The sequence below is a fragment of the Erigeron canadensis genome, chromosome 1 (assembly GCF_010389155.1).
Source record: "Erigeron canadensis isolate Cc75 chromosome 1, C_canadensis_v1, whole genome shotgun sequence".
In the NCBI taxonomy this organism is placed as follows: Eukaryota; Viridiplantae; Streptophyta; class Magnoliopsida; order Asterales; family Asteraceae; genus Erigeron; species Erigeron canadensis.
In genome coordinates this window covers 24,726,235-24,870,413 of record NC_057761.1, presented here as the reverse complement: position 1 = coordinate 24,870,413, position 144,179 = coordinate 24,726,235, and the positions used below count along the sequence as shown (strand labels likewise).

The following is a 144,179-nucleotide window of genomic DNA, read 5'->3' as shown; positions in this document are numbered from 1 at the left end:
AAGATTATGCCTATATATAGTTAGTCACTTGGTAGGTATCCATGTAATTTCATTTTCTATAAGCTACAAACTGCTTTTAGAAGCTACTTCAAATAACTTGTGGTTTTAGAGTTTATAGAAATCATAAGCTACTTTCAATTGATAGTCAAACAAAGATTAAGCTCCTCCCCATGGTGATGAAATCAATTACTTGTCGATTATTTGACACATCAGTGGCACATCAAATTATATTACAACTTATACATCTTTACGAACAATAACTCATCACTTCCTCATCCTTTATTTTTTTTATTATTAAATTTAAAACAAAAGAAAATTAAAAAGGCTAAAGATGGGTTGAAGGATGTAACCCACATACGCTCCTCTTAACTTGTCGGTTAACTGATGATGGCATCCAACTCACGAAACCGACACGATGGTGCCAATGACATAGCTTAAGCAAAAAAACCAACAGTGTAAGGCTGAACGGGGCAAGGCGTTTCTTCTTCTTCAATTTCTTTTCTCCCTCGAAACGCCCCAGAACGCCCCGGGAACGTTCAGAACAGTGCCCCGAGGGCCTTTTTTGAAAAAAATTTTGTGAAGAAAGCGTGCTATGTGTGGGACCACTTCTAGGCGTGCTTGGTAACGCCTTGTACCACACAGCCCAAGTGATGAGAGTACGAGACGGAGTCTTATGTACTTGAGCTAAAGAAATAAATGAAATAGGGTTGAAGTGAAAAATAGGTAACAGTAAACATTTGTGTCTTTTCCGTAGCTTTTTTCAGTGTTTTTGTTATTCTCTTGAATTGATTGGAATTATGTTTGTTATCAAGTGGTTTCGGGCCCTAAGGTCGTTCCTTATAGGGCTTCTAGCCTGTGTCTTGGTCGCGTCCGATGCACCAGAAGCAGCAGACACTATAAGCACCGTCCGCTTCTTGGCTGCGTCTTGGTGCTTACTTCTGTTTTTAGACGCATGAAAGTGATAGGCATGTGGGCCTGAATGAATGTAAAAGTTGTTTAAATAGTGTGAGAAACGGGTTAGGAGTGGAGATTATAAGGAGGGGTGTTCTTGGTGTGTCTAGAAGTGATGAATAGTGTTAGAACTTAAAAGTGGGTTAGAAGTAGTTCCTTACAAGGAGAGGCCTAAACACTTAGATGTAGTGATATTTCATCTTTTTGAATTTACAAGTGTCTCAACTCTCAAGCATTTTCCCTTTCTGGTACTTCGTTTGATTTCAATATTATATTATATTACTCGTATTGTTTATTAGACAAAACATATAGTAATTTAAGAAAATTACATCTATTACAGTTTTGATTTATGCAAAATTTACAAAACAATAATCCTACTCTTTGACAATTATTTAATATACTTTCAGATATATAATATAATAAAAACGCCACATCACATGCTAATTTTGCTTGTGGATTAAAAGACATTCCGATAGACAGAGTGAGTGGTATTTTTGCAATATATAGACTTTGGGCATATTTTTAATGAAGAAAAATACAGTTTAGTTCTCAATCAAAAAGTTTGTTGTTTCTTTTATGCAATTTGCTCATATTGTATTAATGAATTTGTTTTTATTTACGTTTGTATTTGTTCTCGCTTTTGTATTTTTATTGACGCAATCAACCAATCGACAAAAAGGGTTTTGGTAGGGACTGGCATAGAAGCCCAAAACCAAACCAAGTGGGTCAACCATTTGCCACCATTACCTACTTTTGACACTTTGTAGTTTTGTACTACAAGGTGTGGATATTGTACTACTGATGTGATACTAAGACTATAAGACTGAACGGAGCAAGACGTTGCAAAGCCTTCAATTTCACTTCTTCCCCTTCGGAACGCCCCGAGAACGCCCCGAACCCCTGGAACAGTGCCCCTCGGGGCGTTCTTTGACAAAAAAAATTGATGGGGCGTGAGAAAAAGAAACGTGGCAAAGTGGGTGTGCAAAGGAACGCTTTGTTCCTCATAGCCTTAGGAGTGGGGGACTTTGGGGCTCCCCACATGGGGGCGACTTCTGCCATGTGGCGGAGGCTTCCCCAAAGAGTTGTCTCTCCTTTTTTATTGGAGTGAGACAACTCTTTGGGGGAGCCCTTTAAAAAATTTTTTTTACCGAAACACAAAATAAAACTTAAATAATATATAAAATTTTTAATATTAACAACTAGATGGCTATCAATGTGAATTTAATACCATTGTGTCAAGATTTTAAAGTTAACAACTTTTTTTTTCTTAAAAGTCACACACACAAGGGCGGAAGACGTTTGCAGGGTGGGAAGTCTTTTGGTCATTGTCGTCCTCCGACGCGGTGTACTGGGCGGATGTGGGGCAGAAAAGGGCGACGTAGGGACAAAAGCCCCCCCACTCCGCATAAATTAAGATCTCTTACAGCCCTAAGTCTCATCTTTAGATTCTTTTCATTGCCATATCAATTTTTTTTTCCCTCCTAATCACCTCTTTCCTATTCAATATCAATTATACATTTTCCTCACTTCTTCCTCAACTTTTTTATTTATATTTTATTTAACCCAAAAATTAATAAAACTATTATTTAATAAAATTAGAACCTAATTATATGTTGAAATTCTAAATTAACCTAATTAAATATATTTACAAATAAGAAATTTCAAAACTTCAATTTTGCTTTATAAATATGTCCATATTGCAAAGGTTAATTTGAAACTATTTAAATACATATATATGTAAAACTTTGATTGTGCAAGGACCAAAACATGAAAATGGAAAACACTTTTTTCTCCTACGTTATTATCTTCTACATTGAGTTCTGCAACATATAGACACTATATATATATATATATATATATATATATATATATATATATATATATATATATATATATATATGCTAGTGTTCAGATCTGTCTAATGGATGGATAGTCTCACAATATATTAAACAAAGATAAAAAAATTAGAATTCAAGTATATTAAATAGATAGCGAGTAAAAATGAATTCTCTAAAAATAAAACATAAAACGAATCAAATAAGGCAAAAAATTAAATAATTATATTTATGATTAGAACGGAGATAAACTAATTATAAACATGTATTCAAAAGTAGAGAATTCGTAGTATGAACTATACAAAGTAAATGACTTATGTGAAGTTCAAATCGTCAAAAGTTTTGAAGGACTTCTTTGTAAATTACGTACAATTGGTTGGGCGTTAATCTTCATCACAAATTTTGTTATATCTAAATTTAAGACAAACACAAACAACATTTTTAGACCATAATTACGAAAACTAAAGAAGAAAATATTTGAAAATTAACTCCATATAAATATTGAATCTCGTTAACCCCTTTTTTTAACATCAAATTAAGATACATTTCACGGGCTACAGGTCCGCTAGATTTGAAAAAACTCATCATAGATTAAGAGTCTCATCTAGATTTGAAAAAAAAACTCATAAAAGTCTTTATCAATTTTTTCAAATCTGACGGGCCGTAGCCCTTCATATAAAAACCTTTTGACACAACATGTAACTTAATGTTTTGTCCCATGTGGGATACATTTCAAATTCATATATAGATCAAGAAAACATAGGAAATCATAATACCATACTTACAAATAACACAACATAACCAAGTTTTACTAAAGTTCGTAAGGAAACCAATGTTTCAAATACCGGTATATACGGTTCGGTATTACCGATATCAGAGAATATTCCAGTATTTTAAGCTCGATAATTCAAGTATTTTCATTATTTAATACCGACATTTCTGGTATTTCCAGTATTTTCTGATTTTAGCGTTGCGATATTTCCGGTATTTTTATTTTTTTTGTTTTTTTTAATAACTATTTTTATGATACTTTAATGTTATTTTTTTTTGTTATTTGTGAACTTTTAAGCTTATATTTTGTTATGAAATATCTGTTTGGTATTATTTTTTAATGGATTATATTTGTATCTTGACTATTTTAGTTAAAACGTAACAAAATTTGTAAAAACTTTTATAAAAAAATAAAACAAATTATAATAGTCGTATCGGGCGATATTGCAAATAATAGTGGAAAAATTTTCCACACCAATATGAATAAAATAACGGTTTTTAAAAAATTGAGTAAAATGAGATATACGACCTTGAACATTCTTCTCTTTTTGTACATATTTTTTCCGTAACATTCATGGGTTATTTTCCAATAATATCGGGAATTTTTTTCACACTAATATAAATAAAATAACGGTTTTAACATTAAATAAAATGAGATATACGGCCTTGAACATTCTTCTCTTTTTATACATAATTTTTTGGAAGACAGCACAACTTGAATATTACTCATGGTGACTACTAGATCACTGGTTGCATTCAACCCATGAATTATCGTGGGACCACATAGAAGTGTTACATTCATGTTCACATTTATGGCCCTCGCACTTTTGGCTTATTGAGTTATTGCTCCAATATAGCTTTGTGTGGGTCCTATGTTAAAAAGACATGTAGAGAAGCTTGTTTGGGTCTTCATAGAATCATACCTCTCACACGATGTAACTTTGAATAAAAAGTGATACATATAACTAAAATTAATAAATTTAAATATAAAAAAAATAATCAAAACGCATGAGAAGATTGTACCTAAAAATAAGTAAAAAATGTAGAATCTACGTGTGATTGGTTGAGGTGATTAAAACATTGCCTATGAATTTTAGAAATGTACAACTTTACTTTCTCGAATAATTGAAAGAATTATCGCCTATATGTATTTTTAAAGTATAACATCCGTATTATTTATAACATGCTAAAAACTAACAAATATGATTGCATCAGTCGAAAAACCTTTTAACTTCTAAAATATTTTATAAAAATGGTCAAAGTTTGATTCTCATTTCATCTATTATAATAAAGAGAGATTATCTGAAAGCAGTCTTTTTAGGTGAATGTAAATCTTCCTATATTTCACCTTCTCCATATCTCGTGAAAGACAAGATTGATTAACTGATTTGATATGTAATCTCCGAACTCCCGCTAGCCTAGTCCCTTGGCCAATGCTGAGTAGCTAATCACACTTGCAATTTGATATATCTCCGGCTGCCAAGCTGTCATAATATTGGAACTCAATAATAGACACTTCATATGTGTACAAGTTAGATGAAAGAGGAAGATGCAGCCCATTAGGATCAAACTGATTGACATAATTACAGGAAATGAATCATAGGTGGTCGCGACTTTGAGTTCTCTTGTGGGGCTTTTTGTGAGAGAGATGCCATCATCATAATTGTACTTGTCCTAATCAGATTTTTTTTCTTTTTTGTCATCTTTTGCCTTGTTTTTTCCTAGCTTATGTTATACTCTTCTCATATTTTTTAGCTTAAAATGAGCCTTATTATCTATATGTTCGATACAAGATTCAAAGTTGCTCTTTTACAACATGTTTTTACCTTGGATGCATCGTACTATAGTGAATCTTCTTAAAATATATAACTTTCGTTTCTTCTCCTCAATCTTTATTTTTGAACGATCAGTCGAAATAACAATATAATGAAACGCCTCACTTTACAAGGATGACGTCTTGCTATCCAATTCTTCCCATAGGATTGGAGAGATCACAAACATGTCAGGGGAAAGAACCCCACAAATTTGTTATTCTAAATAACCGAACCTAAAATTTATGGGCAAAATCAGAGATGTATCTACCGGTTTAACTTTTTATTTTATTTTTTTCTTTTAATTGATAACAAATACTGTACAAACTTTGATTTTAGCATGAGTTGGATGATAGTAGTATACTCGTATAGTCGTATGTGTCTCGCTCAGCTTTAACGCAGTGGAAAACATACCGCGTTAAATAGATTATATTCCTCTTGCACTTTGGGTCATCAATAAAGTACACCTCAATACATTACACAAATTTTAACACTTTTTATATACAGAAAGACAAGTATTCCATGCTAAAGAAATACTTGGAAGCTACTTTCTTGATTATTTAGTGACACGTTTGGGATTTTCAACTAAGGCGGTCTTTTTCTCTAATAGTTCTTTCAAAGATGGTATTTTTTCATAAAATTGTTTCTCAAGCTTTTGTTTGGTGTAATTCTAGAACTAAGAAAACATTAGTTGTATAGGTTGGCTTCAAAGCCCTTTCTTAGGTGCTATGTTTTTTTGTAAAGGGGAATTTTGCTAAAAAATTTGTGTCACGATTCGACAGTCGAATGTCTAACATACGTTGAAAAAATTTATGCATAACTAAATGCTATTAGAATCTTTAACCGCTAAAACTGCAAAATGTTTGGAAAAAATTATGCCAGTGACACAAGAAACCTCCCCCTCCCAATAACAAAACCGAACCACCGACTTTCATTTCTTGTTGTTTATGGTGTAGTATCGTACAAGTTTGGAGGAATAAGAGCAATACAAACAAAACCATCGAAAGAAAGTAAAAACAAGAGTTAAATGCAAAAATGGTCCCCGTGGTTTGTCACTTTTTGCAATGACAGTCCCTCTCTTGATTTTTTTGCAATCGTGGTCCCTGAAGATATGTTTTAATTGCAATGGTGGTCCCTCACTAACGAAATCGTTAGTTAGTGTGGTTAAGTTTCCCATGTGAGTAGCACATGAGGGGTATTAATGTCCTTCCACCTACACAAACATAGGGGTGTTTCAAAAATATTTGTATCCAAACACGTTATCTAAAAATCTAATCCGGTATTATTTCAAATGTCGGATATTCAAGTTGCGGTTCGGATTTGGATTTAAATTTAGGTAAAGATTTTTGAAAACTTCGGATATTCGACTTTTGGATATCCTAAATTTCTAGATCAAATTTCGGATATCCAAAAGGGATATTATGCCTATCTTATCTTGAAAATTTTAGATATTTCGGATATTCAAATCCATTATCCGAAATTTTTAATATCTGAAACTTTTAATATCTAAAATTCGGATAGCCGAATTTTAGAAAGAAAAAAAAAGTATCATTGAAAAAAAATATCTCAAGTATCTGAATTTTAGGGGGAAAAAATAACATAGATATTTTCATATTATTAGATATTGAGACTAACTTTTTGGATACTTTCGGATATTGAAACTAGCATTTTTCGATATCTTTTGATATTTTCGAATTTTTAAAAAATGATATTGAAATTTAACAAAAAAAAAAAAAAATCTAGATCTTTTCAAAAATCACTATCCGAATTTGAATCCAAAATTTATTGTATCCAACTTTTCAAAGAAAATTGGATCGAATTTTGGGATGATGGTTTAGATACGGATACTTTTGAACACCTCTCTATTTATGTAGGAAGAAACACATTAATACCTCTTATGTGCTACCCACATGAGAAACTTAACGACACTAACTAACGGTTTCGTTAGTGAGTGACCACCATTGCAACTGAAACATATCTTCAGGGACCATGGTTGCAAAAAAATCAAGAGAGAGACTGTCGTTGCAAAAAGTGACAAACCACGGGGACCATTCTTCCATTTAACTCTAAAAACAAAGAACATCAGCTTTAGTAATTCACTTCCATATACCGTTAAGCACACTACAATAAATTAGTCAATTATACACACTTTATTCTACACAATTTCGTAAAGTGCCTAAATTTTATTAAATTGTTCGGACTTAAAAATGTGTATAAATAGTCTACATTAATAAGTGCGAAGAAAGGTACAAGCTCGACATTTAATAAGTACAAACGTTGACGAACGACATGGTCAATGGTAAATCTAAAAAGTTTGATGATTTTTCAGTGTGTAGAAATCACTCGCAAAGAAAAAGATTTATACATTTAAAAGCGCGTACAAATCTAATATTGCACACACTTATTAGTGTATAAACATTTTTCTTCACACTTAACTTGTAACTTTTTCGTACTTTTAATGTAGACTATTTGTACACATTTTTAAGTGCGAACAACTTAACAAAATTTTATGCATTTTTAATGAATGCGTAGAAAAAGTGCATACAACTAACAAATTTGTTGTAGTGGCATAAGGCTCTTGGTAATATTTAAAGGGTGATACTATAGATACACACCGCACTGTTCATATAAACACCGATAAAACAAGCCATTTTATGTAAAACTTCCCGTTTTGTACCCCGTTTTTCATAAAACTCGGCGTTTTCTCGGTGTGTAAATAACAAAACACTGTTTGAGAATTGCACGTGGTCTGCCACTCATGTCAGGGGAATGACAGGTGTCATTCTCCCGTTTTGGGTCCCATTTTACATAAAACGCTAAGTATTAGTTGAACACCCGTTTTATGCAAAACTCCCCGTTTTATACCCCGTTTTACATAAAACGCAGTGTTTGGGCGGTGTATAGATAGCAAAACACTGTTTGAGAATTACACGTGGTCTGACATACATGTAAGGGGAATGAATTCTCCCGTTTTTGATGCCATTTTACATGAAACGCTGCATATAAGGTGAACTGCCAAAACCGAGCATTTTACCTCAAACGTGTATATGCCAGTGCCGTATTCTATGCCTAAACGTAGTGTTTATTCAAATCGGAAAAAATTTTCTCTTGTACCAAAACAATCCCTTTTGTATAAAAGTAGATGATCCAGAACCGTTTTGGATACACAAAAATGTAGCATCAGGGTATAAAACGGAAGTTTTACTTAAAACGGTGCGTTTCGGTAATGTTTTCTAGGAACAGTTGATGTGTGTAGATAGCCTCCCCTATATATAATAGTCCCGCTGTCCTTGTAAATTGTCCAAATGAAAGAGTTCGCTTAATAATGTCACGTTTTATTGTTTATATCATGTCAAGTCTTCGTATGGAACATTTATTATAAAATATGTTATGTCCGAAAAGTCGTATAATCTATATAGTTTTTACAAAGTCCTTTTATATAAATGTATATATATATATAGTCATAAGTCCGTATTACACCGATGTTACGACATATTTGGATTAAGTTATTAATACGACTCGAAATGACTAACCATAATTAACTTTGACCAATAAACCCTAATTTTGAATTTTGACTACAAAACCCTAATTTTGAGTTTAACAAATCTTCAATCAATTTTGACTTTACAAACCCATCTAAATTTAACCCTAATTATATCAAAAAGACCAAAATAGACACAATAAAAACCTGACCGACATGACCGACTTTGACCGTATAGAAAACGACTTCCAAAAGTAGATTTAAACACCAAAATTTAAGATAAATAGATTTTTGAAGTCAAAAATGTTTTCGGCCAGTTTGACCAACATTGACCGAGCCAAATGTCAAGAACAAGACCAGATCCAAACATAATACACAATTCAAATCACCTTTTACAACCTGGATCTAAGCTAGATCTAACCAAAAACAACCAAGAACAAGTCAAAAATCACAAGTACCCACAGTTATAATTGATTTCAAATTTATATATATATTTTCGGACCTCATATGACAATAACAAGAATCAAAATTGCGTTACAACCTCAAATCTTACCAAGAATAAAGATTTCGGATCATGGGTCACGGATTTGAAGGATTTCGGATTAAAACATCTCGGATCTAAGAGTTTTTGGTTCAAACATTCATGGATTCAAAAGATATCGGGCGATACAACCCGAATTTGGAAAGTTTTCGGGCTTTTTTTTTGGATCTAACATATATAGCGGAAATATAAATACTTTTGTTAAAGAAATTGGGTCTATATATAATAAATCAAAAACTTCGGATTTAATTCATGGAAATCGGATTTATATATTTGTATACCTTATATATATATATATTAATGAAAAGATTTCGGATTTTTATACCCATATACAAAATATATCCGAATTTATATACATATATATATATATATATATATATATATATATTCATGTATGAATTTCGTGAGTTTTGATGAATAAAAATCGGTTAATATATAGATCCATGTAATACTTACCCAAATCTACAAGAAAAATGAAGATTCTAGAAGCTAAGGTGGTAGATGGTGGTTTGTGGCGACCGTACGGTGGTCCGGTGGTGGTTGAGTGGTGGCCGCCGAATTTTAGTGAAAGAAAGGGGGTGGGGGCTGCTAGAGAGGAAAAAGGGAGGAGTGGGAGAAGTGAAAATGAGAAATGAGGTTAGGTTTAGAAAAAACTAGGGTTTTGTTATTTTTTTTCCCTTGCTTTGACCGAATTTTGATTCTTCTTTGACCCCACTAAAACTCGTTTGACACGACCATCCAAGAATACTCGTGACCCGTTAATTCATATCATCGACATATTTAGATGTAACTTTTAAATAGCTTTCTAAGGGATATAATCATGACCATTTTTTATTAATAAATATTTACTTGCATCAATTTTTAAGTATTTGCTTTTATTTGGCATTTTCACAAGACAACTAGTATTCCTCTTGTCCTCGAGGCCATGTGCAACTTTTCTAAAGTCTAAATGCTCGTAAAGCCCGAATAAAAACATAAGTCCACTTATTTCGATAGTAAAGTCTTAAAGACTAATTAGGTCCACTCCCTTAAAGCACATATTCTAGTTATAAGTCGCGCACATGAACGGAATGTATTAAAGACAATCAGAAAAGTACATCGGGAAAATATGCTCAGATGACGGTTGTCACAATGGATTGCTATCTATACGATTTGAGCTACATTCATATACAATTTCATTCATATCAAATATCATATTTGTAATATTATTATAACTAAACATCATGAATACTATACAAATCAATTTTTGATCAACCAACCAATGGAAAAAGTAAAACAACTATACTATGCAAATCGTACATAGTATAAATCGATCAACGTATAAAAATAAATTAATATAGGAAGTCGAAATCCACAATTTGGGCTTTCCTTTTCCAATTTTTTAACCTTGTCTTGATGTTGAGTCACCATATCCAATATTTTGAAAATTCTAACCCCATTCGAGTGTAAAACCATAACTATTGTGTGATGCATGTGTTTAGTGAAATTCTTCTTCATTTTAAGTGTAAAAGTATTTTACATGTTAAAGTTATCAAAAAAATGATCATCTATTTATAGACACTTTGTCCAGGTGAATGTGCTGGTAATTCTCCATTTTAGATAAAACGGTAAGATTTTCCATGTAAAATAAAACAGAACATGTATTTCAACAAGTATTCTAGTTTACTTTTACACAAATTTATATAAATTAATGCGTTTTAACAACAAAACACATTACATAATTTTAAAAGGACATTACATAGTTAAAAATATATCAAAATGATTATAAAGAATTAGTTTCATCTACATCCAAAAAGACCTTTCATACCAAAAATCCAAAATACACCATGAACTACACGCACAAACACATTTAACTATATATTTGATTACGATCAAAATTTCAGGGTATAAAAAAGATGTTGAGTTATGCTGTCCGAATAGAACGCTACTTTTTGAATTGGATGGGGAAATATGAAGAAAAAGTGTTTTTTTTTTCCATTTTGTGTTGATTCAACTTTTGGCACTTGAAATTTTATAATTATAAGGTGTGTACTTATAGTCATGATATAAACCTCATTTAGTCATGATATAAAGAAGTCAAATAGTCAATATTTTTTCTCCATTTTGTTACTTAAATTTCTAAATAATAAAGAAGTCAAATAGTCAATACATGAATACAGTTGACAAATATAGGGCCAACACTTGTGAATAATATTTGACAAAAAAAATCCCATTTTCTTAGAGTGCACCAAAATGCAGCGTTTTAGATAAAATGTAGGCGGTAGACGACAAAACTGATGAGAATCATACAGATCTTATCCGACACATTATCCATGCATGCAACTGTGTGGGTCAGACTGTGACCCACTAACTTGTGTACATAAAACTCTCTGTTTTACGACATACGTTGCTAGTTAGCATAAGTATTTAAAAATCAAAAATGTATTTTTAATAGTATACCGTATCACCTAAAACGGAGAGTATTATGGACACAAGTGAGTGAGTGGGTGAAAAGTACACAACTAAAACAACATGTTAATTCCTAAAATGCCATTTTAATTGTTAAAAAAATACATTACAACATAATTAAAACTACTTAAACCATTATAAACTAATTAAAAGTACTTAACATTACAAGTTAATTTAAAAACATGTTAGTGTGGGTCCCTCGATAGCTACAGATCGCTCTCAAGATCGTCTATTATTATGTCGTGAGTGCGGAATCCTCACGAGATAACTAGTTTGATTAGTTAACGTGTATATCTCTAATTATCAAATAGATAATCAGCCGTATGATGCTATATTCGTTTCTATAAGCTATAGAACGAACTTAGTGGTCTGGAGTACGTGTATGTCGAATGTGATACCTCATTTTAGGGTATTCATTTGTATATATATGTTTCAGATCGAACTGGGCTTGCTGGGCTTTGTTCTTACGAACTTAGCTGCCCAGCCCATGTAACGAATTTAATCTTCGTTTGTACCAAACGAAGTTTATCTTCGTTTGCCTCTAACGAAGATATACCTTATCTTCGTTAGATGTAAGACTTAGTTATATTCCTAAGTGTTTCATCTCAAGGAATCTTAACACATATTATGTTTGTACTTGTATAACACACAACAAACATCATACAAAACATATATATAACACCAAAACATGTAATCGATCATTACCAAAACATAAAGTCCATAATCCATCAATTACATATATAGATACGACATAAAATAACATAATGTCTTAATCTAAACGACATATCAAATCTAAGTTGTTGTTGTCACATCAACGTGCATCAACAAACTCCCCCTTGACAGCAGCACCTTCGATTTCTTTAGTCTTCAAAATCTGATCATGCATCAAACAACAATCTTTTGCTATTTGCATGAATATCTTCATGTAAGCAGAGTTGAAGTATCTTACGATATCTACTTTCTTCATGCTTCCAAAATGGCAAGAACGAACACTCTGTATCGTATAACTTCCTCAGATCATCTCTTGAGAAGTTCACCAGCTGCATCGGATCATATACTCTTCTCAACAAAATCTTCTTCTTTGAGTCTGCATACATTTTTGCTTCACCAGAATTTCGATCAATTTCCCAATTATCCATCTTGTCCAAGACATCTTGTGCCCATTTCTTGGCAGGGACTTTGATCATACACTTAATATCATGTTGAACATACTCAACTGTTTTATCTGGCTTGACCACTCTTTTCTTCGATCTTGGCTCAATCTTAAACTGTGGTTTATCTGAATCTTTCATGTTCTTTCTCAACCAGAAATCATTTCGGAGATTCTTACCAACAACATCAGCTAAGCCATCATCGCTTGGATTGATAATCCAGTTATTTCCAAGCTCATGTAAATCTTCTTCACACAAACTTCTGAAATGTCTCTCACACCACGCTAAATACTGACAACCTTCTGGTCTTTTAAGAACAAATAACTTCAGTTCATCATCATAAAACCAACTCCAGATGATTGTCTTGTACTTTGCAGCATCTTTGTTTGAGACATGAGTCCAATACAGATTTGGTTTCCATGTTTCCCTATGTACTATCCATTCATTAACTCTTTTCTCGGGAACATGTCGATCAACCATATGTAATGAATCATCATCTCTGAGAGGAACTGGAAAATCATTTGGATTGAATGGTCTTGTCACATTAATCTCATAATCAGATGGAATCAATACATCACCATTCTTAGCATACACAACAAAATGTAGAACTTGAGTTTGGCTACTGAATGGAACTTGAAGCATTCTTTCCCGAACATCTGATCTCTTCTGATCCAACACTCTACTCTCTTCAATCGATGGATCTTCAGGAATTGAGTCCCATACTTCATCAAACCCATAAGGCTTCTTGAATATGTTAAGATTTGGTTCAGGAACAAATTCACCTTCCTCGAGCTCATCACCATCAAAGAATAAATCTGTATAATCTGGATCATCTATTTCAATTTACACAAAATGAACACTAGAATAGAAAGAATAATCATGATAATTATAATAAAGATGAAATCTACTTGTATTGAAATAAGATAGATTACATTTTCATTACACAAAATGTCATAACTTATTACACACAATCAATTATACATTCTATCTAAAAATCTTTATCATAATCAAAATTAGAAACCTGAATCACGAGGAGCACCAGAAGAACCAGCACCAGTACTAGAAGCACCAACAGCAGAAGTATCACCTCCTGTCTCCCCCTCGAACTCTGCACCCTTTCCTTTATCTTCAACTGGACGAGAAACATTCCTATCACCAGCATTATCAGCATCATCATCGTCATTCTGACGTCTTGGTTGAACCGCTGACAATCTGCAGACCTCTTCAGGAACTTCTCCCCCTTGATTCTTGACCCAGTTGATCAAAAAAGTTAAGGCGGCTCGAGTATCGGTGAGAGCAGACTCCAAAGTGCGAACTCTAGTCTCCAGAAAATCAACACGACGACCAAGCGAAGAATCTGAAGGAAGTCGGTAAGATAAAGAAGGAGCCACCAGAGGACGTAAGACTGGTACTTGTGAAACAACAGGAACAACAGCAGCAGTTGGTCTTGGAGGATCAGGCAGTGCTACAGAAGAAGCTGCAACAACACGTCGACGCTTAATTCTGGTATATTGAAGTTCAACACCCCCTTGCCGTTTCACTGGACTAACCGAACTGGCTCTGTTCACCGGATCTTCCATATCTTCAAAAATCTCACGCAATTCAGAATCATGCTGAGCTACAACATCAGGATCAATCTGAGCAGCATCAGGAATGGAGTTAGCTGAATCTGAAACAGCGGGAACAGCATGACAAGCCTTGCTTCTACGCTCTCTATGAAACGCAACACCCTCTTGATCAAACGACTGATGCGAATGATCACTTTCAGAAGCAACCGAGATATCATGAATCATCTTAGTTCGACGTTCAGCAGCAGCAGAATCATCTGTGTCTGTCTCATTTGTAGCAGCAGAACCGTCGGAACTATCAACATCACCTCCATCATTTCCATCATCCGAACCATCAGACTCATCCCTTGAATCATCACCAAAACTTTCAAAATCATCAGAAGCAGAATCTTCATCATCATCATCCACAAACATATCATTCTCAAGACGAGATTGATAGTTTGGATTAATCAGGTGACCAAAAAGTGGTGGATCATGAAGACCAGCCACATTACTTGTATTGGCTTCAAGATCAGCAAAAAGACGCGAAGGCCAAGCATGAAGAACGTAGCGAGGACCTTGATCATACACTAAGTCAGGACAAAAGTGTCTAACTATAGCCATAACAAAGCGAGGATACAAAAGAAATCTCTTCCTCCCCCTAGCATTAAGCTGATCAATAAACTCTTGGTAAAAGTATCGTGAGAAAGGATAAGGTCGATTATATACCAATGCAACCATCTGTAACGCAATCTGAGCAGACAGTTGATCAAATCCAGCCTTGCGATTGCTCAAACAGACGAGCAATGCATACGCCAGATATCGCCATCTTCCCTGAAAACCACTTTTGTCAAAAGGAAGTTTGACCTGGCCAACAGATCCCATTCTCTGAAAACAGCGAAGAAGAAGTTCAAACTCATAAGTCATCTCTACATCTTCCTCTTCTTCTACTTCCGGTTCTGCTCCTAGATGCAAAATAGTACGAAGCGATTCAGCATTGAAATCAAAGGTGATGCCTTCAACAGTAGCTCGTACAAAACTCTGTCCTTCAACCATGACTTCATGAGCAGTGGACCAAAAAGAATCGATATACTGCCTAACAAGTCTCGGCGAATCACAAAAAGCAAAAAATAATCGCGAGCGAGCAATGTAGTTAAACATTTCATGAAAATGTTCGCAATTATGCTGATCTGGATCAAGATTCAGTGCAAGATTATGTTTCTTCACAAACTGACGAGGAGCAAGAGCCATTTCTGCAAAACCAATCACAATATCGAAACAAAATAAATAATCACGATAAATGAATTGCAGAATTGAAAAACCTAATCAATAAGTTTGCAAAGTAAAACTGCACAAAATTATTCAAACTGAACGAAAATAGGCACTAAATTTGTTAAGTATACAGAAACGAAGATAGAATCTAAATTCGTAAGCAATAATGAAACGAAGATAAATCTTAAATTCGTAAGAACTAAACTTAAATTTTCACCTAACGAAGTTTAAATTCGTAAGGTCTAAACTGAACATACAAGTTCGTAAGTTATAACTTATCTTCTAAGTTCGTAACTTATAAACGAAGTCTAAGTTCGTTTGGACAGAACTAAGGGTGTTAAGCGTTGATAAGTTCGTTCCTTATCAACTAAAGTCTAAGTTCGTAAGGCATCATCGAAAGTTAACTTCGTTTCTACCCAATTTAAATTCGTTCAATCCAAAATCTAAGTCCATGTTCACAAATCTAAATTCGTTTTGAACTAAAGTCTAAGTTCGTTTGTACAAGTCTAACTTCGTTTGAATAAACCAGTTAATGATTTCAAAAATATAGATATATAGAATCAAAATGAATCAAATCGAAGACACATAGAAAACCTAGATCATTTTCGCGAATGAAAATAACATCAAACACTTACTTAGATCACAGTTTGCAAAACGAATCAAGAAAACGAATTAGATTGAGAGAAAAGAAAAGAGTTTGGGTTTTAGGGTTTTGCTCAAAAATAAGAGTAATTTTCGTTTTATGAAGAAGAAACGAAGAAAAACCCCTTTATATAGTGAAATAACAATGGGCCAACTATGGGTCGGACTAAACTCCACGAACGAAGTTATCCAAACGAAGTTATCCAAACGAAGATAACCTTCGTTTGAACAAAATAGTTTCGAACGAAGATAACAGTTATCTTCGTAAGAACAAATCAAAATCAGAAAATATTCCAGATTTCAGCAAGTTTCTGAAAATTTTTCAGAGTTTCATCCAAGCAATCTTCCAAAACACGACCCTTCATCACAATCTGTACATGGCAAAAACTCGTTAGAAAGCAAGCTGTTCATGCCTTGTACTAAAAACGTGCTGATCACCCAAATTCATAATCATAATGTAAGTATATAACCAAACATTATAATCTTGAATGAAAACCCATGGTTTAAACACTAACCATAAACAAACCTAAAAATAATCAATTTATATATGAACCTCATTACCAATGACGATTATGACACCGAGAACTTCCTTTGATCATAGATATGCGTGACGGCAAACCATGTTGAAACACTTAAGTCTCATACTAGATGCCGTCTACAAAACTTAACAAACAATGAACTATCCAACAAAAATTCACTGAATAACTTAGTAAAGTTTCCAAAAGTATGTCATAAATCACAACATGAAATTCAAAAGAAATTAATATCAAATTTGATTATTTTCATTAAATACATGAATCATAAATAAATAACTATTCCAAAAACAAGTTCATGTACTCATCCTTCACATGCTCAAATCTGCATCACAAATATTATCACTACACACCAAGGATCTTATCGTCATGATATCATCCGTGTAAATAACAATGTAGTAACAGAAATCAACACTCCAACTTTATCTTCTTAACCTGAACACTGCACACTTACCACAGAACTGATCAACGCATTGAGAACAAAACAGTATAATGCAGAAAATTCAAGTTACAATCACACTCAATCAGGGTTAACAAATATGAAATAACTAAAAATCTAACAAAAGATCAAGGGAGGTCATTTCTTGTCAAACCCTAAAATGTCACCAAGTTATTAATCAAATACTTAACTTGTTACAAAATAACTTTGACATTTCACATAACACTTGAAAGATCATTTTCTAAACTTAAACAAATTAATGTCCATATTAGAAAATCTTCTTTGTAAACAAACCACACAACCTCATTAAAAATTCACATGAAGGAATTCAGCAAAGCATATACTCAGAATTTGAATAGGGTCTCTCGTGCAATAAGAACTTATAAAAATACTATTTTGACTCAATAAAAAGAAAAATAACACAGAATAAAAATTGCAGAATAATAAACTAATCTAAATTCTAATTAACTTGACTTTATACATTATTCACATTATGCATGATTACTGCTGATTAGATCAGTTTAGCATGTTACATAAGCCTGCGGGTGAGAAATAATTCTCTTATTATACGTTATGAATCGTGACCCAACAGCGATTACCGGTATGTTTGTCCTCTTAAACACTCGGTACGTCCAGTTTCCTTTGAGTTATGACACTTTCGACATACCCTGGCCAGAGGAGCCTAACACTCCAGATTATAAAACTCCAGAGCAACATGTGCAGACGAATTTGGGAGATGATCTTTCAGTCGATAAGGTTCCTCAAACTAGGGTCAACAAGGATCATCCAGTCGAGCAAATCATTGGTGATGCTTCTGCCTCTGTTCGCACGAGGAATCAATCTAAGAAACCGTCGTGTATGTTTGCTGAAGTTAAGGATACTGGGAAATTACTTGGTACTTGTATTATTGCCTTATCTCTCAGGTTGAGCCTAAAAATGTTGGTATGGCTCTTAAGGTACCGTCATGGGTTGAGGCAATGCAAGAAGAATTGGCTCAGTTTCGAAAGCTTGAGGTATGGAAGTTAGTTGACTTACCTCCGGGTGAATCTCCTTTAACAACGCGTTGGGTCTTTCGTTGTAAACGAGATGACAGAGGTGTAGTCACTCGCAATAAGGCTCGATTGGTGGTTAGAGGATTTGAGCAACAAGAAGGCTTTGATTACAATGAGACATTTGCACCTGTAGTTAGACTTGAAGCTATTCGATTATTTCTGGCATATGCTAGTTATAAAGGTATTAAGGTGTATCAGCTTGATGTAAAGAGTGCCTTCTTGTATGGAGACATTAAAGAAGAAGTGTATGTAGAACAACCTGCCGGGTTTGAGGATCCAGACTTTCCTAATAGAGTATATCGTCTCGATAAGGCTTTATATGGTTTACATCAGGCTCCTCGATCGTGGTATGAAAAATTGTCAACACATTTGAAGGAAAGTGGTTTTACCAGAGGTTCTATAGACAGCACGTTGTTTATTAAATGGAAAGGGAAGGACTACTTGCTTGTACAGGTTTACGTCGATGACATCATTTTTGGTTCATCTGATGATAAGATGTGCAAGGAATTTGAACAGAGAATGAAGGCTAAGTTTGAGATGAGTGCTATGAGGGAATTAACCTTCTTCTTTGGACTACAGGTGGATCAACTGAAGGATGGCTTCTTTATACATCAGACCAAGTATGTCAAAGATCTTCTTACTAGGTTTCGAATGTCTGATGCTAAGGATGCTGTTACTCCCATTAAGACTAATCATGGGTTGTGTCCTGATAAGCCTAATGATCCATCCGTCGATGCCACTCAATATCGAGCTATCATTGGATCCTTGATGTATCTAACAGCCTCACGTCCAGATATTACCTTTGCTGTGAAAAGTAGACATCTGTTGCTTTGAAAGCCTCACGTCTAGATATCAGGCTAATCCGAAAGAGTCACACTTGAAAGCTGCGAAAAGGATTCTTCGTTATGTGAAAGCCAAGCCTCGTCTAGGTCTTTGGTATCCCATGTATGGTTCCTTTGACTTCGTAGCTTATACTGATTCGGATTATGGTGGTGACAACTCGGATAGGAAATCAACGTCAGGTGGATGTCAGCTTTTAGGGGGGAGAATTATATCGTGGCAGTGCAAAAAGCAGACATCTGTTGCACAGTCTTCCTGTGAAGCAGAGTACATTGCTGCTGGATATTGCTGGTCTCAGGTGCTTTGGATACAACAACAATTGCGTGATTATGGTATGAATATCTCCAATACTCCTATTTATATTGATAATAAGTCTGCCATAGATATTACCAAGAATCCGAAAAACTTTAAAGTCACCAAGCACATAGATATAAAGTATCATTTCATACGTGACTGTTTTGAGAAAAAGCTTATTCATTTAGAAAAGGTTATTACTAATGATAATCTTGCTGATCTATACACTAAAGCTTTTGATGGACCTCGTCTTGAGTTGTTATTTCAACTCAATGGTATGAAGAATGCCGAGTAGTTTCTCTCAAAGAACTTAAACTTATTTTCCGTGTCTTTGTAGTATAAGTCGTACATAGATAGAGTCATAAAAATACAAAAAGAGTTGTCTTAGTATAAGTTTGTATGTATCTAGTGTCAGAAAAAAAAATACAAAAACATTGAAAAATCGAAAATCCAAAAAATATATATATATATATATATATATATATGAATAAAGTAAGGTTACTGCGATAAATGATGAGAAGTGACGATACTTTAGCTTTTAAGCCTGCTTAATCATAATATAACTGATTAGTTCAGTGATTACAATTTGGGATATATCGGTAGACACAAAGTACCAAGGTTTCCTTCAATCTGAACTTAAATTATACAATGTTCTTGTGGGAAACATATTCAGATATATGGCTGAGATTGCTTGCTTTTCAGTAATGAATTGATCTAGTCCTTAAATTTTGTGAAAGATCTAGCATTACTATAAGATTTGTTCAATGAATAGGCAAGAACCTCTACCAATGATGAGCAAGAAAGTAAATGTGATATTGTTATGCAAATCAAATGAATGCTTTTCACCTTCCGTGTCATTAGTATCATAGAAAGGAGAATCAGGTAGAGGTACATGCAAAGGATCAGTAGGAACCATAGGAGCAGGCTCTAAGGTAGAATCTGCTACTTTTGTCCCACTAGATTCTCCAGATTCAGAAGTAGGCTCAACTATTGGTGAGGAATCAGAAGAAGAACCAGAAACCGGTCCACCATCCAGAGGATCATGGAGAGTAACGACATCCTCCACATTCGGAACACCTGCAAAAGAAACAGGACCACAAAAAGAAGTGAAGACACCATCATAATCAAAATTATTAGCAGGACCAATGTGTACAGCAGGTTTATGACTGACAATTACGACATTTGTACCAAGATCTACTTTGCCAGTCTTCTGATTGTACACACGCCTAATCGGTGTACTTGGGACATAACCCAAAAAGAAACCCTCCTCAGATTTAGGTTCAAATTTCCCTTGAGGAAGAGTTTTAAGAAAAGTGCAAGGAATACCGAAAGGCTCAACATTCTGTAAATTGGGCTTTTTGTTGTGCAACAGTTCATAACTAGTTTTCTTAAACCGTTTAACTGTCAAAACCTGATTCAGAATGTGACAAGCTGTATTCACTGCCTCTCCCCAGAAAGTAATAGGAAGCCCTGAATCAGCAAGCATCGTCCTGGCTGTCTCAATCAATGTCCTGTTCTTCCGTTCAGCCACGCCATTCTGTTGTGGCTCATATGGTGCACTGTATTGATGTTGAATTCCTTTGGTCAAGCAAAATACAGTAATAGTATTATTCTTGAACTCAGTACCATTGTCACTCCTGATTCTCTTAACTTTGACTCCATGGACATTTTCAACTTGTTTGATAAAATCCATAAATCGTTCGGCGGTCTCATCCTTGATCTTCAGAAAGAATACCCATGAGTACCTCGAGTAATCATCAGTGATCACCAAACAGTAAGACATCCCTCCAATGCTTCTTTTATTCACAGGACCAAAGAGATCCATATGAAGTAATTCGAATGGTTTGGAAATAGTGTTGAGTACTTTTGATTTATGCGGAGTCTTATGTTGCTTTCCTTTCAAACACGGTACACACTTATCTTCCATCCCAAACATCTTAATAGGCACACCGTCAACTAACCCAAGACTAATAAGTTCATTCATCTTCCGAAAGTTGATATGTCCCATTCTACGATGCCATAGGAGAGATTCAGACTCATTTGCCTTGCTCAATAAACAAAGGGGCTCCTTTGGATTATCAACACCTAAAAGTAAGCCATAGATGTCTCTCTTCCTAGGAGCTTTGAGCATTATCCATTCTTCTGGAATAACAAAACCCGGCTTCAAGATGTATGCCTCCTTTTCTGTGAAATGAACATTGTTGCCCTTATCACAGATCTGTGAGACACTCATTAGATTGTGAGTAAGTTGTTCCACATAGTTAACTCTTTCTAGAGTTAGTTGTCCATTGACGACATCTCCTTGACCGGTGATGTTGCCGCCCTTGGATCCAGCAAAACTAACATACGACCCATTTATACCAATATAATTGGACAAGAGCTTCTTGTCCCCTGTCATGTGCCTGGAGCATCCACTGTCAAGGTACCACAAATGAATTGGTTTCCTAGGAACTCCCTGCACATAAAATGAGAAAAGTTAGTTTTCGTTGGGGACCCAAACCTTCATAGGTTTGGGTCGTCCCTTCTCATCCTTGAGAATCAGTTCAGTCCAATATCCATTACTAGAAGCCGTGGGTGTGACTTGATTCTCAACTTGTCTTCTCACTGGAGAAGACTTCTGACCTCTCGACGGAGAAGGTCTTTGGGAATGAGGGCCAAAAGAATGTCTAACACTTGAGTGTATTTGGTCATAAAAAGAATTACGACTTGGAGGTGTTTGTGACCGACTCGAACTCCTACTGGGGGTAGTGAATCTTTGTTCCTTAGGGGATGAACCTTTTGGTGGAAATTCACGTCGATGAGGTATAGTAAACGGTTTTGTAGAAGATTGAACTTTAGTCTCATGAACCTGTTTATCATTACCCAACCCCCTTTTTCCTTCCCAGGTGGAAACCTTTGAAGGAGAACTCGATCTCCGAGGTCGATTAGGACATACACTGTAAACATGACCTTTTTCATGACAAGCAAAGCAAGAGAGGACCTTAGTCTTTTTCTTTGTATCTACCTTATTATTGGTACGTACAGATTCACTAGTGTCCACTGACTTACTTGTTTTTCTAGAATCCTCATGGTCTTGTTTGGTCGGTGATATCCTAGACTTACTTGGGGACTTCTTTCGTGCAGGCATTAAAATATGCTTCAAAACCTTAGTTGCTTCGACATTAACAACTAATTCATCTTCAGATTGGCTATCCCTAGACAGCTTAGGTAAAGGAGTTTGACGCAACTGACTTAATCGCTTCATATCCTTAATGTCAACATCCCAGACTTTATCAATCCTCTTAGGGTCAATAGATGCTAATGGAAATTCTAACTCAGTGTAGACCCTACTACTCTTTCGAAGTGTGAAGTGAGTAATACTGTCTTTTTGACCATAAGAAGTGGACGTATCTAGGACGACACCTTTCAATTTCTCTTCCTTGGTAGGTTAAGAAGAAACTCCTTTAGACTCTGCTGTCTTCTTAGTCAAATTTGGCTTAGGAGTTGAGTCTTTTGATTTACCATCATCAACACTAGGTTGAAGTAGGACTTCAGGAATATTGGGTTCTACAGGAGTATAGTTATTGTTGAAAGGAGGAGGCATGCTATTGTAAGAAACCTTAGCAATGTCAGAACTCTTAGATGGAGAATCCTCAAACTTTTTCATATGCATTAAAAGCTCATCATGTCTAGCAGAATCAACCTTAGCTTGTAATTCCACTATTTCTATTCTAGCATCAGCAAGTTCTTTCTCAATTGTAGCACACTTTTTAGCTAACAATGCATAAGCTTCACCACCTACTCTTTCTACGGCCACAACATGTTTAACTTTGTCTTTCATAGCACTAATGTCAGACTCTAAAGGTTAATCCTATCCTTTAAAATTTTTCTCTATCAGTGACAGTTAAATCTTTTTAATCAACTTATCTCTTTCTTCATGAGCAGCATTAACAACAGATTCTAAATGCTTAATTTGTTCATTCTTTTGTTCAATTTCATCAAACATTCGATTAACAATTTTGCAAACATGAACAATAGTATGTAGAGAGTAAGATACCTGTTGATCTGCTTCTTTGCAGTCTGCCATGTAAGCGACAAAGTCATCCACACTCATGCCTGCTGGAATTTCATACTCCTTCATCTGCTCTTCAATTGTCTTTTCAACCTTTTCAGTAGCAGAATCGTCTTTGTTCTCAGCAGCGTTCACCTCTCCAGAATCTTTCGTATCATCAACCTCAACCTCTTCATCAGACTCAGAATCAGTGTCATATACCTGAGCAGAAGATTCCAAGTTCGAGCTTTGAACATTTTCATACAAATGCTCATCATTGTGGTAAACTGTGGTGTCCAAGAAATCCTCAACAGAATCTACTATCTAAGCCATATCATCAACTATTTCGGCCAAATAAGCATTATTGGTCTCATCCTGTGGAAGATTCCAGACATAAGAACCATCAGGTTGAGCAGCTACGATAGCCTTGTCATTGCCATTTCCAGTAGTATCATCAGTCAACAAGAGAGCTCTACTTGCATTCGGATTAAAAGGACGATTACCACCTCTATCTTGACGGGTACGGGTAATATTGACATCTCTCTTTGGTCGTTGACATTCTTTGGCAAAATGTCCAAAGCCATCGCAATTATAGCACTTAACCTTTGACTTGTCAAAGCCCTGAGTACCCCCAATAAGCTGTCTACCTGTTCGTTGCATAAACCGTTGCACTCTCCTGGTGATCATCGCCAAATTCCATTTCAGATCCATTTCTTCAACATCATCTGGATCTATTTGGTCATAATCTTCATGCAACAAAAGCTTCATGTGCAGCACACATTGCGGCAAATACATTCATCCTTCCCTCAGCAGATTTCATATCCATGGGCATAGACTTGTAACCAGCAGAAGTAGATGAAATGTTACCAAACGTCATATTTCCTGGCTTTGCACTCTCATTAGTCTTTCGAGCCTTGTAACCAGCATCAGAAGCTATGAAACCAGCAAAATCATCTCCATCCATAACACAATTAAAATTCTCTTTCGTGCCAGAAGTACCAACCCCAGAAAAGAATGCATTAACATCAGCTGTAGGATTTTTCATAGTGGCATGATAAAGAGATGGATCTTGTGTGAAGTTGTCTTGGAGATCCTTTGCCTTATCCTTCATTTCTCTGTTTCTTAATGTGGATATAACACCATCGATACGAAGAGATGCATAATCAGCTCTTTCTTGCAATCCATGACAAAACTCTTTATAAGCTTTTGGCAAACCATCCAAGAATTTATCCACTATCTCAGTAGGAGTATACTTAAGATCAAACTAGGCTAACTCAGCAAGAAGATGTTGAAATCTTAAGATAAGATCCTCAACTAGTTCGTTCTTGGTAGCATTAAAGCAATCAAATTGTTTCTTAAGCATCTTAATTCTATTTTGCTTCAATAATGGATCACCTTCACAGTGAGCTTCAATAGCATCGAAAAATTGCTTTGAAGTCTTGTACTCCTGTTTAGGAAACAGGTGCACTAATTCTTGAGGAATGCACATCCGAAGAGTAGAAAGAGCCTTAACTTCAACAGCATACAAAGATTTTTCTTCGCCTTTTAACTCTCCTACCTTGTAATTAGTTGTAACACCGTTTACAGTAAGAGTTGGCCATTCATATCCTTCGGTGATCATTATCCACATGTTCAAATCTTCTCGTTGAATATAATCTTCAAATCGGCCTCTCCACGCCCAGAAGTCAGCCAATGAAACTAACTTCGGTGGAGAATTAGTACGTCCAACGAGATTATCATGATAGACAAGAGAATTTAGGTATTGTGCACCAGCAGTGTTGGTTGACGAGGAAGCCATTGTGTAAATTCGTTTTCTGCAACTCAACGAAAATAGGATTAAGTTCGTTTGAAGGAAAGAAACAAAGATAGGTCTAACTTCGTTTGAAAAATTGAACGAAGATAAGACTAAATTCGTAAGGTGAGAATAAACGAAGATAACTTTAAATTCGTTTGAAGGAACTTAACGAAAATAAAGCTAAATACGTTTGAAGAGATTGAAACGAAGATGAGATTAAGTTCGTTTGCTAAATTCGTTTGAGAAAACGAACTTAGCGACAGTTAGGGTATCAGGAGGTTATTTTGAGAGAAAATAATCAAACAAACGATCTCGAACCTTCGATAAGATATCGATTGGCTCTGATACCACTTGTGAGTCCCTCGATAGCTACAGATCGCTCTCGAGATCGTCTATTATTATGTCGTGAGTGCGGAATCCTCACGAGATAACTAGTTTGATTAGTTAACGTGTATATCTCTAATTATCAAATAGATAATCAGCCGTATGATGCTATATTCGTTTCTATAAGCTATAGAACGAACTTAGCGGTTTGGAGTACGTGTATGTCGAATGTGATACCTCATTTTAGGGTATTCATTCGTATATATATGTTTCAGATCGAACTGGGCTTTGTTCTTACGAACTTAGCTGCCCAGCCCATGTAACGAATTTAATCTTCGTTTGTACCAAACGAAGTTTATCTTCGTTTGCCTCTAACGAAGATATACCTTATCTTCGTTAGATGTAAGACTTAGTTATATTCCTAAGTGTTTCATCTCAAGGAATCTTAACACATATTATGTTTGTACTTGTATAACACACAACAAACATCATACAAAACATATATATAACACCAAAACATGTAATCGATCATTACCAAAACATAAAGTCCATAATCCATCAATTACATATATAGATACGACATAAAATAACATAATGTCTTAATCTAAACGACATATCAAATCTAAGTTGCTGTTGTCACATAAACGTGCATCAACAGTTAGTACATAATTTAGAGGAATGGAACATATTAATCACTCATTTCTTCATCTCATAAACTGCTTCGGTAGTTATGATCAAATGGTTCAAGGTGATGACCGCACAAGCAAGTTCTTCCATAACAATTTCAATCTTGTTGATCTTCCCCTACGAACATAAAACTCCTGGTAAATCAATTTTCACCATTTTAGCCTCAAACGCATACCGGAGTTAAAGATGTAAGAATCAAGTATGGTTTATGACCACATGGTATTTCATATACGAGCCGTGGCGTTCACTCGGTAGAAATTAACCCATATTGGACTCGAGGACAAGAGGAATACTAGTTGTAGGGGTGAGCAAAAAACGAACCGAAAACCGAAAAAACCATAGAAACCGAAAAAGATTGATTTGCATTTTTAGGTGTATATAATAATATCATTTATATGGTTAAGTGAAAATACACAACAAGATTGATTTGCTTTAATAATTGTATAATTAAACAACGCGTAAAAGATATAAATAGTTTGCGATAGACGTAAAAGATATAAATATTTTTATGGATTTGTTGTCATTGTTGTAGTGTTATTGTTGCTAATATTGTTTTGAAAACTTGTTGAAATTAAGTATGGTGTAATTATAGAGTATAAACTTATAAACTTTTCAAGCTCAATTTGAACCAAACCACAAGTGGTTAAAAACCGACTAAAACCGAACCGAAATAAACTCAAACCGAAAAAACCGAAACCGAAAAAACCGAAAACCAATGGTTTTATTATATAAAATCTGAATTATAACGGTTCGGTTTCAGTGTTAGTCAAAAACTGAACCAAACCGAACCGTACTCACCCCTAACTAGTTGTCTTGTGGAAATGCCAAATAAAAGCAAATACTTAAAAATTGATGCACTTAAAGATTTATTAACAAAAAATGGTCATGTTTATATCCGTTAGAAAGCTATTTAAAAGTTACATGTAAATATGTTGATGATATGAATTAACAGGTCACGAGTATTCTTGGATGGTTGTATCAACCGAGTTTAAGTGGGAGTCAAAGAAGAGTCAAAATTCGGTCAAAGCAAGGGAACAAAAATAACAAAACCCTAATTTTTCCTAAACCTAACCTCATTTCTCATTTTCACTTATCCCTCTCCTCCCTTTTTCCACTCTAGCCCCCCCACCCCCTCTCTTTCACTAAAATCCGACGGCCACCACTTAACCACCACCGGACCACCGTACGGTCACCACAAACCGCCACCATCTACCACCTTAGCTTCTAGATTCTTCATTTTTCTTGTAGATTTGGGTAAGAATTACATGGATGTATGTATTAAATGATTTTTTTCATCAAAACTCACAAAATTCATACATGAATATATATATATATATTCGGATATATTTTGTATATGAATATAAAATCCGAAATCTTTTCATTTATATATATATATATATATCCGATTTCCATGAATTAAATTCGAAGTTTTTGATCTATTATATATAGACACGATTTCTTGAACAAAAGTATTTATATTTCTGATATATATGTTAGATCCGAAAAGAAGAGCTCGAAAACCTTCCAAATCCGGGTTGTATGGCCCGATATCTTTTGAATCCATGAATGTTTGAACCAAAAACTCTTAGATCTGAGATGTTTTAATCCGAAATCCTTCAAATCCGTGAACCATGATCCGAATTCTTTATTCTTGGTAAGATTTGAGGTTGTAACGTGATTTTGATTCTTGTTCTTGTCCTATGAGATCCGAAAATATATATATAAATTCTAAGTTAATTATAACCGTGGGTATTTGTGATTTTTGACTTGTTCTTGGTTGTTTTTGGTTAGATCTAGCTTTGATCCAGGTTGAAAAAGGTGATTTGAATTGTGTATTGTGTTTGGATCCAGTCTTGTTCTTGACATTTGGCTCGGTCAACGCTGGTCAAACCGACCGAAAACATTTTTGACTTCAAAAATCTATTTCTTTTGAATTTTGGTGTTTAAATCTACTTTTGGAAGTCGTTTTCTAATCGGTCAAAGTCGGTCAACGAGCAGGTTTTTATTGTGTCTATTTTGGTCTTTTTGATAAAATTAGGGTTAAGTTTAAATGGGTTTGTAAAGTCAAAATTGATTTAAGATTTGTTAAACTCAAAATTATGGTTTTGTAGTCAAACGTCAAAATTAGGGTTTATTGGTCAAAACTAATTATGGTTAGTCATTTCGAGTCGTATTAATAACTTAATCCAAATATGTCGTAACATCGGTGTAATACGGACTTATGACTATATATATATACATTTATATAAAAGGACTTTGTAAAGACTATATAGATTATACGACTTTTCGGACATAACATAGTTTACAATAAATGTTCCATACGAAGACTTGAAATGATATAAACAATAAAACGTGACATTATTAAGCAAACTCTTTCATTTGGACAATTTACATGGACAGCGGGACTATTATATATAGGGGAGGCTATCTACACACATCAACTGTTCCTAGAAAACATTACCGAAACGCACCTTTTTAAGTAAAACTTCCCGTTTTATACCCTGATGCTACATTTTTGTGTATCGAAAACGGTGTTGGATCATTTACTTTTATACAAAAGGGATTGTTTTGGTACAAGAGAAAATTCTTTCCGATTTGAATAAACACTACGTTTAGGCATAGAATATGGCACTGGCATATACACATTTGAGGTAAAATGGTCGGTTTTGGCAGTTCACCTAATATGCAACGTTTCATGTAAAATGGCATCAAAAAACAGGAGAATTCATTCCCCTTACATGTGTGTCAAACCACGTGTAATTCTCAAACAGTGTTTTGCTATCTCCACACCGCCCAAATGCGGCGTTTTATGTAAAACGGGGTATAAAACGGGGAGTTTTGTATAAAACGGGGTGTTCAACTAATACTTAGCGTTTTATGTAAAATGAGACCCAAAACGGGAGAATGACACCTGTTATTCCCCTGACATGAGTGGCAGACCACATGTAATTCTCAAACAGTGTTTTCTTATTTACACACCAGGCAAACGCCGAGTTTTTATGTAAAACGGGGAGTTTTACATAAAACGGCCTGTTTTATCAGTGTGTCTTTCAAACAGTTGATGTGTGTAAATAGTCATTCCCTATTTAAATATGTTACAACCATTTACATCGATAAGATACTCAATGTCGAAGGATTTAATTAGCTTGAACTCTCTTGGATAATTGTACATACACATGCACCAAGCATAAAAATACCAAAATGAACTACAAGTTTTATATTCTTTTTACTACAAAAACATAAACATTCTTGGCAAGGCTCCATTTTAATATTAGTTAGAGTTACTATCTTATTGCACAAACAACTCACACGCATATTAGATTCTGTATCTTTTTATTTATTTTTTTCTTTCCAAATGTGTCTATACCTCTTAAACATAAAACAACTGAATATATTCGATACACACCTTGAAACCCTTATATTTTTTTTTAACAGCAATGGTGATTGGACTCAGTGGCATGTCTCTTCATCGTCCGGTAGAGATCGACCACGTCACCAGCACAGTCAATCCGAGGGCATGACTGGCGGTGGAAGTCCCACTACCGTTCTGGAAGAAACTATCTACTGCTAGGGAAAACCCCCATGCCCTACCTCTTTGACAAGAACTTCCCAATATGCCTTTCAAAAGTTTTGAACTCATGACCAACATTTGGCTGAAAGACATTAAATGTCCAGTTGACACCCTTATATTGAAAGTACCTTTTCAAATTTACCAGTTATAAGGTAATAAACAAATGAACTAAAATTTGAGTAAAAGTTAAACTTGCTAGTATTATTAGACCCATAAATGAGCCGAGAATTTAAAGGCCAGTAAAATAATTAAGCATTTTTAATAACTATTGATCATGGACCAAGTGAAGTTATATAAGTTCATGTTAGTTCGTTACGTGAACAACCATGCACATAACTCTTAGGCTTTTTTGTTTATGTTCATGAATGTTGTTTGATAATTTGTTTGTGAACAATCAGCCGTTAATAAGACTATCTCCAATGGAAGATAGTAAGGATATCCAATGGAAGATAATTTGTTCATGAATGTTCTGTTTTAGTAATATTAATATATTATTGGCTGTTCAAAAAAAAAAGAGTAAGGATATCTTTAGAAATCCTTACCATTGAAGTAAATCTTTAGCCAAGGATATGTTTTTGAGATATCCAAAGTACTTTTTGTTGTTTCTTTGTGTATAAAATATATAGGGTTTAATCACTGGATACACCATGTACTTTCCTTCTTGTACACGGTTGCATAATATCAAATTTTATTGAAGTGGAACATCCTTATACTTTCATTTTTTGTACAAGGTTGCATAACGTGACCGACTTTAGCCGTTTTTGCTTACGTGTTGATTTGCTGGCACTTACGTGGACACCAGTTGGACTTTTTAATTATCTCATTATATAATGGCTTTCCACCCTTAATTTTTTCCCCAAATTAAAAAAACCCTAATTTTTATATATTCCAATGTCGTCTTCATCAAATAACTTCCATCGTCCCCCTTCTCATTGTCATTGTAATCAGCCATTGAAATTGCGTACTTCGTGGACCTCCAATAACCCTCCTCAAAGGTTTCTAGTCTGCCCTTACTCAACGGTAAGTTTATCCCTTGTTTTTCATTTACTCAATGGTAGGTTTCTAGTGCAAATTTTTAACCTTTCTAGTGTGGTTTCTCTATAGAATCCAGAATTGAGATGTCGGAATTTCTTTTGGCTCGACCCTGAGTTAGAAAACAGGTATAAACAAGTGTTGTATGAGTTGTATATGAGGTTGAACCATGAACAAAAGGCTCGATTTCTTGAAGACATGAAGTATAAGGATATACTGCTACAACTGGAGATTGAGTTTTCTGCTTACAAATCGAAAGTGGAGATGGAAACTATGGAAACAGAATGAAAATTTACTTGTGCAATTGGATTTGAAGAAGATGGAGTCAAAATATGGCTTTTATAAAAAATTGGCAGTGGTCTTGATAGTTGTTATTGGCTTGATGTTTTTTTTTGGTTATTAAGTTCTGTTTATTGTACATTGGGTTGTATGAAAAGCTGTTGATAATAAAATGGAATAGCATTTTGGGTTGAAATCTGCTTATTTAGTTAGCATTGTTGTTTCTGCAATTGCTTATTACTGCAGTAAATATATACTCAAATTGTAGTAAACTAGTCAAAATAGAAGAGTCAAAATTAAATAGTCAAAATAGACAATAATAATTGACAAAAAAATCAACATGCATGAAACATAAAGATAAGATTCCATGTTCAAAAGATGTGCAATTGTTGGACACGTTAGAAACATACATATTTAAGTGACCAGTACTTGCCAACTACTTGACACCAAACATGTGGAGAACATTAACGTATGTTAACAAAAAGTTGTGCCATTGATAACCAAAAGATGCCCTAGAAGACTAATAAAACAAGTGGAATTTCTCAAAGAGAAATTAGCTTCTCTGATGTACCACTTCCATCCTTAGCAATGATAGGCTTGAAAGCCATTCTCCTAAGAATCCTATATGATGGTCTTCTTGTTCTTGTAGAAACATTATGAGATTCTTGAGTAGCTGGGGCTTCATGTGGTACCCCCTCTTCTTCCATAGCATTATCTTCAGTAGCAGGCTCTTCAAATGGTTGTTCATCTTGTGCCATGGGTTCAACATTATCTTGATTAGCAGGATCTTGGTTAGCATTTTCTTGAGTAGCAAGATCTTGGTTAACAGCTTCCTGAGTAGCAGTTTCTTGATGAGTACCCTATATTATACCAATTGTTAAGGGTTAAAAGGTAAGAAAGAAACAAATTAATATTTTAACATTTATTATTTTACCTCTTCAGCAAATGTATTGGATCCAGTTCTTGCCTTTTTCTTACAAGGTTTGTCAGTTGGAGGATTTTTGCAAGTTTTCTTGTTGTGGCCTTTCTGATTACAGTTCTTGCAGGTCATTTCTCTCCCAACTCTTGACACTCTGTTTGGATCTTCAGTTGGATGTCTTACCCTCTTTTTCTTGGGCCTTCCAGGCATTTTCTTTTGGACAGGTGGTAAAGATTTTTCATTTTGAAGCCTTTTCCAACGTGATGAACCCCTAGCTGTCCTAATAGAATAAGCATAAGCATCTTGCCATTTTGCTTTTTCAAACCATGGGCTTACTCCCTCAGATGGGTCCTTGTTGATGAACATGTAGGCTGCAATAGCATGAACACATGGCATACCACTAAGCTCCCACAGCCTACAGTCACACTTTTTTGCATCCAAATTAACCCCTATTGAATCATCCAATTTGTACACCTCAAATTGCTGGTATCCACTATGTAAAACCCTCCAATTCCTAGCAGCTATTTTTTTCAATATTTCTAAGTTCTTCCTAACCGATGGGCAAATAGAGTCCTCTAATTTGTCATCTAGCAACCTCATAGTATTTAACCTTTGCATTACATAAACCTTAACTTCTTCAAACATAGTAATTATTGGTTTATGTCTAGGATCAACTAACTTAGAATTGAAACTCTCAGAAATACCATTTTCAAATGTTGCACATGACCTGTCCATCTCAAAGAATGCTCTACACCATGTGTTGGGGTTCTTTTCAATCAAGAAGTCATAAGCTAACTGGTCAAAGTTCTTGATTTCTTCCATTTTGTTGATGAAGTCTTCCTGAATTGTGGAATATGCAGCCCCCCAAAATAGGTTTTTGTACTGAAGTCCATTCCATTTCTTCTTGAAGTTGGCATAAATGTGTCTCACACATTTCTTGTGCTCTGTATCAGGAAGCCATGTACCAACTACTTCCAATAGTCCTTGTTTAGACACATTGTAGTTAGAATAAGTATAGGACAGATACTATTATTAGAGTTGTGTTCATACCTTGTGTCCATCTGAAATTATTGTCAACCCCATGCCATGGTTCAAGTCTAGATCATTATGCAACAAGGATAGGAACCAGTTCTATGTATCTTTGTTTTCTGCTCCAGATACTGCCCATGCAATGGGAAACATCTGGTTGTTTGCATCCCTTCCCATTACAGCTCCAGATACTGCCCATGCAATGGGAAACATCTGGTTGTTTGCATCCCTTCCCACTACAATCAGTAACACTCCTTTAACTTTGGACTTCAAAAAGCACCCATCTATTCCTATTACTTTCCTACATCTATTCAACCATCCATCCTTCACAGCTACATTTCATTGATTTGAGAATAATTAGTGTGTATATATATATATATATGACAAAAAACAAAAAACAAGAGACAATATTATGCTTAGTATCATACCTTTGAAGCAGATGTACATCCTGTTGACGTAGGGGCTTCCATCAGAATCAACATCCAATGCAAGTGTTGAACCAGGGTTTGATCTTATAATTTCTTCCCTGTAGTCCCACAATCTACCATAATGCTCTTGCAACCCACCCCCATAATCATGAAGTGCCCATAGCTTTGCTTTTTTACACTGTCCATGGGATACATCTATCAAAAACTTCTCTTTGATGTCCTGCTTCATCCTTCTATAACTTAACTTTTTGTCCTCCATAATCTTCTTAGCATAATGCACTGCAATCCACTTACATGTTACCAAAGAGCCTAAGTTAAACTTCCTCACACAACTATGCTCATCTACTAAAGTTTTGATCTAGAAGGATTTTTCAGTTTGCATCCATGAAGCCCAAAGTCTAAAGGGGCATACTCTTTTAGTCCTTTTAGCTATATTTTTGGTTCTCCCTGGTGCAACTATAGGCTTTTTGCTAGACTCAACCTTCTTTACTTCACCAACTGCAGGTTTGCTAGACTCCCTCTTCTTTGCTTCACCAACTGCAGGTTTGCTAGACTCCCTCTTCTTCACTTCGCCAACTGTAGGTTTGCTACATTCACCCTTCTCACCTGCTTGTTTTGCTAACTTCAATCTCCTTGCCTGTCTTCTAACTATCTTATCTTTGATACCTCTCTTGCTAGAACACCTACCTTCCTCCACATTTTTTGTCAAATTTCACTAGCAACTGGTCTTTGGTATTTAAGTAGTACCATAACTGATAAACATAAGCCACTGCATAGTTCACCAAAGCAAATTTTAAGTGTTCTGGTGATTCATATCTCATTCCCAGTGTTGGTCTCTGTTGCTTCCAAGGTATGGTTGGATCATGGGAAGGGTACCTCACACCCTGTCTAATCTTATACTGATGTGGTATGTGACTATCATCTACTTCACCTGTCATTGAGTTCCCATTGTTTTCTCTAACCCTCTTTTCCATACGAATATAACCACCATCACACAAAGAGTTCAACCACTTATATTCTACTTGTCTCTTAGGAATTATTACTCCTTCATCTTCCATATCAAGTTCAACAAACTCTGGTACATCATCTCTTAAGTCTAAGTCATCATCAAAGTGTTCAGATACATTACCAACAAAAAAAGGTATACCTTTAATCATATCAAGTATATCACACCCATGATGCTCAACATATAGGTCTATTTGATGAGAATTTGCAATACCAGTTTCAATGAAAGTCTTCATGTCATCATCATTCTTAAGCTCTAACAGTTGTGTAATTGGGTGAGAAGAAATTTTGGAATATAACTTATTGGGAGGGATGATACACATTTTAACCACAAATCCAAACAACTCCCCATAACTAAACCCACTAAAATCGATGTTACTAACAACATCAACCAAAGCACTTTCATATCTAAAAGGCTCATAAACGAAAAGGCCTTCTCTATACAAATTAACACTTAACAATGGCATGTTGATTCAATATCTGTTAATACAAGAAGAACAATATTGGTACTTTTACAAAGATAGGGCAAAAAAAAGGAGAATTAGGGATACTAACCTGACTGTCGATATCCGATTAGGGATCAATCGTTTTTCCTTTAAGAGAATCTGGTCGCGATCATCTTGAGAAAGGGTATTTTGGTGCCCTAATTGTGTTTTACCCGGGTTATATACCCGATTGGGGTAATTTAGCCATTTTACCCGTAAGATATTATTTTATCATTATATTACTGTAAATAAAAGTCCACGTTAGAATTATATTTACACGTAAGTTTTTTTTTAAATGAAAAAAGAATTTACCAGCTAAAGCCGGTCACGTTATGCAACCTTGTACAAAAAATGAAAGTATAAGAATGTTCCACTTCAAAAAAATTTGATATTATGCAACCGTGTACAAGAAGGAAACTACATGGTGTATCCAGTGATTAAACCCAAATATATAAGAATGTGTGATGATGTGAAACATGTATTATATGTAAGGATATTTGTATGACTGAAGATAAAATTAAAAGATTAGAAGGATTTATAAGGATTTGTAAGGATATCATGTGGCAGCCGAAAAACACTTAAGGACGTTCTTAACATTGGAGATAGCCACATGATAATAGACTTTTCTTATGTTAGCTACTTTAATACTCCGTATCTTATAAAAGTATAAAACTTATTAAACACCACATGTAAGAATGTTGCTCAAGTATATCAGATTTTGAATGTATTGTACTGTCAATGTTGCATCTTTATGCTAATAGTTATATATGTTACTCTAGATTTATTTGTATGAGCTGCTTTTGTTCGTCTGTGAATTGTTTTTGTTACTGACGATAATCGAACGAACATTAAAAAATGTTTGACTAATGTTCATAAACTGTTTATAAATTAAGTTAAATAATTGAACATGAAAGATATTTTGTTTGTATTTATCAAGATTGTTTAGACTATTAGAGTAAGGGGTTCTAAAAACCCCATTCCCTCCATCTTTTTTTGACATGTGCCATGACACAAAAAATGAGGGGTTCTTTTGGAGCAAAGGGTTCTTTTTTGAGGGGTTTTTGGCTTTTTCTTTTTATTATTTTTTATTTTTTCCAAGTTTGATTTTCATTTTTTTTTTTAAAAATTTTAATTAAAAATACATTTTTTTAAAATCAAAACTAGTGAAATAAAATGGTACCTACTTATAAAAAAAACAAAAAGTAAAAGATCTCCTTTTTATATATTTAAAGATTGTAAGCTATATTTTGAATATACATGAAATTATAAGATTTAAAATGTAAAAACTAAAACATTTTCCCATTTTTTTCCCAGGTCATTGAAACACATTTATACATACACACAAATACAAATAGATATAAAACATATACCCCCCCCCCCCCCCCCCACACACACACACACCGACGTTGCCAACGTTCAAATCCCCTTGAGACTCACGTTTTCCATCCCGTCCCTTTCCTGCCGCTCTCCCCCTTCTTTCTTTTGAGAACGCCACCTGGGGCGGTGTTCATGGCGTTCCCCGGCATTCTCGAGCACTTTTTGGCCGAGTAACGCCTTACTCTTAACAGTCTTATCGCCCTGACTATTGGATGTAACAATATTCTATGACGTTATAAGAAGGCACAGGGTAATACCACCAGAAAAAAGTCAACCTGATCAGGGCACTAGCTGTGACGTCGTCGCTAATGGTTGTGATGTGGCGAACCTGACATGCCAGCAATGATTACTAACAACGCCGTCACAGTATTAGCGACGACGTCGCCGTTAATACTCTGCCAGATTTACATTACTGACAGGGGCCCGCTAATTCTCTGTCAGATTTGCCATCACAGACATGAGGGCCCGCAGCCGCTAATACTATGACGGATTTACATTACTGACAGGGGGCCCGCTAATTCTCTATCAAATTTGCCATTACAAACATGAGGCCATGCAGCATTAGCGGCGATGTCGCTGCAAATGCTGTCTGGTTGGGTTTACCCTTTTTGCCCTGGTGGTATTACGCGCCTCGTATAATAACTAATAAAACAGTATGTTAATAATGATAAAATATTAGTCTTTTAAGCATTATGAAAAGTAGCTAGCATCTGCCAAGCATTATTCTATTATCACATCATTACCAACCTTTCCAAATTTAACTAGTGCACATGCTTCGACAAAATACATTATTTATGTGTTCCGCTTACGCACTGTGGTTTTTGTGATATTTTTTTCTCCATATTTGACGTCACAAATTCTGATTAATTAAGAGTTAATTTATCGTTCATGTAAGAGCTTATAGAGTGCCTAGTTCTTGGCTAGTCCTTGGTGCATCCTCCATTGCACCACTGCTAAGCCGGATGCATCCTTGGTCCGTCCGTGCCCCCAGGATGGCCGTCTTTGGTTTTTTTTTTTTTAGTATTTAATATAAAATGGTAAGGTGTGTCCTTGTTTGATCTTTGTTTTGGGGTTGTTTTAGGAGGACATGTCCTTGGACGAAAAAAAAAATTGATGTAACGTTGAAGTAAACATGTCTTTGGATTATTCGTCTCCGACGCTGTGTAAGCTCTAATAACCATTGTAAAAATTATAATAAAGCAAATGGTTTAAAAGTAAGTTATACGAGTATAATTTAAGCACCAAAAGGGAAAATGTTACAGAGCCGGAGCGGAAAAAAGATAGGGTACTTCTAACTTCCAAGTTCCAACAAGAGAATAAAAAAAGTTTATGCCATCTAAATACAAAAATAAAAAACAAAAAATAAAAAGTGGAGAAGTATTTTTAAAGTTTGGAAATTACTAGCTGACCTGGAAGCTGCCAATATACTAACCCAACAAATCACGTTCACTTTCTCCAATAGTTTTCTTTGTCCTTCTATTTTCATCATCAATAGTCTTATTGTCTAATATCTAATACTATTTTATAAAATATTTTGTCTTTTTTTCAAATCCAGTTAAGTAATTAAACTCATAGTTGTCAAACTCGTACGAGTCATGAGTCGACTTGTACGAGTCGAGTTAAAATCAAGTGAAAACAAAGCGACTCGGTGGATAACTCGTTTTGATCCAGACTCGTAACATGACTCGTGTTTTGTTTTACGAGTCGTACCCCGAGTCACGAGTCGAGTCACGAGTCACGAAAATAATTTTTTATTTTTAGTTTATTTTTATTTTTTTTTAAAACATAACTCTTTTATATGTTTTCATTTTAGCATAATATATCAATACAATATATATTTTTACAATAAAAATTTATATATAATTATAAAATTATATAATATCAAATATCTTGACTCTTACGATTCGAGTCACGTTTCGATTCACGAGTCAAAAAATCAGATTTCGAGTCGAGTCAAAATTACCGAGTCGATAACTATGATTAAACTACTTAAATTACTCTTCTTATTTATTCACTAATTTAAACATCTCTACCTAATATACATATAATACCTTAAATCTCAACCATTCATTTTTCTCTCTCCTCAAATCTTAACCACTCATTTTTTTCTCTCTTTGTCATAAGTTATTTTATTTTTCTACTTTATTCAAAATTCTTTATCTCAAAAACCGTATATCAATAAATTATAAAAATTGTATAGTATCAATATACGGTTTTTGAGATAAAAGATTTTGAACGAATTAAAGAAATAAAATGATTTATGAAAGAGTAAAAAAAATGAGTGGTTGAGATTTGAGCAGAGAGAAAAATGAGTGGTTGAGATTTAAGAGAATTATAGGTATATCCGGTAGAGATATTTAAATCAGTGAATAAGGACAATGGATATTTTTGTCGGTTCATATCATTTTTTCTTTAAAAAAAAAATGCTCCTCTTTTGTAAGATAAAACTAAAAAGACCAGTTTTGCAATATATATATGCAACACATTAAACTAAATTAAGTTAAAATGTGTATTACACACGAATATATACAATAAATTAAATCAATCCGTACATCGTACGGGTATTAAGATTAGTAAATATATAGATATAGGTATACAATATTTCGATTACACGATAGGAATCCATGATATCCCATGGAGACATGCATGATTGTAAGAAAAGCAACTTAATTCTCGTATGGAAATGAGAACGAGATTGAGATCCCCAATAATCTCCGTCTCGTTATTTTTGATAGGAGTCGAATAATTATGACAAAGGGTTACACTAAAACACATGTGATAGACTACATAGCTACATTTGCACTTTGCAGTGGCTGACTGGCTTCTGAAATCAATCAAGTGTATGTAATATCGTTTTTACGGCAAATAGACATTGAAACGAAACAGTAGGATAAAGACATCCTAACTGTTAACTAAGACATTTGCAATGTTTATTTGGCTGGTCATTACATGAACGATAAATTAACTCACAAATAAGATATTTCGAGTATTATATTAATTAAAAATTAGAGCAAAAATGACACTAGTGATACAAGTTAGCTAAACAATATATTATATTCTATTCCGAACGAATATTCTAAATGTACAGTTTATGGGCGATTGACACGTAGCAATAAAATCGATATTTTCTAGATGTATACTAGATTTTAGACTCGTGTTCAACATTGTACACGTGGTCATTTTCGTTATTATCAATAATAGATCTTCATATATTTAAGTCATAAAAGCTTATAGTTAGATATACGGTTATAAGTGTTATATTTTGCAATTTGCAGTACAATAACCATAGGTTCGTCACTGTTATTATTAGCCGAGACATATTAATAGAGTTGTTTGCCGTAGCCATTTCACAAGACACATACTATAATAATCTCTCTATTATAGAATATTTTGAAACCAGTTATACTCATAATGTGATATTATTATGAAATATAATTAAGAATTAAAACTTATTATCATGTACTTGACATTCAGATATATGTATTTGATCATAATGCGGGTCGCATAGGTTTATTTTTCAATCACATGTCCTATGATAATTAAATAACAATTAGGATTAATTTTTATATTTTTTGATTAGGACTCTTGATTTGAGTAACAACTGTAACTTTAAACATTAATAAGTGAGTATATAAAAAGGGAGAAAGTTATGTACTTTTTTTATTGAGAGATAAAATGAATCTTGAATGAAGTTCATATTGATTTGGATTTACTATTCAAATAACCATCTGTTGTAAATCATGTTTTGTTCTGTGATCGTCCCATGTTTTGTGATTCCTATTTGTTTAGGGTAATGATGTTATCGTCATCTGTTATTATCTTTGGGATATGTATCTACATTTCAAATTGTGTTTATATTAAATATTAAACTAAATATTTATATTTATATTTATAAAAATCTAATCTAATATTTGTTAATAAGTCATTAGGTTTTGACATAAATTTTTATAAATAATATTTCATATTAGATAAATCTATATCTATACTACTATATAAATATTTTACCCTTGTTGAAATGTAAATTAAAAAAAAAAAAAGAAGTGAAATGCGAAATGAGCATCATACTCTTAATAAATTAATTTACACTATCAGTTTTTTATCCTCTAAAATATTTCACTACCTATTTAGATTAATAATCTTTACATCAATTCACTACAACAAAAATGTCATTTATTCACATTTAATTATAAGAAGTGTGAAAAAATTTCTTAATTTGTTCCCACTTGAAAATGTTGAAAAAAATATTCATATTTAAAAGTGTGAAGAAAATTTGAAAAATCATAACTTTTTCACACTTATATATGTGAGAGAAAACATTCACGCTTCTAAGTGTGTAAATATCAATTGTTCACACTTAGCAGTTGTAGCATCAAATTTCTTCACACAAGAAAGGTTTGAAGAAATTTGACTTTCACACTTTAAAATGTGAATATATATGACATTTGTTCATACTTTTAGGTGTGAATTTTTTCTTCCACACATATAACTGTTAAAAAATTATACGAGTAATATTTCAAATTTTTTTACACCTTTACATGTGTATACTTTTTAAACATTTTTAAATTTGAATATATTAAGAAACTTCTTCACATTTATTTAAAGTAAGTGAAAAAATGATATATTTGTTACTACCACCATTCGTGACACACCATCATATCACCGTCGCATTCACCAGTACCACCACTAGTCGCTGCCATCATCACCTGACTCCGACACCACCAGACCGCCGTCACAATCACCACCGTCGCATTGCACTGGTATTGTGCTAGTACAAATATAAGAGAAACGGTAAATCATAGTTTTTTGTGTACATGTTAATCATCACATATGTATCAAGCCTCGATCTGTTCTTTTAAGGAAGAATAATGTTCTAATTTTCTCAAATCTTGATTCAATACCAATATTGTGTCGATATATATCGATATCCACTTTTGAAAGTTTTCAAGATCGATACTGAGAAGATAGAAAAAATACCGAAAGAACCAGTACCTTTTCAATCTCACACCGATACCGTCACCACATGTTGTTAATTTTCGTGATCAATAACATCATTACTGAGATTAGTGCATAACAACACCAATTCCACGTCCATATCTTGAATCTATAACTTCTGACACATTTTTCAAAATAGAAAACATGAGTGAAGCTTATAAGTTTATGAATATCAATTCAACTATAGCTGTAGATTCATTTTACCCTTTCAGCAGCACGCTAAACCCTACTCACATTGGGCCTAGTGCTCAGGTGGGCCAATAGTGGGCCAAGAAATATTGTCATATGAAGGAACAAGTAACACGCAACAACACAGAGGCTGTCTGTAACGAAGAATCCAGCAGAAGATAAAAGAGATATGAATCATTCCCCTATAAACTCGGGATTTGATCTCATCATTTCCTCCATTAAAGAAGGAAAAGATCCTTCTGTACTCTCTCGGCCAAAACCCTAGAGGAATGTTTAACTTTTTATCCAAGATAAATTCTCATATAAATGGAGGACCATAAGACCTTCTAAAGGCATTCAAAAACACGATCAATATACTTCACTTCATATCACGATCATTCAGATCTAAACTCATTAGCCTGATCATATTCGGCTACATCACGCCCACATATTAGATTGGCTTAAAGAGACTAGATCTCTACCTTCAAGAAATCGTCAACAAATAACCAAAAACACTCATCATTCCATCTTTAACCTAATCTCGGTTTGATGCGCAGTCACTTGGATTTTAAATTTTTAACATCTAGTAATGGATTGTTCGATTCCCAAATGACACTGCGCACATGTCGATGTACAAACGACAATTGTGTGGGGTTGCATTGGCTTTTTGAGGAAAAGTAGGTATGAAATCGACATATCTGATTGTTTTTACTACACGTGTCTTCCTATTATCGTACCCTTTCAATTATTGTTATCAAGATACAGGTCCATCTATACGTACATCGGTACATGTTGGACTATAAATATGCACAATTAAAATTAACATATGCTGCACTTGTAACTAATTGCGTTCAATGAGAGCTCAGACCAACAAATCACAAAACATTGTAATGCCAGAAATTTTTTTATCACCAACCTTCTTTATGTCAAATATTTTTTCATTTTCTCTACCAAAACATGAGTATACTAAATACAAATTTTTTGAAGACATTATTATAAAAGAAAGATACTCAACTACTCAAGTAGGTTGGTTCTATTATACTCAATGTCACGAACCTAGCTTTGAATACATAATATTTAATTTTTATCTTTCGACAATACTTTATTATGGATTGTTCTCATTTTTTCTCTATGTCGGTCCCCATTCACTTCATTTTTTATTCCCCTATGATCCTCTATTTGAATTCTTTTAATTTTTTGTAAAGAAAATACTTTATGGATTAATGTTCTCATTTCTTCTTCAAATAATATAAACTTCCCTTTAAATTCACAAAATTACACAGGCTTGAAAAATGAGCACGCATATCCTAGCTATATATACACGATATATATGTGGATTTATATACAACACATGGGCATAATTAATTACTTTAAATGTACACAGACACAGAAGATCCTGCAACAATGCATGTCTAGTATATGACAAGTGTATTAGTCCAACTTTAGGTTACAAATAAGTCTAGAGATGGTCAAAACTATGATATGATCGATGTCCTCAACTTCATCATAGAAATATAGAATAGCAATCCAACTATTTCTTTTAATCTTAAAATTCAAAAATTTGACTTGAAAACAATGCTTACGGATTTAATTAAGATCCGGATAATTAGGTCAGATTGATTGGTCTAGCTATTAAGACTGGTTGAACATCTATGCTTAAATTCATAGACTAACATGGAACACAAACGAAATTGACATGTTTTTTTTAGAGTGACTTTTATTTCATCACACTATTCATAAAAAGATTCGAGCACAATATATAATAATAATAATAATAATAATAATAATAATAGGGTTTTGTTAAACGCAACGTTTAGGGTTACAGTTAAAGTTCATTAATTAATTGTACACTTATTATAAAATTCAGATGATGGACTTTCGATATGGAATTGAAGATACGGATATTTTATGCACGTTGAATGTAGTTTCAAGGGTTGCATTTAGCATTTCTATACTAATATAAAAATGTTTATTGTATAAAAATGTAATTAGGGTTTCTCTCGGTTGATGCAAACTTGAATTTAAAATCAAAAGCCAAATCATAGACCAATTTATTATATCAATTAAGGTACAACCCAAACAAAATGCCGAAATCTTTATTGTATAAATATGTAGTTAGAGTTTCTCGGGTTGATCCAAACTTGAATTTAGTAAACCGGCCAAAATCCAAACCGTAGACCAATTTACTATCTCAATTAAGGTACAACCCAAACAAAACGCCGATATCAGTTATAACTTAGTTTGGGTATTTCAGATTTGGTTCAGTTTTTCCAGATTCAGTTCGTTAATTTGGTCATTTGGAGTGATTTTAAGATCCTAAGGTGGTGTTTGGTATGATGGAATGGAAAGGGGAGAAAGGGAATGGTAATGAGAAAGGGGAAAGGGGAATCAATTCTATTCTCTCCATTCTCTACAAATTGTAGAGAATGGGTGAGAATGGAAAAAAAAATTTTTTTTTTTTTGAAGATGTTATATGTAATAAATGTATTATTATTTAAAATTTTATTTTTTATATATATTCATTCTCTGTAGGTACCAAACAAGGGAATCCATCTCTTTCCAAATACTCATTCTCTTTCTCACTATTTTCATTTTCTATTACATTTCCATTCTCTATGATTTCCTCCTACCAAAGACCCCCTAAAGACTTGACGCCCCTAGTTGTGTAGAGTACAAATCGTGTTACAAGAAGGGCATAATTAATAATTCTGATAGTGGCGTGATTGAATTATACTAAGGAAGCCCAAGAAAAATATAGGCTCAATAATTCATTAAGAAAGAGAGAAGAAAAAAAAGGAAAGGGAGAAGTCCAGCCCAAATTAAAAACTCCAAGTAAATAACGCCCATTTGTTTGTACATGGAATTATTGGTGATTTTTATTTTCTCCAGATGAAAGCATTTGCATTCACCTTAGCCATGAATCTTCAGAATGTATACTTTTTATATTTTCTTTTCTGGAAATGCAGCATTGTTTTTATATCGGATCACTCGAGTTTGTTTCGACTGTTGTTTAAACTACACTATATACATTTAGAAACAAGTCTCAATCTTAAACTAAATAAATAACGTCTTTGGTTTGCAACGTAATTTCCCTATAGATGATAATGATCAGCATATAACATTAGCCGTTAAAAATAGCAAACAAATCCTAATAAAAAATAAATTACATAACAACAAAGCTTTAGAAAATATATATATATATATATAGATTCTCATTTGTATGAAGAAGTTACACTTTACATAATATATAAGTCTTGGGTACCTGACAAGTCACAAACTAGTGTATTAAACAAGTAATAATTATGTGGATACAAAATTAAATTAGTAATCACGGGGGTGTAGCTCATATGGTAGAGCGCTCGCTTCGCATGCGAGAGGCACGGGGTTCGATTCCCCGCACCTCCATTTCTTCTTCATTTTTTACAAGTCTACATAACAAATACTGGACCACTCACTCACCACCAAAAGTTCAGCCCAAAAGGCCCAATTCCTTAACAAACTAAACTAAGAACATTTCAAGAATTTTCTAAAATCTTATTTTGCTTATATAATTTTGTATCGAGGAAATGATGTATTCCTTAACATAAATTCATATAGATTGACGTATACTAGTCACAATTCATATAGATTGACGTATACTAGTCACAATTCATATAGATTGACGTATACAAGTCACTTGCCCTTGTAAATAATTTCATTAAAGGTATTATAAATATGAAAAATGATAAATCCTTCTAAAAATCCCATAACCATCTGATCTTGACACTTGATAGAATCAAAAGATGAGATTAAGAATGAGTAAATTATACTTGTCATCTTTAATGTTTTTTGAAGGATTATTAAGCTATTTATTGAGAAGATATATCATTTCCAAGTATATTATGTGGAAATAATGAAACTTGTGCATTAAAGGAGTCAAAACTCATAATGTAGTATAGAGCATTGATATAGATATAGATTAACTGGTCATCCGCGTAATGCGATGAGGACGATCAAAACTTCTAATTATGTATGGGTGCTGATGTATTCACAACACACATTCTCCATCTACAGCAATTTTTTCCGAGATGACTATTATATCCTTTTTAAACTTTACATTTCCTAACTTTTTATTTCCTTTCTCTAACGAAAAAAAAAAATAATTATCTCATTTACTCTTTTACCCGACTTTTTAATTTCTTCTTTCTCTTTATCAACCCCAATTATTCACTGCTACAGGCATGAGCACAGTCAAAAGACCGGACCGGACCGGACTGACCGATGTGGACCGAAGATCGAAATGGCAGAAAAACATAGACCGGCCCGATACCTGCTCGGGCGATCCGGTCTGGGTTAGCCCGGGTCGGTTCGGTTTTTTTTTTAGTCAGACCGAAATGCATCAACAAATCAAAAGATGGGCTTTTCCTGCTGGGCTAAAGACACATTCCAATTGGGCCAACGAAAAAAACCTGCTGGGCTAGTGAATCCAGACCAAATTTCATGCATTGCAAAAACCTGCTGTACTTCAATACATGCATATAATCAATATATTATACGAGTATATTACATACCAGAAACCAGTAGCCTTCAATCCTTTTTTATGTGGATTGTGGAACGACAACATACCAAAAAATGATCAAAAGACAAAGTTCTTTGACATTCTAGTATTCTACACAAAAGCCCCAAAAAATCATCTAAATGTCTAGGGTTTTTTCCAGAAATATTATTATATATTAATCATCAATTTCGTGATTTTATAGTTTTAAAGACATAATAAAATTTATCTTACCATGGATGATGATGATTGAGACATTCTTGTAGCCTTGAATTCGATAAGAACTAGCAGATTTGAAGAAGATTTGAGAATTTTGAATGAATTATCGAAGAAGAAAAGGCATACTTCTTATCTTTAACAATCCCAATAAACGTACCCTTAACCCTTGTAAACTGTAAAGTGAAATTAGAACGGCACGTCCCCTTTTTTTAAAAGATATAACTCGTTCCTTTTTTTAATGATGGACTTGGACGGGTAAAGGGAGGGAGAGGATGGACTAAATAAAGCCCCACTGATAAGCCCATTCTAGTATTCTACACAAAAGCCTCAAATTAGAGCAAATATCGGGTTATCGGCCTTGACCGAATTTCTGCCGGGTTTTGGACCAAACTGGACCGAACCCGAGATAACATGGATATCTAGGACCGAAGACCAGACCGTTTGTGGCTCGGTCGGGCCGGTCTGGTTTGGTTTCGGGTCAGTTAATGTCGGGTTTCGGGTTTCCAGTCCAAATGCTCATGCCTAACTACTACCAATACTGTTTCCATTGTTGTCATCTCAATTTCACAGACTCCACATCAATTCTCTCCTCTAGAAGCCAACCACAATCTCATTTGGATCAACTATGAAATCACATGTACTTGATTAAGCTAATAGAAAAAGCCCTAAATTAAATGTATAATGTTACCGTTCAAGCAAAGTCAATAAGATTTTTACAACAATAAAGCATTCTTTTCTTAACTTTGTATAATCGTTAATTTGTGGGGTTCGAAGGGAAATATTATATGCTTGAAATTCAAGAGAAATATCATGCTTAAAACTCCCTTTTAAGCCCATGTGTAGTTTCGAGTATTTTGATTTGTTTCTAATGCACTTTATTGAATTATCGAAGTTAAATGTCTTTATTTTTGGGTTATGAATTGCAGCTCTACAAAGTAAACATACTTATATGGAACTTAACAATCGAAGTTAAATGTCTTTATTTTTGGGTTACGAATTTTAGCTTATAAGATACAATATTGCGTCATGTTTATTATATTGGGTCTTGTACTAATGTAATGTAGAATCATGCTAGAAACATGCTACTTAATGTGATGAGGAGGAGAAAGAAAATTAACATATATTCTTGGTTAGTGATCTGGTACAATTAAAAGAATAAAAATGTAAAATATGAAAAGGGTATAATATTGTAGTAGATGGAGAATGTGTGTTGTGAATATATCGGCTTCCATCTACTAACCTGAAAATTCGAATATTAAAATTTAAGTATCCAGATTAAAATAACTAACAACATTATGAATTGCCATAAGCTTAATGATGAACTTGAAGACGATATAATGACTATAGTGGGTAGGTTGGTGTAGATGTTTACTTTAATCTTTTAAAGCCAAATATGAGGGCATGTTTATAAATTAGGTAAAATTTGTATTTATTCTGCAAGTGATCTTACAATCTAAAATGAAAGAATATCTGGTGCGTTCTGTAGTTACATAAACAGGATAAATGATATTTACAAACAGTTTTTAAATTGTTGTCCTCCATTCTCCTTTCGGCTTCATCTCCGTTGGTAACATGCTATATATAAGAAACTAGTTTTAGTCTTGCCCGATAGACAAATAGTAATAAATTAAAATGAATTAAAATAATTTTCAAAATCTTTAAATATATATAGAATAGAAACCTTAATTCATGATTGGAAAAGTATAAACCTTTAGATGTAATATGTTTTTATTAAATTATATTTTTATATAATATTTTTATCATATAACGAAAATATTTGGTTGTAAAGATTTTTGTATAGGTTTTTTTTTTTTTTTTTATCATATAACGTTTTTATTAAATCAATGTTTTAAAAACTGAATCGGATGTCAAACCGGCCTTCCTATTAAAAACTAAAAAACAAATATGGAGTCTATAGTAAGCTATCACAATTATATATCAGAAAAATAACTGTATGAAAATTACAATGATATTATGAAAAAATTTTAAACTTAGATTAACACAACATGCGATATATAGATTGATAATTAAATTGCTTAGTAATTTTAGTGTATAACTATCTTATTCGAGCAAAACTTTAAAGTACAAGTACAATGAAAATGCAGACATATCTGGATGAATGAAAGATATCCAAAGAACCGAAAACCTTACTTAGCGAGACCTCTAATAGATGAGTATCTATTTTTTAACTGGTTAGTCACTGTTAACCGAATTTAAATGACCACTAATGTAATTTCATATCTTTTAGTGGTTTAATTTTTACCTGTTTATATATTTATCAACTTATAATATTATAAAATTCAACATGTTATTAATTATATATGTTTTCCGCGTATTACGCGGGTAATAATCTAGTATTGCTATAGAAGATAAAAAAAACCTTAATTCACAATGATTTAGGTAAATTTGTTTAGCAAAGTATAACCGAATCTGTAGTAGACTAGATGGTTTGTAATGGACTAATGGGATAACGAAAATACACAAAGTGCGACGTCTCATTTGAAACCTAACACACTTGTGTAACAATAAATAGCATAATACCCACACAAATATATATTAAAGATAATACTCCGATGAATTAAAAAAACTTATTAGAATTTTTCATAACAAAACGTTATAAAACATGAATTATAATTAGTTAAATTCTGGTATGTCTGTTAAAATACAAGCTTAATTAGAACAAAAAATAAAATAATCTTGTTTACTTACACACTTGTAAGGTTGTGCAGGTATGAAGTAATTTGGATGATTTGAAGAATTATAGGATTAAAGGAAGAAGATTTAATAGAAGGAGTACAGTTGAAGAATGTAGAGAAGATCAAGGTTTAATTTGAAGACGGTGCAAAGTACAAGGGGTCAAAGTTAAACATTCTAATTGGGTATATATACCAACATATAACCTAACTTAAAAATCATCATCAGATATTCTCTTCTAATTTTGAGTATTCATTCGTTTTCTCTGTATCTATATATCGACTATATCGATATATATATATTGATATATATTTCTGTTCTTTGATTAAGGAGATATCATCTAGATATCATATATATTTGTAACAATACTCTTAATAATAAGAATAACTGTCACAGCCGACTGCCATATTTTTGAGTGATTTGTTTCGTTTCTTGATTTGATCTCAAAATTGTTCATGGTATCAGAGACAGGTTATCTCTGATTGGTGTTCTTCGTTTGGTTAAGGGCGTATTTCATCTTGAAACCCTTGATCGTTGAAAACCCTAATTTTTAGGGTTTGGTGTTTGTTCTTTGATCCGTGTTCCGCTGCATATTCAGATCCTGGATCTTCCCTTGACTAAGTAAATCAAGGAAACAAGATCTAGGGTTCTTCAGATCTCTGCAAAAAAGCACTGTATTGTGTTATTTTCCCTTCTTCTTATTTGTTGTTGATTCCATCTGTGTTTTCTTCTCAGATAAAATCTTTTTATATATATATATAATTTTTTTTTATCTTCAATCTCACAAAACCAGTCGTGTTAATACTTGACCTGCCTTCATTTGAGAGGTTAGGAATCCTGTCACTGATACGGTTGGGAGATTAAGATATATTTTCTAAATCTGTTTTTTGTTTGAAAAGAAGATATTTGTGGTTTATGGTTATTTGCTTTTATTTGTGTTTAGTTGATATTATCTTGTTTGTCTGGTTTATTGTTCTATTCTGTGATTCTGTTATTTTGTTGCTTGTGTTATTTGACTGATTGCTAAAAATGGTGAATACTCCTCCTGCATCTGTTCATGGTGGTAACACTCCTCCACATTCTGTGCATAATGAAAATTCTGATTCTGGTTCTGATGTTGATCTTGGTAATAATGAAACTAAGATAAGTAAATTGGATTTTGGTAACCCTTTGTATCTGCATGCTAGTGACACTACAAGTACACCTTTGATTAGTCTGAAATTAACTGGTACTGAAAATTATAATGTGTGGTCTTGTGCTATGACTCTTGCTCTTGAAACTAAAAATAAGATAGGGTTTATTGATGGTACTTGTAAAAAATCAACTGTGAATTCTGTGCTAGCTCAACAATGGGATAGGTGTAATGTTGTTGTATTGTCATGGATTCTTAATGTTGTTTCTGGAGAATTATATGTTGGTCAAATTTTCTCTAAATCTGCTTCTGTTGTTTGGCAAGAATTAAAAGATACTTATGACAAAGTAGATGGTGTAGTTACTTTCAATTGGCATCACAAGATTAATTCTCTTTGTCAAAATGGGTTGTCAATTTCTGAATACTATCATAAACTGAATTCTTTGTGGAAACAATTTGATGCTTTGATTAAGTTACCTACTTGTGTGTGTCATGCTGCAAATGAGTTTCAAAATCATAATCAACTGATCAAACTTATGCAATTTCTAATGGGTCTTGATGATTCTTATGCTGCTGTTAGAAGTAACATTCTTATTAGAGATCCTTTACCTTCTGTGAAAACTGCATTTGCTATTGTGTCTAGAGAAGAATCTCATAGAGGGGCAGGGTTGTCTAATAATGTGGTCAAACCTCAGAATTCTGTGTTTGCTTCAAAATTTAACGACAAAAGAAGATTTAATAATTCTTTTAATAGAAATCATAATCAATCTTTAAAATGTACTAATTGTGGTTTTAATGGTCATACTGTTGATAGATGTTATGAATTGGTTGGATATCCTCCAGGATATAAAAAGAAAAATTCTACTCAAAGTTTTCAAAAGCCTTTTCAAAATAATAATGCTAATTGTTGTAAAGGTTCTCGTTCTATGAGTTCTTCTTCTCATTCTGCTAATCATGCTTCTTCTTCTTCTTCTTCAACTCCTGTTTTTCTTACTAATGATCAATTGATGAGACTTATGAATCTTATTGAGGATAAAGAGAAATCTGCAGTTGTTGGAAATCATGCTAATATGGCAGGTACTTTTGCTAATAATAGCAGAATTTTTAATCAAAACTTTGAGAAATATTTTTGTGCCAACACTAGGTTAAACAATTCAAGCAAAAGTCTAGGTTGGATTACTGATTCAGGGGCTAATCAACATATGACTAACAATGCAAATAAAATGGTTAATTGTATTGATGTAAATGACTTAAATATGACTGTTGGTCACCCAAATGGTACATTAGCTAAAATTGTCACCATTGGAAACTTGGTTTTAAACAAGAATGTGGTTTTGTATGATGTTTTGGTCGTTCCTGAATATACTGTTAGCTTACTTTCTGTTCATAAGTTAGCTAAAGATAGTAAGATGTTTATTGGTTTTGATGATCAAAAGTGTTATATTCAGGACTTAAAAACCAAGACAACTCTTTGGACGGGTAGTGAACAAGGTGGTTTATATATTATTGATGATCAATGTGACAATATGCAAGGTGTGTCTAATAATTACATGATTAAGTGTTATGTTTCTAGTCAGTTGTGGCATAGTAGACTTGGTCATCCTTCTGACCAAGTTCTAAATGTTCTCAAAAATGATCTTAGTCTTGATTCTAAGATTAATACTTCACCTTGTGACATTTGTCATAAGGCTAAACAAACCAGAGAACCCTTTCCTTTGAGCACACATAAATCTGCATGTATTGGTGATCTTGTTCATTTAGACCTTTGGGGACCTTATAAAGTTCAAAGTAAAGAAGGATATAAGTATTTCCTTACTGTGGTTGATGATTTTTCTAGGGCTGTATGGACTTATTTAATTAAAAATAAAACTGAAGTTTTCCAACATATACAAGATTTTGTCAAAATAATTGAAACTCAATTTGAAAAGAAAGTAAAAATACTTAGAACAGACAATGGAACTGAATTTGTTAATAGTCTTGTAAATGATTTGTGTTCTAAACAAGGAATTATTCATCAAACATCTATTGCATACAGTCCACAGCAAAATGGAATTGCAGAAAGGAAACATAGACATCTTTTGAATGTTGCTAGATCTCTTATGTTTCAAGGGGGATTACCTCTTAATATGTGGACTGAATGTATTCTTACTGCTACGTATTTGATTAACAGGACTCCCTCTTCTGTGTTAGGTGGTAAATCACCTTATGATTGTGTGTTTGGTGTTTCTCCTTCTCTCTCTCATTTAAGATGTTTCGGTTGTCTGTGTTATGCTACTATTTTAAATAATAATGACAAGTTTGCTAGTAGAGCTGAAAGGTGTGTTTTTATTGGTTATTCTAATGAAAAGAAAGGATATAAACTTCTTAAACTTGATGATAAAACTGTTTTGTATTCTAAAGATGTTAAGTTCTATGAAACTGTTTTTCCTTTTAAATTGAAATGCAAGAATAGTTTAGAAGTTTTTGATGATGTTAATAACTTAAATTTTTTTGATTCAATATTTTTTAATGAGCATACACAACAACAAGAACATTCAAGTCCCAATGATGATGCGAGGGATACTCATGTTGTATGTGATAGTAATGAACCACACATGTCTGGCAGTATGAGAAGTGATGATCATGTAAATGATCAACCTTCTCAATCTACCACTATGGATGGTTCCAATGCAACACATACAAATGATGATAATAATGATATTTCTGAGGGCAATGTGTTTGTTGATGATAATACTCATAATGAACCTGCTAATATGAAAAGAGTGTCTCATATGCCTAAAAAATATGGTGATTATGTGGTAGAAGGAAAAGTTAAGTATGGAATAAAAAGATTTGTTGGTTATTCTCAATTATCTTCTGATCATGTTTGCTTTCTTACAAATCTAAATAAGAATACTGAACCTAAAACTTTTAATGAGGCTTCTAAAGATATAAATTGGGTTCAAGCCATGAATAATGAGATGGAAGCCCTTCATAGAAATAATACTTGGGTTATTACTGATCTTCCTAAAGGAAGAACTCCAATAGGTTGTAAATGGATATTTAAGATTAAATATAAGTCTACTGGTGAAATTGATAGGTATAAAGCTAGATTAGTAGCTAAAGGTTATAGTCAAAGAGAAGGAATTGACTATGATGAAACTTTTTCTCCTGTTGTCAAGATGGTTACTATTAGATGTTTAATTAGCATGGCTGTTTTTCATTATTGGCCTTTATTTCAACTTGATGTGAATTGTAAGTGTAATCTAGAGGGGGGGTGAATAGATTATACCAATTATTTAACTTCTTTTTGAAAATCAAGTTATAAAACAAATATTCAAATCTTAGTTTGTGCAAGAAACAATCACAACAATAATTATATAACAAATAAGATTGATATGAAAAGATAGAGTAAGAAGATATCACCAAATCAAGAGACACCACGATATATAGTGGTTCGGGCGAATGTTAACGAATTCGCCGTAATCCACTCCCCGATTCACTAATCGAGAGTTTGTAGCACTAATCTCTCCAAACCCGGTGGAGAATCCGACATTACACCAAGTATTCTAACCACTAGAATACACCAAACTCTTGACAATTCAAGAGATGAACACACAATCTCTAACCACTAGAGATATCAATGAAGATGAAATCCTAACCACTAGAACTTCAACCCTCTATCACACTCACTAGTGCGAATACAACACAATTTGTAGGCTAATCAATATAACACATATATTTCCTCACTACAATTGTATCACTCTTGCTAGATTGATGTTTGATATAAGATATGAGATATGAATATGTATTTTCCAGGAGATGTAGATGCAAGAGGTGAAGTCCAAATATGCCCAAGTCTTCAATTTATAGTCAAAAAGTGCTTTATTACCGTTTGACTCGGACGGCTCCAAACAGAGGCCGTGCTTCATGGCACAAGAGCCGTGCTCCAAACAAGAGCCGTGCTATACCTGGAAAACTACAAAAAGCCTTTGCAACCTCCCATGAAATCCCACTCACAACAACAACATTCCTAAACCAATATTGACATCAAAGGATAAAGAAAGAAAGTTGAGAAGATGCTTACCAAGAGAGGGAGATTTGGGGAATGAAATAGTCACAAGATGAGTTATGGAAATGAATCAAAATCCCACTATCTTTTCAAATATAAATCTGAATTTATTCATTTGTTGACCAATTTTGACCACTTAACCAATTTTGACTTTTGTTGACTTTCAACACTTAGAATAAATTTAGCCTCCAATTTTGGTGAAAAATCAAGTTGATTAGATTTGTAATTTGACATTTTCAGACACCTTAGAATGATACTATAAGCCTTACGGAACAAGTTTCGGGTCAATAACATAAGTAACGAGCGCTTGGTAAGATTCTTTGATTTAGACAGAGAGAGGACGGCCTCTAATCCTGCAAGAGCCGTCCTCTGGAGCCGTGCTCTGAAGAGGAGCCGTGCCCCATGAAACTTAGAAAATATTTCGACCTCAAATTTGATGAAAAACGAAAGTTGTTATTTTTAAGATTTGTCAAATACAAACATCTTAGAATATCAAAATAAGGTTATGGTACAAGTTTTGAGTCACGGAAGTGAGTAACGAAAGCCGAAGAAACAAAGTGTAAATTTGACAGAGAAGGACGGCCGTTGCAGGGCACAAAGGCCGTGCCTAAGAGCCGTGCTACCAAAGTGGAGCCGTGCTCCAGGATTTTCGACGAAGTGCTACACCAAACTCAAACTTGACGTTTTCATTGTTTTAGGTTCGGAAATAGCGTATGTATGCCTAAGTTAGCTTTTATATCATTTTGCAAACATTAAATGTATTGTCACTCATTATCAAAACAACGGAGACGTTTGAATTAACCGTAATGCCTAAAATGCACCAACAATCTCCCCCTTTTTGATAATGACAACAATACATCTAATAGGTATGAAAATGCAATAAAAGCTAAAGTCGTTAACAACATAACATACCTATTTTTGATGAAAAATAATGATTAAAGCAACATGCATACCTATTACTTCTCCCCCTTTGTCGTATCAAAAAGAAGGTATGAGGTATTAGAGCCGAGGTTCGATCCGTGTGACATGTGGGTAGACAACAAAAGCTCCCCCTTGAACTAAGCTCCCCTCATTGTACCTTATATCTCAATGACAAAGACAAGCCAAAGCAAGCATACAAACATATATATGACCTATTTAAGGAAGCATAAAAAAACTAAGGAAGCATATAATTCAAAGACACACATAGTTTGATCAAGCAATTAAGTTCCAAACAACCAAGACACATAAGGTAACACATAAGTCATAAGATTAGTTAAACAAGTAAGACACATCACCAACGATTACTAATAGTCACTTAAATGCACATTAGGTTCAATCACGAGTATTTGGCCCTTTGCATTTGATGAAGTCAGCCACTTCCTTCATCATTTTCCTAAGTCCTTTTAGTTCCTTTTTCACACCTCGTACCTCTCGATATACATGCTTGATTCTATCATCTTGGTTCTTTTCGTCAAATTCGGCACTAGTAACGCTTGGATCGGGTTCAACGCTACTTTCATTTTGGTTTCCTTCACTCTCATCCGCTTCAACATCATCATTTCCAGCCTCCGGAACCTCATGAATCTCACTAGGTCCTTCATCTCTAGACCTCTTGGAACTAGGTTCAGGAATATCCTTTCCCATACGAGCATAGGTTTCACGACCAATAGGTCTATGACCCGCAACCCTCACCTTAGTTAGAGGAAGATCAAGATGAATAAACACACGATTCAACAACATGCCATATGGGAGAAACCGTTTCCCATTGGTAAGAAGACCATCCATTCGTTGAGCAACAAGTGAGGTTATATTAGCTTGAATACCCATATCAAGACAATACACAAGAGCAAAGATAGACGCTGGAACAATGTTATGATTCCCTTTCTTACAAAGAATATTCCAACCAAGAATCTTGGCTCTCACATCATGGGGATGATTGAGGTCACTAACATGACATACTTTTTTGACAAGATGCGGTTTTTTGCATAAACGGCGTTTAGCATCCCTAATGTCTACAAAGGCGGGAACTTTGTTAAGATCGGAAGCAGAACCTTCAAGGGATACCTCTTCACCCGTATGAGGAAGACCTAACACATTTCCAAATTGTTCTAACGACCATTCAATGGAACGATTTTTTAGAACAAACACAACTCTCCCATTTGTCGCATTGTAGGTGAACATGGAATAAAATTCCCTTACATGTTGAGAGCACACGGAGCCTTCCAAGGTTAAAAAGGTAACCAACCCATATTCCTAAAAGCAACAATAACATCTTCCCCAACCGAGTCTAACTCAACCCTACGCCCATCACTAATATCCCTTCTAGCCAACAATGTTTTACATTCTTTTAGTGTTTTCTTTTGAGCGGCTGAAATTATTGGATAGTTATCAATTCTTGCCATGATCTAGAAAAAAATTCATTACATAACGATTACATTATGCATATATATAAAGTGTTGAGAGTGTGTGCCTATATGAACTAAAATGTCGTGTAGTCATTGTCTCGACCTAACTACTTAATTATGTGCCACTTATATGAGACAACTTTCAACTTTCAATATTGAGTTATGAATTACAAATACGCACAATGAATTTGTAGTATCTCAATCATTCACATCTCTTGTGTGTGCGTGAGTGTGTTTAAAAATTATGAACTAGTAATGCACCTAAAATGCACTCAATGCAAGTTTCTAATGTTTGGCACACCTAATTATTTCCAATTTTACATGAATGATATGCAATACGTATGATGACAAGAATGAAAACAATTAGTGCAGTCCTAAGTGCAAGTGATGACATCCTACCTATTTGGGAATATTAAAAAAATTTAATTTTAGGATTTAAATAACAAATTTACAATACTTGAATGTTAATGACAATATTTTCTAAGCAACTTCAGATTTAGGTGTTCCATACACTAATCATACAAGAGTGATCATCAATTTTTACAAAATAATCACTAAATTCGAATTTAAAGAAATTCCCAAATAAAAACCCTAGTTTATGACATGAATAATAAAATTGAATTGAGGAAAAGATTTGTTACCTTTAGAATGGAAGGATGGAAAGAAAGATTCAAGGACACAATTAGAAACCCTAGATTTTTGATTTAGAAGAATTATTGGTAAATTTTTGAGAGACTTGAGAGAATGGATGGGTGGTGGTGAAAGAGGGGTTCAAGGAGATAAATGAAGTTACAGTGGAGATAAGGTGAAAAAAAAATCAGATTTTATTAAGTTAAGAAGGATAGAAACACACGGCCTCAATAAGCAGCCGTCCTATGACAGAGCACGGCTTCAGTTCCAGAAAAGGCCGTCCAGGAGCAACGCACGGCTGCAGTTGGGAGGGACGGCTTCATACAAAGGCCGTACTCTTCAGAAAAGCATAAAAATTGTATTTTACCTAAATGATGAGTTCCATCATGCCTAAGCCCAATCTAAGTGTATTAAATGTATCCTTTTTCAGTGCCTTAGTAAATATATCCGCCACATTTTCGGTTGTATCAATTTTCTCGATTACGATATTTCCTTTTTGCACATTATCTCTAAGAAAATGATGTCTAATCTCAATATGTTTAGTTCTAGAATGTAGGACGGGATTTTTACTTAAGTCTATAGCACTTTTATTATCACACATAATTGGAATTTCATTTTGGTGTTCATTGTAGTCTAAAAACATTTGTTTCATCCAAAGTGCTTGAGCACAAGCACGACCGGCGGCTACATATTCGGCTTCGGTGGTAGAAAGCGCAACGGAATTTTGTTTCTTAGAAAACCATGAAGTTAGACATAAGCCCACAAAAGCACATACACCACTAGTACTTTTTCTATCAACAAGTGAACCACCTAAGTCGGAATCCGCATAACACATAATATCAACACCGGAAAATTTAGGATACCATAAACCCAAATTCATTGTACCTTTTAAGTATCTAAATATTCTTTTAACCGCTTCATAATGTGATAGTTTAGGATTTTCTTGAAATCTAGCACATAAACACACACTATACATTATATCCGGTCTACTAGCGGTAAGATACAATAAACTACCAATCATACCACGATATTTGGTACTATCCATGGGTTCACCTTCTTCATCAATGCTAAGTCGAGTCGTAGTAGCCATAGGTGTATCTAAGGGTTTAGATGATTCCATTTCAAATTTTTTAAGCATTTCTTTAATATATTTAGATTGATTAATGAATATGCCATCTTCTAGTTGTTTAATTTGCAAACCAAGAAAAAAATTAAGTTCACCCATCATACTCATTTCAAATTCATCATGCATAATATTAGAAAATTCATCACACAAAGATTGATCCGTGGATCCAAATACAATATCATCCACATATATTTGCACAATTAACAAATGATGTTCTTTCTTTTTAACAAATAATGTACTATCCACTTTTCCCATCACATAATTATGTTCAATCAAAAATATCTTCAATCTATCATACCAAGCCCTAGGAGCTTGTTTTAATCCATATAAAGCCTTTTTAGTTTGTAAACATGATTAGGTTTATCAAAGTTTTTAAATCCCGGCGGTTGAGATACATATACATCTTCTTTGATGTCACCATTTAAGAACGCACTTTTTACGTCCATTTGATATAATTTAAAATTACAAGCACATGCATAAGCAAGCAAGATTCGGATGGATTCTAGCCTAGCTACCGGAGCAAATGTTTCATCATAATCGATTCCTTCTTGTTGGCAATATCCTAGAGCCACTAACCTAGCTTTGTTTCGAGTGACTTTCCCATCTTCATCTAGTTTGTTACGATAAATCCATTTTAACCCAAAAATTGTATATCCACTAGGCACGGGAACTAATTCCCAAACATCATTTCTTTTAAATTGATTAAGTTCATCTTGCATGGCCATTACCCAATTTTCATCAACAATAGCTTCTTTATATCTTTAGGTTCTACTTTGGATACAAAAGCATAATGTGAGTTTACATACATAGCATGTGACCTAGTTACTCTTTGATTTAAGTCACCAATGACTTGCTCTATGGGATGGTCTCTAACTTCTCTTATATTAACTAAGGTTTGCACTAGAGGTGTTACATTCTCATTTGTTGTTTCTATTTGAGGTGGATTTGCTCTAACTTCTTCCTCAATTACATCATCGTCTTTTAGAAGTAAGGTTTTAGGTTTAGGTTCCGATTCATCAAATGTGACATCTAGTGACTCTTCTACAATGTTAGTTTCTTTATTTAGGACCCTATATGCTTTACTTATGGGAGAGTACCCTAGAAATACACATTCATAGGCCTTAGGATCAAATTTAGTCAAGTGATCTTTCTTATTTAAAACGAAACATTTGCACCCAAACACTCTAACATGTTTTAAAGATGGTTTCTTTCCTTTTAGTACTTCATAAGGGGTTTTATTCATTAGTGGTCTAAAAAGCACTCTATTGAGAATATAACAAGCGGTGGCAACGGCATCACACCAAAACTTTTGGGGAATAGATTGTTCATTTAACATTGTTCTACTCATTTCTTGAAGTGTTCGATTTTTTCTCTCAACAACCCCATTAGATTGAGGTGTGCGAGGAGCCGAAAAGTTGTGAGTTACACCATGTTTATCACAAAATGCCCCAAATTGGGCTTCATTATCAAATTCCCTACCATGATCGGTTCTTATAGACACAATTGTACAACCTAGTTTATTTTGAATTTTTCTTCCAAATATTTTAAATTGTTCAAATGCTTCATTCTTATGTCTTAGAAAGAAAGTCCAAGTAAATCTAGAGTAATCATCGACAATTACTAAAGTGTAAGAATTTCCTCCATAACTTTGAATTGATGACGGACCAAACAAGTCCATGTGTAAGAGTTCTAGACATCTTTTAGTAGATATAGCATTTTTAGGTTTGTGACTTGTCTTAACTTGTTTACCTATTTTACATGCATCACAAAAATGACAATCAAATTTTAATTTAGGGAGATCCCTCACACAATCTATAGAAGACAATTTTTGAAGTTGTCGCATGTTAGCATGTCCTAATCTCCTATGCCACAAAGTAGACATATCATGTATGGTAGCCAAACACAAATTAAGTTTCTTATAGTCATTTAGTTTGCATGTATATACACCTTGTTTACGTTCACATCTAATAATTACTTCACCATTTCTAATGATTTCCGCATGTGATTCATCAAATAGAACTTTTAGGCCTTTATCACATAATTTACCAACACTTAGCAAGTTAAATGCAAGATTTTTCACATGAGCAACTTTTTCAAATACAAATTTTTCGTGTGCGATGTTACCTTTACCAATGATTTTTCCTTTGACATCACTTCCAAACACAACATCACCCCCGTTGCATTTGGCATATGTAGTGAAAACTTCCCGGTCACCAGTCATGTGTTTTGAGCATCCACTATCGGTGATCCAATCATCTTTTTCGATCACTCCTTTATTGCATTCCTACATATCATAGTGACACTCAAACTCTTGGTACCCAATGTTTCATGGGTCCGGGATTGTTAGCATTAAACATACCTATCTTTACCCATTTCTTTCACTTTCTTATGTGTTGAGTATCCATGATATGTTTGGTTATGTTGAACATTTTTAACATTCTTTTGAAATTCTTTGCCTCTTGTCATCATGTGATAACTTCTTCTAGAATATTCATTTATAAATTTGTTTCTTGGTTGATAAAATTTTCGAACTATATGTGTTTTTTCAACCTTCAAAGGTGCCTTAGAAGCCAATTTGTAATTATAAGGAACTTGATAGTGATTTGTGGACTTTGTCAAGGTCTTTGTAATTTGTGGTTGTTGCACATGGACTTTGTCACAACCACCCTCAATCACATTTTTCTCTTTTGCTTTAACAAAGATGGTGGGTTTGATTTCACTAGTAGACTCAAAACTATTATACCCGATTCCCGCCTTTTCCGGTCTCCCATGAATAGAATTAAGCATTTTATCAAGCATTTTAGTTCCTTCATCCAACACTTTAAAACATACCTCCTTTTCTAATTCTTTAACCTTTGACTTCAAAAGGACACATTTATCACAATGACTTTCTTTAGTTCTAAAATCATTATTTTCTTGCATAACAAGGGCCACCAAATATTTTTGTTCTTCTAACTCTTTGAGTAAAGCCTCATTTTCCGATTTTAATATTTTGTTTTTCTTGCTAATTTTAGTACTCAAAATGACAAGTTTTTCATAGTCGTGTTCAAGGTTTTCAATAGAGTAATCACTATCGGAATATACCTCATCTTCGTCTTGTCCAACGAAGCACATGGTTGAGTCTTCATTTTCACTATCAATCCATGCTCCATTAGTAGTTTCCGGGAGATCATCACTACAACTTTTCGAGCTTCCAAGAGCCATTAGACACTTTTCTTGTGATTCTTCTTCTTCATCTCCTTCTTCATCTTCCCATGCACCTCCTACATATGCCCTTTCATTCCTCTTTTTGGTGCATTCGTTCACTAAGTGATTTGGGTCACCACAATTGAAACACTTTCTAGGATTTCTTTTCTTCAAGTCTAGTGTGGGTTTTCTTGAATCATTTTGAGGTGGTCTTACAAACTTCCCATTTCTTCGAAAGATTCTTTTGAAGTTTCTCACCATACAAGCTAATTCTTCATCTTCATCCATTTCTTCGTCATCATTTCCGTTGTCACTTGATGAGTCAATATGTTTTGCTTTGAGAGCAATGGACTTGAACTTTTCTTTCTTCAATCTACTAATTTCTTCATCTTTTTCTAATATCACTTCATGAACCTTGAGATTTCCCACAAGTTCATCCAAGGTCAATTTTTCAAAGTCTTTGGCTTCATCAATGGCGGTCACCTTAGGTCTCCATTTGGACGGTAGTGCCCTTAGAATTTTCGGACATATTGCTTGCTTGTATAAGAAGTACCTAGAGCTTTCAAACTTGTGCAAATAGTGTTAAATCTTGAATATCCTACATCTATTTTTTCATCCTCCCCAATGGTAAATTGTTCATATTGAGCAACAAGTAATTCAATTTTGTTTTCAATGACTTGTGCATTTCCTTGATGGGTTACAACAAGGGTTTTCCAAGCTTCTTTAGCACTTTTACACATAAAAACTCTTTCGTATTCTTTACGTGGCAAAGCATTGTATAACATTAATTTGGCCTCATAATTTTTTGCAATTCCTTTTTTATGTTCGGGTTTCCAATCTTTTTTTCAACCTTAACCCAAACCTTATCGGTCGTAGACCATTCCTTCGGTTCATAATCCCCGGAAACAATTATATCCCATAGATCAATATCTTTAGCACAAACATAAGTTTCAAATCTTTGTTTCCAATAACAAAAACCTTCCGCCTCTAGGAGTGGAGGTCTTTGCATTGAGCAACCCTCATTATAATTATCACTTTTGTTGTCCATGGATTCAAACTCGAAATTTTTGAAAAATTGTGATTTTTGCAAAAATTAGAGCAACGTGCTCTGATACCAATTGTAAGTGTAATCTAGAGGGGGGGTGAATAGATTATACCAATTATTTAACTTCTTTTTGAAAATCAAGTTATAAAACAAATATTCAAATCTTAGTTTGTGCAAGAAACAATCACAACAATAATTATATAACAAATAAGATTGATATGAAAAGATAGAGTAAGAAGATATCACCAAATCAAGAGACACCACGATATATAGTGGTTCGGGCGAATGTTAACGAATTCGCCGTAATCCACTCCCCGATTCACTAATCGAGAGTTTGTAGCACTAATCTCTCCAAACCCGGTGGAGAATCCGACATTACACCAAGTATTCTAACCACTAGAATACACCAAACTCTTGACAATTCAAGAGATGAACACACAATCTCTAACCACTAGAGATATCAATGAAGATGAAATCCTAACCACTAGAACTTCAACCCTCTATCACACTCACTAGTGCGAATACAACACAATTTGTAGGCTAATCAATATAACACATATATTTCCTCACTACAATTGTATCACTCTTGCTAGATTGATGTTTGATATAAGATATGAGATATGAATATGTATTTTCCAGGAGATGTAGATGCAAGAGGTGAAGTCCAAATATGCCCAAGTCTTCAATTTATAGTCAAAAAGTGCTTTATTACCGTTTGACTCGGACGGCTCCAAACAGAGGCCGTGCTTCATGGCACAAGAGCCGTGCTCCAAACAAGAGCCGTGCTATACCTGGAAAACTACAAAAAGCCTTTGCAACCTCCCATGAAATCCCACTCACAACAACAACATTCCTAAACCAATATTGACATCAAAGGATAAAGAAAGAAAGTTGAGAAGATGCTTACCAAGAGAGGGAGATTTGGGGAATGAAATAGTCACAAGATGAGTTATGGAAATGAATCAAAATCCCACTATCTTTTCAAATATAAATCTGAATTTATTCATTTGTTGACCAATTTTGACCACTTAACCAATTTTGACTTTTGTTGACTTTCAACACTTAGAATAAATTTAGCCTCCAAATTTTGGTGAAAAATCAAGTTGATTAGATTTGTAATTTGACATTTTCAGACACCTTAGAATGATACTATAAGCCTTACGGAACAAGTTTCGGGTCAATAACATAAGTAACGAGCGCTTGGTAAGATTCTTTGATTTAGACAGAGAGAGGACGGCCTCTAATCCTGCAAGAGCCGTCCTCTGGAGCCGTGCTCTGAAGAGGAGCCGTGCCCCATGAAACTTAGAAAATATTTCGACCTCAAATTTGATGAAAAACGAAAGTTGTTATTTTTAAGATTTGTCAAATACAAACATCTTAGAATATCAAAATAAGGTTATGGTACAAGTTTTGAGTCACGGAAGTGAGTAACGAAAGCTGAAGAAACAAAGTGTAAATTTGACAGAGAAGGACGGCCGTTGCAGGGCACAAAGGCCGTGCCTAAGAGCCGTGCTACCAAAGTGGAGCCGTGCTCCAGGATTTTCGACGAAGTGCTACACCAAACTCAAACTTGACGTTTTCATTGTTTTAGGTTCGGAAATAGCGTATGTATGCCTAAGTTAGCTTTTATATCATTTTGCAAACATTAAATGTATTGTCACTCATTATCAAAACAACGGAGACGTTTGAATTAACCGTAATGCCTAAAATGCACCAACATGAATAATGCTTTTCTGTATGGTGACCTTGAAGAAGATGTTTATATAACTTTGCCAGAAGGTTATGATTCTGTTAATGATAAAACAAAAGTATGCAAATTGATTAAGTCTTTGTATGGTTTAAAACAAACACCTAGACAATGGAATGCTAAATTGTCAAGTGCTTTATTTGAATTTGGTTTTGTTCAAAGTAAATGTGACTATTCTCTTTATACCTTGAATAAACAGAATGTTTTTGTTGCCTTACTTGTTTATGTAGATGATATTGTTGTCACTGGAAATGATATGAATGAAGTTGAAAAAGTGAAATCTTTGTTTAAATCTAAATTTCTTATTAAAGATCTTGGAAAGTTGAGATACTTCTTAGGTATAGAAGTATTAGAGAATGACAAGGGCTTATATTTGTCTCAAAGGAAATATTGTCTTGAATTATTGACTGAATTTGGTCTGCTTGGTTGTAAACCTGCAAAAACTCCTATGGAGATGAATCTTTCTATTTCTAAACCAAGTCAGAATGACAAATTGTTGGATAACATTGGTGTTTATCAGAAATTAATTGGAAAACTTATTTACTTAACCCTCACAAGGCCTGACATAAGTTACTTTGTTCATGCTTTAAGTCAATTTATGCATGCTCCTACTAGTGAACATCTGAAACTTGCTTTTAGAGTGCTCAGGTATTTAAAATCTGCACCTGGTAAGGGTGTGCAGTTTTCTAAAGGTGATAATCTGGATTTATGTGCTTATGTTGATTCAGATTGGGGAAGATGTCTTACTTCCAGAAGATCTGTAACAGGTTTTTGTGTATATCTTGGTAATTGTTTGATCTCCTGGAAAAGTAAAAAGCAATTAACTGTAGCCAGGTCTTCTACCGAGGCAGAATATAGAGCCATGGCCTCAGTTACATGTAAAATTCTTTGGATAAAAAATCTTCTCTCTGATCTTTGTGTTAAGTTCAAACTACCTGTTAATGTTTATTGTGATAATAAATCTGCTATTTTAATAGCAGCTAATCCCGTTTTCCATGAAAAAACAAAACATTTAGAAATTGATTTACACTTAGTCAGAGAAAAGGTTTGTGCAGGTATTCTAAAAAATTGTGAAAATTGATTCCAAGAATAACACTGCTGATATTTTCACTAAAAGCTTGGGTGGTCAACCTTATAAATTGTTTTGTGACAATCTTGGACTTACTAACATGTTCCAAGTTAAGCTTGAAGGGGGATGTTAAAATACAAGCTTAATTAGAAAAAAAAATAAAATAATCTTGTTTACTTACACACTTGTAAGGTTGTGCAGGTATGAAGTAATTTGGATGATTTGAAGAATTATAGGATTAAAGGAAGAAGATTTAATAGAAGGAGTACAGTTGAAGAATGTAGAGAAGATCAAGGTTTAATTTGAAGACGGTGCAAAGTACAAGGGTTCAAAGTTAAACATTCTAATTGGGTATATATACCAACATATAACCTAACTAAAAATCATCATCAGATATTCTCTTCTAATTTTGAGTATTCATTCGTTTTCTCTATATCTATATATCGACTATATCGATATATATATTGATATATATTTCTGTTCTTTGATTAAGGAGATATCATCTGGATATCATATATATTTGTAACAATACTCTTAATAATAAGAATAACTGTCACAGCCGACTGCCATATTTTTGAGTGATTTGTTTCGTTTCTTGATTTGATCTCAAAATTGTTCAATATCAAATGAGTTTTTTCATATACTTTCATAGGTAATTAAACATGTTCCCATATTGGTTATAATACATACGAGTATTAGTTAACAAGTTCTCAAGATTTGTGATTCTCGTTTGACCAATACATTATATATAAAATTGGTTGGTAATTATTGGTGAGGTCTTTGATTTTGGTGAAATCTAGTAAAGTTCAATTCGAGTCTCACTTTTTACATTTATAGGGGTAAATTATTAGTAGGGTTTTTGAGAGTCCTTGGTTAAGTCTTAAGCATACGTACAATTTAATTACTGTTAAAAAAAATATGTTAATTTAAATTGTTTTCCCTTTAAGCCACTCGAGCCACTACCTAGCATGTACCAATAATGACATGTCCAATAGTTTAAAGTATTTTGGTTTGGAATTCCATGGACCTAGATTTATACAAAGTTTAGAACTAGAATGCCTGGTGGCTGCTAGTTCAGATAGTTTATCTTCAAGGCTTTAACCACTTCCCAAACTGGTTTTCGTCACCAATTTTGAAATTTGGAGTTTCAATTTATATAAATATGAGCATGGTATTCGCGCAATGCGGCGGCGGTGGTGTAGAATGTAACATCTCGAACTTTTAATTAACGGTTGACTTGAGTCGTTAAGTCAACACAACGTGTCCGTTAAGTCTCTAAGAGATTTAATGTTTAGGTGTGATTATTGTGCATTATGTGTAAGGTTTTAAAGCCTTAATGATTCATGTATTAATGTGTCTAAAGGTATATTTTAATGTCTTTGGAGGTGCTTAAAGTGTTTAATGTGTTGTAAGTATTCCCCATAGGTGTTTTAAGCTAAATATGAGCCATAAGGAAGTGTAAGGACTAGTTTTGATAAAGCTGGAAACTAAAAAACGGGTTAAGGGTCTAATAATCTGTCATTAGACTCATAAATCAGAGAATATACATTTCCTTTGAAGCCCTAGCCATTCCCTTTGTTCCATGGTATCCTATTGTTCGATTTCATCGTTATTCAGTTGATTCGAGAGTGTTTTGATCAAGTTTTTGCATCCTCTTTGTAATCTCCAGGTATCCAAGGTATAATAACATTGATTTTATGTCCTTTCAATCATATAATCAGATCCATAACTGGTCTAGGTTATTAGAAGATCAATTGATGTCAAAAACGTGTGTTTTGATCGATTCGGTAACCTAAAACGTTTAACTATGTGATGCAAATCAAGTAAGGATTAATCAATGATTTCATTGCATCATTATAGTCTTAAAATGGTGAATTTTGAGGTGCAAAAGTCGTTCATAAGGTTAGGGGTCATTTGGGGTGTGTTTGGTTAAGTTTTGGAGGTTAAACAATGAGTTTTGTGCAGAATCGGGACTAGTTGCGGCGCAACTGAAAAACAGTGACGTTTAGTTGCGACGCAATTTGGTAGTTGCGACGCAATAGCGACAGAATTTTCAAATGGCCATAACTTTTGAACCATAACTCCGTTTTTGACAAATAAGATATCCATGGAATCGTGAGAGAGTCTACTTTTTAATGGAAATGTTTTTGAAAGATGATTGTAATTTCAAGTTTCCAGAAAGGTTAATTTAGTGAGTGTATCCCGAGTTTCGTCGAGTTATGTAAGCTTTAAAGTATTAATCGAATGTCCGATGCATCAAGCATTGTCATGAGTCATGTTTATAGGTATTTAGACGTGATTCATGACCATAAGTGAGTGGGTATTTATTAGCTCATTATGTCGTTTAATGATTATAGGTAGTCGGGAATACTTGCAAAGCTCGGTAACTTACGCTATCATTTGTTGCGTGCTTCTACGAGGTAAGATACACTACTTTGACACGCTGAGGGTTCAACATAAACATAGTTTTCATATAATAACTTCCCAATTGATGTCTTGTATACTTATGCTTAATCGGGATTACACGGGAGCTGATATGGGCTATGTATATGCATATTGAAGCTTGAAATGCTACCCCGAAGATATGTGACGTTATGATATGATATGTAATGATATGCTATGAAATGTTATGCAAGGATACGATATGAAATGAAATGCTATGAAATGTGATGTATGATGATGATATGTGAAATGTGCATGATTACATGGCTTGTTCATCTAGTTCACTAGAATTATTAAGTTGCTATGACACGTGCACGTTTAAGGGCCCAAACGTAAAAGATGTATATGTGATGATTGTTTAGGTTGTTTAAACACCTAAACTATATGTGATGTGAAATCGAGCTCGTAAATTTGATGTGAAAGTGTTAAGTTTAACCCGTACTTGCCCTAGCCCGGTTAAGTGCGTTGATGTGGTTGCTTAGGTGGCTCCTTGCAACATGGTACAACGTGAAGAGTAATACGGGAGGTCTTACCAACCCCATTGTCATTGAACATACGGATTACTCCTGGATTGGCTTGCCATTCCTTAACGACATTGATGTACTACTGAATGGTGGTTCATCTAGTCGGGTGCGACTTATGTCACACTTAACGAGATGCATATGTTATATGAAATGCGTGACTTTTGTCACAATTATAAAGATGTTCAAATGTGATATGTGATGATGCAAAAGATGACTAGGCACATTTAGGATGACCCATCCTAATATAAATGATGTTGATGATATGATATGTAAATGTGATGATATGTTTGAGGATTTGTGCTTTAACGACTTAATATGACTTTTATATAATGTTTTAAATGGACAAACGTTTCATAACTTATGTGTTATCTTACTTAGCTAATTCGTTAGCTAACACTTGCTCTTTTAAAATGTGTTGTGCCCTCAGGTCCAACAATAGTGAGCAGGTAGATGTGAGAAGATGTGAGGCATGGGTAGATGATCTTGAAGCTGGTTATAGTTTACCCATAGTGGCTGCTCGCTTTAGACATTTGCTTATTGTTTTAATAATAATGACTTGTATTGATGATGTGCTCGGTTGTTTAATGTTGGGCAACCGATGGATTTCCATTTAGACTTATTTTGATGATATGGCTAGTAACACCATTTAACGAATAAACCAAACAGATTTTGCTGGTTTGGACTTTTAAAGTTTAATTCCGCTTTCTTTGACGCCGTTAGGAAAAAGTTTTTGGAAATCCTTATTTTTAAATGTTGGGTGTTACATAGAAGACGGTCTAGTGGTGGTGGTGATGGTACGTACTGTGTCAAGTGGTGTAGGTTGATGTAATTGTGATAGTGAAAAGTTTTAGAAGATAAGGACTTAAAGTGTTAAGTATTAAAAATAAGAGTTTATGATGTAAATTAATTTATTAAGGGCAAAGTTGGTAATTTATAAAACTCTTTCCATAGTGGGTTTTTATTAAGGAACAATTTAGTAATTTTGTATGTGACATATGAGTAACTATTTCTATTTTAAGGGGGTGCATAATCTTTATATAAGAGTATAGATAGAAGGCAGTAAAGCTTGAGGTAAAAAATGACATGTGCAAACTATAAATGTAGCCACAAAACGCCTCATTGCTAGTTGCAACCCATGTGATGTGCCCATTTTCTTTAGATTTTCTAAAGCAATTTTATTTAAGAAAAAAAAAAGACATACATATGATCAGATATTCGTCCGTTGCCTTATTTTTTCCCCTAAATATTACTCTCCCGCCTCACTAATTTTGTCCACTTTTAATTTTTTAAAGTTAAATTTTATAAACTTTGACCATATATATTTTTATTTGTGTTATATAATAGTTGATCAAAGTTATACCAATGAAACATACATTTAAAACAAAATCAATTCATATAATTTTCAAGGAATAATCTATAACACAAACAAAAATATTTGTTTGACGTTGAAAATTTAAAAGTGGACAAGATTAGTGGGACGGAAGGAGTATAAATCTGTTGTATCTGTTTTAGATTTTATTATAATAAAATGTTGTCTACTATACGTACGAGTCAAATGGTTATCTAGTAACTTCGGCATAACATAACAATTATCTACATATATAACTTGTATGTTAGCTTTCGTATATATTTTCACATTACAGCATACTCAATACATCATTATATTTGAACTATATGGAGCAAAAGAAAACGGGTTTAGTATCCCGGAGTATAAGTAACTTTGCAACTTTTTCTATTGTGTATATGCATCAAAAGTTTTGAACATTTTATGTAAGTATCTCGCTAAATTGAACACTTAATGTAAAAATGTATACGTGGCAACCACATGAGCTGCCAACGTAGAAGTTTTTGATTGGTCAACGTAAAAATTTTACATTAAGTGTTCAATTTTAACGAGATACTTACATAAAATGTACAAAATTTTTGATACTTACATACAATAGAAAAAACTGTAAAGTTTACACCCCGGGATACTAAACCCAAAGAAAATTAATGGAGTAACTTAATTTAAAAGCATAACACAAAACATCGGGAGTAGTATATCTCTTGTAATTACCCGTCATCTCTAATTAGTTTTTTTAAAAAAAAACTACTTCTGTTTAGATGCAACAATGCACATTTTAATGATACATTGTCCAACAAGGAATTTTAGTTAAATAGTGCAGTACACTTTAGTGATGTGATCAAAAATGTAATTGGAGTAGGCATCGAATCGAATTCGGAAGCTTTCTTATCATCATATGCACTTTCCCAAGTTAGTGGTTCTAAAAGGTAGAACCTCAAGTTGTATTCTTAATGCGATTGTATGAAAATGCTCCAATTCGTTAATCATTTCATTGGTTAAATTAAAAGCCCTATTATTTACTTAAAAAAATGTATTAGTCCTTGTCTATCTAAGTATCAAATTAGATTGTCAAGATTTATAACTTTAAAACCCATTTTTAATTGTTGTTTAGTGTTAAAACTTAAAATATTTAGTTTGAGATGTAGAATCTATTTTTGAAAAAGGCAAAAGTTCTAAGTAAAACACATATTTAAAAAAATAAAAATGTTTTGATCGAATAACTTTTAACTTTTTATAAATAACACCATGAAGTGAAGGTTGGTGGAGAAAAGGTTGTTTCACGGGCTTTCTACACCATCAAAAAGACCACCATCATTAGACCAAAAAGTCAATATAACTATAACTATTTTATTTATTATAAAAATCTTACCATCAATAACTTTTCTATCAAGCATCGTATCTAGAGGACGGAAACTATGTGTTTTAAGTAATTGTACAAAGTTATGGTTATTGATAGATTTGTACAGTATTTTCTGACATTAAAGATATGGAAGAACCGTGAGAAATTAAAGTTTATAAAGACTGAAATATAATTTATATATAATACTTACTCCGTATTAAGTTTCTTAATAAAATGAAGTTTAAAATGAAATGAAATGGGAAAATATTCATGTTTACAAATCTTTTTGTAATTGAATTGAAGGTAGTGATATTTTCACAACACTTTTCAGTCATCCACAACATATGTATATATTTTAGTGCACAGTGTATAACTGTGTAAAGCAATGATTGTTGTGGATGGCTAATTTGTGTTGTGTGGATATCATTTCCTTGTATTTAAAAGCTGAATAGGTTTATTTGAAAAAAAAAAAAAAAACCAAAGGTGCCCGCACAATGAATAAGTAGATGGTTTAATCTAAATAGGAAAAAAAATGTTACTTATTGCAGTAATTAGTACTATTCGTTGAATCATTTAGCTAAAGGCACATCGGGAGATGCTAGTACCGTCTAAGTTCGTAACCGAACATGGCTCGACAGGTTCGACGATTATATATATATGATCAAGCGCTAGTCTTGAACTTTTTCATGTTCATGTCATTTTGCATCATCATCAATTCACTTTCAAAATCCCAAAGCTATAGATAGATGTCTCTTCTTATTGTTTGATCAAATTAATAATCTTCATTAAACATAGATTAATTATTAGTTTAGATATAAGTTAAATACACCTTTCCTTTATCGATAAAGTGAAATCTTTTTCCATTAGATCATACATATCAATTATATACTTAATGTTACAAGCTAGTATATACTTTTACCTTGTTCAAAAAGTGCATGACAACTTTACAATTATATATGTTGCTTTCGCTAAACAAAAGCTATACATCACCGCAATTTTTAAAATTTGATAGTCATCTATCTATATAAAAAATTAAGAGAAGAAGTTATATTAATTTCAGCTCCCACTACGTTTAAAATATACAAACTTCCAGATAAAAACTTCGTATGCAACTTTGTTTTTCCAAAAGAAAGGATTTTTTAAGCATATATATACATAGTTATAAATTAAGGTATTATTGATCGCAATGTAATCCAAATACAAACTTACAGAGTTTTGTAACCTCCTTAATCTTAATTTATCCCATATAATTGAATTGAATGCACTAATCATTAGAAAAAAGAAAAAAAAGCCAAAGATGATAGATACATAAGCAATTAAACACAATTAAAATCCACAGTTAGAGTGGTCCAAGTAACTAGTCAGCACACAACAGCCCTTTTGTATGTATGCATATATCTATGCATATACATATATGCTAATATGCCTCTGTTTTCATATATATTTCCTTTCAAATTTTACCCTCTAATCATCATTCATCATCCCCTTCTTTATTATCTCTCCTTACTATAACCACTTATTCAGATTCTCATAAAAGAATCATGAATTATGGCAGGCTTCAACCCAAATCTCAATCTGAACCCGAACCTGAACCCGAATTAACCCATGTTCAAGACCACTCAAACTTACCTAACAAAACCAAAAAATCTAAATCAAAATTAAGGCTAGTTCTCCTCACGGGAGTTACTCTCATTGTCGCAGCTGCGATAGCTGTAACCCTTGCGGTTACTCTGCGATCCAAATCCTCTGGGGGCGGATCTGGTTCCATGGTCCGCCCCAAACCAACAAAGGCCATATCACGCGTGTGCAGCCGTACACTTTACCAAAATCTTTGTGTTAACTCTTTAGTCGATTTTCCTGGCTCAATGAGCGCTTCGGATAAAGAACTGGTTCACATTTCGATTAACATGACGTTGCAACGCGTGGGAAGGGCGTTCTATACGTCTACGGATATAGTCAATTTGGAAATGGATACAAAAGCACGGTCGGCTTATAATGATTGTGTGGAGCTTTTAGAAGACTCTATAGACCAGCTGCAAAGCGCCCTGATATCAGTGGCGCCAGCTGGGTCTATAAGTGAAGGTGATACCAACCCTGATCAGAACAAGGTTGGTTCAACCGAAGACGTGCTGACTTGGCTCAGCGCGTCTTTAACAAACCAAGACACATGTACAGACGGATTGTCTGAAGCAGAGGATAGTGAGGTTAAAAAACAACTAACCGATAAGCTAAAAGACTTATCGGAGTTAGTGAGCAATAGTTTAGCGATTTACTCGGCCACTAGTGATGATGAGGATTTTGGTGGGATCCCGATACAAAATCGTCGCAGGTTAATGTCAGATGTACATTTTCCTGACGAATCTGTATCGGGATTTCCAAATTGGATCGATAGAAAAGAGAGAAAGTTATTGCAGATGCCAGTGGCAGGGATTCAAGCTGACGTGGTGGTGTCGAAAAACGGCAATGCCACGTGTAAAACGATTAAAGAGGCGATTAAAATGGCACCTCAAAAGAGTAACCGGCGATTTATAATCTACGTAAGGGCAGGAAGGTAATGTGTATATATTATCTACTAAATCTAATTTTTCTTTATGCAATATGTTTTAGTAGTGTTATTTTTTTCTCTCATAACTTCCAGTCTCCTAATAATTATTTTTATTGTTATTTTTGATTTCGTGATTTTCGGCCCCCTCATCTTCATCTCAAGTGCCAATATATAATAAAAATCTACTTTTTGTTTATGTACTTTTAACGTCACTTCATGTAACTAACTTTATATATAGTTTGGTAGAAAGACAATAATACTACTGCCAGTTTTAGATTTCTCGTACTGCATGCGGCCGGTAAACTGTAAAAGTGGATCTCCTATGTTTCACAAAAAAATAATGCTCATTGTATAAAGTCCTAAAAAAATAAAGGTAATTGAAAGTTGTATTCTATAGGTTGAATTTTGACATTTAGTGTTACTTCTAGAAAATCTTGACATAAATATTTATTGTTTACATTATTATAAATTGGAAAGTTTGTTTGATATGAGAAAATGGGGTGTAAGTGTCACGCATGGTATTGTTTAAGAATTTTCGTGGGAATTCAATTATGAACATGCATTTTATTTCTTATAGCAATCATTTTCGTCTTTGAAGGCCAATTGCAATCATTATTACTTTTTAAAATTTTCATTGTCCTTTAATATTTCTAAACGTAATTCTTGATTTTCTTTCTGGCATCATTTATTCTAGAGTTTAACATAGAAGACCAATATGTAACTATTTATTTAAATTGAATTAAAAGGTAGCTAGATTATCTCAGCTCTTTTATTTCACTTTGACAAAAATAATGCATCACTACTATAGAATTTAATGTTCTATAAGATAATATAAAAATATATATAGAACGTGGATTTTTGCAATATAATAATGGTATACAATAATATATATATATATATAGTTTTGAGAATTTTGTATATGTTTATAGGTATGAAGAGAAAGATTTAAAAGTGGGAAGGAAGAAGAAAAATATAATGCTCATAGGAGACGGGAAGGGCAAAACGGTCATTACAGGAGGGGCCAGTGTACAGGACAAACTGACCACATTCCATACCGCTTCTTTTGGTAATATATGTTGCATTTTACCTTCATAACATGTCCTCACTTGTCATAATTTCATTCTATTATTATTTATTTTTTGCTACTTCCATGTGCCTAATACCATTTCACAATCATATATTATGTTAAATTATGCAGCCGCGACCGGGGCAGGGTTCATAGCACGTGACATAACGTTTGAGAATTATGCTGGACCAGCAAAACACCAGGCGGTTGCACTCAGACTGGGTGCAGACCACTCGGTGGTTTACAGATGCCAGATAATTGGATACCAAGACTCACTATACGTACACTCCCAACGTCAATTCTATCGTGATTGTGACATTTATGGAACCGTTGATTTTATTTTTGGTAATGCAGCTGTGGTACTACAAAATTGTAACATTTATGCTAGAAAACCAATGGAACACCAAAAGGTAACCATAACAGCTCAAAACCGAAAAGACCCAAATCAAAATACCGGTATCTCAATCCATTCTTGCAAACTCCTAGCCCAACCCGATCTTTTGGCATCAAATGGTAGTTTTCAAACGTTTTTGGGACGACCTTGGAAAATGTACTCTAGGACAGTGTACTTGTTATCATATATGGGTGGCCACATTGATCCAAAGGGGTGGCTAGAATGGGATGGTACATTTGCACTAGATACATTGTACTATGGCGAGTACATGAATTACGGGCCAGGTGGGGCCGTTGGCCGACGGGTTAAATGGCCGGGCTATAGAGTGATTACGTCGGCTATAGAGGCAAGCCGGTTCACGGTTGCAAAGTTTATTTATGGATCATCTTGGCTGCCATCCACTGGAGTTGCTTTCTTGGCAGGTTTATCAGATTAATTAAATGTGTTATAGTTTACATCATGATTGGTATCATACACGTTATAGTTATTTTGCTAATTTTTTTTTGGTTAAATTAAATAACCAAAGGAGGGTCATACTCAAAGGCTAATGTTGGCACCATAAGGTGCAGTATGTGGGGGATGTGATAATGAAATATGTACCATTTATCATGTATGAATTATTATCATTTTGTCGGTGGTAATTATTTCATTTTATTTAATTTGTTCTTTAAGAGAGTTTGTATTTGGTAGAGATTTATGTTTTTAGATTGAAGGTCTTAGGTTCAATCCGAAACTTTGAATAGCTTAGAATATTTGGCATGTAACGTTGAATAAATGTCATATGAGAAACTTGAGGCATTAAAGGATGCATATATATTCATTGAGTTATTCATATACAAAACACAACTAATTGGTTCGGCCTAGCAATATTGGGTGTTGATTGAGAAATGAGAAAGTTGTAAGTCGTTGTCTTTAAAATGAGAAAGTATGAAAAGCTCTATATATGTTGTAGCATCACGTGAATACCGTTAGCGGTTGATGAATGAGGCTAAGGTAATATCTAGCGTGTAAAGTAACTTTTTTCTTTAAAGGACCAAAGGAAACAACGTAATAAAAGTGTAAAGCTAGCCTTGTTCAATTATGTGTAATAGCATCCAAAAGTTGAATACTGATTACTTTTACTATGTAAATGTATAAAATCAATTTATATGTTATTGTTAAATGATCACCCACATATAATGGAAAATTTTTAGTTATGTCTTGAAAGGAGTTATTAAAAAGAGTCTGTTCAAGTGCTTATATCGTAACATTTAATTTTTACATTTCACTTTATATAACCGTGTTCCTATTTCATTACTTCATATTAATTAGTAATCGAGGTAAATATAATTTGGTCATTAATAATACTAAAGTCGATAATCAAATAAAATGATGAAAAGTCTTGCCTGGTCAAACCTAGTTAATTTATATAGGCCAATTTGACAAAGCTAAAAGTCACATGTCTATAGTCCACACCCGTATTGATCTGGCCTACCATTCACGTGGCATGTACAATTGATTTGAAAAAAAATATCATCAATAATCCTTTGGTGTCAAAATATAGTCATGTCCAAATCGTGCTAGAAGCTTATTACTAAAAGGTTGGTTATTCAATTTGGCACATAAGATGGCTCACTTTCAAGAAGGTAATAAAAATCTACCTAGCAACCGATTAATCCACTTCAAATTAATACTAGAAAAAACAAAATTTATGTATTGCCAATTTCGTAGATCGGTCTTGTCGATCTTGTGTTCCTAACCTCACCACTATGTACTAATTGTTAGGGATGTTACTTACAGTGTAAGTTAACTGTCAAACCATGTCGAACCATAGTGAGTCATTGAATTGGCCTGTTTTGCCAAGCCGAACCAAGATAAATTTTGAAACCACTACACCAGGCCTGGCTGATAGTATATATATATATATATGGACAATAAAATAAGAACAGTTTTAAAATAAGAACGGTGAAATCACCTTAAAATCATCATTTTGATGCATTAAAAGTCCATAAAACTGACATACTGCATAACTAATTATCATTATTTAAGTGTTTAACAACACATTGACTCATCAAAATCGGAAAAATTACGTTTTTTGTTGTATGCATCATTTTGATGGATGAATGTGTTGTTAATCACTTAAAATAACGCATCCAACAAAAATTATGAGAACCTTTAAATTATAACTTCATGTTCATACTATATGAAAAGATCAAGTTATGCTTAATATCACATATGTTCATATGTGAATGGTCCTCACATGAACCTTACCTTATATATATATATATATATATATATATAGAGAGAGAGAGAGAGAGGGGGGGGACCCTTATTAGGAGAACTCATTTTTTTGTAAAACCGTGAGAACTCCTAAATTTTATAATGGATTATATGTTTTTTTGTTTATTCACCTGTGAAACGTCATATAAACATATGTTGCAGAATAAAATTTTTTTCAAAACCTTATATATAGCCGTTTATCACATGTGAACAAAAAACGTGAACAAATTCATTCACAAGTTCACAAAAGACTACTTTGAAGGTTTCTTAAAAAGTTTCTTCTACAACATAAATTTTTACATCATTTCACATGTGAATTAACAAAAAAAAACATGTGAACAAATATATATTTTAAAAGTTCTCATGATTCTTACATATAAATAGTTCTCAAAATAATAAAACTATATATATATATAATAATGTATATACTATTATATATATAATGTATATATTATAAAACGGGCAATATAAAACCGGACTGGCCGATTTTTGTAATACATATAGGCAGCGTTGTGAAATTCGGCCGATACAACCGAGTCGGATCTTGTATTGACCGACTAACAATACGAGTTTGCCATACTCGGTTTGAAAACCATCCAAGGTTCTAGACTCGGCTCAACTCGGTCACGACTCAGTCGTATCGGTCAAGACTCGGTTGTGTCGAATCGGGTCAACCAAAGTCAAACTTTGTTTTTTTTTCTTTTTCTTAAAGCTTTTATCAATTATGTTAGTGTTTCTAGACAATTATGTTTAAGTTGAAAATTATGTTATGTTTAAGTTTAAAATTTTATATATATGTTAGTTTTTTCTTACATATTATTTCAAAAATTATTATTTAATACATAAAAAAACTCACTATTGACTGATCCTATTTTGATTTGATTTTTAAAAAATCTTGACTCCTCCCTCGTTTATCCGATCTCAATTCCCGAGTTCCGCAATCTTATATATAGGTTAAACATATATAAAGAAGGCAATAGCCACATGAATGTCTTAGAATAATTTTTACTATTTCACTATTTTGTGAAGTTATTTAGTCAGATATAAAACCTCAACCAAATTTCCATATACAATTATCTAAACAATTACAAGCTATCACATATTTCTCCTTTTTTTTTAAGATGAATTTCGTTAGAAATTTCGTGTCGCGATTCGACAGGTGGAGGTCTGGCATACGTTGTGTTAACCGGGCCCATGTTAGAGAGCTCATTCGAAGTAAAAATGTCTATTTCAAATACCCGATGGGGGGAAAACCCCATACTAATCCGCCCGAATGCACGACGATTAATATGGGTAAACCATGCCCCTTCAGACTTGAACCTGAGTATACCCAAGTCAAGCCTTCATAAAGGGACTTAATTCTTATGTCATTCCCTAAGCTTGAACACAAGACCTCAAAAGGGGATAGTCTTTCAACAATTGAGCTACGGTTCAAAGACATCACATATTTCTTTTCTAACTAATATAGTACAAATTTTCCTGTCACATATCATAAGATGTAAATATGATCTCAGCTCCTTTGTTAGCAAATCCATTATGATGACATAGGATTCATCATTGATGTCATCATGTAACATGTTATGTTATATACATATAAATAAAGTAAGAAGTTTAGTGTCATATATGAGTAATGCTTATTTCGTTGGGGACACCCTTTATCGAGTCATAGGAACAATCAGTAAGAAAAAGTAACTTCAATGTGAAGGTAATGAAAAACAAGATGGGCTGAATTAAAGTGAAAGACTTTTAATTTCCGAAAACATTATTTTCTTATAGAGTCCTTGTACGTGGAGACATTATTTTTTATAGAGTCCTTATCTTTGGAGAGTCAATGGTTCGATTCTTATGTTTAGTAAGGCTGAAGGTCCTTTTTAATTTTACCTTTGGTAGACAATATCTCTACCTTATGTAGGGGTAAGACTATCGAGATTTTAACCTCTCTCATACATCGTCGAAGATGGTATTAAGACCCAAAACTCATGTAAGATGACCGCATTGTGCATTACTTTCTATTATCTTTTTATAAAGCAAGGGTATTTAAGGTAATATACATATCATCTTCTTTGTACACCTAAAGATGGTATTGGTCACGGTTTGTATGTTTTACCTATAACGAAAGAATAAATGGTAAATTGTGCAGTTGAAGTTGTACACTAATGTTTGGTAACGTGTCTACTATCAAATACATGTTTTAAAGAAAAGGACATGCACCCAACTACTAAAAGAGTGATAATAGCGACAAATAGATTTCTACATGTTGCACTTTTCTTGTTCGCCAAGAAAAATTGAAACTAAAAAAAAAATAAAAAGGGGCTGGGACGGACGACGTATGTATGTATTTGAGAGAAACTAATGTGTAGTACTATCAGAAATTGTGTATATTCATGCATATTTGAGTGAAAAAGATATATACCAACCAATGAAGTCGATGGTGGTAGAATAAAGACATAAATATATAACAAGAGTGTCTCTTTTAGATAATTGTAATTACTTATTTGATAATGAAACCTGATTGTGATGGCTAAATTATATTCAAATTGTAGTAGCAAAAATAATGATTTTATTAACAATAATGTACCCCAGAACGCGAAAGCATTTGTATTTTACCTACCCGAGAAAAGATAATTTGCGTGACGGAATTTGTAACACATTCAACCACAAACCAAAAAGCAAAAAACAAAGAAAGGAAGTCGACTGAAAGAAATGGCGAGCGAATTGAAATAGAGTCGACTAGAAAAGAAAGGAGGAGGAAAAACGAGTTGCCGGTCAAATTAAATGTATCAAATCATTCACACTTAGTTATGGATTTTGGTTGTCATCATTTAAAGGTATAGGATCTTGTTTTATTGAAATTGTATAACAAAATTTTAAAATTTTAAGGTTGGGAAGATAGAATTAGAAACGTTTGGGTGGCCATATGAATTTCTCAGCATATATACAAGCTCAACTACAAATATATTAGAATTAATTTGATAACATTATGTTTTTCATGACATCTACGAAAGGATGAAATAATAATAAGGATATGATATAATTTGTTCGGAAATTTTTAGCTAAGGAAAAAAAATATATCAAAAAAGGTGATATGTCCAGATATATGTACGTTAGATGAATTTGGTTAATAGGAAACTAACAATTAGTTAATAAACCTAAAATGTTCATCTCTTTTTATTCACTTTTTGAAATGGATTTAAATTTTCTAAAGTTAAAATCAACTTTACTAGTAAAGTTTAAGATTTTAACCTTTGGATTAAATCAATGATCAATATTCAAAAATCATGTTTAAATCTTGGCCAAAGTTTCTCAAACTTTACTAGTAAAGTTGGTTTCAACTTTAAAGAATCCTCGTCCACTTAAAATACATATAAAATCTTAAATAAGTACATTACCTTCTTTTGCATTAATTATTTTTACATTAAAAACTACACCGCTACCGTCGCCGCCGTCATCCGTCTCTGCTACCACCGTCGTTGCCACTACACCGAGCGTCTCACGGGCATATGACTAGGATATATATATATATATATATATATATATATATATATATATATATATATATATATATATATATATGATGAGTATGAGAATATAGTGTCCTAAAAAAGAAATGTGTTGAAGTATGCAACAAATTAAGGAAAGCTAGAACGAAACAAAAAAAGCATAAATGTTTTAACTTTTAAGAAATAAACTGTAATTCAATAAAAAAAAAAAAACACTCACCATAACACTCCGCTTCTCTTAGACCATTACCAACGCTAACAATGGAAATGTCTTAATTCAATAAAAAAACATTTAGAAACCAAACAATGGAAATCAAAAAAACCATAAGATACAATACCTCTCTTTTACTAGGTATTATTGTAACAGCTTTATGCATCAAGCATTTAATAGAGAGTACTGTTTTTCTAGGCTGGACAAGCTGTGCATCTGTTTCAGGGTCATTTATGGTTCACAAGAGAGGACAGATGGACTGAGACAAGTGAAGAGCGTTTTTTTGTCAACTAGAAGTCAAAAGACAAATTTATGAATTTCAAAATCAGTAAGTTGCAGTAAAAACTGTTAAGATGTTTGTCAACTACATGTCAAATAATTTAAGTTGTTTGTCAGCTAAAAGTCAAAATAGTTACATGTCGATAATCGACTTGTACAACAATCTGAAGGATCAATTGGTAAAAAGAGCTTTTAGTAAAGAAGAAAGCCTCCAGAGAAATCATCTGTAGATATATTTAACTTAGTTTAAGTACTTGTTAGGATTAGAGGAGAAGAAACCGATAGACGATGCTAAGGTTGACCACAAGTGTAATCCACGTTGACTACGACACCAATCTAACTAGTTGTACATAAGATGCTTTGTATCTCTGCCAAGGGATGTCATGGTCAAAACTCTGTATTTGAACTCAAGGTTCTGCTTTAGCTCATCAAAAGAGCTACTCTGAGTATAAATTCCAAGCAATGGCATTTTTAAAATATGACTGCCATAACTCTTGAAATTCATCAACCCATTTGGACCTGTAATGTGGTATCTATCTATAGTGGTAATTTTTCTGCAGTGTTTTATATCTAGTATTCTAGTTTATATCGATCATGCAACAACAAATAAAAAAGAACCACTCACAATAAAATGCTTTATAGATAATTTTGGAAGCCACAATAAACCAATACGACTCATGAAGCTTCTACATCAATTGCTTAGTGTCATGTTCGTACGGAACCAACATGTTTAGAATTATGTATAAAAATTGTAATAGCATGACTGTCTACAGTTTACTGAGGAAGTTCATGCTAATTATTTGATATATGCACAAGAGGGATAGGAAAGCCTTATTTCCAAAACAAGAATTCACATTACAAACATACCAAATGTTCATAATCTTGAACAGATTCAATGATGCTTAATGGACTCGTGCAGACAATTTATCAAGCCAATGGTGGTCTAAAATCATTGACAGAGATTTAGTGATGTGCAATGGAGTCATAAAGACAATTTATCAAGCCAATGATCCATAATCAATGACACAGATTCAATAAATGCATCTTCACTAGTACCTGGTAGGAACCCTTCTTCTGCCTCTCTAACAATTTGCTCGATTATGGATTCCTTCTTCAATGTTTCCCTGCACATAATACTGCCGATCGCAAATGGTGTCAACCCTCTTGCTGCCCCTTTCTTTAAAAGCATTGTGGAGATACGAAATATGCGTGCACATGCAACTGGAACTTCCCATCCATGAAACTTCAAAAGCTCGAGATCTTGTTCTGCATCCAGTGTACTTATGTACTCGATCGTGGCCTCAGAGTATGGCTCTTGTGCTTGGGACCAGTACAACCAATCAAATGTGCAATCCTCAAACTAAACACAAAAACAGTAACAAACCGAATATATCAGACAACCTTAGATATAGCAAAAAGTCAATTACTTTTACAGAAAATCACAGATAAATATAATATTACAAAGAAAAATATAAGAAAAGCAAAAAAAACTTACACTCTCAGGTAAGCAATAGCCATGATCAATGGGTACAAGAACAGTTCTGCCATCTTCTCCCTCTTTAGTGAATAATATATTGCCAGCATGGCGGTCTGCATTAGCCAGCCGGATGTCCAGCACAGATATCTTGTGCACTTCTTGGACAGGGAAGGAACTTGGGCCCATATCTTCACAACTCCCACAGTTCCTTATAAACATCTGCAATGACCCAACTTTGACGTTTGTCTGAGAGTAGTCAAAATCTCCTGAATAATTGAATGCTTCATGTAAACATTTGACCAAAACGGTTGGGGGAACCCCAGCAAAACCATCATCCAGTAGATATGCTGCCACTTCACGAATAGCACCTTCGCCTACACGTGTACCTTTCTTTAACCCTTCTCCATCAGTGGACAATGGCAGCCCGTTTGGGTTATTCAAAGCCATGGGTTCCTCGTCTATGGGCTTAAAGACAGACACATACTTTTTACCAGACGAATCTTGCATAAAATAAGTTCCACCTGTTCCCTCAGTAGACCTAATAGGCTTAAAACCTTTTTCTAATCCATCAAATGTAGAATCAATTAGCTTCTTAAGCACACTCTTTACTTGAATCTTAGGATTAACGATCATTGGTTCCAACAAGAAACCCCTGCTAGCTAATGACTTTTCTAAAACTATACCACCCGTTTCAGAATTATCAAACTCACGAGCAACCATAGTAACTTCAAAAGAATCCTTCACAGGTATAGCCTTTACTTTAACAGATTTCCGGACCAGAAAGTGAATTGTAGCATCTTCACTACTACATAAATCGCTAATAAGTCTTTGATCCTCAAGCTCCTCACCATTACATATTAGTGCTTGATCATCAGGACCAACAAAACTTTTCTCCCTACTAGCAATTTGCTGTTTCACATACCCTACATTTCTCTTCCTCTCAACTTTTAACTCAAACTCCTTCCCACAAACAGTTCGAACAGTTATAGTTTGTAAATCAGACAACCGAAGAACCAAATACAACACATCCCCATCAGTTACACCATAATCACGAACACGGTAATTATTCCTTGCAAGTTCTTTCCCATCAAAAACTAACATTTGGTTTTTAACATAGAAGCCTTTTGACGTTTGTATCCTTAGTTTTATCGATGCAATGGATTCAGACTCCGAAACACGTATTGGTACAACAGAATCCAACATGGTTAAGAAAATCAAGATGGATTCCCGTGACCATGGATCACATTGACCCAATACATGGTTAGGGAAATCCAAATAATCTTCGAGAAATGGTGTAAGACCAACACTTGCAGTCGACATTGTATCAAAAACTACAATATGCTTACAATATTATGTACCTGTGCATCAAACACCATTTCATTATAATCATATTTCAAAACCAAATTATTCTATATATATAAACATTAATAACCAAAAGCACAAAACACAAACCAAAAAGTACAACAATATCTCCGTTTTTATGACCAATGCATAAGAACGGCCATTTAGGCCACGTGCATCAGAACCAAATGCTCGAGCTTCAACAAGTATCACTACGTGTTTACTCGTTTACTTTATATGTGTTAAAAATCAAACAAGATTGTTAAAATTTGTCCATTTATAACCATCTTGAAAACCATATACGAGCAAAATCATAAAAGCTTGTCGACCAAGATACGATTTACATAATGTCGATTAATCGAAACATAAGTCATCAGACAAGCCCCAAATTGTGTCAAATCATCCTTGTATTTAACCTAAGTTATGTCTCACAAATATATACGCTACAAAAACGGTTTTATTTTGAAAAAATAAACCCTAATTCAATTGAACATGCATATTATATTTATACAATATTCATATGTATATATATGTATGTATATATATGTGAGTATTTAACTATTTATGTAAAATCATAAAAAAAAAAATAAAAAAAAAAAAAAAAAAAAACGAACAGATTAAAAAAGGCCTAAAAAAGGAATGCAATGCCAGAATGTATCCAATTAAAACCTGGAATTATTTTCGTAGTAATTGAGAGATTATATTATGGAAAATTATAATATATATATATATATATATAGATAGATATAAACTAGGAATAAAGAAAATGGGAATGAGAAGAAACCTGTTAGAGAGACATTGGAAACGACAAGGTAAATTAGATGACGATGATGATGATGAAGGACATGAAGTTTTATTATTAGAGTGGCCGGGTAATTAGATGAAGTTTTGATAATCAGATCGGAATCGTTTTATTATTATTATTATGCTCAATACAGTAATTTATTACCGGAGCGGAGGGGAAACTTGGGTGACAAGGGTGGTTTGAATTGTTTCGCTTTTTTTTATAGTACAAGGGTAAAGTATGATTTTGAATCTTTAATCTATAGTATTCCTTCCAGAACTTTATTAGTTATTGACCCCGCACGTTGCTGCGGAATACGTTTTTTATACAATAAAGTTTTGACAAATTTATGTCAAATATTCGAACCCAAACTTTAAAAATAACAACTAACCATCTAGCAATAACATTAAAAATATTGTAAAGAAAAATGACAAGTCGTAAAAAAACACAAACAATAACTATATTAATAATTTAAATGTTTCATGAATGTAAGACGTAAGCATAATGAAAATAATTATATATTAAAAACGTTATATATATGTATAAAAACAGAAGAGAATATTTAAAAACCAAATCTTTAAAAGTAAAACCATAACTGTATGCAAATAATTATTTGCACATAGTTATGGTTTTACTTTTAATTGTTTAGTTGTTTATAAACAACTAAACATGTATCAATACAAAAAAAATAATGTAAAAGAAAATTAAGATGTATAAAAACATAAACAATAACTATATTAATTAATGTTTTAAATGTAACACGGACGTAAGACGTAACGATGATAAAAGTTATTGTATAATGAAAACGTTATATGTATAAAAAGACAAATGAAAATAATCAAAGACCAAATGTTTAAAAGTAAACTGTAATTGTGTGAAGGTTGTTTGATGAAAAAATGAGAACCTAAAAGTTTAGTATCATGAAAATGAAATCGAAAACTTTGATGTGGGTAAAAGTTAAAAAAAAGAATTTTTAAGGGGTTAAAACGAAATTTGGTTAAAATTTAGGGAGTTAAAACGAAATTAAGTGGAAATTAATATGTGCTTTAAAAGCTTGTACATTCCACTCATAAAGTGCTTGTACATTTACATAGGTTTTTAGTGCCGTAACTATGTGAAAGTTATTTGATGAACAAATTAGAACCTAAAAGTTTGGTGTCACGAAAATGAAAGCGAAAACTTTGATGCGGGGTAAAAGTTAAAAAAAAAGAACTTTTAGGGGGTTAAAACAAAATTTAGTTAAAATTAATATGTGCTTTAAAAGCTTATACATTGCACACATAAAATACTTTTACATTTACATAGGTTTTTAGTGCATATATAATAATTCGATATCTACTTTATAAGATGAGAATTCCTCTAAAATATAACTTAAAAATCCTCTATTACCCCTCTGGCCCTCTTACTAATATTATGTCTATTTTCTTTTCTTATGGAAATTAATCGTAATCATACTTTGTACATTCGACAAAAATCTAAATGCAAATGGGCCTTAGAAAGGGATAGAAACACGAGGTTCTTTCATGGGCTCGTTAAAAACGATCCAATGGGATACCGGGCTTGATGATTGATGGCGAATGGATCTCTTAGCCAAAATTACCACCCATTCACCCAAGGCCGGTTTAACCTTTTTTTTTTTTTGTGGTTTTAAGAGAATTTGAGGGATTTTTTTTATAAAGTCTTCAAACAAACTCTATTCTTGACCAGCAAAAATAACTAAAAAGCTTAGATGGGGGAGTTAAAAAAATGACGACGTTCATCACTGATTTGGTTCGAAATTGATAATCAAATAATTAAACTTAGAGACAAAGAAATAACTTAATAATCAAACGATGAAACAAAAGAGAGAGAAATACTTACAAGAGACACTCGTTAAATAAGTTTTGTATAGTTGTATCTCATAATAGACACTCGTCAAAGTAGCTGAATTGTTTTTTAATAGATATAAATTATCAATGTTGGAGAATGTTTACTGAGTATTACTGATTTATCCTAGGTTCAAGGAAAGTCAACTTCACAACTTGCCTTTTGGTTTTGTTGAACCTACAATCTTCCCTCTACAATTCGATAGTACGTGTAATGAAAGTTATCTGTGTGTTTTAATTTATTATAAGCCTAAATTGTAATTTGTTGGGTCATAAGTCCAATTGCTAAAAGCTTTGGGGCCTTTATAAGTTGAGGGCTCTAGGCCCACGCCTAGTCGACTTCCTCTTTGACCCGGCTTTGGTACCATCTAACACTACCATTACCGCCACCAGTAGCCACACAATGTATCCCCACCATTATTTTACTGCCGCCACATTGTACGAATACCCTTTTAGTAATATATTATAATTATAATGTTGTTCATTCATGTTAAAAAGTTGGAGAAACTAGATGTGCAAAACACCCATAATACCCATATTATCACTTTTAAAATAAAAACGGTGAGAACACTTAAAAATATTATTTTGATGCATTAAAAGTCCATAAAACTAATATAATGCTTAGTTAATTATTATTATTTAAGTATTTAACAACACTGTTTTTGTTTTGTGCATCCATCTTGGATGTATATTCATCAAAACGATGCATCCAACAAAAAACGTGATATTTTCGATTTTGACGGATCAATGTGTTGTTAAACACTTAAATAATGATAACTAGTTATGCACTATGTGAGTTTTATGGACTTTTAATGCATCAAAATGTAATCTTTAAGTGTTCTCATTTTAATTTCGTTCTTATTTGATTGCCACCATATATATATATATATATATATATATATAGGTGAGTTATTTTGAGAACTCATAAAAAAACTCAATAATAAATTCACCCAAATCAGTCAAAACGCTTTATCTCACAAACCGTAAATCGTTAGACGAAACAAAAAGCATGGGTAATCTTAAAATTTCGTCCTCTTTCATTAGAGATCTAATTCGATATACTTTTGATGACTTTTTAATTTTCGTTTTCTTTTTGGTACTTACACATAACTTGCTCATGTGTAGGTTGAACAAAATCTATGATTCGGAGCAGGCTTCGCCCCTATGGATATTCATAAACCAAAGCTGGTGGGGGTGATAGGTCATTGAGGGTGATTGGTCATAGTTTGATAGGTCATAGAGGGTGATAGGTCATAGGGGATGACCGGTGATGGGTGATCTACCTAATGGGCTCCGCCCTTAGCCGCTATGGCTCCGCCCTTAGCCACCATGGCTCCGCCAAGGATTGACGGGCTCCACCCTTAACCTTCATTGTTGTGTACATATGTTGATTTACTAATTTACATGTGAAAACAAAGATCCTACATATGTGTAGGTACACAAGTACAATAAAAAAAATGACAATTAAAAAGTCATGAAAAGTATATCAAATTGGATCTTTAATAAAAGAGGACGAAATTTTAAAACTACCCATGCTTTTTGTTTCGTCTAACAATTTATGATTTGTGAGATAAAACATGTTGAATGATTTGGGTGAATTTTATTATTTAATTTAAGAGAATCTCCAATGGCCATGTTTTTTTTAAAAGCTTTTTATGAAAAGCTTTTCCTCAAATTAGCATCCCAATGGTAAAAGTTATAAAAATGTCTTTTAAATATTGTTTAATAATAAAACTAAGAAGAGAGAGAGTATCATATTTTTTCAAAGACTTGAAGATTATCAAGCTATTGGTAAAAAACTTTTAACTCGAATGGCAAAAAGGTGATACAAAAGCTTTTTTAAATAGTGAAAAACTTTACAAAAAGCTTTTAAAAAACCATCATTAGAAATGTTCTAAGAGAAAAAAAAAGGAAAAGAATGTTAGTCCAGAATGGTTTTAAGTCCTTTTTTATTTGTGGGTTCTTAAATAACCCTTACTATATATATATATATATCATCTTTTAAAATTACTACACTGCCCATTACATCCACGTGGATAATTTATGTACAAACAAACACATACACTGTTTAACATATACAAATCTAAATCTCATTTTTTCTCCATATTATGTTACCATGCCATCACTCACAATATGCGATTCTCTAAAAGATCGATGTGCAATACACAAAAAGTTGTAATCTCATTACTGGTTATTGATATGGGATCTAGATTATCACCTTTGTCGATTCAAATCTCGTTCAACCTCGCTCATATATATATGAAAACCAATAATGAGAAGAAAAAAAAAATGTCAAGAACTACTATAACCATTTTAGATATTAGATAAAAAGTAATTTATACTTCAAACAATCATAAGAAAATAAATACTAGTTTAATTGAATTAGTCCCTTAGATATCTCAATAGTTTTGATGATATCTATCTATCTACCTCTACTTATCCATTAAAGGAACATACCCTATTTTTCAATCAGGTTACGTGGCAGATAATTAGCTCATATCCATCTTTCTAATTTCCCATTAATTACATACAAGTTCTCACCTTTATACTTATTCGTATTTAAAACAGATTTTAGATTTACTAGAAAGTCAAAAAGCCCAAACACATTCAAACTATCTATACGGTTAACAACTTAACATACCCAAACTGCCCGCATCGATCAATCTTCTTTTTACTAAAGGCCAAGTTTCAATCTTCTTTTCAAATATTGTATTACTTTTATATGTAAATACTAAATACTATAATAATTAATATGAATGGAGGATATCCGAGAGTGTGGAAAAAATCTACCAATGTGAATGATATATAGTGATTATAAAATTGATATTACAAATCTATAAGTAAACAAAGTGCATATAAATGTTTTTTCTTATGTTGCATTTTGGTTTAAGAATCAACTGAACAGATATTACAATTACTATAATTTATTATAATTAATGTTAATTTAATCTCATAGTATATGCTTTAACTAATGAAGTTGTTGGAGCGTTATCCAACGGGTAGCCACAAAGCTAATGAAAAGAAGGAAGTTTACTAATATATCGTAGTAAGCAATTCGACAATTTTTTTTTTTTTTTTTTTAAAAGGCTATAAATGGCTAACATCCCCACGCGGATGCGTCCACGCCGGTTCGTCTCCTGGCAATTATAGCTTGCTCTTGGTTAGATATCATGATTCATGACTAGATTGATATAATGAAGGACACCCATCAGATAAAATTAACCTACGTTACACCATTTGATTACCGGATGAAAGAAAATTATGAATCTACGAACCATCGCATGGTTTGTAAATTGTAATTATTAGTAAACAAAAAAGGATTGTTTTACCTGTTCGGGTTTCAAATTTCCAATCCCTTTCAGTTACCTAAAGGAGGTTTGAACCCGAGATTTTTTGTGAGGATTTCTAAACGCCTGACCAGTAGAGCATCTTGTGACGTGATCGAGTCTTAATTTAATTACTAAGAGGCTTATAAACTAGAGTGTACCTATAAAATCAGGATGTTATGGGTTTTCAGTCCCATCACAGGCAAAACAATGAATACTTATTTTCCAGAAAATTTAGGAAGAGACATCGTGGATCATGATGATCGTCAACTAAGCCATTATAAAGTACCTGATTCGTTTTGTAGGTTGATATCATTGGCTCTCTTTCAAAGTAAAAACTTAATAAAGCCCGTGTGTTAACACGGGTTTTGATGATATTCAAGTAATTAACCCAAGCATTAAAATTTAAAAAGATGGTCTTTTCCTACAAAATATGATAAAGATTTGGCAGGGGAAAAAAACTAAATTTTCAAGTGTAGGTATATTTATAAAGATTCCATTTTACAACCTAAAAGTATAGTCAAAACAAACTCTTAATTAAGTCAACATAGTGGCAAAAACCCATTTGAGTTGACCCAGATAATTAAGCTACTATTAATTAAGTAGTCACCCTAGAAGGCTAGAACAAAGAAGAAAAAAAAGAGAAATGGAGAACGGCGGAATGAATAATGAGAACAAATGTTGGGGATTCAAGGGGAATTCAGAGCTAACCAAGGCGGCAGATGTAACAATCAGAGGTGTGTTATATATGCTGTTATCTAAGCTGAACCAGTCAGACCCCAGAAATGTCATCCCTCTTGGCCATGGCGATCCTTCCGCTTTTCCATGTTTTCGCACTTCTCAATCTGCGCAAGATGCAATCGTTGATTCCCTTTGTTCTGCCAAGTTTAACGGCTATTCGCCTACCGTCGGTATTCTCCCTGCTAGAATGTATGTACCCCTATCCTATATATATATATTTACATATATATTTTAACAGATTGCATGTTTGATATACAGTTATCTGTGCGTTCTTAAATAACCCTTCCTCTTGATATACATTCCCTACGTAAAATCAAATGATTGTCCGAATACTATTAAGTGTATATTTTTTAGAGCCTAGATTTTGAGTGATACACTATAACCTCTTTACGGCGTATTGCAAGTTGTTATTTTTATATTTTTGCATCTCGAAATTGCATGCATGAATCATAACACAATAATATTATTTGTGTCTTTATTTATTTTACAAGTTGTTATTTTAAAAGTTTTTGCATCTCGAAATTGCATGAATCATAACAGACAGTACTTGTGTCCTTTTCGAAAGGGATATTTTATCACAGACCACCCACCCTGTTTCCAAAAATATTACTGTTACAGAGTACTAATTAATTCACATTTGGGTATTTTCTATCTCTTCTAATAGCTTGAAATATGAATTACTTTAGTTAACACTTATTTCCTTTGTCACTACTATATATGTATCGATGATTAATTTTTAGTTTACCTAGTCCCGATAGCGAATGCCTTTGGCTTTTGGAGAGAAAGATAGAATGACTTGCTCATTGTGTGATAAGTTTGGGTTACTTGAACTAATATTGCTACTTTGCTAGCATGCATAAAAGGGAGAACTTTTTTTTTTAACAGTGAGTTAGTATTTAGTGGTTAACATTCGAGACACCACAGTTAACACTAGACTAATCAAACAATAATATTTTCCATATAAAAGATAGAGAATTGTGGCGACAAACATAAGAAAGTGAATGATAATTGTTTCGATTGAGTGTGATGTGTTATAGAGTGAAAACAGAAATTAGGGAACAATATTTAATACTAGAACATCTGTTCATAGTTTCTGAGTTTCAGTTAAATTACTTGTATGCATCAAAAGATGATAAAGTTACATAAAACTACAACATAATTGGTATGATACCATTTAAGAGTTTGTGGGATTATGCATCAGTCACTGTTATTCGATCAATGTCTTGATTTTCATTTTTTATATACTTTTATAGGGCTGTAGCGGAGTATCTATCTCAAGATCTTCCGAATAAACTTTCACCAGATGATGTATTCCTGACAGTAGGTTGTGCACAAGCTATTCAAACCATATTAACCGTTCTTGCTGGTTCCAAAGCAAACATTCTACTCCCTAGACCTGGGTACCCGTATTATGAAGCTGTTGCTCAATCGTGCAATTTGGAAGTCCGTCACTTTGACCTTCTTCCAGAGAATGGGTGGGAAGCTGATCTTGAGGCAGTCGAAACTCTTGCAGATGAGAATACAGCTGCCATTGTCGTAATCAATCCTGGAAATCCTTGTGGCAATGTTTACACATATCTACACTTGCAGAAGGTGTCCGCTTGTTTTTGTTAATCATTTTCTACTCGACAAGAGATCTGTTATGTTTGTATTGACTTTTTGGGCAATCATTGATTCCCCATTTTTTAAGGTTGCCGAGACTGCCAAGAAGCTCGGGATATTAGTGATTGCTGATGAAGTTTATGACCATCTTGCTTTTGGAAAAAACCCTTTTGTTCCTATGGGAGTTTTTGGATCAATTACGCCTGTTGTTACGCTGGGTTCCATATCCAAAAGATGGATTGTTCCTGGTTGGCGCCTTGGGTGGCTTGTCATCAATGATTCTAATGGCATCCTCAAAGGACACGGGGTTCTTTCTTGAATTCTTTTTCTCATATTCAAATAGATATTCAGATTTTCGGATTTAAACTTATATATACTTCATGTCTACTTAATTTTTTTCATTTTCAACGTTCATTTCAGATTATTGATTGCATAACAGGATATCTAAATATATCCTGTGACCCTCCAACGTTCATCCAGGTTCCTTACTAGTTACTAATATACATGGCTTTTGTAGTTACAATGTCCACTAAAAAGTAAGAACACTTGTCCTTATATGATCTTGGGTTTGTTGTACGTATAGGGAGCTGTTCCAGATATACTTGGAAAAACCAAAGAAGATTTCTTTACAAATATTGTAAGTATGATAAAAGAAGCCGCAAATACTTGCTATGATGGAATTAGTGATGTCCCTGGTATAATCTGCCCCAGCAAGCCAGAAGGATCAATGTTTGTTATGGTAAGGACATATATGCAGAGGTTTATATAATGGTTTCGGATTTGTCATATCGAAAGGCCATCACTGACCCTTCAATCTCAAATAAATATAATGTAAATACTAGAGAAGAAATTCATATAATACCTTAAGAAGAGCTGGCTCACCTTTGGCTTATGTTAAATAGGTGAAATTAGATATTTCCCTCTTTGGGGACATTGAGGATGATGTGGACTTCTGTGTCAAGCTTGCCCAAGAAGAATCAGTTATAATCCTACCAGGTAAATTTATTTTTAGTTCTAGCAGACGAAACACTCTTTGATTTTTACTATTAAGTATTCCATTTGACAATGTATGTCAGTATATGTACCTTTTGCTACTCTGTCGAGAAGGCATGACATGGTGGCCATTGGAAATAGAATTATAGACCTTTTACATGTGTAGTATGGGTCAGGTAGGATGACCCGCAAACACTCTCGCAGAAACTATTTAAAGGTATCTATGTTTATTCATAATACCGTCTCTAAAGAGCTGTTATGTCATTTCGAATGAACCATAAAGGTGGGGCGACTTTTGACCCATTTAATCCAAATCTGTTTTTAGGTAATAATCTTTTATATGAGATGAAATAGAACCCAAAATGACCACATTACCTACAAAATGATTGAAGTTGCCACCTTTAGTGTGACCATAATACTCACTGTATTTATTATTTGTTCTTCAGGTATAACTGTAGGACTCAAGAACTGGCTCCGGGTAACCTTTGCCATCGAACCTTCAGCTCTTAAAGAAGGCATCAAGAGGCTTAACGCTTTTTGTGAAAGGCATTCAAAGAAAGCTTAAAACAAAACGACACTTATTGGATCATCTATCGTAATACTAATTATATCTCTATATGCCTGTGTGCTTTATTATGTACTATTACTTGAATGAACTATCAACTACATAGGAAGGTTGCATGTGCATCTCCTTGTATCCATATAACAGTTCCGTTTCAGTCAACTATCTAGTATGAAAGGGTTATCTCAACCATGAAAGATAATAAAGTTGCTGGGAATGGCTAAAGTTTCATACGAGGTGTTGAGTTTTTATTTTATTCTCTTTGTAAAGTGTTCTGTTATTCATTTTAGTTTCAAGGGTTTATGCTATAGGTGGCAAAACAGGTGGGGCGGGTTAACGGGAGAAAACAGGAACGGGTCAAAAATTCAAAATCAAGGTCGTGGCCCGTCTTATTGGGTCAAACTACTATTTTTAAACACTTTCTTTGTGACTATGTTAACATTTGTTAGTGGCATTATTCAGTCCTATTGATCCATCCTTCTTCCACCATTTGCACATAGTTCTACTAGTTCCACTGTCTCTTCGCTATACAGCCATGAAATTGAATCTGACGCCTTAGCAGAGGAAAACTTTTATTTTTAAAAGAAAAATCAACCAACAACACTACCCATAGGGGACTTAGTAACCCGGATCAGATCAACTAATAAGATCTCCACAATAGAAGTTTATATAAGACGCTAGCTTCAAGATCCCTAGAACATTGGCCAGTAGCACTCATCAAGTTTTTTCAACCTGGTAACGTCAAAGACCTCAGTCAATGCCCCTAACGAATGCTGGTCTCACAAACGTGCAGCAGCATGTTTCTATTTGCAACCTTTGTTTGCATATAGTGAAACCTTGAGAAAAGACTTTTGGAGTTATATTATTTTGATCCGAGAAAGATACATAGAGTACTCTTATATATACATTTAGAGACTAAACTTGGCTACCATCTAGAATAGTAAGTAAATACATTCAGACCTAATATCATGCATGCCTAACATTCCCTGCAAGTTGAGGGTGGGGAACGACCCGCAACTTAGATCTTAAAAGCATATTGTGTAGAGATGGTATCGGTTTTGTGAAGACATATGACTGGACTTGTAGCTTGACTTGAGCCACTTTTTTCCGAACGAATTCAAAATCAACTTCAACATGTACATGTTAATGAACTATCAATACAAAGCATCATGCTTTATTAACTTATGTGATATCAGTAAGTGAACCGTGAAATCATAAACTCATGTTTTTGGATGGTTTCTGACTTTCTTCAACCTTCAGGATGTAACGTATTCAGATTGCAGGAAAGTATTGGATATTGATCCTTCTGTTCGTATATAAACAATCTTTCTGTTGAATGGATCCACTGATGGTAAATTAAATGGATCAAAGGTGGTTAGGATTGTGTATTGTTTTTCGTTTCATACTAAGTAGTAGGAGTAGCATTGACCTAGGCTTTAGGTTTATTTTCTTTAGCTACTTTTGCATGTAGTATTCAGGTTTTTGTGTTTATGATTACTTATATACTAAGCAGTATATAAGTATTCAGCACTGTCCCACCAATGGGAGTCCAGATTTTGTTATCAAGAGGGTGAAATCTCCAACTGGCTTATCAATATTTATGTTAATGGCTACCCATTATGCATTATCTAATGGTACATTGGAAGTTTTAAAGCTGAGTGAGTATGTTGCTTTTTTGTATTACGTCACAGTTTTCCTGAGGCTTTGTGAATTTGTGTTCATAAGTTGACTAATTATCTTGTGTTTAATGTATTTGCAACATGGCTGCTGTTGAGAAGGAAGTTGAAGGTATGCTTTTTACTCATACTGCCAGTGATCTCCTTCCGGAACTTCACTGCGCCCTTTGTTCAAATTAAGAAGTGGCGATGTAAGATGCAGTACTCACTAGCAAGTGCTATTTCAGGAGTTCCTGTGATAAATGTAAGTTTTATTTTTAATTGCAATAAACAAATTAGATAACAGTTATACTACCAAGTTTTTGCCTAATACGAAAATATCAATAACAGCAGTACCACTGAAAACGATGGCAATGCCTATCAGGTTCAAGGTATATACAACTCATGTACTAAATTATTATAATCATCAATAGAGATGTTCCTTAATCATCATCTGCTCACTTCCATTTTCCAGATACGGAGTTTGCAAGATGTCCACCATTGCAACAGTTTTAAGATTCCATCCCCTTCACAGTCCAAGGGGGAGGAGCACAATCCACCTCAGAATGGGGAGATTGCATGATGCCCTTGGATATAAATAACACATTCTAAGTTCCAACTCCTATAGCCTACTCAACAGTATTTGGAGAAGTAAAGCTCGCAAATTCCCTGATGTGTTTGAAGAAACATATAGAAGTGGCCCAACAAACATCCAAGAGATGTAGACAGCTGTTGATGATGAGGTGCAGCTCAAGCTTGGTTTCTTTACTAGGATTTTGTAACTATTACTATCATTTTGTCCTTAGAGACTAACTTTGTATATTACTTTCTTATATGTTTGTTGATGTTATAGCGTGACAATGTTTAAATTTGCAATGGAAATGACATTTCTAAAGGTCAAATTTGATTAAACTGTTGTTAAAAGAGCTATTATATGTTTTGATATTTTGAATCATGTTCAATGAAAACCATTTTGTATCATGAAAGTAGTGTCCTATAATATGACATCTTAGGACAATGTTGCTATTATGTTACTCTTTTTAGGACCAAATGTTAGGTCTTAATAGATAGGAAAGTCAATTTAAGGACACTAAAATTTGGTCCTAACAAGCCTTTTATGACTTAATCCATGCACTTTTTAAGACACTAATATGTGTCATATAAACTACTGTGATTATACATTATAAAGGGTCTTATCTTGTGGTTTATTAGGACCCTATAACTTTATGGGACCCCCTTATAAGGGACGGTTATATTAGTGGTCTTATTAAGTTATAGGTCCTATAAAGTTCATTTTAGGACACTTTTGGGTGTTCTATCTAACTAGTTTTGTTGTAGTGTGTTTCTTTTGCTAAGTGTGGGCGGAGAGTTGGTTATTTATAATGCCAAGTTCATGTAAGAGAGCTTCAAGCTGAGTTAACTCCGTGACAGTATCAGCAAGAGCTTTGTGCTGAGTTAACTTCGGTGACAGTATCAACAAGAGCTTTGTGCCCTGATAAAGTGAGTAGTATTGTGGAATTCTATGTTAGTTCTCACTGTTCTTTTGAGATTGTTAACCGATGTCGATTAAGAGTAGTATAGTTTGCCGTAAAAGAGAAATCTTGATTAGTAATAAATTTTGAGTAGCATTGTGGAATTCTATGTTGAGGAATTCGCAATAAGCAATAACGAACAAATAACCGAATAATATCAGTCTCTAAAAAGGCGTGTAATCACTTTAAGATTGAATCAATTTGGTGGTTCATCCAAACTATTGATCAATCGGATACACTTCAGAGAATTCAGGATTTTCTGTATGTTGATATTTGAGAGCGTGAACCAGAGAGAATATATCGACCATCAACCATGAACGGGATTTTGTTATTAATCAGAGCCACTAACTGTGGCAGTTAATTACACAAGTTTCGAGTTTGGCAAAAATAGTCACTCAATTTCCAAAAAATAAATTTTTGAATAGGTTTTTTACCATAACAACTTGGACCCCAGCCTTGGACCCCCTTACCTTACCCTAAGGTCATAATAAATTCAAATATGCATGCACTCCGCACCTCCAAGCCTAAATAATGTATTATTATGACACTAATGGTCAAAACAAGTTAATCCAATTACAATAAATTAAAATATCCAACATTTTATGTTAGTATTCAATATCATTTTGAAATTATTAAATGGTTTTGATGAAGAGTAGTTGAGTAGGATAATTTGTTTTTCAAAAACATCTTGATTATTATATATAACAATTACTACTACAAAAATAAAGTAGACCGGTGAATAAAATAGAGGTCAGTTGTTCTCTCATAATGTGGTCTCTAAATTTAAACAACTGGTCTCTATGTATATTAAAAAAAAATTTCTTCAACCTCTGCAAACACTACTAGAAAACTGAGTATCACCGACGAAATTTTTGACTAATATTTTTGGTCGGAAATTTTCCGATGAATTATCTACGAATTTCAAACAAACAAAACATGAATTGAAAACTGTTTCATTTGTGACAAATTTCCTACGAATTTACCATAAACTGAGTTTCGTCGGAAATTCGACACTAAAATACACACTTTAGCGACAAAATAACAACGAATTAATGTCAAAATTATATTTTGTCGGAAATACCTTAAAAACCTATAGTTTAATAATATATAGTTTTTAAATAAAACATGTCGTCGGAAATTAGTAGGAAAAAATAAAGTTTGTAAGGAATTTACGACAAAATATATGTATTTTCCTAAAGTAAATTAAAAAGAAAAATATTCGTCGGAAATATGTCGAAACCATAATTAATGTGTTAACGAATTTCCGACGAGCCTTTTTACTTTTTTTTTAAAAATTAAAATCTATTATGTTTTATAATTTTAATTGGAAATTCGTAGGAAAATATTTTAATTTCCTATGAATTTTCGATGAAAATTTTATATATATGAAAAAATGGATTATTCCTTGGTAATTCGTCGGAAACTATGGGGTTTCTTACAAATTTCCTACAAATTTTTTAAAAATTATTTAAATTTCAAGTATTTTAAAGAGTTTTAAGCAACTACAGTATTATATGCTTACTAGTTATCAATATAATAATATAAACAATCATATGTGTACCTATTGATGTTATTATACACGTACGTTGATTTGCATGTGTGTAATCTGAGTATGTTTAGGTTTATGTCATACATATGTTATTTTTGCTATATTTTATGTCTAGTATATGAATATTGGCAAATGTTAAAATTATTATTATACATTATATAGATAGAGAGATATGTGTGATTATTAATGTATTCATAATATCATATATAGGTTTGTATGATTGTTATAGTTCAAAGTATATGTGTAGATAAACTTAATATATGTAAATATAACTATTTTTATACGTATAGTGGTGTTTATATATATTTAATCATTATAGAGATGATATATATATATATATATATATATATATATATATGTATGGTTTCATTTATGTATGTAAAAGCGTTTAAAACAAGATTTTTTTTATATATTTATATATATTTCGTTGGAAATTCGTGGGAAAATATGATAATTTCCTATGAATTTTCGACAAATATTTATATTTTACAAAAAATAAAAAACATGTTCTTAGAAAATTGTCGGAAATGGATATCACTTCCTTCGAATTTACGATGAATAATTTATATATATATATATAAAGATAGGATTATTCCTAGGTAATTCGTCGGAAACCTATACGATTTCCTACAAATTTCTTTCAAACTTTATAAAAGTTATTCAAATTTATATAGATCTTATTTGTTTTACTATAATATTTGTTTTACAATATATATATATATATATAATGGGTAAAGTTATTTTGAGAACCCTTTTTTTTGCGAGAACCTTTGAGAACTTTTCAAATCAAGTCTAACCGATGATTGTTCTTTACATGAAAATTGTTTTTTGACTGGTTTCTAGAATAACTTATGTGTAATTTTGAAGTTTATAATCATGTGAAGACATGGATTATCATCCGTTATACAATTATGTGGAGATTTGGATTCTTGATCACATGTGCACGAATATTGCTATGATCACATGTATGCAAGTCGATCACATGTGATCATAGCAATATTGGTGCACATGTGATCAAGAATCCAAATCTCCACATAAATGTATAACGGATGATAACCCATGCCTCCAAACAATTATAAACTTCAAAATTACATATAAGTTATTCAGAAAATAATCAAAAAACAATTTTCATGTAAAGAAGGCGTGCGGTGACACCAAGCTAATCGATTATCAGTTAGCTCGGAGAAAGAAGATGATGACGGCCATTCTGTAACACCCCAACAAGGCGGAATCATGGGGTATCACAAGAAAAGCACAGCATGACATGGAAATTATGTAAAGTAAGCTAAATGCACAAAAGGATCAAGTAAATCCATACGAACCATTTAGTAGTACAAGCAACCGGATCACATCTAAGCATAAACCCTAATCGGGAATAATGAATCACGGATCCTAGAAGTCCAAGTCCAAATCCAATTCTAGCAAAATCAGGCAATCAATCATCCAATACATCTTTGAGCTAACCTGTCACCTGAAAAGTGTACTAACACGCGTCAACATAAAGTTGGTGAGTTCGTAGGGGTAAGTAATAGGAATCAAGTGTGTTAGGATAACAACCGTTAATGATATACGAGGATTAGAATACCTAATCACGTCCAAGGAAAACCTAGAAGGTTTCACGATATCACAAATCAACACAAGTCAACGTTTACATTCAATCAACACATATTGGCACGACTTACATATATTTCAAAGGCGTAATCATAACGGCATGACTTACGTATATTTCAACGGCATGACTTACATATATTCCAAATGCATGATCACAAAACATTACAATCAACGTTACGTTACAACTAAACATTCACACACAATAAACACGTTAAACAATATCGTTAACAACAACGTTATGCCACAAATGTGGACTTACTCGTTATGCCATCGACATGGCGGAATCACGTTATGCCACTAATCGTGGACTTACTCGTTATGCCATCGACATGGCGGAATCACGTTATGCCACTAATCGTGGACTTACTCGTTATGCCATCGACATGGCAGGAATATGCCATCAACATGGCGGAATCACGTTATCTCAATCACATGCATACAAATACAAATCTATAATACGTTAAGGGGAAAAAGTTATCATGCGAGATCCTATGTCCCGATCCTTATCAAAACGTTTTCCAGCAATCAACAACACAATGCACATACACTTCTTACGATTCTAATTTCAAGGAATCATTGATGCTTATATATAGGGTCACCCGCAGCCTTCCCACCACATCTCCTATTCATTGAAAGTATAACCGTCTTCCATGTATGTACAACTACCCAAACCACAAGTATTCATAAACGGAAGCATAATTAACCGAGCAACAAGTCCATACGTTAATCAAACAATCAATCAATCGAGTAAACAACAATAACAAGCACGTACACTTTTCAGCCCGAATCTCAATTGAGTAGGGAGGGTTTACGAAACTCACCTTGGCCTCTAGAAGTCATTAGAATGAGCTTAAGCGGGTGAGCGGGGAGCACAACGATCACAACCTATTAAATCAACAATTTATCATCGCAAGGTATCCTCAATCGATAAGGTTTAGCTAGCTAAACTATGCCACAATCCTGAGGATGCTTTAAAAGTGATTCAAGAACGTTTAAGCGACAAGGGAAAAGGTTTTAGTTAAATTCGGTTCAATGACTTAGCACCAAAATTTGACTTGAGAATCAAAGTGTTTAGAAATGTATTTAACCAATTTTGTTGACCTTAAAATGATGATATAAGACTAATAAACAAGCTTTGGATCATTGAAAGTCGACCGATAACTGAACGAAAACGCTAAGGGAGGACAGGGGATTGGCGGACGATCTGGAGGATGATCCGCCGGATGATGTGATGAACACGGATCATCCGTCAGTTCATCAACATCGTCCGCAGATTACGAAAAACAAGAAAACGGGTTTTGACCTAAAAATCGACAACCTTAGAAGCCAAATCCGGTTATCAAACTTTAACACAACCAAATTCAAGTACAACCATGACATAAAAACACACCAATTCACAAACCCACTTCCAATTTCTAACGATTTGATTAAAAACACGTTTTTAAGCTAAAACACATAAATTTCGCCAATATGGACCACCAAACGTTTAGATTGACAATAAGGAAGTAACCTACAATGTAAAAGGAACGTTTTGAGCTATGAAACACTTACCAATTCGGTCTAGAACATCAAATCCGAAATTAGGGCTCAAAACCTTGGATGAACACTTGAAACTTGTAAAAATCTTGGACTTTGATGATATAGGTTATCATTGCTAATAAGTTTAGTTAATTTAACACTCACAACACAATATTTGCAAGGATTTATCATGAATTTATGGTGGGGTTCTTTTGGTAGATGAAGAAGAAGAAAAAGGAAGAAAGAAATGAGATAAGGAAGGGAAATGTGGGAGTGGGGGTGTGGGAGACTAAGGGAGCCGGCCTTGGTGTCCAAAAAGGAGGCTCCCGCTCCGCTAATTCCGACCAATAGCTATTCGTTAAACATTTAAACGCCAAAACGGACCCGTTAACACGTTTAAACTCAACGTTACGTTAAAACATGTCAAAACGTTCAATAATTCATATTCATTCACAAAATCGTTCTCACTTAATTATGTTTAATTAGAAGTCAATTAAGGTCAAAAGTCACGAATGTTACAATGAATGGCTTTCGGTTATGTAACTCCAGTGTTGTATTTAGTCTTTATATTCCTATCTTGTTCGATTTAATTTTGATTTACAATAGGTCAATAGTTATTTGGCTTTATTTTCTTTCTATCTATTTTAGATTTGAATGAATAGTACTTGTGATAGATGGAAAAGGAAAAATTAAAAGCTAGTGTTTGTATATAGGCATATGGATTTAGATTTAGATCTAGATTGTTTATATTATTGTTGTGATGTTATGCAATTGATTGTAATGGTGGATGAATTATCATAATTTAATAAATATTTGCTTTAGTTTTAATCTTGACTTTAACTTAATTAATTTTTATTTTATTTTATTTTTTATTTTAATAGTTTTTTCTAGCAATGGATTAGAGAAAAAATTTAATTTGTCGGAATGTATCATAAAGTCTGCTCATCAATAATTGTCGGAGATTTGTCGGAAAAACGTTCGTCGGAAATCTGAAGCTAATAATCTGTCGAAAATTCGTAGCTAATCATTTGTCGGAAATGTGTCGGTACGGAAATTATTTTCCGATGAATTATTTCAACCACTAATCAATAAACTTTCCACGAATTACCGACAAATATTTTTGTCAGAAAAATAATTTTTTGTCGGAAAGTTTTGTCAGTAATTGTTTCCGAGGTGGGTTTTTCCGACAACCAATTTTCATCGGAAATGTCTCGGTAAAACGTCTTTCCTACGAATTTTGTCGTCAGTGATACCCAGTTTTCTAGTAGTGAAATCAACTCCCACCCTCTAACTCCTCTAACTCCGACCGCCAAATTTTTAGAGATTGCTCCAAATCTCATCCCATATTTTTTTTACACCATACAAATAATGGATCTTGATAATACAAATTTTGTATTTACGGTAAGTCGGTCTTTTTTAAGATTTGTTTTGTGTATAATCGGTGGGTATGTATTAACATATATTGTATTAATGTGAAGTAAAATTTGTTTTCTGAGTTAATGAAATAAAATGTTTGATAATATACATTATTTACACGTACAAATAGTTTCTAGATCTAGTTATTGGAGTTTTTTAGAAAATCTAGATCTAGATGTAGATTTAAGATATTGGTGCTGTTGTTATTTATTTTTTTGGTGTTTTTCATAGCTACAAACAAAGATGAGTTGCTACAAATAGTGAAGTTTAGTGTTGAGATGGTTTTCAACTTAAAGGATAGTACAATAATAGATGAAGATGTTGACAGAATCATTGCAAAAGGAGAGGAAGCAACTCTTACACTTGATGTTAAGATGGTGAGGTTCATAGAAAATTAAATTCTTAAATTTGTTTATGCTGATAGTAAGCAATAATATTATTATTATCTTTCTTTAGAGTTTATGTTTATTAAAATTCTAAGTCACTGAAAGGTTCCATTTATCTTTTAGTTGTTTATGTTTATGAATATTGATTCCTCATTTTGTTTACATTTACTTAGTATATGAGTATGAATTGATACATGTTTTTAAGTTGTATTGCTTGAGTTCAATAAAGATTAGTCAAAAATTAAAATTGTTTGGATATATGTGGTTTAAATGAAAATTGAGTGAAATATTTATTTATTTTTTTTATTAAAATAATAGAATAGAGACCACTTTGTATGTATACAACAGGTCTCTATATAAAGTATAGAGACCAGTTGACAAACGGTCCCTATTTTAGAGACTATTAGACATAGAGACAACTGGTCCCTATTCACGAAATAACATGTCTCTATTAGCATTTTTGTAGTAGCATGGAGCTATACTACTAGTTTAGTTGCTACAAAGCCGGTTTAGGTTCTATAGTACCGGTTTAATTGGTAGGGTTCAGTTGGTATACAACCAGTTTAATTACTATTGGCTTGGTTAGCTAAGAATATATGATATATTAAAACATTACTAATAAGATTTGTTTAATTGTAAAGGATTTTTTCATATCAATTGATATTTATTTTTATTTTTTTTTCAAATTATAATATCGCATTGATAATGTACCATCCTGGTCGAGTCCGTACGTAGCCTTGTTAGTATCATCCTGGAGGCTAAGGGTCAACCTCCGGACGAAGCCTATCAAGGGTTCCCCAGAAAATCATTCGGAGACAATCAGTTTAGTACTTCATGATAAAAGACTGGCCATCCTGACAAGATGATGTGTAGTAACCCCAATCACCACAAAGGAAGTACGCCTCACACAGGCTCCAGGTTTACTAGGCATGAGTGGAAGACCAAGTACTCAGACCTTGTTTCCTAGTTCTCTGTATATACTCGCCTCAAACCTTCATTTGAGGCCACACATTCATATTCACAAAACTACTTTGTGGCATGGACCGAAAATCCATCACCGAAATGGACCGGCAACAAATACGATAACTCTGACCATTTCTCAAGCAAATTCATCTCTAATGCCTAAACGACCAAATAGTTTAAACATGTAAAATAATTAAATTTTTTCAAAACAATGTTAGTTATTAATCGATAAACGTAACTTTAAAAATAAATGGTGGGTAACCATTATTGATGGGTTAAGGATGTTGTGCAGGATTAATGGTTTGGATCAAATGATTATAACTCTTGCCTTTAGAGACAAAGGTCAATAGTTCAATCTTTATGCTCAGCAAGACTAAATGTTTTTTTTCTAAAACAACCACTCTACCTTATATAGTGGTAAGACTCTTTATATCTCAACCTACTCATAAATCATCGAAAATGATATTGAGATCGAAAACTAATAGAAAGCGACATTAGATGATAATTCAATTACTTTCATTTTAAAAACTATATCGACACAAAATGTGTATATGGGTTGATTGGGTTCCATAATATAAAGATATTTATTAAATAACCGTATTATAATAAAAGATATTTTTTTTATAGGAATTGATGAGGTGGACGCGTTAGATTTAAAATAGTAACGCGATGTACTAATAAAACTGATAAAAGCAAGTGATGTCATAAAAAAAAATTTCTTTCTTTGTTTGTGGTATGATTATGTGTGCGCTACCGATAGTATAAAGATTCCTCTTTATAACCTCAATAATAATATAATATCTATATATGAGACAAAAAGGTTAATAATAAATACACCCATTTGAGTTGACCAATATTATCAGGTACCTAAAGAGCACACAGAGAAAAGAAAGAGAAATGGAAAACGGAATGAATAAGGCGAAGAAATGTTGGGGATTCAGAGGAAATCCAGAGCTGAGCAAGGCGGCTGACACAACAGTCAGAGGTGTGGTATATATGCTGTTAGCCAAGCTGAACCAGTCAGACCCCAGAAACGTCATCCCTCTTGGTCACGGCGATCCTTCTGCTTTTCCATGTTTCCGTACTTCTCAATCTGCTCAAGATGCAATCGTGGACTCCCTTCGTTCTGCCAAGTATAACGGATATTCGCCCACCGTCGGTATTCTCCCTGCTAGAGTGTATGTACCCCCTTTATATATATATATTATATATATTATAAAGGATTGCATGTATGATTAAGGGTATGGTTGAAAATGGTCACGGGTTAGTTGCTGTTAATGATGATTTAAAGTTAAATCTCATAGAAGCATGGTTAGGTGAAGTAATTAGTGTTACATATATGTGAATATGTGTTTTTTTTTTTTTGACATTTTCGAAGAATATGGATTTGTAGAAGGGATAATGGCATACGAATGTAACCATCTATGATCAAATGGTTATGTAATGTAGTGACCTATTCAGGTGACTATGTAATGTATGCACCTATGTTTTCTTGGCTATACTATGTAAGGTTCTTTTTATTTTGGTCGATCAATGTAAGAATCTATGTATTTTTTTTTGCTATACTATGTAAAGTCCATACATATTTTACATAGTATAACCAACAAAACATAAGTGCATACATTACATAACCACTTAAATAGGTTACTACATTACATAACCGTTTGGTTTACATTTCAATGCCATAAACTCTTTGTAAAACATATGGCCATAAAATAACATAGCCCCATTGTTTTGATATCTTACTCTGTATCTTTTTATTGTGTGTGTCAAAGGCTGTGTAACATGTGATTCCTTCTGTCCTTTTTGAAAGGGATACTTTTTTCATAGGCCACCCACCCACCCTGTTTCCAAAAATGCTACTACCGGAGTATTTAATTAGTTCGCATATGGGTATCTGATCTCTCCTATCATTCAATAGCAGTATGTATCTAAAACCACCCAAAGTTTTAAATTTATACCAGTAAAATTATATTAATAATTTGATAATCCGTTTACACTAATTAACACTGGGCTAGTCAAACAACGATATTTTCCAAATAAAATATTGCATGTTAATTGTTGCAGCAAAAATAAGAAAATAAAATGATATTGTTTCGAATGAGTGTGATGTGTTTTACAGTTCAACAGAAATTAGGGGAAAACAACTATTACTATAACATCTGTCCATGGTTTTGGAGTTTCAGTTGAGCTACTGCCATGCATTAAAAATTGATTATTACATAAAAATACAGCATTATTTTGTGGGAATATGCATCAGTCATGATTCTATGATCAATGCGATGGTTTTCATTTTATATCCATTCTTATATAGGGCTGTAGCGGAATATCTATCTCAAGATCTTCCAAATAAACTTTCACCAGATGATATATTCCTGACAGTAGGTTGCACACAAGCTATTCAAACCATATTAACCGTTCTTGCCGATTCCAAAGCAAACATTCTACTCCCTAGACCCGGGTTCCCGTATTATGAAGCTGTTGCTCAATCATGCCATTTGGAAGTCCGTCACTTTGACCTTCTTCCAGAGAATGGCTGGGAAGCTGATCTTGATGCAGTCGAAGCTCTTGCAGATGAAAATACAGCTGCCATCGTTATAATTAACCCTGGAAATCCTTGTGGCAATGTTTACACATACCAACATTTACAGAAGGTGTCTGCTTCTTTTTTTTTTTGTTAATCATTTTCTAATGACAAAAGATCTGTTTTGTGTATTCATATCGACTTTTCTGGCCCATATATTCACCAATTTTGTAAGGTTGCTGAGACTGCAAAGAAGCTTGGAATATTAGTGATCGCTGATGAAGTTTATGATCATCTTGCTTTTGGGAAAAACCCTTTTGTTCCTATGGGAGTTTTTGGATCACTTACGCCCGTTGTTACACTTGGTTCCATATCCAAAAGATGGATTGTTCCTGGTTGGCGGCTCGGGTGGCTTGTCATCAATGATTCTAATGGCGTCCTCAAAGAACACGGGGTTCTTTCTTTAGTTCTTTTCTTCATATATACATATAGATATTTAGTCTTTAAAGAAATACTTTGCATATACTTTATGTCTAATTGATATTTTCTTCTCTAACTTACCTCCCAGATCATTGATTGCATAACAGGATATCTTAATATATCCTGTGACCCTCCAACGTTTATCCAGGTTCCTTACTAGTTACCAATATACATGCCTTTTATAGCTACAATGTCAACTAATTAAGAACGCTTGTCCTTATATGATCTTGGGTTTGTTGTACGTATAGGGAGCAGTTCCTGATATACTTGGAAAAACCAAAGAAGATTTTTTTACAAATATTGTAAGTATTATAAAAGAAGCTGCAAATACTTGCTATGATGGGATAAATGATGTCCCTGGTATAATCTGCCCCAGCAAGCCTGAAGGATCGATGTTTGTAATGGTAATGAGATAGATGCTCAGCTTTTTTTTGAATGGTTTTTAATGTCATATCATCACGTTGTATTTGATTTACAGGCTTTTGTTCTTTTCATAAGTTATCACTAATTCTTGTGTCCGTGTGAATAATGATCGAATTTCAGTTGATATTTAATCTCAAATAAATATAGTTGTAAATGTTAGAGAATAGATTTATGTAAATACCTTAGGAAGTGCTAGACTTACCTTTGATTTATGTTGTCAGGTGAAAATAGATATTTCCGTCTTTGAGGACATTCAGGATGATGTGGACTTCTGTGTCAAGCTTGCGCAAGAAGAGTCGGTTATAATCCTACCAGGTAAAATGTTATTTTAACATTAAATGCTAGTTTTTAATCTCTTGTGCTGGCCATTTAGTTCTAGCAGACACAACACACTTCATTTTTAAAAATTTATTACTATCCAATCTCACAATGCATGTCTGTATATGTATCTTTTGCTATCTTGTTTTGAGAGGGCTACATTTTACATATAGCGTCATTTTCTTGTAATTTTGAGGAATTCTATAGAAATTCCGAGCTATCACTTAGTCTAGGTTTTTTAGAGGGGGGGGGGGGGGGGGGGGGGGGGGGAGTTTGAGAAGTCATGACTAGTCATGACTGCTTGACATGTTGGCTATTTGAAACAGAATTATAGACCCGTCTATATACAGTTATCTATTTTTACCCTTAATACAGTCTTTAAAGAACTGTTATGCCATTTTGAATCAACTATACACTTTGGGCGACCTTTATACCCATTTGATCCATATCCATTTTTAGGTAAATATAACACAGGTTTACCAAGTTACCTAACAAATGGTTGAAATTGCCACCTTTAGTGTGACCATAATACTCACTGTATTAGTTGTTCGTACTTCAGGTATAACCGTCGGACTCAAGAACTGGCTGCGGGTAACCTTTGCAATCGAACCTTCAGCTCTTGAAGAAGGCATTAAGAGGCTTAAAGTTTTTTGTGAAAGGCATTCAAAGAAAGCTTAAAACATAAGCAACACTTATTGGATCATCTCTCTTTGATCTCCCCACATTTCCTGAATAAGGAAACATGTTGGATCGTCAACTGCTCGTTGGATCGTGTAATACAAGTTATATGTCTCTATATGCCCGTATGCTTAATTATGTACTATTACTTGAATAAACTACATTTCATTGGAAGGTTGCATCTGCGCTTCCTTGTATCTACACAGTGGTTCTTTTTCGGTCACATCTTTAGTATGAAAAGGGTAATCTCAACCATGAAAGTAAATCCAGTTGCTGGAAATAGCTACAGTTTCGCATGAGGTGTTGACTTTTTAATTTACTCGTATTCTCTTTGTAAAGTGTTCTGTTTTTCATTTAGTTCCAAAGGTTTTGGTTATGGGAAATGATTTCCGTAGCACAAATATTGATAAATCTACCGTATAGTATAATTGTTAAAATATGCTGCACAAGTTATTAAAACATATTTATGATAGATTTATTAATATATGTGGTACAAAATTCACTTTCTTTTGGTTATAGGTGGCAAATAAGGTGAGGTGGATTAACGGGAGAAAACAGGAATGGGTCAAAATCAGGTCACGCTCTACCTTATTGCCTATATAACAATTATTTTATTGTGCTGCTAAGTTAAGATTTTTGACAATATTCACTCGTAGAGTTTCTGAATTTAACGTCTTTTTTTATAATTATTTTAATATCACGCCTTAAATAATAGAGTAGTGTAGTTTCTATGAAATGATTAGTACGAGTATTAAATAGGGAAGGTTCTATTCATATATGAATATAAGTAATTATAAGTATAACTTGATAATTCATAGGTGAACAAATATGTTCACATATACGATTCACATATGAACATCAAGTTATAATATAGAATTTCTCATGGTTCTTCCAATTCATATGGTTCTCACATGAACCTTTTCCGTTTTAAATAATATGTAAATAATATGAGATATTTTATATATCGATGAGGAGCAAGTTATTTTATATAAACTATTTTGTTGTATTAAAGTTTGTACTTTACTGTGAAAATTCAAAAGTGGTTTTTTAATGTATAAAATACTATCTTGTAATCTTGTATGTATGTAATAATGTACTAGATTATCATTTTTCTTTAATTATATAATTTCATATTCTGTCAAAGATTGACGTATGAAAAAGTTATTGCATGTTATAATATGATAATTGTTATATACAAATAGAATAATGATTAATATATCTAAATGGTGTGCTTAAAAACATGCCAAAAAAAAAACATGATAACACATTTTATGATGAATGATAAAGATTAAAGAAAAAAGAAAATTCATAATAAATGGGTTAGTAGTAAAAACATTTGCTTCTGGATACATGAGTTATGGTTTGATCATCATTCCATGTAAATGTTGGAAGACCTTTTCTATCATTTAAGTAGAAAATAGAAACAAAGCCTCTCTACTTAGGTAGAGGTAAGTCATGCCTACATCTTAACCTCTCTCATAAACCGTTGAGGTATTGAGCTCAAAACCCGTAAAAGGCGGCACTGGACAGTTTCTTTTTTCATAATACATGAGTCAACCATCTAAGGCTATTTGGTTAAAAAGATTAATCATTTTCCTTTCATCCATATATTATGTAATGATTGCGCTAACTTATTTCTAAAGCTAATATACTATATAAAATTTAAATCTTATTAGTTGCAATAATACATATTAAAATACAAGATTCTTTTCTTTTTCATTCTCTCTTTCTCTATAATGCAAATCCAAGTTTCACAACAATAACTACAAACTTATCTATTGATTGTCATTTATTTTCAACAAAGTATATTCGAAATTTTTTTGATACATAGTTTAAAAGTTTGATATTATTTGTTTAGAGAAACTAAACACATCAAAATCGTAACAAACACGAATGATTTGTATAGTTTTCAAGCCTTCCAATTCATTTGTTTAGTGGGTAGCAATTAATTCCACTTCATTGTATTTCCAATTTTTCAGAAAATTCATTGTCGGTTGTTTTATCCATTCATTCATGATGGTGGTACGGTTAAATCACAATTGTGGGTCGGTTGATTTAATTCCCTAAAACAATTGCCCTCAAAATCGGTTGTCCATCATTCCCCATTGAACAGTAAACAGGTTTGGATAGTAAATTGTTGACTAGTTGTTATTAGGCCGTTTTTTTTTTAGTCATGTTTGTAACTCATTTTTACCTCCAATGAACTATAATTAACTTTTGTTGGTTTTTAATTTATTTTTAGAATAATTGTCATAAATCGTTCCTGTGGTTTGCTCGATCAAAGACATGGGAATTCTAAATTATTTTTGGCGATTGGATGTTCATTGATTTTCGAATGGCATCATTCTCGCTCAACGCAAGTTTACTAAAAAGTTTTTTGAAGATGTGGGTTTCTTGGACTCAAAGCCAACGGCTACTCTACTTCTACAACATACGAAGTTTTCTAATTAACTTATATAGATGATTCGACTACTCGAAGAGTTGGGTGCCACCGGCTTAGAACATGTCACCAGTCATTGTTATAATCAATCTGCTCTTTGCCAAGAATCATGTAGTCTTCCATAATTCTCAAGAGAAAAGGTCATGGAAGGCTTGATCCATGTTAGTTATTACCAACACAAAGTCAACTTGCTGACCTCCTCACAAAGATCATGCCTCCAAATTAAAACTAAAACTAAAAATTAAACCAAACTACTTATGAAGTAACTTGTTTGGAATTAATTCCAAGTAAAGTTGAATCTATTGTTTTCCATGTTTAATATTTTTTCAATAATAGTCGGAATGGACCTTAATTGTATTAATCCAATCCCAAGGGGAAAAAGCAATTGTGATACATCTTAACTTGTATTGTTTTGCTTATGTTTACTAACTTTTTACAGTATAAGTTTAATATTAAGAATTGGCAAGAACAAAATGTTTTTTAACTGCAGGTATATATAAAGATTCCATTTTATAACTTAAATATATATATATATATATATATATTTGTTTTCAAAAATGTGTTTAAATAAGCATAGTACTAGTAGGTAGTGGGTAGTAGGTACACACAAGAACCCATTTGGGTTGACCATATAAGCTACTATTAAGTAGCCACCCCAGAACAAAGAGAGAGAAAGAGATGGAAAATGAAATGAATAAGGAGAAGAAATGTTGGAGATTCAGGGGAAATTCAGAGCTGAACATGCCGGCAGATATAACAATCAGAGGTGTGTTATATATGCTGTTATCTAAGCTGAACCAGTCAGACACAAGGAATGTCATCCCTCTTGGCCATGGCGATCCTTCTGCGTTTCCATGTTTCCGCACTTCTCAATCTGCTCAAGATGCAATCGTTGGTTCCCTTCGTTCTGCCAAGTTTAATGGCTATTCGCCTACGGCTGGTATTCTCCCTGCTAGAATGTACGTACCCCTCATCCTATATCTATATTATAAATGAATGCAACAACAACAACAACAACTGTACCCAATCCCTGTGCGGAGTATGGGGGAGGTGAGCTGTAGACAGTCGTACCTCTACCCAAAGGTAGAGAGACTGCTTCCATAAGGACCTCCGGCCAAGCGTATGTAAAAACCGTGCGTATGTAAAAACCGTAAAAAGAGTAAAGTGTTTATACTTGTCTGCCGAGAAAATGCCAAGACGATATACATGTCCGCTGGGTACGGCTACATTAAGAGTAGGGAATAGTAGCAAACGTACGGCCGAAAAGTACCTAAGCACAGTACATAAAAAAGTCCGCTGGGTATGGCTACATGTCCGCTGCGTATTATAAATGAATGCATGTTTGGTAAAGTTTATGGGTTGTGTTTTGTTAGTATGCATCAATCACCGTTATACGAAGAATAATGTCTTGGTTTACATTTTATAGGGCTGTAGCAGAGTATTTATCTCAAGATCTTCCATATAAACTTTCACCAGATGATGTATTCCTGACACTAGGCTGTGCACAAGCTATCCAAACCATCTTAACCGTTCTTGCTGGTTCCAAAGCAAACATTCTACTCCCTAGACCCGGGTTTCCAAAATATGAAGCCATTGCTCAATCATGCCATTTGGAAGTCCGTCACTTTGATCTTCTTCCAGAGAATGGCTGGGAAACTGATCTTGATGCAGTCGAAGCTCTTGCAGATGAAAATACAGCTGCCATCGTTATAATCAACCCTGGGAATCCTTGTGGCAATGTTTACACGTACCAACATTTACAAAAGGTGTCTGCTTGTTTTTGTTGTTAATCATTTTCTACTTGACAGAAGATCTGTTTGGTTGTATTCTTAATTGACTTATCTGGGCCATATGTTTTCCGGGTTTTTTTTTTTAGATTGCTGAGACTGCCAAGAAGCTCGGAATATTAGTGATTGCTGATGAAGTTTATGACCATCTTGCTTTTGGAAAAAACCCTTTTGTGCCTATGGGAGTTTTTGGATCAATTACGCCTGTTGTTACACTTGGTTCCATATCTAAAAGATGGAGCGTTCCTGGTTGGCGACTTGGGTGGCTTGTCATCAATGATTCTAATGGCATCCTAAAAGAACACGGGGTATTTTCTTTAATTCTTCATTTTTCTCAGATGCAAATAGATATCTTCATGTCTAGTTGATTTTTTCATTTCTAACTTTCTTTTCTCAGATTATTGATTGCATAACAGGATATCTTAATATATCCTGTGACCCTCCGACGTTTATCCAGGTTCGTTACTAGTTACTATTATACATGCCTTTTATCGTTACAATGTCCACTAAGAACACGTGTCCTTATATGATCTTGGGTTTGTTGTACGTATAGGGAGCGGTTTCTGATATACTTGGAAAAACCAAAGAAGATTTTTTCACAAATATTTTAAGTATTATAAAAGAAGCTGCTAATATTTGCTATGATGGAATTAATGATGTTCCTGGTATAATCTGCCCCAGCAAGCCTGAAGGATCAATGTTTGTTATGGTAAGGCCATGACCTGTTCTTTTCATAAGGCCATCACTAACTCTTCTATTACTTGTTAATTCTGATTACCTTTCAGTTGATATTTGATGTAGAAAAAAGATTCATGTAAATGCGTTGAGAAGAGTTGGCTTACCATTGGTTTATGTTAATAGGTGAAATTAGATATTTCCGTCTTTGAGGACATTCAGGATGATATAGACTTCTGTGTTAAGCTTGCCCAAGAAGAATCCGTTATAATCCTGCCAGGTAAAATGATATATCAACACACTTGGATTTTCAATATTTATTACTATCCAAAAGTTATTGTGTGCACGAACTCTAGGTCAGCTTTATTGTATTTAGGAAATTTGAAGTTATGGTTATAGTAACACTCAAAGTGAATTTTGCTTATGTGGAACCGGTTACCTCTCCACATGGATAAAAATTCCAAATCAATATCACAAACCCAGATTTAATATCTTCATCCTAGATTTAACCTCAACAAACCCAGAATTCATAAGCCGCAAAGATTCACAACTCAGATCTATTCAAATAGTTTGTTTCATCTTTACACAAACATAACATATATACATCTAGATCTTAAAACAAATAAAATCCCTACATATAACAAGAAAAGAAATAGAGATTAAGAAGAGATTAAGAAAATAAATAAAAAATGTGTTGATGTAGCAGCAAGAACACCACCACACACCACCGTCGACCACCACTACTTACCGCTTCCACAAGTTCATCAACCATTTGAGAGAGCCTGTTGTAAATCCTTACCATCAATAAACCCACTCCGATCCAAATCAACCATCTGAAAGCTCCGGATTACTTCCGGGTTGAAGGAGGCATTGGCATAAGCATTTAACTGAGTTGAGGAGTTGCTAGAGATGCGTAATCCGTAACCAGATGTCCCTTGTAAGTAACGACGCTTAACAGCTGACCAATGATTCTCAGTCGGAGAATGCATGTATTGACACACTTTGTTCACAGCAAATGCAATATCAGGCCTAGAAAGAGTAGCATACTGGAGACCTCCAACTATACTTCGGTATTTTACTTGATCCGAGATAGCAGTGCTATCACCATTAGAGAAAACCACAGATGGAGAAAGTGAAGATGGAACTGGTCTGGCATTGGACAAATTTGCGCGTTCCAAGAGATCTGTAATATATTTGGATTGAGATAGAAACAAATTTGAACTTGTACGTGTGATTTCTACACCCAAAAAATAGGACAGATGTCCCATGTCTTGAATGGCAAAGGAACAACTAAGCTGATGAACAACCTGATCAAGTACCAAAGGGTTGTCACCTGTCAAAATAATATCATCAACGTACACTAGCATATATAGCACTATACCATGAGCACAATAGATAAAAAGCGAGGGATCAGTTTTAGATCCTCTAAAACCGATGCAAAAAAGAGCCTGGGAGAGAGGATGAAACCACGCTCTTGGTGCTTGCTTTAGACCGTACAATGATTTGTGCAATAAACACACAGGATCAGGTTTTGACTTGTCAACAAAACCTGGCGGTTGTTGTAGATATACTGTTTCCTTAAGATCACCATGTAAGAAAGCATTCTGGACATCTAATTGTCTCAAGGGCCAATGGTTAGCTGTAGCAATAGATAAAACAACCCGGATAGTGGTAGCCTTGACAACAGGGCTAAAGGTGTTAGTGTAGTCAATGCCCGGTTGCTGGTGAAATCCCACAGCAACAAGTCTCGCTTTATGGCGAGTGATAATGCCTCGTTGATCACGTTTAACTTTGTATACCCACTTGCAATCAACTACATTTTTTCCAGGTTCACGTGGCACTAATGACCATGTGTCGTTTCTTATCAGAGCCAAATATTCATCCTCCATGGCTTTACGCCAAAGACTCAAAGAGGGTTCTTGTTAGCAATAGTAAAGGTTGCGGGTTCAGATTCGGAAAGAGATGTAGAGGTATGATTTGCAGATGGATCAAAAAATTTTGTTTTAGGCGGATTTTGGTGAAGATTTGAAGGACGTGTGTGTGTAATGGGCTGGGGTGGTGATGATGTTCTAAAGGAGGGAATAGGATCGACGAGTTGTGCGGGTTATGTTGAATGTTGTACTGGTTGGATAGAAGGAATGAGTGTAGTTGTCGGCTCAGGTGGAGGAGGTGAATCAACTTTGCAGCTGACTCATCGGAAACTGGGTTGATCGGAGGAGGTGGAGGTGATGGATTAGACGAGAAGTATTCGTTTGGTTGGGAGGTAGGTGTCGGTGGCGAGGTGAGATGACGAAATGGGAAGAAGTGTTCATTAAAGCGGACATGACGAGCAATATAGAGATGCTTAGTCTCTTGGTCAAAACACCGATACCCGTGATGGGAGGTAGGAGGTGCTATACCCCAAGAATGTGCAAGGAGTAGACCGAAATCCATTTTGTGTGGATTATAGGATCGTAGGTGAGGAAAACATTGACAACCAAAAACACGGAGAAAAGTGTAATTGGGTGTCCGTTTGAACAAAAACTCGAAGGGAGAGGTGCGTGTTGTGTTTGAAGAGGGCATGCGATTGATAAGGTAGACTGCAGTGTCAAAAGCAAAGTGCCAGAATTTAGATGGGACACCGGATTGAGAAAGTAGAGTGAGACCAGTTTCAACGACATGTCGGTGTCGTCTTTCAACAAGGCCATTTTGTTCACTTGTGTGGGGACAAGAGAATCTGTGGATGATGCCTAGATTTGAGGAAAAAAAGAGACAATTTGCGAAATTCACCACCGCCATCGGTTTGGATTGATTTCAGTTTTGTTTTAAATTGACGTTCTGTCATAGCAACAAATTGAGTAAATATATGATAGACATCATATTTACGTTTCAAAGGAAAGAACCACATGTAACGTGAAAAGGCATCAACACACAACAAAAAATAAGAATGACCATCAAAAGAAGGGACGGGTGAAGGACCCCAAACATCACAATAAATAAGATCAAGAATATTCGAAGCTTTATTGCGAGATAATGGTAAATGCAATTTGGAAGACTTGCCAATAGAGCAAGCAGTACAATGACTTAAAGAACTATTACTAGAAAGTGGTAAATTAAATCGAGATAACATTGTAGAAAATAATTTGGAATGAGGGTGACCCAATCTTTAATGCCACACGTCCGGAGAGACTCGTACAGTGGTGAACACAGATTTTTGGATAGGTTGATAGCTCGGTAGACAAAAGGAGTAGAGACCTCCATTACTTGGACCCGTGAGGAGGGTAGAATGGGTGACCTTGTCCTTCACAGAAAAGAAAGTTGTGTGAAATTCAAAAAACACATTGTGTTCTTAGCAAAACTTTTGAACGAAAAGAAGATTTTATTTAATTTCAGGGACATGAAGGATATCTCGTAAAGAAAGGCTTTTATTGGGTGAATACAAAGTTGAAGAGCCAATATGTAAAATAGAAAGACCCTTACCATTGCCAACATGAACATTGTCATCTCCAAAGTATGGCTGAAACGTGTCAAAACTAGAAAGATTAGGAGTAACATAGAAATTAGAACCTGAGTCAGGAAGCCATGAAGTTGATGTAGGAGAGCGAGAGTTAACAGCATAGTTTAGCAGACGGCTGCCTATTACGAATTACGGAGGGGTCTCGATTTGGGCATTGTGACGGGAGATGACTAATTCCACACTTTCTACAAGTACCATATATAGTGTTTTGATTAGTTGCCCAAGAAAATTGATTTCGATTACCTCCACCGCGATTTTGGGAATGCAGATAATTTCCGCGACCTCTAAGGTTGTTTTGAGTGTTGCCTCGGTTATTATTCGACCTATTTGTATACAAAGTTTGTGGCGATTGATTGGATGATGGCTGAAGTTGAAAACCAAGACAGGCAACCAGTTGTTGAAGGGCTTCCATGGTATCACTGGGAAGCGAAGAAGAATTTCTTTTAGGGCTCGAAGACTGTGGCAATGTAGTAGTCGAGAAGGTTTGAGCGGGGGTTTAATCGGCCACAGGTTTCTTGACCCGTGCAATTCAGAGAATGCGAAGGGGTCGGTTGGCCAAGTATTGTTGATTTCAAGTTGTTGTAATCATCAGGAAGACCGGTAATAATATGCATCACAAGATCTTTGTTTTTCAATGGTTCGCCAATATTTGCAAGGGCATCAGTATACTCATGTGCACGAGTAAGATAATTAGACGTTGATTCACCTTCTTTCATCTGAAGTCAAAGGAGTTGAGATTTAAGGGTATATTCCCTAGACGAGATTTGTGGGGCATATGCGCGAGCAAGAGATAACCACATGTCACGTGAAGGACTTCCTTGTACCTGTTGGAATGATGCTACAGAAACAGTAGACATAATGAGCATGCGTACATGAGCATCATTAGATAACCAAATCGGATGATTAGGGTTTGGTTGTGAAGTGGATGCAACATCTTTGTCTTTGTCGTTTTCTTGTATTGTTGGAGACGGACATGGAATTGTGCCATTTATGTATCCAAATAAACCATGTGTGGTGAAGAAAGCCTCAAGCATGGATTTCCAATGTCCATAATTAGTTGGAGATCATAGTTTGAAGGCAAATTTGTGGGAGTTGTGGATTGCTTTGTCTTGGGTGGAGATAGAAGCAAGCATTGCCATAGTAGAATAAGTTAAATTTTCTATTTAAAAAAAATTAAAAAAATAATTAGGGTTCCGACAGCTGTCCGGCGGCGAAAATAAAATCAAAGTGGTGGGTTTTGTCTAGAATTCGTCAAGGATTACAATGGTGGTGGCGGTGTACAGTAACGCACCGGAAAAACAAGTCAATTGGCCGGATTTTGAATTTTCCGGCGAAGGTTGCGGCGGCGGCGAAATTTTGTAGGGTTTTTCGGTTTTTCGATTCAAATCTAATGGGATCGGAGGTGTTGTGTAATTCAAAGATTTAAGAGAGTAGTTGAAGGAAGACGGATTTAGGTTTTTTTTTCTTTCTTTTTGGCCGGAACTTTTTTGGTGGTCGGATTATGGCTCTGATACCATGTAAAACCTTGTAGGTTATTGTATTGAATTGTAATAATGAGGATTACAAGAGGTTATATTTATAGAGTCTACAAACCTAATACATGGAAACTAATAATATGTAAACTAATGCTAATATGGTAACTAATACTATCTTAATAGTTGGTAAGGAAATGCGACACCAGGTTTTGAGTGGGATTCGGGTACCGGAGGTGCTGACGGGGCAGTTGGGTTGTAATTTGAGTATGACATTAAAACAACTAATTTTTGTATTGGGGGAAATAATTATAAGGTTTGTTTATAGAAGTTGATTATATATACACACACAAAAGATGGCGATGGAGATGGTAAGTTGGAAGGAACGCATGAAGGTTTTTGTATTGGATGTTTCAGGGAATAGAGTACATATATGCATTAAGTATTTTTTTTTTTTTAATTTCATTTTAATTGAATAAAATTCAGCCATACATGTCATGTAAGCAGTCAACGGGTCAAACTCAAAATGATGACCGACTAACTTCTAACCCGGTAACTTTTTTTACTATGGGACTCTTAAATAAGTTTCCTGAATACAATAAAGCTGACCTAGAATTCGTGTACACAATAACTTTTGGTGATTAGTTGACTGCACTCCAGCGCACTTAACCCTTTTAACAATAGTAAGATTTTCTTAGAATTTAAGGAGTTCTATAAAAAATTCCAAATTGGTCTGTTTTTCGAAGGGGGAAATTGAGAAGGCATGACATATTAGCCATTGGAAACAGAATATAGACCTTTTACATGTATACGGGTCAGGTTGGATGACCAGCAAGACTAGCAGAGGCGGTACCAGGAAAAAATTTCAAAGGGGGCAAACTTAGAAAACTTATAAAAAATAAATCTAAAAGGGGCAAAATGTTAAAAACCTATAGAAAATTTTTAAAATTTTATGAAAAATTTAAAAATACATGACAAAATTTAAATTTGGAGGGAGACATTGGACCCCCTTGCCCCCCTTTAGTACCGCCCATGAAGACTAGCATTCGGTTTTTTTGAATTTTGTAACTAGTTTCTATAGAATTGAAAGAAACTGTATACAATTAATTATTTTTACCATTAATTTCCTTAAAGAGCTGTCATGCCATTTCAACTAAATTATAAACTTTGGGTGACTTCTGACCCATTTGATCCATATCCAGTTTTAGGGAATAATCTTTTATATGAGATGAAATAAGAACCCAAATTGATCAAGTTACCTACAAAATGACAGAAATTGCCACATTTTGCTTGTTCTTCAGGTGTAACTGTTGGACTCAAGAACTGGCTTCGAGTAACCTTTGCCATTGAACCTTCGGCTCTTGAAGAAGGCATTAATAGGCTTAAAGGTTTTTGTGAAAGGCATTCAAAGAAAGCTTAAAAGTTAAAACATAAGCAACACTTATTGGATCATCTCCCCACATTTGCTGAATAAGGAAACATGTTGGATCATCGGCTATTATACAAATTATGTCTCTATATGCCCGTGTGCTTAATTATGTATTATTACTTGAATCTATTAGCTACATAGGAAGGTCGCATCTACATTTCCTTGTATCTACACAATAGTTCTTTCGAAGCAAATCTTATGATAGGAGTGATCTCAACCATAAAAGCAAATAAGGTAGCTTGGAATGCTTAGAGTTTCGTATGAAGTCTATAGGGATAATTTCATATACGATTAAACTCTAAAATATCATATATGGCCAACTAATATTCTAAATATAAAAAATGTCATTATTAATTAGGGATAAAGGTATGAGAGTGTAACCAACTATGACCAAAAGGCTATATAATGTACCCATCTACTCGACTTGCTATCTAGTGTAACAAACTTTGTTTTTTGGGTTATGTAATATAAGCTACCGGCAATAAAAGGTTTCCAGCCAGTTATATGTAATATATCTGAATCTATAACATATCATACTATCATCATCATCATCCTCACTAAAATCGCCGGAAAAATTAAAATCGCGATAACTTTGTTGTTTCTTCAAATTAAGACTTGAAACTACCACCAATCGACTTAAAAATTGATCCCGCACAAACCCTAGGCAAAAGATGTTGAAAATAAAGTTCGCCGGAAAAAAATGGTGATTCGCCGGAAAAATTAAAATCGCGATAACTTTGTTGTTTCTTAGAATTAAAACTTGAAACTACCACCAATCGACTCAAAAATTGATCCCGCACAAACCCTGACCAAAAGTTTTCGAATCCAACACTCGCCGGAAAAAATGATGATTCGCCGGAAAAATTGTTGGGATTTATTATTGTTGGAAGAACCTTTCTAATTTGATAGAACTGAGTTTCCAAACCTGATTTGATACAACTGGGTTTGTATCCGAATGACTTTTGGTTGCCGGTAGCTTACATTACATAACCCAAAAAACAAAGTTGGTCACACTAGATAGCAAGTCGAGTAGATAGGTACATTACATAGCCTTTTGGTCATAGTTGGTTACACTCCCATGCCTTTACCCTATTAATTAAACTTGAAATATATCAAAAATGTCCAAACTATTAGTAAAAACAAAATAGTAAAATCTTTTAAAACTATAAATAGCATGTAATTCCGGTTTTCCTATTAAACTCTTGTCTCTTTCTTTTCTCGAACAAATTTTGATTACATTCTTTTAAACAACATCAATCAATATGATATTGCTAAGAAAATAAAATACATATTACACACCAGACATGCCGGAGGTCTGCAGACTTGTTCAAATGTGGACGAAATTATTCACATATGCTATTCGCATATGAACATCAAGCTATCATTTAAAGGTTCTCATGGTTCTTTCAATTCAAATGATTCTCATATGAACCTTATATATATATATATATATATAATATTAAATGTTTAAGTAAACATTGTACTACTAGGTCCACACACAGAAACCCATATCTGAGTTGGCAGATAGTATCGAAGAGAGGGAGAGAGAGAGATTGAAAAGGAAGAAAAGAAAAGTTGGGGATCGAATCAGGGGAGGTTCATAGCTGATCAAGCATGGAGGCAGATTTAACAGTTAAAGATGTTCTATATATGCTGTTATCTAAGCTTAACAAGTCTGACCCCCGAAACGTCATCTCTCTTGGCAATGGCGATCCTTCTGCATTTCCATGTTTCCGCACTTCCCAATCTGCTCAAGATGCAATCGTTGACTCCCTTCGTTCTGCCAAGTTTAACGGCTATTCCCCTACCGTCGGTATTCTCCCTGCTAGAATGTACGTACCCCCATCGATCTTATATACACACACACACTATAAAAGAATGTATGCATGTTTGATACATTTTATGGGTCTTGTTCACTTAGATGAAGTTCAAAACCTTCCCTGGGTAAATATCTTGGGGTGGCTAGCTAGAAAGATGGTTAAAAATGGTCACCCTGATTAATTAGCTAGGCTGATATGTAAACTCGCCATGATATATAATGTATGATAAAGTCTATGGATCTTGAGTTCTTAGAAGTGTGGAGTTTGAAACCATTACTATACATGTCAAAAGTGTTGATTGGATCGGAGTTGCTGTTAATGAAGAATCTTTTAAGTCAAATCTCATAGCTAGAAAGCATGGTTAGGTGAAGCAATTGGTATTACACATGCCCATAAAATATCATACAATAGTTTTTATATCTTGTGTGCAAAGGTTGTCACATTTGATTCCTTCTGTCGGAATATTTTTATCCAAGAATCTCTCTTATCAATTATAGTATGCCAAAATGTATTACCAACTGTTTTGTTAACAACTGTTTTGTTAACAGTTGACACTTTAACACTAAACCTCCCAAAGTTTTAAATTTATACAAGTAAAGTCATGTGATAATTTCATCATCAGTTGATACTAATTAGCTAACTCTAGTCTAATCAAGTAACAACAATTTTCTTTATATATATAAAAGGTTGTAATTTAATTGTTGCTGCAAACATGAGAAAATAAAATGATATCGTTTCGATTGACTCTGATGTGTAGCAGTGAATACAGAACACAGTTTCGAGTTAAGTTACTTCTATGCATTAATAGTTGAAAATTACGTTACAAATTAAGAGTTTTTGGAAGTATGCATCAGTCACGATGATACGATCAATATCTTGGTTTTCAATTTGTGAATCTTTTATAGGGCTGTAGCAGAGTATCTATCTCAAGATCTTCCGAATAAACTTTCACCAGATGATGTATTCTTGACAGTAGGTAGCACACAAGCTATTCAAACCATATTAACCGTTCTTGCTGATTCCAAAGCAAACATTCTACTCCCTAGACCCGGGTTCCCAAATTATGAAGCTGTTGCCCAATCATGCTATTTGGAAGTTCGTCACTTTGACCTTCTTCCAGAGAATGGCTGGGAAGCTGATCTTGATGCAGTAGAAGCTCTTGCAGATGAAAATACAGCTGCCATTGTGATAATCAACCCTGGGAATCCTTGTGGCAATGTTTACTCATACCAGCACTTACAGAAGGTGTCCACTTGTTTTTGTTACCTTGTTAACACACACTTGTGATAGGGAGAAAATGACTTTTCATATATGACTATTTAATAATGGAATAGTCTCTCATGATTACATGCATATAATAAGAAAGGCAAAACTCGACAGGGCCTCAAGATACAAGTAGGCCGAAAACTAGGCCATAATAAAAGTCCAGCAAAACTGAAAACATGTATAAAAAAGCCAAAAACTCAGACATTAAGGTGTTTTTGGCCCCGGGTGATGACCCAAGCCGCCTACAGCAGTTCCCCATGGTCGTTTTGACTGGTCATACGTCGAAAACAGAGCTTGTAGCTCAAGTTATGACCATTTTAGTGAAGCACCTTCAGTTTCACGATCTTGGGTCTCTAAATACAAAATGGATAGGCTACCTGCACCTGCTAAGGTCAGGGCCCACTGGGGTAGTTATAACAGACGCAGGTTTGAAACTTGTTGTGTGCGATTTCGTTCCTAGATCCATGTGGTGCTCTGGCTTTGGGTTCTCACCGGCAGTCAAGATTGAAGGATTCCTAGACCGGAAGGAAAAATTCCTTCATGGGATTATAGGTTTTCTGGCCACGTACCCTTTTTTTTGGACCTGCATTAAAAAAAAATTGTCGTATTTTTATTGACTTTTCTGGGCCATGTATTCGATAACTTTTTTAGATTGCCGAGACTGCCAAGAAACTCGGGATATTAGTGATTGCTGATGAAGTTTATGACCATCTTGCTTTTGGAAAAAACCCTTTTGTTCCTATGGGAGTTTTTGGATCAGTTACGCCTGTTGTTACACTTGGTTCCATATCCAAAAGATGGATCGTTCCTGGTTGGCGGCTCGGGTGGCTTGTCATCAATGATTCTAATGGCATCCTCAAAGAACATGGGGTTCTTCCATCAACTCTTTTCTTAGATACAAATAGATATTCAGTCTTTAATAAGAAAACTTAGAGTATATAGTTCATGTCTAATTGATTTTTTCATTTCTAACTTTTTTCCAGATTATTGATTGCATAACAGGATATCTTGATATATCTTGTGACCCTCCAACAATTATCCAGGTTCCTTACTAGTTACTACTAATATACATGCCTTTCATAGTTATAATGTCCACTGAGAACACTTGTGCTTATATTATTTTGGGTTTGTTATACATATGTATAGGGAGCTGTTCCTGATATACTTCGAAAAACTACAGACGACTTTTTTACAAATATTGTAAGTATCATAAAAGAAGCTGCAAATATTTGCTACGATGGAATAAATAATGTCCCTGGTATAATCTGCCCCAGCAAGCCTGAAGGATCAATGTTTGTTATGGTAAGGACAAATATGGTTTCGGCTTTGTCATATCAGAAGGCTGTGCCCTGTTGTCTTTGTTTTACATGTTTTTATTAGTTTTGTAAGGTCATCACTTATAACTTTTCTGGTAAATACCTTAAGAAGAGCTGGCTTACCTTTGGTTTATGTTGATAGGTGAAATTAGATATTTCCGTCTTTGAGGACATTCAGGATGATGTAGACTTCTGTGTCAAGCTTGCCGAAGAAGAATCCGTTGTAATCCTACCAGGTAAATAATATTCAGGTTGGATGACCACCAAAAACTCTCGCAATCTACTTCTTTGAGTTTTATAAGTAGTTTCTATAGGATTGAAATAGACTATATGCCCGTTCGAATACACTATAAAGTTTGAGCAAATTTTGACCCATTTGATACATATTCGTATTTTTGTAATAGTCTTTTGTATCAGTTTTGACCCAAATTTACCAAGTTACCTACAAATTGGTCGAAATTTCCACCTTTAGTCTGACGTTAGTACTCACTGTATTAGTTGTTTGTTCTTCAGGTATAACTGTCGGACTCAAGAACTGGCTTCGGGTAACCTTTGCCATGGAAACTTCCGCCCTTGAAGAAGGCATCAAGAGGCTTAAAGTTTTTTGTGAAAGGCACTCGAAGATAGCTAATGAAAAGGGTAATCTCAACCATGAAAGCAAATAAATTTGTTGCAGACTTGCAGCGAAAGGCTGGAGTTTCATATGAAATCTTGAGTTTTTTTTTTCCTTTTTGTTTCTGATGCAACAAATTGCATACTGTGTGGCTCTGTCACATTTTCCATAAAGTTAGTAAACACTACATTTGCACATATAAGAACACCGAGGCAAGAAACTTAGCACAGCATTTTTTAGTGTGATTTATGACACTAACGAATAGTCCTCTTACACCCTCTAGGTGTAAGATCATACAAGTTTGAACCATACGAGGCCATCAAAGAAGCATCGGGTTGTGCCATTTTGAACACACACTAACGTGTACTCTAAAAAAGTTTCCTCAAAGACCAAAAACAATAATCAAAAGTTTTGATATACGAGATGGGTAATATTAATATACGAGATGGGTACCTGCGTAATGCGACGGGGATGACGGCAACGGGTGGTGCTAGTGGCGGTGGTGGTACGATGTGGTTATTAATCTAAAAGTAATTTACGTAAATGGCAGTGTAGTTATTTAATGGTTAAAAGATGTATCTTTTGTAAATAACTTTATTAAGAATATTATAGAAATATTAGGTAAAAACATTTAAATTAATTAATAAAGATAGATATTTTGGATAAATATGAGTGTAAATAATTTATGGATATATTGGGTATATTTAGTGTGTGTGTGTTAGAAATGTGTTGAAAATTAAGGGTATTTTAGTTATTGTAAAGGTAGTGAGTTGAAAATAGAGGAGGGTAGTTTGTTTATTAATATAGTATAGAATAGATAATACTAATAAAATACATACATATATATCTATACTATCTTATAATAATTATCACATTCTCTCTCATAAAAATGTTAGATGCAAAATTATCATTTTACCCTTGATTAATTAATTTACATCATCAATCCCTTATCTTTTAAAATATCTCCACTATATCTTTACATCAATTACTTACACCCACCAACAATAGTTCGTCACCACCACGACCGCCGTCACCACTACCAGTCGTCGTAATGACCAAACCGCCGTTGCATCGCGCGGGTACAATGCTAGTATATATATATATTTTAAACTTATTGTTTTGTAATACTGAAGGATAATAATGTAATATTTGTAAAAGCATGCGATATTTATTTATTTTATATCTAATTTGTAAAGAATTTTGTGTAGAAACTTTTTTAAAATCTTAATTATTTGAAACAAGAAATCAGACAATCTTTTTTGCACACACATGAAAAAAAATTGCGGGTATTTCAACCCGCTTTGACCCAAACCCGTTTGACCCGCATTTCAAAAATGACCCGCTTTGACCCAAACCCACTTTGACCCGTTACCCAAACCTGCCCGACCCGCCCATTTGTCAGGCCTAATCAAAACTTGCATAGTTTCATATGATACCCTGTAAACTACTCTTTTTAACTAAAAACATCATCACTTGAAACAAAATTTAAAACCAAAGCAATGCTAAGTTTATAAGAAAAAGTATATTACACTTCACAATCCTCAATAGTATACAAAAGTACCAATCTCTTTATTCTTGCCATCTTTTAACAGTTAATAATCTCTCGGTCTACAAAAAAGAACAGATAATATATATGTCTTCACAAAGCCAGATAATTAGACTCAACAGTTGAGCACAAATCTCGTACTTTAATATACCGAGAACTTGCCTTTTATTCCTCTGTACAGAAACCTCAAACCAACATGGCCGCCATCATTTGAACCATCCAAGATTTCCCTTTATACCCTTCTTGGCCAATGAACTGGGCTAAGAGATCTTGTTCTACTTCAGACCCGAGTTCTTCATCGTGTCATATTCTGACAAATTATGCATCTCTTTATGCCTTTATACTTCTGAGTCTTCTACTTCAGAGGTCAGAACAAAGCTCGGGAATGCCAATGTTATATCCCTGTGGATAATGTGAATCATCAGGTTAGAAACCTATTACATGTATTCTAGAGACTTTGCTCACAATTTGAATGAAATATCTACTTGTTAAGTAATAGACTAATATGTGGCAATTTCAACCCATTCACTTAAAAATGGGTCATTATTTGTGCTTTATCTCTAAGGGGTCAAATGGATTTCTGCAGCTAAAAGCCGTACAGATAAAATGGATTTAAAGGTCGCCCAAAGTCCATCTTTAAGGTAGAGCCTAAAACATCTCCTATATTGTTTTAATCAAACGTGTAGACTATTTTCATAGTAATATTAATCTTGAAAACATAAGTAATGCTTGAAAATTTAACAAGTTATAGATTAAAAGGTGTATGTGAGTCAAGCAAGGGCTGTTTTGACAGGTCACCCAGCTCGTCTGACTCTCCCATCTTGCTACCTTCAAATAGAATTACTAATCATTTTGATTGAGAAGAAAAAATGTATCAAAGGGTCTAGGTATACTCACTTTAAGTATGGAAGGGTCATATTCTTGATGAGAGATGGATTTTTTGCTACAAATTGCTTCCATTCCTCTTCATCTATCACTCCATCCCCTTTTGTATCTGCATCGCTAAATGTTTTATCAACTATCATTTCTATGACATCTTCTGAAAGTACCAACTCAGATTCATGTAATAGTGCTATAACCATCTCTTTCAACTGCCACATGAAAACAAAGTTAATAAATTAACTTAGCATCAAAATGTACCCTTTTGGTGACCATTGTAAACAAAAAGTAAATAATACTAACCTCTTCTCTTTCAATAAAGCCAGTTCGTCTAAGATCATATAGCCTGAAAGCAACTGTCAAAAAGCGTTTACCTTTAGAAAACAAGCGAACATCAAAAAGCGTGTAAGCATATGATCTAAAAAGTGTTGTTATAGAGGAAACTCACATGCAATTTTATCTTCAATTGGTGCATTCGGATGGAAAACACCTAATGATCGAACAAACTCTCCACATTCAATAACTCCATTACGTTTCACATCAAACAGATCGAATATCTACAAAAGAGGATTAAATTATACATCTTTGGTGATTCAGGATTTCAGGTTATCTTTTTTTTAGCTGATTTACATGGTATATATTACTTTCTAAAGACATACCCTGTCTGCAAATAGATTTCGCCTGTTTCTGTTCCTGAAAAGTGCAAGCTGGAATTCTTCCTGAAGATGATATTCGTAAGAAAGGGTTAGCACTTAATCTACTCTGAATTCGGAGAAGTATAATAAGCTACCATTTGGATGTGTGCTATGAGGTGATCACATGATCTTAATTAATCACATTAAAAATCTCTGTAAAACAGTTGTAGGAGATATTGTTTAGATATGCTAAATGAAGTTGTAATAAGACGTTTTAGTGGATGGAAAATTCTAATTATTTGCTAAGATACTTGATTATAATGACCAGAAAGTTTTCAAAACTAGGTCGAATGAGTAGAATAAGGTAGATTCAATTTTACGATTAGATAATCAATTTTGTTGCGGTTGAAGCGAAACAGATTGCCCAAAACACAGTTCTAAAACGAAAATCAAAACAGACCATACATCAATTTCAAGAATACCTTGTGAATGAGGCCATCATCGATAATGGAGCTACTCAACTTCTTAAACAGCTCAAACAAAGCCTCAACTTCACTCACAGTGACTGCAAAATTCAAGATCATTAAATATGCAAGTTTGGAGAAGCCCGTATTCATAATAAGGCAAACTCAATCTTCCTATCTAACACATAACGTTTATTCAAAAACTAAACGAACCCGGATCATGTATTCATGTAGTTACGGCACATGAAGATTAAAATGAAACCATAACTTGATTCAAAAAGGGTAAAATTTTGAGAACTCACATGGGGTTTCATTAGAGAGTAGAGTGGGATCCTCATACCCAGGGGAGTGCTTAACGCCAGTGGAGCAAATGCAACCCATCAAATTCAATATAAACTTTCAAAGAACGATAGGTTTCATAATAAAGATAGCCCTTTTGATCTGTGAATGTAGTTGTCAAGTAATATAGGTAAGTCAGAGAAAAGATTTTGCTCAACTTGATCTCACTATGCAACAAGATATGCATACGTTGAATATAAGCTGGTGTCCCTTTTAGAGAACACAAAAAAAATTAACAATAAATTGCTAGAAAGACAAAACCAATTTGAGGATGATGTGAAAGGTTGTGTCTTTCCAATCAAAAAATAACCACATAAATACACATTCAAAGGAACCACATAATTGGCATATTGCAGGTTGTAGGTAGACTATTTAACATATTATGGGCCTAACTTGAAGTTATAATACACCTAACGACTTGTTTGACCCATGCAAACAAATTTATTTTGCAAAAATATGAAAAAGACTGCATAGAAAATGTTTTCATCAATCAAATGTAGGATTATATTACCAAAGATATTAATACAATACAAATCCTAATTGGGACCATATTAAAGAAAATCTATTTAAGCTTATAAGAAGAAACCAAACAAAGGGAAGGTTGGAACTCTATGCACCACAGAAAGATAAAAATATATATAAAAAAGGTATTGAAAGCTCCTTTTAATATGTTTAATCACATTGAAGTAATATGCATAAGCAAATTTAACCTATACAGACATACATATAAAATATCCTAAAATGTAAAGATTATCATGAACTCAAGTATATAACAAACCAGAAAGGCGAAAACCAATAAAAATTTTGACTTTTTTTGGTTGAAGATGTAAAAAGCAAAGAACAAAATGCACAAACTGCTAGCTAATCCTATTACCATATTTCTGCAAATCTTGCAGAATTGCATTTCATGTGGGTAAACAGTCCATATATTTATAAACTCTTACGTAACGTAGAGGGAGCCCTGTTCGGGCTAATTGGGGAAAATGGAGTTTTTTTTGTCAATGATATACGCGGCCTAACTGGTAATTTTGTGGTTGTTTTCTAGACTCTTTTCTTAGCCATCCTAAGATTCTTACCCAGTGAGGTTCGAACCCAATATATCTCTTAGATTACACTAAGTAGAAGTGTTCATAGATGGACACTGAAAACCCCGGTTAAGCGCGTACATTTGAGTCAAAAACTCGCTTTAAAAAAAACAAACCTAGTCCAGTTCATTATACCAGGTGGCTATTCAAGACAATTCACAATACCCAATATTGGCAACATATTCACATGTCAGTATATATCATCAAAAACTAAACTTTCAAGATGAATTCTTGCTCATCGAATAACCAAAAAAAGAGAGTTTTTACAATGTTTTAACTTTTAAGAAATATAGTTTCAAGAAACTTAAATCTCAAGCATTCAAAACCCACTTTATAATCTTTAATACAATGCCAAAAATGAAGGAAAGTTTCAACATTTTTGTTAAATAAAACACAAGGTGTAAAATTGAAGGGTTTTGGAGATAGATATGAAGGGTCACCTGACTCCAAGAAGAAGAAGAGATGATGACAATATTTGTGTTGAAATCTTGTTCGTTTCTATGTGTTCAATGCATATATATGTAGTATAAAAAATTGTGGGCTTTTCTGTTTTTTTTTTCTTTTTCTTTCTCTTTTTAAACTTTTGCAAGATTTAGGTTAAAAAAGGTTGATAGATTTTCAATCCAGCTAAAGGTCAGTGTCTTGTCATTTTCTGAACATCACTTTCTTGACCTTTATGTGCTTGCCAAATTTTTTTTTTTTAACCACAAAAATGAAGTATTATTAATAACTCAAACTAGCAAGAAGCTAGCATAAAAATAGGTACATAGACAAACAATAGAATAAACGTAAAGCCAATCAAGAAATACATGGCTTACTACACCAACTATCCCAATCTAACTCCACTTTTTTAGCTCTATTCGGAGTCCATAAAAACGTCATGGATCTAATCTCTTCAAAGATCATATGAGCCGTAGAAAATACTATATTATGCACTGCATCATTCCTCGATTTCCAGAGGCTCCAAATAGCAATAAGAATAATGGCATTGAGCATTTTCTTCCAATTTTTATCCCCAGCTCGAGAATAATGAAAGGTGTATAAGTCATGTACATGAAAAGCATAAAAAGGGTTTACCTTACACCAAGATCCAATCAAATCCCAAACCTCCATGGAAAAGGGTCATGCCGTGAGAATATGATCAAGAGATTCATCAGCAAGATTACACCTAACACAAGATAAAGACCTCATTGTAATCCCCCTTTTATTGAGTTGAATTAGAGTCGGAAGTCTCTATCGATTTGCTCTCCAATTTCTTATATTCACCTTCTTTGGAACCCAATTGTTTCAAAGTGTAACACCCCAATAATTTTAAATTAATAAATTAACCTTTTTTGTAGTTTTGACATTTAAAATAAGTTCCTAGTATTTTGTTTTTGGATATGGGGTTAATTTAGTTGAAACTTTAGCGGATAGCGGGTAAATTTACCCACAAAAGTGTGAGGGGGCGTGGCATCACAATAGGATGCCAGCCATATTGTTTTTTTTATTCATCCTTCCACTTCTTTTCTTTTCACTAGCCTTCACATCATCATCTTCTTCTTCTAAATCCTTCACCTAATCTTAACAACTTTCAATTGTGAAGCTAAAATCTATAACAATCATCATCAAGAACAATAACCTATTATCATTCAAGAATTAAAAGTTAGGGTTTGAGTTAAAAAGGAGGTGGTGGCCGAAAATTCAAGAGGAAAGGGGGAAAAAGGAATTTGTGACCTAAAGTCTTAAATTAAGTTCTTGAATTCCTTGAGGTAATTATTTCTTAATCTAATTTCTTTTCTTTTCTAGGATTTAGGGCTCTTGAGAGGTGGAATTTGGGGGTTTTGCTAGAGATGAGTTTATGTAAGAGTTTTTCCCCAAATTCATGTATATTATGAGTATGTTATTGAGTTGCTTATTTAAAATTGATTATAATGAGAATGTTGGTATTGAAACTCCAAATATGAGAAATGGTGACTTTGTTAGCTAAATAATGATGTTGATGATGATGATGAATTCTTGAATTGATATAAGATTTTTTGTAAGTAAGCAACTCAATACTATCATGGGGTGGTTAAGGTTAGGAATGCTAGTGAAAGGTTAGATTGGCTATGTTGAAATAGCTAGGGAAGTGAATATTGCCTTATATGAGTATTATGATATCTTGATAGGTTGAAAGCTTGAAATTGTTGCAATTGCGGTTATCTTGATTTGTTGTTGTGTCGCGAAGGAGGTGACTATACTTGCATATCTTTGTATATTCGTTGGGTCAATTACCATTCGATGTTGAGTGTGTCCATGTGTGGTAATTGATTTGGCGTTAGTCCCATATTTATGGTTGAGTTTGATTACAAGCCTAATTGGTGGCCATAGGCTCATGTGGAGCATTGTTATTGTGATATTTATTGTTATTGTAATCATTTGCTTATATGGATCCATGTAATGCTTGGTGCAAGGGTGAGTATTATGGATATGACACGACGATGTCATAGTCCATATGCAACAGTCCCTTGTGCATTGTCTTCCTTCGTTTATATGATTGTATGCAAGCATATTCACTAAGCATTCGCTTACTTTTTAGTTGTTTACCATTTTATAGGTGGTTCCGGAAGAAGGAACTAGTTCTAGTCGATTTGAAGTGTTGATTTTGAAGTGCTAGTTGACGTGAAGGTATTTTGGCCATTCGTGGAAGAATGGTATTCTTTTGGTTAAAGACTTAGATGTCCCTCCTCATCTTGGCTTCTGGTACATATTTGGATTTGGTAGTCATGTTTTGGTACATTTCTGTAAATTGATTAGGTGTAGGTCTTTTGGTTTTGCAAAGCTTGCATATTGGTTTGAAAAGTGTCATTTTGGGTAAAAGACCCATATGGTTGTGTAAATGAACGTTAAATCAAATGGATGTTGTAACTATGTTTGAAAATGTGTCAATACTGGTTTGTATCTCAGAAATGATGATTATGAAGTTTGGTTTTGAGATTGGAAAGTTATAAGTTTGATCAAGTGCTAATTGAAGTTGGGGTGTTGCTGGTCTGGGAGCCACTGCAGTGCAGTGGAGGTGAACCCTCCCACTGCGGCGCAGTGGGTATTCTCATGTTAGAATGGTGTTTTGCTCCCACTGTGGCGCAGTGGGGCTTGGAACCTCCCACTGCGGCGTAGTGGGTATATTCTGTAAAAAAAAAAAATCTTGTTTCTTTTATAAATCGAGTCTAGTCGTTTTACAAAGATAGTTGGGATGTGAATTATGAACAAAGCCGAGTTGAACTTTATCTTCAAATCTGAAATTATGAACTCATTTGCATTTATGTGTGGCTGTAAGTCCACATCTCTTATGGAAATTTGAAAATTGATTTCCATAACCCCCTTATTTCGTGTTTATAACGCCACCACCATTTCAATAGTAATGCAGCATTAGCACCTTTCAAATATCCCAATCCGAGACCACCTGACTCTTTTGGTGCCACAAGATCATTCCAAGCGACCCAACTAATGGAGTTTCTATCGTCTTTGCCTGATCAAAAAATCCGCTTTCGAATTCGTTCCAATTGGTCTATTATTTTGTCAGGGGCTTTAAACAATGAAAAAAAAATATAAAGGGAGACTTGATAGAACTAATTGCACAAAAGTTAATCTGCCATCAATTGATAGAGTTTTTGCCTTCCATTTAGAAAGACATTTTTAAAAGATATCAATAACTTGTTGCCAATAACGGCATATTCCCATGTTCACGCCAAGAGGGAAACCCAAGTAAGAGAGAGGGAATGTACCTTGTTTTATACCCATCTGATTAGTGACATGCTCCACCTCCATCTGATTGATTCCAAGTCCAAATAATAATGATTTTTTCACATTCATTTTTAGACCAGAAATAAGACCAAAACATCTCATAATCCTAACAATATTCATGAGATTATGAGTCGACCATTCCCCCAACATCAGCACGTCATCGGCATACAACAAATGATTAATATTAGGCCCCCCATTAGGTAATTGAATCCCATTTAAAAGACCCCGGACAATAGCTTGGTTCAAGAAACATGTATGTGCTTGCCAAATGTGGGTGTTCTTATTACTCGTATTATATCTTCATTATTTTATACTAGAAAAGTAGAAGTATGCCCGCACAATGCGGATAATGTTAACAACGACGGTTTGGTGGCGGTGGTGCTAGAGCTAGCGAGAGAGGGTGGAGGCTCTAAGAGGAGGTTTGTTATAGGGTTAGGATTTAAGATATGTTTTAGGAACGGATACACACATAGTTAAGTTAGGATTAGAAAAAAAGAAAAATGTGAAAAGTGTTGAAAAATATAATTAGGGATATTTTTGGTATAATGAAAAATACTTAATTTCGTAATCCAATTTTTTTTATAAAGGATTATAAATTTATATTTATATTTAAAAATAATAATACAACTCTTACGATTGTAATTGATGAGCACAAAAATATTATGAGTATCTATTTCCATATAAAAAGTTAACCTTAAAATTTATGATAAGAATATAAATATTTAAACATGTTAAATAGCAAAACCCCTTTTATATATATTTATATTTATTGGATAAGGTTCATGTGAGAACCGTTCACGTATGAATGTGGATAGTATAAGTATAATTACTTAAACTATTCATATGTGAAAGAATTTGTTCATATATACAATGCACATATGAATATCAAATTATAATTTAAAAGTTCTTATGATTCTTTTAATTCAAATAGTGTCTCACATAAACTTTTATATATATATATATATATATTAACAATGAAGATACATAAGATGTTCATGTTTATTGATATCAGGTTGTTATGTATACTTGATTTAATAAATGTTTTTCTACATTATATTATAAAAAGATATATATTGCAAAATGAATACCTTTTAGGATTATTATGCTAAATTTTGATTATATTCTAATGGTTTATGTTAGAACCAAGAGGGTGTTTTGGATTTAAGGAGTTTAAAGGGTTGTTTTGCATTACTTTATGAATAAAAGAAAAAAATGATTGTCAATGGGGTTGGTGGTCCATTGGTAAGATATTTCAGCTTGAGAGGATCCACCTAGTTCGAGTCTCACTTCTCATATTTATGAGGGTGGATTAATAAGGGGTTTTCGAAAGTCCTGGTTTCTAAGCATGCGTGTAATTTAGAAGTAGGAGTAGAATCATTTGTCATTCAAAAAAAAAGAAAAAAATGATTAATATTTCTAATTAAACCTCTTAAAAATCCCAATGAACATAAGATTATGACATGTGACAAAATTAAGAGTTGAGATTAGGAAAAAGAGTTACTTGGATATCATAATTTGAAGGTTTTAGAAAGATTTTTAAGATATTTAGAAGGATTAGTTTTTTTTTTTAATAAAAATAAGATTTTGGAAGGAAAATACTATCTGCATATTTATAATTTGGAAAAGTAAGTTAAGATATACTTTCTCAAAACATGATTTCTAGACCCAAAATTTATTTTATAAACAATACGGAGTATTTCAAACAGCTTCTTTAAACTATTAAATTTATGTTGAACTAGTATTTAATTATATTAGGAAAGTGATAACCGTACTATTTCTTTTGATATGTTTACCACAACAATGCATACTAAATTCTACAATTTGTTATGTAAACATTAGCTAGATCACGAAATTATAAAATGTGTGTGAATGATGGTTGACAGAAAAAATGGTAAAAGTAAGGAATTAGATTAAGCGTTGAGAGAAATACGGTAAATGTATAGAATTAGAGTGAGGGTTGAGAGAAAGATGGTAAATGTATAGAATTAGAGTGATATAGATAGTAACGTTCACAAAATGGGACTAAGGGTTACAACCAAAGGAGTGAAAGAGAGTATTTATACATTAAGTCTTATTTTAACTAATATTTTTTCCACAATTATAATTCAACAATATAATTTTATATTTTACATGTTACATATGTTACATATATTGTACTTAATGATAGCTTGATAAAAAAAATGAGACTAAGTACTAAATTATTTTTAAGTTACCATTCTTTTGATATTGCCAAACAAGTGGGAGATTCGAGATAGACCACGTGTATCAACCTGGCGGGTTCAGATCTAATCACAACCTATTTTCTTACATGGACGGCAAAACCTTCTAAATTATGTCGGTGTGTCCCAAAGTCACCGGTTGCTTAAATTGTTTTTTCCGTGCACCACTAATATTTGTTACAGACTTACAGTATACATTTTACAGTATACGAGCATGGTACCCGCGCAATGCGGCGACAGTGGTGTGGAAGACGGTCTGGCGGCGACGGTGATAGAGTTTTACTTTGCTAGAGATAAAAATAGTTGAAAGACATAGTTGGTATATCACGTGAGAGGATGCTTAGCAAGGAAGATTATTTAAGGATATTTTTGTCTTATCAAGTTCTTAATTAAGCTAAGAGGAGGAATCCGATTTCTTTTATAAGGTATTATAGATTTATAGATACTTAGATTATGATTATGTATTATGTATTATATACACCAAATGCATTCGTTATAAGTTAAAGTCTTTTTTTTTTTAAGTTAAATTTTATTCATAAACCGCCAAACACCCACAAACTGTGGAGTGACCAACTCTTTTACAAGTATACAATAAAGATTACAGATTTACATTGAAAGATGTCAATTCTTGCCAACTAGGGGAACTTAGACTCGACCGATTCTTGAGCCACAAAAACTCAAGGCCTTGATCTCGTGAATAATCTTCTCCACCTTGATCTCTTTTCCTTTGAACTTCTTCTCATTCTTTGCCTTCTATATTACATTTGTTTGTTTTCATGATTTGTAAAGTTGAAATTATATGCAGTATTTAATTAAGAAGATTTACATATATATTATGTTTTTTTTAGATATAATTACATATTTACTTTCAAGTGTAAATCTTTAATGTATAAATATAAAGTTTTTAAGGCATGATTTGAATAGATATGTAATTATATCTCAAAAGTAAGATATATATGTAAATCTCCTACTTAATTAAGAGTTCTTAGCATGTGTTCACGAGTCACAAAGCACATGTTCAAAGATTTTATTTTCTTTAGTGTTTTTAAACATGTGTTGTTAGAGAGAAAAATCTATAAAAATATAACTTTTACACAAATTTCATATTAAAGGAAATCTATTTAGTTTTCAATAAAGATTTCTAAATATTTTGCAATAAAGAGAACGTCGTTAGTTTTTAACAGCGGCTCTTCGTTAAGTGTCACACTATCACTGCCACATCATCAATTTTGCTTACATGACATTGAATTTGACTGAAATATATATATATATATATTTATATATATATATATATATATATTTGTATATATATGGAACGGAGTGTTTGGTTAGCTTATTTACAGGCTTATTCGCTTTTGTGCTTAATCACAAATCATTTGTGTTGTTGACCAGTGAAATGCTACTTAAGAAAACACAATCCACATATATGAATGTATATAAGTCAAATGTGGTCACATGATATTAACAAAGGGTTGCTGTTAAAATCTAACAACATTCTCTTTATCGTAAAAATTTTAAAAATGAAATCCTTTAAATAGACAAAAATTAAATAGGTTCCATTTAATAGAAAATTTGTGTAGAAATGTTACCTTTTTATTAATTTTTTCTTAAAAAAAAAACCGTACATTAAATGTTATAAAATTACATATGGTTATAAATTACAAATTTTAACGACATTAATTTATGTGTATGTGAACATTGAGCTTACATGTTTATATTCTCATTAGCTTTTTCTTATCAAGAGAATTGGTTCGGATATGATGAGTAATGTTTGTGGTCGGTAGAATACATTTGAGATTAGTTTTACGCAGTTTGCTTATGCTTATAAAATTTCAGTTTATCTATTTATTAGAAATTTTTTAAATTCTTTATTAATATTATATTGCTTTTTGTTTTAAGAAGACATAGCATCGAATTTTAACTTAAAACGAGATACGTTACCCGGACGATGTCCCGGGAGACATTATATTTATTGTGTTCCGTATTATGTAAAAATTATTACATGTTTTTAGAAACATTATTTAACTCAAAACCTGAGTTGATATTGATTTTTTAATGGGTAGACAATTATAAATTAGAAAAAATCGACGATATAATTTTATAACAGATTAATATATTATATAAATTCTAAAAGATAATAAGTATGAAAGTAGAATATTTAAAATAAAAAAACAAATTAATAATAAAAACATAACTAAAGCTAATTTCTTAAATCATTGAAAATAGAAAGTTAAAAAAAAATAATCCATAATAATAAAACATCAACCGAAATAACATTGAAACTAATAAGTATAACAATCAAATTTTTCGGAGATGGTTAGGTGTATATATCCAAAACATACACCCTATTGTTATGTGTATATATACTATGTAATAGTTCACTTGTACTAAGATGAGATAATTTTAAAAATGTCAAAAACTTAAAAAATAATAATATACAATTAAAATAAGTGATCTTTTGTAAACAAATTGGAAGCAATTTAAAATATCAAAACATAATTTGTCAAGCCTAAAATTAAGAATATAAGATGGGTCCAAAAGAAAATAAAGCGGCTCACTAAGAAAATAAAAATGGGCCCAAAAAATAAAACGGTCCGTTACTATTCTTTACACGCATTTTCGTAAATTTGTTTTATTTTCGTAAATTTGTTTTATTTTCGTAAATTTGTTTTTAATATATATTAATAAAATATAGCCCCATCAAACAACCAAAAAAAAACGCTGGCTTCACCACGGATGCCATCATCCATAATCAATGTTGTCAACTTGAATCGAACCTATCTTTCAACTATCAGATTAAGGCCTTTGTTTGTTTTTGTCATAAACACTCTAAACATCTTATCTTGGTTCGATAAAAAATTTCTAGATATGTAGTTGTTTGTTAAAAGTCAAAATGAATACCTAAATTATGAATCTCATTATCATTAATCAAAAAATAGCAGTAGGAATGAAACTTAAACCTCCTTTTCTCAAACTTTCCAAAGTTTTTATTTATATACATTTCTATATTAAAAAAAATTACATTTACTATTACTCTTTTTATTACACTTAACTTTTACTAGTAAATTTTGAGTCCCACAACGCGGGACTCAATTTTGTCTTTGAAATTGTTGTGTTGTTTTATGTACTTGCGTTAAACCTCCAACTGTCTAATTAAAAATCATTCTCTCATGGATAATTTTTTTCAAATGAATATTTATTTAATGTCAAAACCATATTAGTTTCCATCTGAGCATTGCGAAGTTTCAATTATTGTGATTACATTATGTTACTTATGATATGTCGCTATATATATAGCTTCAAACTTTTGGCATATGAAATAGATACTTATTTAAAGCAATACCAAGCAATAGCACAAACGCATCTAAAAGTTTATCGTAAGAAATTCATATATTTAATATGCACAAAGAAAAAAGTCGAATGAAAGTTTTCAATATATTAGTAGAAACCACATATAAGAAACTATACAAAAACCAAATAAGGTACATAACATTACGGGATATTACCATTAAAAAGTTGCGTTATACATTTTGGACAACTCAAACGGAAAAAAAGTGTGAAAAAAAAAAAACAATAAGTAACCCATAATAGAAAGCCCAAACGGGATGCGATGTGACAAAATCCAAATAAAGGTAATATTACGGGATATATGCATAAAAAAGTTGCAATAATATTGTTTGAGAACTCAAGAGGAAAAAAAGTATGCAAAAAACCAATAAATAACACATAATGAAAAGATCGGATATGATACGATTTAGTAAAATTTTATATGATGTTACGTGGATGAATAGTAACTCGCCACGTAAGCGAGTTCCGTTCATTCGTTCATTCCTCTTAATATTAGGCCCGTCCATTGGACGGGTAGTCTCAAGATATATAAATCTAATAATAATAATAATTGTGAAACAAAAAGTGTATGACCAGTATCATAACTTAATAAATACGAAATCTAAAGAAGAAACATATGAAAATTAACTTCATATAAATATTGATTCCAGTTTATTTTTTTTTCCAACTTTAGTTAAATAAAAAGAGAAACAAAAAGTGTATAACCAGTATTAGAACTTAATCAATACGAAAGCTAAAGAAGAAATATATGAAAATTAACAATATATAAATATTGATTCTAGTTTATCTTTTTTTTTCTTTCCAACTTTAGTTAAATAAAAAGAGAAACAAAAAGTGTATGACCAATATCATAACTTAATCAATACGAAAGCTAAAGAAGAAACATATGAAAATTAACTCCATATAAAGGTTTATATAATAATAATAATAATAATAATAATAATAATAATAATAATAATAATAATAATAATAATAATAATAATAATAAAGATTTTTTTTATAAGCTTTTTTATTATAGGTACGTCATTTTTTATTAAATAAATATTAAAAAATAGAGGATTAATAAAAAGAGAGTATTAGGCTAAAGGAGGGAGTTGGGGGTCCAAGTGTACCTTCAATCCCTTTTTTTAGTTATATTATATAGATAGATTATATATGGATTCTGTTTTTTTATTTGAAAAAAAAAAGACTACAGAACCAAGTTAAAAGTTTTAATTAAAAAGATGATGAGAGTATTTTGGGTTAACTAATTAAAATGTAATTACTGAAAGTCTATTTTCATTGATCCTTATTTGCTCCTTTCAAAATTCTCTATTCTTAGCACAATTATTGCGACCGGTCTACATCCATTAAATCTGTTTAAATTCGTATTCTGTCTCACTTGAATGTATTAATTTCATTATGTCACAAATCGTCGTCATAAATTAAGTCATGACTTAACTAAAAAATTTTAATTCATTAAGTTATCAAAATATTTATTTTCTTGACTTAATAAACAAAAAATAACTGTATTAACTTAATCCATATAGATGTTATTTATCCATTCAGTCACTTAATCAATTCAGTCACTTAATGGTTAAAAAAACAAATAGACCTAAAGCATGTACAAGAATTAATTAATATGAGTTTAAACGTGTGAGTTTTCTATAACTGTATCCAGAGTGTTCTTTATTATCTTTTAAACTTTAGTTTAAAATAATGAATTTTTATAGGGGTTTGCTAAATATAACCCTTAAGGCTGTGTTTAAGGTGTATAAATTGTTTGTACATTTACCATAAAAATCAGGGGGCGGGCTTTTAATATGGAAGATACAAGTTTTTTTATGCACGTTAAATATAACCCTTAGGGCTGTATTTAACATTTTCCATTTTTATATTATCTTTCTAAACTTATCTAATTATATAAAATTCATTATACGAGCATGATACCCGCGCAATGCAGCGGAGATAGTAATGACAGTGATGTGGTGGCATAGACTACGGATGGTGACGGCGGCTGCGACCATTGATGGCGGCAGATGCTTTTAGGTATTTTATCTAAAGATATTTGATTAAAAAAGTAGTGGATATCTTTTAGAAGATAATGGAATAATTGTGTAAGTTAATTTATTAAGGGTAAATGATAATTTTACATGTCCCAAAAATCTTAACTTTTCAATATGGAGTTATAATTTTTATAGTATAAATACGTTATTAGATGGAAAAGACATAAAATGTTAAGGGTAATTATGGTAATTCAAAAACAATTACAAATTATGTTGCATTTGTCCACACCTTTAATTAGTGTGAATAAATTAAAAATTTTGTCACCCTTTTATGCGTGTAAAAATAGGTAAATTAAAAGTGTGTAGAAATTTCTCCACACTAAAAAGTGTGTAAAACTAAAAGTTCACACTTTTTAATGTGTATTTTCACAATTAATTTGTAACACCCCATTTGTCCACGTTAACTAAAAAGTTAGCGTGGATAAATGAGGTGTTACAAAATAATTATGAAAGTCCACACTAAAAAGTGTGAACTTTTATTTCTACACACTTTTTAGTGTGAACTTTTAATTCTACACACTTTTTAGTGTGGAGAAAAATCTACACACTTTTATTTATATATATTTTTTACAAATATAAAAACATGACAAACTTTTTAATTTGTTCACGCTAACTAAAAGTGTGAACAAATACAACATTATTTATAGTGAATATAATTTATATTAAAAAAGGTTTTTTATTTTATAAAGGAGTAAAGATAAAGATAACGTATATACGTGGACAATATATGATAAGGCCTTAAATGCTATATAAGTGAATTTAACCGGTGGCTCAAGCTGTGTGTCTATCATTTAGAAAGGAAAGTTGACTACGTATGAAAATGACTGATATAAAAAGTTAAAAAACTTGAAAGTTTGAAATAAAAAATATCTAAACTTGAGTTGCCAGCTTTGAGAAAGTGAGTTGAATCAAACAAGAATAATTGGTGAGAAAGTGAATTATCAAAAAAATTAAATATACAGTTAAACAAAATAATAAAATTGATATCCATAAACATCACTCGTGACAAGCAGGTGGAGTTCGAGTGAGGTGACGACAGTCTACTTTGTTGATCATCGATTTTAAATTTTCTAACGCATGGATATAGAGATATAATGTTTGTTGCTTGTAGGTTAATTGGATATATTTAAATGTAAAATTGAATTAACAACACATTATCGTATAATTAACATTAAATTTTTTTTATTAAAAAAAATTAATTGTCTTGTTTAAACCGTTTGCTTTAAACAAAGGGAAAATAATCCGTTAAAAAAAGTTACAGATTAAACCTTTGAGTTTGATAAATATACATAATCCCCTGAACTTTACATAAACCCTCTCTAAATTTTACATAATTCCCCCTATTTTACCTAAAATAAATATTGCATGTTTTATTTAACCTTTCCGTTTAAACAAATGGTTTGCATGTAATTTCCAGCTAAGCATGTAGTGGATTTTGTAGCAAACTTTTGATTTCAAATTGTAATACTTAATTGTAATCCAAACTTTTTGACTATTAAAAAGGAACCCCTTTAACCCACCTACCAAAATTGATTTGTGTCCCCAGTCACCCTAAAGTCGGAGTCATCGAAAACGAGTGGAGTGTTAGATGAATAAATGCTATGATTAATAAAGAAAAAAAAAAATCATAACTCAAACATGAAAACAAATTATTTAAGATAGTGGCGAAGCCACCGTTTATATTTTGGATGAGCTGAAACAAAACAATAAATACCGAAAGATGTTAGAAAAAAGTTACGAGCCTAACCTTTATTATCTTTTTGTCATATCTCTTCAAATATTACATATTACAACTCAAAACACGAAAGATGTGAAAATAGTAACTACGTGTATTTAAGTCTTTAAGTTTAAGTCAATTAAAACTGAAAGATGTCTAACTCTAAAAGTTAAAATGCTACTTACATCCAATATTAATATTCCCTAATTCTAATGCTCGTATATCCTATTCTTAATTCTACTATTCTCGCTTCTAATAAACTCAACAAAATAATAATGATATTTACATGAATTATGCATAAAAACAAAAACTTGCAAGTAATAAATCCCAAGTTAACAATGAAATATTTACTATAAAAATATAAACAAACTAAAAAAATAGTTGATAAAGAACTTAATTAATAACAGTAAATAATATATATTGCGTATTGGATGAGCTTTTTTAAGAAAACAATTACGCTGTTATGACATATGGTTTGCGAAAGTTTTATTCTAAACGTTCATGAAAAGTAAAACTACTACCCTTTAATTTTCAAAAACATAGATATTTCAATTGGTTTTCCAAAATTGGACCAGGATTTATAGAGTATGAACTTTTATGTTTGAGACTTGGGATGGGCCAAGTTA

At 33.4% G+C, this 144,179-nt stretch overlaps 6 protein-coding genes and 1 non-coding gene across 11 annotated transcripts; 5 read left to right on the top strand and 2 right to left on the bottom strand.

Moving 5' to 3' along the window:
- The first annotated feature begins 45,061 nt into the window (after nucleotides 1-45,061).
- Nucleotides 45,062-45,134, top strand: TRNAA-CGC. The gene has a single exon. It is a non-coding gene; the product is annotated as a tRNA-Ala (tRNA).
- A 27,496-nt stretch (nucleotides 45,135-72,630) lies between these two features.
- On the top strand, nucleotides 72,631-75,845 carry LOC122600639 (probable pectinesterase/pectinesterase inhibitor 61). The gene is made up of 3 exons (XM_043773390.1): nucleotides 72,631-73,750; nucleotides 74,674-74,810; nucleotides 74,943-75,845. Exons 1-3 carry the CDS (start codon nucleotides 72,741-72,743, stop codon nucleotides 75,638-75,640), a joined length of 1,845 nt encoding a protein of 614 aa, XP_043629325.1. The 5' UTR covers nucleotides 72,631-72,740; the 3' UTR covers nucleotides 75,641-75,845.
- Nucleotides 75,846-82,272: 6,427 nt separating this feature from the next.
- On the bottom strand, nucleotides 82,273-85,250 carry LOC122610196 (phosphatidylinositol 4-kinase gamma 3). The gene is made up of 3 exons (XM_043783189.1): nucleotides 85,056-85,250; nucleotides 82,949-84,288; nucleotides 82,273-82,813 (listed from the first exon to the last, which is right to left on the bottom strand). The coding sequence occupies exons 2-3, from the start codon at nucleotides 84,248-84,250 to the stop codon at nucleotides 82,436-82,438; spliced, it is 1,680 nt and encodes a 559-aa protein (XP_043639124.1). The 5' UTR covers nucleotides 84,251-84,288; nucleotides 85,056-85,250; the 3' UTR covers nucleotides 82,273-82,435.
- A 5,600-nt stretch (nucleotides 85,251-90,850) lies between these two features.
- LOC122581868 (tyrosine aminotransferase-like) lies at nucleotides 90,851-94,424 on the top strand. The gene is made up of 7 exons (XM_043754187.1): nucleotides 90,851-91,176; nucleotides 92,241-92,580; nucleotides 92,678-92,896; nucleotides 93,010-93,069; nucleotides 93,173-93,328; nucleotides 93,492-93,585; nucleotides 94,029-94,424. Exons 1-7 carry the CDS (start codon nucleotides 90,893-90,895, stop codon nucleotides 94,145-94,147), a joined length of 1,272 nt encoding a protein of 423 aa, XP_043610122.1. The 5' UTR covers nucleotides 90,851-90,892; the 3' UTR covers nucleotides 94,148-94,424.
- Nucleotides 94,425-105,494: 11,070 nt separating this feature from the next.
- On the top strand, nucleotides 105,495-125,142 carry LOC122584673 (tyrosine aminotransferase-like). 2 transcript variants are annotated; one of them, XM_043756717.1, is made up of 7 exons: nucleotides 105,506-105,952; nucleotides 107,089-107,428; nucleotides 107,534-107,752; nucleotides 107,867-107,926; nucleotides 108,027-108,182; nucleotides 108,423-108,516; nucleotides 109,079-109,580. In XM_043756717.1, exons 1-7 carry the CDS (start codon nucleotides 105,672-105,674, stop codon nucleotides 109,195-109,197), a joined length of 1,269 nt encoding a protein of 422 aa, XP_043612652.1. In that variant the 5' UTR covers nucleotides 105,506-105,671; the 3' UTR covers nucleotides 109,198-109,580. The 2 variants fall into 2 exon arrangements, with proteins under 2 accessions (XP_043612653.1, XP_043612652.1); XM_043756718.1 differs by lacking the exons at nucleotides 108,423-108,516; nucleotides 109,079-109,580 and adding an exon at nucleotides 125,041-125,142 and having other exon boundaries at nucleotides 105,495-105,952.
- On the top strand, nucleotides 112,250-120,717 carry LOC122584674 (tyrosine aminotransferase-like). 2 transcript variants are annotated; one of them, XM_043756719.1, is made up of 7 exons: nucleotides 112,250-112,596; nucleotides 113,064-113,403; nucleotides 113,514-113,732; nucleotides 113,822-113,881; nucleotides 113,978-114,133; nucleotides 114,286-114,379; nucleotides 120,369-120,717. In XM_043756719.1, exons 1-7 carry the CDS (start codon nucleotides 112,316-112,318, stop codon nucleotides 120,485-120,487), a joined length of 1,269 nt encoding a protein of 422 aa, XP_043612654.1. In that variant the 5' UTR covers nucleotides 112,250-112,315; the 3' UTR covers nucleotides 120,488-120,717. The 2 variants fall into 2 exon arrangements, with proteins under 2 accessions (XP_043612654.1, XP_043612655.1); XM_043756720.1 differs by lacking the exon at nucleotides 120,369-120,717 and having other exon boundaries at nucleotides 114,226-114,303.
- Nucleotides 125,143-127,018: 1,876 nt separating the features above from the next.
- On the bottom strand, nucleotides 127,019-130,986 carry LOC122602505 (calcineurin B-like protein 4). 3 transcript variants are annotated; one of them, XM_043775130.1, is made up of 8 exons: nucleotides 130,900-130,986; nucleotides 129,338-129,476; nucleotides 129,054-129,136; nucleotides 128,596-128,655; nucleotides 128,385-128,493; nucleotides 128,240-128,310; nucleotides 127,955-128,148; nucleotides 127,019-127,459 (listed from the first exon to the last, which is right to left on the bottom strand). In XM_043775130.1, the coding sequence occupies exons 2-8, from the start codon at nucleotides 129,414-129,416 to the stop codon at nucleotides 127,396-127,398; spliced, it is 660 nt and encodes a 219-aa protein (XP_043631065.1). In that variant the 5' UTR covers nucleotides 129,417-129,476; nucleotides 130,900-130,986; the 3' UTR covers nucleotides 127,019-127,395. The 3 variants fall into 3 exon arrangements, with proteins under 3 accessions (XP_043631065.1, XP_043631061.1, XP_043631067.1); XM_043775126.1 differs by lacking the exon at nucleotides 130,900-130,986 and having other exon boundaries at nucleotides 129,338-129,618; XM_043775132.1 differs by lacking the exon at nucleotides 130,900-130,986 and having other exon boundaries at nucleotides 128,240-128,292; nucleotides 129,338-129,610.
- Between the last annotated feature and the right edge of the window lie 13,193 nt (nucleotides 130,987-144,179).

Excerpts from the sequence above, each read along its gene's own strand:
- LOC122600639 (XM_043773390.1), top strand. The coding sequence starts at position 72,741 with ATGAATTATGGCAGGCTTCAACCCAAATCTCAATCTGAACCCGAACCT. Across the intron at positions 73,751-74,673 it reads ATCTACGTAAGGGCAGGAAG|GTATGAAGAGAAAGATTTAA; the intron begins GTAATGTGTATA and ends ATATGTTTATAG. Across the intron at positions 74,811-74,942 it reads ATTCCATACCGCTTCTTTTG|CCGCGACCGGGGCAGGGTTC; the intron begins GTAATATATGTT and ends TAAATTATGCAG.
- LOC122581868 (XM_043754187.1), top strand. The coding sequence starts at position 90,893 with ATGGAGAACGGCGGAATGAATAATGAGAACAAATGTTGGGGATTCAAG. Across the intron at positions 91,177-92,240 it reads GGTATTCTCCCTGCTAGAAT|GGCTGTAGCGGAGTATCTAT; the intron begins GTATGTACCCCT and ends ATACTTTTATAG. Across the intron at positions 92,581-92,677 it reads CATATCTACACTTGCAGAAG|GTTGCCGAGACTGCCAAGAA; the intron begins GTGTCCGCTTGT and ends CCATTTTTTAAG.
- LOC122610196 (XM_043783189.1), bottom strand. The coding sequence starts at position 84,250 with ATGTCGACTGCAAGTGTTGGTCTTACACCATTTCTCGAAGATTATTTG. Across the intron at positions 82,814-82,948 it reads GCTATTGCTTACCTGAGAGT|TTTGAGGATTGCACATTTGA; the intron begins GTAAGTTTTTTT and ends TTTTGTGTTTAG.
- LOC122602505 (XM_043775130.1), bottom strand. The coding sequence starts at position 129,416 with ATGGGTTGCATTTGCTCCACTGGCGTTAAGCACTCCCCTGGGTATGAG. Across the intron at positions 128,494-128,595 it reads GAAATCTATTTGCAGACAGG|ATATTCGATCTGTTTGATGT; the intron begins GTATGTCTTTAG and ends CCTCTTTTGTAG. Across the intron at positions 128,149-128,239 it reads GCTTTATTGAAAGAGAAGAG|TTGAAAGAGATGGTTATAGC; the intron begins GTTAGTATTATT and ends TTCATGTGGCAG.
- LOC122584674 (XM_043756719.1), top strand. The coding sequence starts at position 112,316 with ATGGAAAATGAAATGAATAAGGAGAAGAAATGTTGGAGATTCAGGGGA. Across the intron at positions 113,733-113,821 it reads GCATCCTAAAAGAACACGGG|ATTATTGATTGCATAACAGG; the intron begins GTATTTTCTTTA and ends TTCTTTTCTCAG. Across the intron at positions 114,380-120,368 it reads ATCCGTTATAATCCTGCCAG|GTGTAACTGTTGGACTCAAG; the intron begins GTAAAATGATAT and ends CTTGTTCTTCAG.
- LOC122584673 (XM_043756717.1), top strand. The coding sequence starts at position 105,672 with ATGGAAAACGGAATGAATAAGGCGAAGAAATGTTGGGGATTCAGAGGA. Across the intron at positions 105,953-107,088 it reads GGTATTCTCCCTGCTAGAGT|GGCTGTAGCGGAATATCTAT; the intron begins GTATGTACCCCC and ends ATTCTTATATAG. Across the intron at positions 107,927-108,026 it reads ACCCTCCAACGTTTATCCAG|GGAGCAGTTCCTGATATACT; the intron begins GTTCCTTACTAG and ends TTGTACGTATAG.